At 39.9% G+C, this 119,593-nt stretch overlaps 1 protein-coding gene and 1 long non-coding RNA gene across 3 annotated transcripts; one reads left to right on the forward strand and one right to left on the reverse strand.

Moving 5' to 3' along the window:
- Window positions 1-42,654: 42,654 nt before the first annotated feature.
- Window positions 42,655-45,048, reverse strand: LOC129408640 (uncharacterized). 2 transcript variants are annotated; one of them, XR_008632049.1, is made up of 5 exons: window positions 45,021-45,048; window positions 44,766-44,955; window positions 43,227-44,686; window positions 42,972-43,161; window positions 42,660-42,892 (listed from the first exon to the last, which is right to left on the reverse strand). It is a non-coding gene; the product is annotated as an uncharacterized LOC129408640 (long non-coding RNA). The 2 variants fall into 2 exon arrangements; XR_008632050.1 differs by having other exon boundaries at window positions 42,655-42,892; window positions 44,766-45,042.
- Window positions 45,049-77,713: 32,665 nt separating this feature from the next.
- Window positions 77,714-104,786, forward strand: pecam1a (platelet and endothelial cell adhesion molecule 1a). Its single transcript, XM_020922652.2, is given in 17 exon segments — window positions 77,714-77,884; window positions 77,963-77,986; window positions 80,449-80,558; window positions 80,560-80,634; window positions 80,636-80,744; window positions 82,467-82,754; window positions 84,199-84,465; window positions 86,013-86,294; window positions 87,883-88,173; window positions 90,243-90,524; window positions 92,050-92,182; window positions 93,499-93,566; window positions 93,690-93,743; window positions 98,546-98,635; window positions 98,721-98,777; window positions 102,921-102,943; window positions 104,524-104,786. Coding segments are annotated over 17 exon segments (2,382 nt in total). The 5' UTR covers window positions 77,714-77,832; the 3' UTR covers window positions 104,701-104,786.
- The last annotated feature ends 14,807 nt before the right edge of the window (window positions 104,787-119,593 follow it).

Below are 119,593 nucleotides of genomic sequence, written 5' to 3' on the forward strand. Positions count from 1 at the left end.
TCCTCCCTCCTCCCTCCTCTCTCCGCCAAAGCACAAGGCAACAGTTACAGCCTCACAAAAAGGTTTAGTATGGATGGTTTTCTATTACGCCGAGGTAAGGTTGGGTTCACGTTCTGGTGTTTGATGGTGTTCAAATCTCGGCTGGAAGGTAGTGGCTGTTTGTAGGGGTGAAACAATATCCAAATCTCACTGTACGATATTTAAGAAGCTAATAATATTGTAGATTAGACACTTTTTTTGCTTTTAAAACACCTTGACAAGATTTTGGTGTGAATTATTTCTGTCATAATCCCAAGAATTCAAGTAAAAAACATGTTTCTTCATGTTGTCTGCACTGAAATGAATGATGGTATATGTAGTTTCTGATGTTCATAATTCATAACTTGTAATTCAATATATTGTGACAGCCCACAATATTATTGTGACACTTTTGACGATACAATATCACAATGTTTCGGTTATTGTTAGATCCCTAGCTGTTTGAGTTCTATAGCTAAACAGAAAATATCCATAAATGCTGAATTTACTCTTACTGAGTTTAAAACTCCAGTCATACATGCAGCCTGACCATAAACCATAGATGTACATACTGTATAAATGGATGGTTACATGCCTCTATTTAGACATTGACTACTTTAACTTTTTTTTTTTCCATTGTCAGAGTACTTTAGTATTTTTCAAACATTCTACTTTTCCGACCTGAATAATATTAATGTGATAGCCTATTATACTTCCATATATATCCCACATATCCCACGTATCAGAATAGCCATACTAAAAAGTGTTGGAACACCGGCACATCTAGATAGAGACATGTTGTAATGACATAGATGGACATAGCATAGGCTTAGCTATTTTGTATAATCACTTCTGTAGTTCATTATTGTACCGCGATCATTTGAAGATAAGAGCTCTGGTCACAGCTGTGAGACTTATAGATATAATGTCAAGACAAATGCATGATATTCCAATCTATCTAATAGCAAACTAACTAAATAGGACAAGAACTACAGATAGGGATGATGTCATGACTTGTTAGCCAGCTGACACCCTGGAGGGAGTCTAATTGGACTGTGCAACGTGCCAAGAGGCCTGGCTGGTCCGTGCACCAACAAAGAGGCGCCAAGTCTAAACCATGGTAGCCTCCCACTATAGTTTGCGCATAAAAGTCATTGTTTAGGCATAAAACATTGAGTCTCTGCACGGGAATGTCGGCACAGACTCCTTGTACAAGTATGGCTTTCTAATATTGGAATAAGTAAATTATCTGGACTTTATTTTGTTTCAAGTGTAGTTTTTATCTAAGCAGAAACTAATGAACATGAAGAGGCTGAGGCTGTTTTCCTCAACACTGACCCACCAGCCTCCACGTTCGAAACAGGAAGTGAGCATCCAGCTCCATCGAGTCACGTTTACATTGAAAAAATGTCGCCCCTTTCTCTGTAACTGTTTCAGTGAGTTTCGTCATTTTGGTTTTAAAATGTCCATATTAACTTGCTCTGCCTGATCCTGGTGTTTTTACTTTGCTATTTTGTAAGTAAATACATTCCTATTCCTAATATGGAATGCTTATGACTGACAGCCTCAATGAGATTCATTTGACTGGACGCTATAGGTGACACCACACTGCCTTAGTCCACTTCTTTATACAATCTATGAACCTGACCCAGGAATTTACCAGCATTTTGCCAGAAAAGAGTCATGTGTGAACAAATCCAGAGCTGATTTCACCACATTCTTGATCTGTCAGTTTCACGGGTAAATTTCAGGAATATGCAGGGAACAATATAGGTATGTGTTCATATGTTATTAGGTTATTTTTCAGACTAAGAGTTTGTTTTCATACCTGACAGTTTCGACTGCTCACTAGTGGTCACTTGATGTTGCTGTGACATGTCTGGTCAGCTGATTTAAACAGGTTGTCTTCCTACCAGTGGAGACAGGAGGACAGCGCCATCTGCAGTCCGACTTCCTCAGGACAGTATCCCTGATAATGCCGAAACTGTCACGTATGAAAAAAACAAACTCTTGGTCTGAAAAAACCTAATAACAGAAAATATTGGAAGACTAAATGAACCTCGTTGGACTAGGTCTGTGTTCATTTTGAATTGGTTCTGTGCACAGTGGTAACCAGCTAGTCCCAATCAGAGGCCCAGGTTTTGGCAGAGTCACTCTAAAATCAATAAATTCTGACAGAGCAAACAGTGGACATGGAGCTATGTGTGGATATCACTAAAAACATGTTTAAAACTTTCCAAATGTGAGGAAAACTTGACTGGAGGACACTTTCTGAGCCTAATAAACAGCTCTTTTTTAGTGCAAAAGCATAATGTGTCTTTTTAATCAATTTACATCATGAGAATATAATTTCAGTCAAATATTACCCAGGTCCTGCACTCTTTGTTTGTGATCCAAGCCTCCTCTCTCCTCTCACGTTGGCAGGTTAGTATAAAGTATTCCTGTGGAGCTGGCGGGGTGTTAGAAATGCGCTCGTATGCATCATTTATTTGGTGCTTAATGGATTCAGGCCCGCAGACATGAATGTGCTCCTCCACTGATCATGGGGGACTTCCTGCTTGTGTTCATGTACAGTACACTATAGTACAAGTCACAGGCGCTCATCCTGTGAATTCTGAATTTTCCCCGATCTTATATTGGCTCTATTTTAGCAAGTGAAATCTTAGAATAGTTTATAATCTAGTCTCTCTGTCTCTCTCTGCTCTGTCAATCATTTCAGTCAGTGTGGGGCTAATCTGGGAACTGGGGCACCTCTGTTTCCGCTCGTGTGATGCTGCTTAGATCCTCAACTGTGCACCGAACAGCGATCAGAAGCAAAAATTTGCCTTCCTAAAAGCCCATATAATCGGTCTAAATTCACTGTAATGTTAGCCAAATCAGACTATTTGGGACATTAAAACAACAAGACAGACAACGCAGTGGCAAAATCTAAAGTACAGTCGTCCCTCACTATAACGCGGTTCACTTTTTGCGGCCTTGCTGTTTCGCAGATTTTTTTTTGTGTGCAATTTTGCGTGTTTTTTTTTACAGTATACGAACTTGCGTTGTGTTCCTCCCCCTGCGTCCTGATTGGCTGTAGACCAATGTCAATCAATCTCCTCCATGCCATGTCTCGTGTAAAGTACAGAATGCATTCGAACACAACGGACTCCAGGTACTCCAAAGAAGTAGAAAAAGTAAAAAAAAATTGCACAAGGAAAAATGTAGTTAAAAGGCCTTTATTTTAATGGCCAAAGCCAACATGTTTCAACCGTCAAGGTCGAAACATTTTTCCTCGTGCGATTTTTTTTTTACTTTTTCTACTTCTTTGGAGTGCCTGGAGTCTGTTGTGTTTTAGTTTTGATCCTTTTTCAAAAGAGCACCCTCTACCTGCTCCCACTGATTGGAACACCTGCAGCAAACAGCCACATTTTTGTTCTTTCTGCACAAGTTTACATAAATGTTCGATCTGTAGCAGTGTGATTCTGAAGCGCTGTATGTTTGCGAGTTTTCTCCCCGACAAAACCCACAATGTTGATGAAACGTTCTGCACCGACAAAGGCTCCTGCGGTCACACCCAAAAAGCTGAGGAAGATGCAAACCATCGCACAAAAAGTTGGACTTCTGGACACGCTGAAGGAAGGTAGAAGTTACGCGCTACATGTAGCAGAGTCCTGCACCGGGTCGGGTTTGGGCAAATAGTTTTTTTCATTTCATTTCAGTTTATTTATTTCGGTCACAGGTATATTTTGACATTAATTCATAAACAGTCATATTTAACATATACAGACCGAAAAGGTGCAGGCTGAAGCTTAAGCTTATTATGCCTACCCTTTATTCCTTTGTCAGAGCTTCATCTTGACACCAGTTCATCTTCATAAATACAGCAGGAAGAAACAAGCTAATCAGTAACAGAACAACAAAGTTCTACAGCACAAACTAAGTCTCATATTTCATGTGTCTGTCCAGAGTTAAACGTTTAAACTTCTTTATGAAGTGAAAGAAAGTGGTGCACAATTTTAGGTTTTCTGTACAGTTGTTCCAGAGCTCCACCCCTTTAACAGATATACAAAATTTCATAATGTTTGTTCTGATTTTCTTTTTAATAAACATGGTCGTGCCTCTGAGCTCATATCGGCTCTTTCGGATTTTGAACATGTTCTGTAACGATTTCGACAGGAGATTGTTGTTTACTTTGAACATGATTTTAAGAGTGTACAGGTCGACTAAATCGTAAAATTTCAGCGTTTGAAGGTTTATACATAATGCATTGGTTGGTTCTTTATAAGTTGATAATGTGATTGCTCTTATTGCCTTTTTTTGTAGGGTAAAGATTGGCTTTGTATTCGTCTTATATGTATTGCCCCAAATCTCAATACCGTAGGTTATGTAGGGCATTACCAGCGAGTTATATATAATAAAAAGACTGTTTTTATCTAGGGTATATCTATATTTATATATAATTGCGATCACTTTGGATAGTTTTGTTCCTCAAATAGTTGCTGAAACGGACGGGTTTTAACATTCTGGAATTTTACGGGTGGGTAGTGACGGGTAGACCTCTGCCCCGGAACACCGGTCCTTTCTCCTGCTGTCATCCCCGAGCCCGTCCTAACAGTGAGTCCTGGTTCAGTCCTGGTTCAGTCCTGGTTTAGTCCTCCTCTTCAGTCCTGGAATCAGTCCTAGGTTAGTCCTGGTTCAGTCTGTGGCATAGGCAGTGCAAAAGTTTGATACAACCTCGGGCGGGTGCGTGTCTCCAAAAATGGACCAGTACAGGACTCTGCTCTGTAGGGCTCCATTATGGAATAAATGAATCTTCAGTTCGTTACATAAAGAAGGAGGAAAATAGCAAAAGGATGACAGCAGCAATAAGTTTTAAGAAGGATGCAAAAAGGGTTGTAATTGTCTTGCCTGAGAAAAGTGTGTGTGAGAGGTTTTACAGCCTTAAAACAGATATAATTGTAAAATATAAAGTTGACTACAGATTTCACCTATCGCAGGTTATTTTTAGAACATAATCCCCGCGATAAACGAGGGACCCCTGTACCTGTAAAACTACGTGGACCCACTGGTCAGGGAAAGCCGCAGGTCTACCACAATACACAACGGGAGTCCATGAGAACACGCATAAAAGTGAAGTCTGTGTGTGCGCGTGAACTGAACACCCACTTGATTAAAAACATAAATCAGCTCCTATAGTAGCAGTTGTGTCCATGCAGCAGTATCGGAGCCGGGACTAGTGATGAAGTCAACTCTTTTACCAAGGACTTGTTCAGGCTCAGACCAGACGTGACGCTCAGAGGCCGCACACTGCACCAGAGAACAAGTGTGTGCTCGTGTTTACTATGAAAGAGCTAAGTCCTGGTGTGGTTCAGTGTAGACAAGTGTTTTTTTGCGATCAAGATGTTTGGGGTCCCATCCAATCCGTGTATCATTTGTTCATTCGTTTTTTAAACTAAAAACAAAAATAAGAAAACGAAAAAGAGCTATTTTCTTAATTATCTGTCGCTGAAACCAGAATGAAAAAAGAAATAACAATTTGTTTTTTCAGTTTTCTATTTTGTGTTTAAATGAATAATAGGAAAAATTTGGAAGTTTCTCGTTTCCATGACTTAAACTGTGATGCCAGACTTTTGTGCCAGGACTAAACCAGGACTAAACCAGGACTAAAACAGGACTAAACCAGGACTGAACCAGGACTAAAACAGGACTCAACCAGGTCTAAAACCAGGACTGAACCAGGACTAAAACAGGACTAAACCAGGTCTTAAACCAGGACTGAACCAGGACTAAAACAGAACTAAACCAGGTCTAAAACCAGGACTGAACCAGGACTAAAACAGGACTAAACCAGGTCTAAACCAGGCAGGACTGAACCAAGACTAAACCAGTACAAAACCATGACTGAACAGCTAAACCAGGTCTAAAACCAGGACTGAACCAGGACTTTTCTCAGGACTGAACCAGGACTAAAACAGGTCTAAACCAGGTCTAAACCAGGCAGGACTGAACCAAGACTAAACCAGTACAAAACCACGACTGAACAGCTAAACCAGGTCTAAAACAGGACTGAACCAGGACTTTTCTCAGGACTGAACCAGGACTAAAACAGGTCTAAACCAGGTCTAAACCAGGCAGGACTGAACCAAGACTAAACCAGTACTAAACCACGACTGAACCACAGCTAAACCAGGTCTAAAACAGGACTGAACCAGGACTAAACGAGGTCTAAACTAGGACTAAACCGGTCTCAGTCCATCCAGAAGCCATTTTTAGTTTGATGGTTCTGGTTTGCAACACTAGGAGGATTTATGCTTCTTAAAGTTAACTTAACGTGCATTGTGTAATTTTCTGGTCTTTGAGGGTCCGTCAAATTGCGTTTCTCCATGGAGATGTTAACGCTTTGTCTGGAATGTTCCGCAGTGTGACATTAAACACCTCTACCTTACATTTATTCAACTACAGGTGGTTTATAGCTCAAAAATACCTCGAAAAACTGGTACTCTGACTGTGAGCGGGGTTTGGAGCATTTGTCAGCTCTCTGCTCGAAAACCTCAAATCGTTAAAGTTACTTACCAATCAGAGAGGCCAAACAGCGCCAGGCTCGAGTCTCTGTGACAGCTTTAAAACAGTAGAAATCGAGGAGGACACCAGCGCGGAGTTGGTTGCAAACTTTTTCATTTCTCATCTTTGCTATAACGACGACCGGCTCCTTACCTTCATATCAGACTGTGTTAGGAACAAACTGCTCCCATGGGCCTTCACAAGCACGATTTAACACACACTCACATTTTAAAATTTTTGTTTCATTTTCGCTCTGAATCTCTGCGCTCTACTTGTAGTCAGAAAATCTTTGTGTGGCATTCGTCCTTCATACAAATGTGGGACAAATAATCGTTGCAAAATGTCCTTCCGTCTTTGCTCTGTACATTTTGTGTCACATCCGAAAATTGTGTTTCATTTTATAATCTTTCTGTTCTCACACTCATCTCCACCACAGCAGCAGAACCATCACCTCTCCAGCTCTTCTCATTTATCACAGCATCTCTCCAATAACACGTATTTTCTTCTTTACTGCATCGTTTCGTTCAGTCAGTCGATTTGATCCACATTTTTGGGGTAAGTTTTTGAGCTGCAAGGTCGAGTGTGGCCAGATTGTGTTTCAAGGTCTCACCGGATCTCGTGAGAATAGCTGCACCAAACCAGAAGAACTTACTAGTGTGGTATTATTTCGTTTGATATGTCAGGCGAATAGGAAAAAATCGTACGTTTAGATATCGGTTTGAAAGTTCTGTTGAAGTTAACTCAAATAAAGTTTTTTTATTTATGTTTCTTAAGGACATCACAATTACATTAGACAAGCCAGATGCATTGCTTTGAGTGTTTAAGTTCTTTTAAACACCTGTCCATATAAAAAAAAAAAAAAAATCTAAACTATATGCATAAAAAAACGATAAGACAAGACACATAAGTTACATTTTATTTTTTTTTACTTATTTTTATTAAATATTTTTGGTGCAAGCCACATAATTATGAAACCGCAGTAGAGATGCAATACAGGTAAAATGACAATAAAGTTACAGTATAGATACAGTCATACACATTGTCTCTTCATTTATCATTCATAATATACACTACACACACACTACAACATAGCAGAAAAAATCCTACAAAAGATAGTCATCCTTTTGAAATGGAAACATACAATAATTTTAATTCACACATTTAAATTTGTTGTTATTGGTTGATTTTAAATCATCTGGTGAACAGTTCCACAGTCTAGCAGAGAAAGAGACTGACCAAGGCCCCATCCACACTAATACGTATTCAAGATGTTGTGGATACAATGTTCATCCACACTAATCCGATTGAAAACGGCTCCAGAGATGGAACGATCTGGTGCCTCCAGCTCCCACGATTTCAGTATGAATCTGATTTGTCACTGTCTGGACGCCAGGAAAATGCTGATACGCTGATGTAGGTCTATGTGCCCGAAGTAATTCACTGCCAAAACACTAAGAGGCTAGAATATATTCATATATACATGCGTATGACCTGCAGATGTATAATCTTTGAAAAGTTTAATATGAATCATCTCCAATGAGACAGAAGCACAGAAAAGACTCACCATCAGCAGAACATCCCTCTGTCACAGGAAGAACACATACATTCGTGTCCTTCAGTCCGACAGAAGCTGAACCGCCTCAGCGCACAATAGAGGGCTGTTTTTTTTTGAGCACTCAGTTTATGCAAATTACCAATGTGGTTTTAAGTTTTGTTTCTGTAAAACGTAAACAAATATGCTGAAAGCTGTGTGGATAGGGAAGGCTTTCAGACACAGAAACGACATGTCTGGACGCAAATTATTTCCAATACAGTGATACAGTGATTCGTTTCAGTGTAAACATAGCCCATGAGTCATCCTGTACAAATGAACAACACAATCACCTCTTTTAGTAACTCTGTGTGTACTTTTTATGGTTCTGGCAAATTCTGAATACAGTGGTACATTACAGTTAAGACACTTAAAAAAGAATTTAAGATTATTAGAATTGATAACGGTTCTAAGCTAAATAAGTTATGTTTCTTTAAAATTTCACAGTTGTGCCAGTGTCTGAGCTTTTTGTCATGGACAATCAGTTTGTAAAATGAACCGAGCAGTTTCAGTGTGGTTGAGGAGGCCTGCGACCATGAGGTGATACAATAAGACAGATGAGAGAAGATCACTGTGTTCATGAATAGTTTAGAAGTGTTGCATTATATCTTGACATATGAAACAAAAGCAAATGAGCAACTACACATTTTTCATTGTGCAATCTTTTCATATAAAATTAAAGCATTTTATGAGAGAATGCTGCTCAAATTTACCATTTTTGAGACATATGATCTCAATATGAATCTCAAAAACAGAAGGAGTCAGGTTTAAATTGCTTAATTTTGTTGTCATAGTCGATGCTAAAACGATATACAGAGTGGATTGTGGATATGTTATTTGGTATTGAGTAAACTAGATCTGACTGAAAAAGTTCATAAAAATTCAAATTTCGCTTAATTTTTTGGAGTTAGAACTTTAATAAATCAGACTTAGAATTAGGTATCATCAAATCCTTCTGTAAATTTCAGCAAAATCTTGTTAAGTACAAGAAAGTTTGGTGTGTGTAGATGCAGATCCTCATGTCCCTGCCTGAGAAAAATGTGTTTTGATATAATGGGCTTTGAAGTTATACTATCCCTAAAAATTTAAGTTAATTAAATTAGATATTAAAACATTTTTCAGTGCAGAGTGGAGAATTTTGCTGTCTTCAAATGAAATTTTGCATGATGAGAGACCAAACTGACCAAAAAATTAATAAAATAAGAAAAAAAGGGGGTGTTTGCATGCAGTGTCTCTCCTTAAAGGTGCATTGTTTAACTTTTCCAGTTTAGCGTCCATCAAAGGCTTTCCTCCATGGAGATGTTATTGTTTTGTGTGTTCTACAGTATGGTATTAAACCTTTTTATCTTCGTGGACACCAAACCAGACCAAGTTACAGGTCATATCTGTGGAGAGGCGACCCACTCACAGTCAGAATACCTGTTTTTCTTGGTATTTTTGATCTATAAAACCATTTGTAATTGAATAAATATAAGGTAGAGCTGTTTAACGTCATACTGTGGAACCAGAAAGTTACATAGTGCACCTCTAAGCAACATATTTGAGTTTTATGAGTTATACCAACTATTCTCAAATTATTTTCTGTACGTTCATTTGCCCATATGCTCAAATAAACTTCTGCTTTGTTTTCTTGATCCTGCATAAACCTTCTTCTTTTTTGTTATTGTTATGTAAGCTGTGGTCTTTCCTTGAGGAGTTCCAGTGGTGCCTGAGGAGAGCTGACATGAGGCAGTGGAGCGAGCAGGTCTCTTCCTGACTACACAAGCACCACACTGTCCTTGTCATCCGGGCACAGCTATTATATAACCTGACTTGATTATTAACAGCTCAGACAACAATGGAGACTGGATTATTTATTCAAACTGTCTGGAGGAAAGTTTTGGTGCAGCACCTTTTTGTACTTTTCTTCTCAAGGTTTTTTCTCACAAACCGGTGGTGTAAAATCATGGTAAGTATTCACCAGTGGAGGAGCTAAGACTCAAATAAGTACAGATACAAGAGCAGAAAATACTCAAATAAAAAGTAAGTACAGTATATACCGACTATAAGTTGCACTTTTTTTCATGGTTTGGGTGGTTTGCTAGTGTGAATCATCCTTCAACACGATCTTTTACATCTTTATCTCAAACCTCCTGTCCTTTTTCCCTGTCTATTAGGCGACGCTCAGACTGCAGCCTGAAGTGACCCAAATCAGACTTTTTTCACCCCATGCGACCTGTATCAGATCTTTTAATGACAGTCTGAAGGACACAGATCAGATCAGGTCACATTCATCCCACCTACACGTCATAACAACACAGTACCAAGCACCTGTTGCGAGCCAATACAGCCCAACACCAACGCGTTTGCTCACTGAAATAGGCCGCCGAAGACGTGTTTCCTCCCGCGAGAGTGGAATAAGTAGGCGCTCACAAATGTTCTTCTCATCATACGAAAATTGCGTATGAACTCCGTGTCAGTGAAGCAGCAAAGCACATATCAGTCCCACCACTCTTGGCTGTGACTCCGCACCCACATGTTCAGAGGCGTAGTGGGGATTTTTTAAGTGGGGTTACATGATTCGTGACTATACCAGGTCTAAACCAGGACTAAACCAGGTCTAAACCAGGTCTAAACCAGGTCTAAACCAGGTCTAAACCAGTACTAGAGAGAGACAGAGAGAGAACCCCAAGCCCAAGGAGCAGGATGTCCTCAAAGCGCGATCAAGGAGCAACTGCATGGAGGTCTGCGCTGGTCCTTTCACCTGCCATCACCCGGTGGTCTATGCAGGCGCACCTCTGGGCCCGTCCCGACACTCAGTCCTGGTTCAGTCCTGGTCCCTCTTGTCTCAGGTCACTATAGGACAGTCCTGCAGACATGAGCCTATGCAGGTTGTTTTCACCATTGCCAATAGCTTCAGTTTGACAGTGAAGTTGTAGCTATTTTATATTTGTTTTTTGTTTTTTATATCTCAAGTCGGGAGAAGTGGGTGGACAGCATACCCCCGCGTACCATGCCCACTACACCCCTGCATACGTTCTCTTCTACAGACGTTGCTGCCACTGCCCCACAAAACGTCATGGTCAAAAACCTCATCCTTCTCCTTCTCAATCTCCTCCTTAAAACAAATAAGCTGTACATGTTCTGGCTCCGGTACAACAACAACTTTAATATCACCAGGTGCTCAATTAACATTAACGTCCAAACACTGAGCATGCTCTCTGCTTGCGACGTCTTTGTGTCCTCCAATGAGCATGTGGGACACTTTTGGGGCATTTAAAGTTCACACTGGAGATCACACACAAGTCGCATTTAATTGGAAACGTGAACGACCTCGCAAAAAAAATTTGTTTCACACAAAAATCAGAATTGAGCATTAAACCTGCAGTCTTACTCTTCAATGTCATGTCAATTTTTTTTGCTTTTTTAGTCACAATGCATTTCTACCTTGGACTCAGCACACACGGGCATACAAGGCATATAGAGTTATTCACAAAAAGTACAGGCTCTCCATCACACCAAGTTCTTTTAAGCTTTTTTGCACTTGGGCATATCCAGAAGGCATGCAGTTGTTCTAACAAGTTGCTTTACTAGATGGAGCACTAACCTTTCTTTTCCTGCTTGTTTCTATGGAGATGTTATTGCTTTCCCTGTAATTTCCCTGTATAGCATTAACTACTATCCCACCAAACCAAGTAATAATTAGAAAAACATGAAAAATTGTTATACGCACTTACATTTGAACTTCTTTTTTTTCCCACACTTTAGTCTTCCCAAAATGCCACACGCCACACCCGAGCACAGTATTGAGTTATGAGTTATATCCCGGGGCCTTTTTATATTATATCAAGTTTGGATTTTTATTTTTTACTCTGCTTCTCTGCACCTGTCAGTTTTTTGAAGCAAATGCTCTTAAGACCCTTATGCAACACCAGACATACCCCGGCACTCGCGGAAAGCAGGATTTTTGTTATGTTGTTGTTGTAGTAGTAGTATTTTTAGGAACTATTTGCATTTACATTTTTATATCTTTCCCCCAAACTTCACCTTTCTAAAGAGGTGAGTAGAGTAGCCAACATTTATTCTCAAGTAAGAGTAATATTACTTCAAAATAAAGTTCCTCAAGAAAAAGTACAAGTAGTGGTCCAAGAAATTACTCAGTTAATACTAAAGAGTTTAGAGTAACTTTGAGGAAGTAACATCTAACTTTCAGAATCGATTTTAAGATTTTACAGCTCACTTTTAAAGCTCATTTAGGTCTTGCACCAAGTTATATTTCAGGACTTTTAACCCCATAGCCTTAAATCCCTCCCGCAGGCGTAGATCCTCAGGCAGGTCCCTGTTCGCTCTTCAAAGTCCAGGCTCCGGACAAAGGTTGATCTTTTCACCTCAGCTTTGGAATGACCTGTCTGAAGAGATAAGGCTTATACCATCAGTATCATCTTTTAAATCACTTCTTAAAACTTATTTATATCATTTGACCTTCCTTTAACTGGTTTTAGCTTGATTTTATTCCTTTATTTTTATTCTATTTCTTTTTATTTGTTTATTAAAATGTATTGGATTGTTTGCATCATTGTCTGTTTTTCTATGCCTTCTGCATGCTATTTTTATGCTTTTTTATGCACTTTGTAAACATTATTTTTAAAAGCACTTTATAAATAAAGATTTATTATTATTATTTAGGGCTGGGCACGTTAACGCGTTCATTTTGCATTAAGTAATCAATTCATTATCACAGACAATTATTTTAACACCATTAACACAGTTTTTATTATTTGTAATTTTTTTTTTTTATTGTAAACCTCTATTGCTCACTGGCTTTTATTTTGAAAAAGTCCACAGTGAGCTTTTCTTTAAGTTTGACGTCTTTCCTTTACACTTTTTTCACTTTTTTCTGACCATGTGAGATGCAACGTGTCCGAGCCTCCGCGACCCGCAGGCCAGCTGTGGGCTCTGAGCTTCCGCGGGCTCCCAGCTCCAACCGGGCCACGCGCTCCTGGTTCATGGGTCTTTGTCTTCTTCTTATTCCAGATGGCCCTGAGGCGTCCAAATAGAGGTGTCCAGTGCTGTTTTCGTCGTTGCGGTCTCGCTTACATAACGCTGTTACAGGGTATTCGCGAAGGCCTGGAAGATTTCGTGATATGATCCCGCCCATAACTCAATGAAATATGATTGGCTCAGACAACTGTCAATCTCAATCTTCGTTCCAGCCACCGAAGGTCCTGTAGGTGTTTCTTTAGTTCAGTGCTGCAGGGGAGTCGCTGATTTACTCAGATACCTCATACCTAACTCATGGGATTAATGCGATTATTTTTTATTTATTTTGCCCACCACTATTATTATTATTATTATTATTATTATTATTATTATTATTATTATTATTATAACTTATAAGTTAAATGGTGACGGGAAGGACAAAAAACTGCTATTTTCAAATAATTCAATACTAAGGAGTAGACTTGATACTGAATACTGATTGAGAGACCACAATGATAATAAAAAAAAACACTTTATTTAGACAATAGAATGTGATTTTCAACATTAAATCATAGTACTTTCTTTTATATTCCCATGTGGCCTTATATCTGTGTAATCCCTCAGTCGACCAGGTAGATGCCATAATGGTCCATGGGCATATACCAGGGGTCTTCAACCTTTTTTCCTCCTTGAGCTGCCTTTACAAAACAAAAATGCCAGAGAGCTACTCATTTTAGTGGCCGCAAGAAATGGAGTAATTATAAGAACCACGGCCTTAGATCGGAACCGTTAGAGGCCTATAAAACATATACTACTATCTATTTATTAGTGCAGAAAGGAAAGTTAGGAATGAATATGATACACCTGCAATTTTATTAATTCATTCTATTCAGCAAATTTTTGTTATTCAGCACAAAACTTATAATTCAGAAATTCTTTGGCGAGCTACTTGGAATGAGGTGGCGAGCTACAGGTTGGAGATCCCTGGTGCATACTATTCAAAAAAAGTCAATTTCTATCATGTAAACGGGATATTTTTAGCATCAACATCTGCTCAAGGGTTAGGGTTAGGGTCAGTACTAGGTTTAGTATCAATTAGCATCAGATTTTCGATACATGTGACAACCCGATTTTCAAATAATAATCTACAAAATGAGAAAACAAAATCACATCTGAATATAACATATGATTTTTGTAGATTTACTCGCAGTGGGGAGAGGAACCAAAACTTTTACTCAGGTAATATTACTGTTACTTCAGTGAAATATTACTCAAGTAGGAGTAAAAGTATGCCGCTACAAAAGTACGGTTAAATAAATCTGAGTAGTACCCAGCTCTGCCCTTCTGTGCCCTGATAAAGAAAGTTAACATTTACTTGTGAAAGCACTATTTCTCTCTGCGCAGAGTTGTTATATGGTTGACAGGGTGCGAGATGAGCGGCGGGAGGGGGGGTGACAGGGGATGGGTGGTGGGTGGTGGTGGTGGTGGGGGGGTGATGTCTCCCTTGGGTGCTCGCTCGGGAGACTGCTCAGAGCTCCCATAATGGATTCTGTCGCTGGGGACTTCTGCTGCACTTACAAGTTCAAATGGAACCAAAAGAGCAAAGAGCGTTAAGGGAAGAGCTGTTATATCTGAGAGAACTAGAACATACAGATAAAACTAAGGCACATTTAGCAAGTAGGCTATAGAAAATGAACATTATTTACTTATTCTAATCCAGTTTTCTGTTAGGAGGCCTATTCATTTTACTGCTAAAACTGCAAAATTGACTTTTCAGAGCTTTTTACCATGTTGTTGTTGTTTCCTCTCACCACTGACTCATTGGGAGTGATCTGTGAGTCATTTTTAATCGCTTATTTTTAAGATGCCATTTTGCCATTCAGCCCGTTTTCACCGCTGCTGGTACACACCAACTGCTCTGTATTTACTGCGTTCTCCAATTTTATTTTCTTAATTGATGATACTCGTAGGAATCGGCAGTGCTGCATTGTCATTTTTGTTCAGATGAAAAGAAATCTACCAGCTATTTCATCAGAGGTGCCGACAGCTGCACGGCGATTTGTTGTGATGAAGTTTATGGCGACGTCAGCTCCCACTGGGCATTGCTGTTTTCTAACACAGAAGTCAGTGTACTTGTTTCTTTTATTAAGTCCTTTTAGATGAATATTGAGATATAAATTACTGTATTTTCCGGACTATAAGTCGCTCTGGAGTATAAGCTGCACCAGCAAAAACTGCATAATGAAGAATATATAAGAATATATATATATAAGTCGCACTTTTGGGGGAAATTTTTTTTTTATAAAAATCAGAGACCAGGAACTGACATTTCATGTTGAAAGTGAAGTTATAGTAATAACAATAGAACAGAGAACAACAGACTGTTAACGTCACATATGAACAGTTCTTCAGATAAACTATAACATAAACAACAAAACAGAATAAGTTTACCAAACTCTCCATCTCACTCCAAATCACTAAATCCACTGAATTCTTCATCCTCGGTGTCACTTCTGAGCAACTCTGTGACCTCCGAAGGTAAAAACAGCGCCGCTTCCTCTTCTGTGTAGCTGTCGTCAGACTCAGCATCAGTTCCAGTTAGAATTATTCCAGCCTTTCTGAATCCCGACAGGATGGTTTCAGCTTTGTCGATCCATCCAATGACTTCCAGGAAAGTTGCATGACGCATCCTCCCGGTTGCCGTGTACATGTGTTCTCCATCCATCATCCACTGCTCCCACAGGTGACACAAGCTTGTCTTAAGGCTCCGGTTCACCGAGATGTCAAGTGGCTGGACTACTTTGGTTAAGCCTCCAGGGATGATGGCAAGGACGGAGTTGTAAATCTTTAATTTATCCTTGAATTGTGGCATGATGTGTAATACTGTCCATCACAAGCCGGGCTTTGCGTGTTCTAAAGAAGACGTCCGGATGCTTAGTGTAGCACTTTTTAAGCCAAAAGTTCGTCATTTCTTGATCCATTCACCCTTTCTTATTCACAGTCACGACAGCTGAGGGGTATTGGACTTTTGGCATGGTTTTCCGTTTAAAAAATACCATTGGTGACCATTTTAATTAATCTCTGCAACATGCCAATACCACTGTGAAGTGTGATTTCTCATGATCAGTTGTCACTATATTCACACTCTGCTGCCCTTTCTCTGCAACACTTCAGCCTATGGGGATGTCAAACATCAGGGGGACCTCATCCATGTTCATAATATGCTCAGGTGGCACGTTGTGCTCAGTTACTTGCTTTTCAACAATCTCATGGAAACTGTTGACCTTGGCTTGGAAATTTGCTGGCAGTTTTTGGGAAATCGTCAACTTTAAAGCAGCTCTGCTTGTGTACAAGTCTCTCCATGGCCGAGCACCAAAGTTCATCTGACATGTTAGGGTGCGAGATGGTTCATATGACACTGAGGACCTCAGGGACCGGCCTCCTGCTGGTGCCCAGAGTCAGGACTAAACAAGGGGAGTCAGAGTTTCAGGTTCATGCAGCTAAAACCTGGAACAGTCTGAACATGTGAGACAGACTCTTCTGTGACGCTGTTTAAATCCAGGCTCAAAACATTTCTGTTTGACTGTGCATATAACTGAAAGGTTTTCATTCTGCACTCTTCTCTAAAATTTATGTCTCTCTTTTTTAATTTTAATCTTCATGATTATTTATGTTTTGATTTGTTTTTATTATGATTTTAATGTATTTCTTATTCTGTAAAGCACTTTGAATTACTTTGTGTACGAATTGTGCTATGCAAATAAACCTGCCTTGCCTTGCCTTGTTGTCCGTGTTCTGATAGAGGAGGTTCAGTTGCATGAAGCCGTAACAACAAGAAGATCCTCCCACAAAGTCTTTTATATTCATCGCCTTGATAACTATCTGGGCGTGGAGACATTGACAAGCCTCTCCCGGCAGCACGTTGTTCAAGCACCCATTTGTGAACTTGTTCCTCTAACTGTAGCCATTTAGCTTTTAGCCCACGATTAGCTTTTTTTGTTTTCTTCATTGCAATTAGAGAATCCTCCGCTTCTCGCCAGTCCCTCACAAGTTTCTCGCCCAAACTTTCTCTCTGCTGCTCGATTACCATTTTCAGCTGCATATTTCACAACTTGCAGCTTGTAATCTGCAAAATATGATTTTCTTTTAGGGGGCATTTGTATTCAGTCTTTCTCAGTTGTCTTTATAAGTTGTTTAAATATTTATAAATATAAATATTTTCAGTGTTACAGACTAGTAGTATCATTTAAAAGCCCCTTACCTAATTTTCTCCCATGTATTTGAGCCTAAGTTGTTGTGCTAATACAGATATATTCTCTTGCAGCTCTTGAAGTAAAAATAATTCCACTGGTACTCTCTGCAAATACTTATGAAGTACTAGTTGTTGTTAGCATTTCCATCAAGTAAAAACACTCCTCTAGTCTCTGGGAGTTGAGAAAAACACGTCTAAACTCATTGAGGTGAATAATTAGAAAGTTCAGAATGTATAAAGTAAGTGAGGAATAACTTGGGACCACTACAAACCATTTAAAATGAACTAGTTTTGTTTTCCACGTTGTTAAGACAGTAAAATCAGCTAGCCCACGGCGCATTTGAATAAATATTAGCAATGGGACAAATTAACATTGGCAACACAATACAGCCAAATTCTGACAAATTAATCTGCAAAATACTTTTTAATGAGAAACTGTAGCGTACCACTATTGCTGTCTGTTTTAATTAATACTGTGGCTAATTTTGTAGTCCAGTTCACTATGCTAAATTAGCGAACAAACTAAGCCAAAAGTTTTACAGCTAATGTGAAAGCAGATCTACTTGTAGAGCTTAAAAGTTCTATATATTGCACAAAATTGATTTTTTAAAATAAATCTCACAATGATGGATGGTTTGTTTTTACCATTTCTGTTTGGAAGTGTATGGCATGCAGATATTATGTCAGATTATATTATGCAGATATTAATATTATTACTTTTTTTTTTGGAGAAAAAAGTCAGCTCCAATGTGCGAAGTTCTTCAGGTCGTGCATCTTCTTCTGCAGCTCCACCTGGATTCACAACTCTGGCAAATGAGTGATGTTTAGTTTCTAGGCCAGATATGAGAACTATTGTGGAAGTTGTGCGTAATAAAAAGGAGCCGACAACTTCTCACATTTCAGACACAGAAAGTCGTGTGTCGCTTTATTAACTGAACTCACAACCACAACAAAATGGCAAATAATGGTAAACAGAACAGAGTGCCTCAAACGTCAACAGGTCTTAAAGAGACCACGACTGTACTGTATATAAAGCACAAACCTGAACACTGAACACTGAACATAGGTAAGTTACATAAGCGTGTAACTAACATATCTCTAGTTAGCGATGAATTATATATGTAAACATGTATGATAAAGGCACTACAACATCCTCTTTACTGGAGTACTGTACTCGCTGTGCAAGAGCTTTCGGTCACTGGATCTCCTCCAGTAAGTCATCCAGACTTGACATCTTATTTGACATGTCATTGAGTGTTTTTTTTTTAATGACCTCTAAGTCCTCCCCAAAATCCATCTTTTTTCAGTGCCATGGTGTCTTTCCAAAGTTGTTGTGCTCTTTGTTAGCCAACACTCACTTGGCGTTCACTCTCCATGGGATCCCAAGGGAGATGAGCACCGCACCCCAAGGCAAGGCCCGACCTAGACACACCGTGTAGCCCCGTGTGCTCCAGGAAGCCATGAGGAGGCAAAGCCGATGTTAGCTGTTCTGCTGCGTGCGATCCCTCGACCCGGATACGCAGTGTAGCCCCATGTGCTCTGGGGAGCCTCGAGCTGGTGAAGTCGGTGTTAGCCATTCTGTTCCGTGTGATCCCTCGACCCGGATATGGATACGCCGATTCTTGTCAGCTTTTAGTGATGTTATAATGTTGTTACCTCTTCAAAAACATACTGGGAGTTGTGTTTTGTTTCGTTCAAACACGTTTGAATAACCATTTGCTATGAGTCTGTCTACATCTTTAAATTTCAAAATGCCCTGTTCCACCTTGTGATGTCATGAAGTGGTTATTTTCAAGCTAACAGCTCCCTTTTAACTTCAGTAGAGATTGGCAATTTCTGGTCTGAAAACATCCAAATTATTCTAGTGAAGCTGAGTTTAAAAGCACAATGGAGCACTTCCTGTTTTCCGTTTAAGATAAGAACTTAGCCTAAATATGCAGAATTTGTGTGTTAAACATGTGTGAATTAAACAAAACACAACTCCAGATATGTTTGCGATGCCGAAAAATCATTACAACATAGATCAGAAAACCGCGTGACATGGGCCCTTTAACTGAGCTCTTAGCATAGCCCTAGCGTGCTTCCCGACGTACACACTTGCTAGGTTAATCTCGGTAATCTTGCAGGCTAATTTCTCCTTTTATGTCGCACTTAAATCTCTTCGTAAATCCGCAGTGGAAGCGCTTGGAAAACTGACAGCCCTCCCACTTGACCCAGCATCATGGCCTCGCTCTCATTATTGATTCATAAAGCTGACATTTGGCTAAGGCTAAAAGGAGCTCTGCGCTAACAAAAACCAGGGGAGCGGAAGGAAGGGAGACATCTGAGGAGCTCGCCGACTGGTATCCACGGTAACGCAATCACTGTCGAAGTTTGTTTTGTTGACACTGAAACATGATTACAATTAAGCCAGCTAAGTGGGTTTGCTAAACTTTAAAGGTCCCGTAAAATATTTAAAGGGTACATATTACGCTATTTTCTGATCTATGTTTTGTTGTTTCCTCATCACAAACAGACCTGGAGTTGTGTTTTGTTTCACTCACACATGTTTAACACACAAACCTGCATATTTATGTTGGGTTCTGCTCTCATACAGAAAACAGTTCCACCTTACAGGAAGTGAGCCACTGTGTTTTTGTTCCCATGGTTACGGAAATCCTGGAAAACTCATGGAAACTGTATAAATTCAATGTAAGTTTTGGAAAAATCATGGGATTTTAGTGTCTCTTTCACGCAACCAGAGGCGGCTCTACCATTAGGCAAAAGTAGGCGGATGCCGAGGGGCCCCAGAGTCTGGAGGGGCCCCCAATCAATTGCCCTCAGTTCCACTAATGGCCGAGGCCTCAGAGCAATTTGATTTTCTATCAGTATGACATTAAATGAGAGTGGTTTGCTTTTATTAAACAATAATCATAAGAAAAATAATCATATATAACGGATGTAAACAAAAATGTAATTGTTATAGCAAAAAAATAAAACTACTTTCAGTTCTGGCTAGACAAGTTACCAATCCATCATAATTTAAATAAGTAGAGATGTGCACGTGTCAAGAACAATGGCGAAAAACAGACAATAAATATATATTAAAAAAAAAAAAACATAAAAAAATATGGTGCATTATAGTGAGGGCCCCCAAATGGCTAATTCCGCCATTACGCGCAAGTACAGCGTTCTGTGAAGTTCTCATTAGACTATTATGATTCTTTCTGAATGTATGTGCCTTTTGTTTAAAAGAGACGACAATAAATACACTGACAGTATTTTGAATGTTAAAAACTATAATACCAAACCAGAAGGTGAGTGGAAAGAGTTAACATTTCATATTTAACCTTAAAAGTATTCTACACAAAAAGTGCACAAAAGTAAAGTCATGGAAAATTCACTTTAGGTCATGAAAAAGTCATGACAAAGTTTTGAAATTTTGTCAGTGAAAAAGAGTGGGAGCCCTGTTTTAAACTCCATGCACCTTCACTAGAATTATTTACATGATTTCAACCCTACAATCTCATAAAGAGACTAATAATAAAGGACAACTCAAACGTGAAAATGAAACAAAAAACAACTGCAAGGATGTTTTTGATAAAGGTCAGTTTGAGAATCGACTAAAACTACAAAGCAGAGAAACAAATAAACAAATGTGGAGGCGCCCACTGCAGGTTTTAGATCACATCTGTTGGAAAAGAGTCAAGACAAATGAGGTGAGGGAGGCATTTATGACCGTGCCTCATTTCTCTTTCCTTGCTCCCTTCTTTTTGATTCCTCCCCTCGATTCTGGAGGAGAGACACACACAGAGGAGGAGACACAGGGAGGAGAGGATATAAAACTGTAAAGTGAAGAGTTTTAAAGTTTGATTAAAGTTTCATTATTTTTCTCCTTCATTCCGTGGTTTTCTTTGGGACACAACTTTACGTGGCCGCTGAAAAATGGAGAATCGAGGTGAGGAGTCAAGGAGAAGGAAGAAGGAGAAATGAGACACGGCTTATGTGTTTTGCAACTAGTTCTAGTCACGTTTAAAAAAGTTCTTCCACTCCAGTAGCTTCCACTGTCGAGCTGTGTTCACTACTGCCCCCAGTGGTCACCTCATGCACAGGTCCATTGCTAAGATTCCACATGTTCTGAGGAAATGGACCAGATGACGGATAGAACGATGCAAAAAAAAGACTCCATATGTATCTGTATCTGTGTCCAGAAGATACATAGAGTGTAAATGAGCCTTTAATGCCGGGTGTACACTGTGCGTTATTTTCGGTCGGCTTAAACTGTACGACCAAATCGCAGGGTTTAAATGTTCACAGCTCACGAATCATGTTCTCACACTGTACAAACCGATGTTTGGTTGCGACCTGCCTGCGCACACTGTACGTTCACATCACGACCGGAGTTGTTGTTCCAGAAGTAGAAAACCACGAAGAAGAAAACCACGGAATTAGAAAACCACAGCGGAGACACAATGCTGACCCAGGCAAAAAACAGACACGCTGCCTTGGCAATTTGTGCCATTCTCTGCGCAGACAAGCCCAAAAAGAAGAGGCGACGAAGGAACTGGAGGCAAGTCGCATCAAGTTTTTCACCAAACTTCTGTTCTGTGTTGCTCGATTAGCTGCGCCTCCATGTTATGTGTCCAAAACACTCGCCGACCCGCCATCATCCTCCACAACCTCATATCCTGCTTCCGCTTCTGTGTCCGCGCAAGTGCAGTTTGGCAGATTCTGGGAAATCGGCTCGTGGAACTACTTCATCAGAGCGAAACCCTCACGAGAGGCGACTGGATTTCAAACAAGTTCGATATTCTTGCAACCTACGAATGCCGATCGGGAGCTGGTCATGAGGTATAAATCGGTTCTCTTTACCCCATGTATACGACACGAAGCATGACACATGATGAAGCCAAAACTCGGCCCGATCCCCAAAATAGTCGCACGAGTGAAAAGTCGGCTCAAAAAGGGTCAAAAATTGCACAGTTTACGCCCAGCTTAAATCAGCACAAGATCATGAAGAGACTGGACTGAACACACCTCCTACAAAGAAAACAGCACTTGACGACGTCTCACACGTGTCCAACAGACTTCCAGACCAAGACACAGAAACATACAAGAAAGAACCTCCCCTCTCACTTGTAAGTTGTCCGCTAAAATGGTGGAAAGTAATATAGCGTATCTTGCAGTTCCCACAACTCCGGTCCCATGTGAGCATGCTCTCTGTAGCAGGGACAGAGTGAATTGTCAAAGGACACAGCTGCTCCCTGACTATGCTCAAATGTTGTCTTTCTTGAAAAAGCATATGAAAGATGCAAAGTAAAGTTCACAGTGAGTGCATTTTGTTCCACATTTCAAAAGCTGTGTGAAAGTTAAAAAGAGGAGTTTACAGTTGTGCGGTTTACTTTGCAAATAAATGTGTACATAACTCACATTTCAAAAAAGCTGTTTGTCAGTTCAAAACTTTAAAGGTCGCTTTTTTCCATAAAATTAACTCTTGTGAGCTTTAATCCACGTTATAACACTATTACCTCATCAAAAACAGGCCTAGAGTTGTTGGAGTGTTTTGTTTCATTCACATGTTTGAGTAATCCTTTGTTCTTAGTCTGTCTACATTAGAGCCCTGCACTCGGGACCCATGGGACCTGACGCAAAACAGTGCAGCGCGAGACACAATTTGGGAGTGGGTCTGCACAATGCGGGAGTGGGCCAGTGGGATGATAAACTGCAGTCCCGCAAACTAAATATGAGTGTAAAGTAAAATATACAAATGATTAATGTTTGCCTATCATGGATAATTTGTAATGGAATTTATATTTGGCATTAAAAAACATTTTAAGCAGCCTAAACTTGCAAATGTGGTCTAACCTTGCACACATTTTGGGCAGTTCCTTTCCGCTTCTTCATGTTTGATAGAGCTTAAGAAAGTGAACATCCCCATCTTGCAGGAATTGCCGGCGGGAGCGGGACAAAATATCGCAGATGCAGGTAGGAGCGGGATTGAAAATTAGAATTCTTTGCAGGTGCAGGTGGGAGTGGGGCTGAAAATGCTGTCCCACGCAGACCTCTAGTCTACATCTCAACAACTCAACTCAAAAAGCTCTGTTCCACCTTGTGATGTCATGAAGCTGTATTTTACAAGTTAGCAGCTACCTTTTAGCTCTGTAGAGTTTTGCAATTCCAGGGCAAAAATTACCAAAATGATTCTATTGATTCTGGTGCATGAAGTTTAAAAATACAGCGGAGGACTATCTGAAATAGTACACGTTTGCAATTACAATCATGAAAAGACGAAATGTATTACTTGTCAGCTTTTGTCGTCAAAGCTGAAATGAGTACATTCACTTATACACTCATTATTTTACATATCATGGTGAATCGTGATCGAGTCATGGGTCCTGCACCGCGGATCGAACTGAATCTTGAGGTTTCTGAATCGCTGGAGGGTCTGCCATCTTCTCATCTCTATGGTGATATTATCGCTTTGCTTGGAATGTTCCACCGTGTGGCATTAAACAAATATATCTTGCATTTATTCAGTTTCAGGTGTTTTTATCTCTCAAAATGACTGCAAAAACACTCATTATTTTCGCGAGTGGCTCCACTTCTCCAAAGATCTGACCTGTAACTTGGCCTGGAGATGCCGGCTCCTTGTTTCCATGGAGATAGTTAAATGAAATGCCATACTGTAGAACATTTCAGGAAAAAAAAAAAACATGGAGTCAAGCAGATGGCAGTCCCCTATCAGAATAGTTACACGGTGCACCTTTAGGCCATGTTTCTACCAGACAAAAACGACCAAACCTGCTTGAAACATCTCACGTCGTGTTATAACTTACCAAATCCCAAAAAGGCAACATAAGAAGCCCACATTCAGAGAGAGTTGGAGGTCCGTGTATGTATTTTTGATAGAGTCTTGTTGTCTCACAGGAGGGCTCGTGTCAGAAGAGGGGAGCTGGTTGGCTGTTCTCCACGCCTCAGTGCTCCGGACAGGCCCAAGAGGATGGCCACTGCGGTCCAGGTCCACTGTCAGACTGCACAATGACTCGAGTGCCGCTGGTATTGTGTTTAAAGGTGAAATACGTAACTTTGTGGAGTGGATCGCCCCCAGCTTGTTTACCTGGAGCTATTACTGCTTTTATATGCTTGGAATGTTCAACAGCATGGCACTAAGGTAGACGTGTAAAGCAAAATTGACTTTTCAGAGCTTTTTATAGTTGTTTCCTTGTCTCATTTACCCTCCCAAAGTTGCATTTAGTGTGATTCGTGCAAGTTTGAGTCATCTTGAAACTCCTACTCAAGACGTCTTTGCTCCAATTTCACCACCACAGGAAAGTAAGTACACCTCAGAGCTTCCTTCCTTCTCCAATATCATTTCTCAATCAGTGATACTCATAGTATTCGGTAGTGTTGCCTAGTCATTGAGTGAAAGAAAGAAAATTCACGACTCTATCGACGTTATCCATGGGAGATGCCGACATTGCGCGGCTCTTTGTCCCACACTGGGCTCGGTTTTCTAACATGAAAGTCAGCAGCAGACTTGTTTCTATTATTAAGTCATTTCAGATCAACATTGTGATTTAAAATGTCCAATTTATAGCACAAGTGTCATAGATTATAACTACGGTATTTTTTTCGACTAAAAGGCACACCGGATTATAAGGTGCATATCAATAATGTTGAATTCTCTCGTCTATTTTCATACATAAGATGCGCCGGATTATAAGGAGCATTAAGAGAAACAAATGGACGACACTTGGGACTGATCCTTAGCCCAGGCATCCACGATCCAATGACAGATCGTGGCGTAATTCGCCCGGCGTTGCCTCCCTGTCTTAGTGAATGTGGGTGGAGAATTTATTTTTTATTTTTTATACAAGAAGGACTCAAATATACATTGAGTAATAATGTGTTTAATGCAGCTTTGTGCACATTTGTTTACGTTTACAGAAATTAAACTTAAAACCACATGGATAATTTGCATAAGGTAAACAGCTCGCTCCTTCTGTCGGACTCCGCGAGGCTCCTGACTATGGTCGCCGTAATCCTCCGACAATCCATCAAGCAGTGCGGCTTTGTAGCTTACCAAAGTCGTACTAAAACATTTTGACAGATTTTCGAGCACCGTGTACCACATAAAATCCATTAGGTCAGTAAGCACAACCAGAATTAATACATAAGGCGCACTGTCGATTTTTGAGAAAACTAAAGGATTTTAAGTGCGCCTTATAGTCCGAAATAAATATAGTCCAAAATACGGTATATAGCAGACACAAACATGTCTTCTTTAAATTTAGCAATCTACGTGGAGACAAGGCTACAAGTCAGATCTGTGAAGAGGCGACCGTGTTCATACATACAATCATAAGAATGCATGTTTTTAGCAATATAGACAACTAATGAAAGAACCTAGCAGTGGACGTTATACTTAGGGATGTAACGATATCCAAATTTCTCTGTACGATATTTTCACGATATGCATCTCATGGTACGATATTTATTGCAATATTTTGTGTAAGCTTACAAAATTCTGAATACACTACTTTTTCCTTTAAAAATGCCTTGACAAGCCTTTGGTTCTGTTATAAACCAAAGAGTTACGACTCAAAAGTGTTTAATACGTTATTTCATCGTGTAAATTGGACTGAAACGGCGCAAAGGATCATGGTCTATGTAGTTCCTCGTGTTTTTGTTAGTTATTCCTGCACCATAACATTGAATTTAAGCAAAGAGACTGAGATTCTATGTATTGTGATGGCCCACGATATTATTGAGAGACTTAAGACAATACGATACCACGATATTTTTTATTATTGTTACATCCCTAATTACAATCTGCAGTGGGTTAAGCGTGTACCCACCAACCAGAGGATAAATGGTTCAAGTCTTATTATACATATTAACTACTGTTGTATCTCTAAATGTATCTTTAAAAATCTTGCAAACAAGTGAAATTATCATTGTCCCTGTCATTGCTGAAAAAAAATATGGAAAAAAAATTAACAAAAGAACAGTGGTGACATATAAAATCAATCTTTCTCCCACTGTTGGAGGCTGGTAACATTTTCATAACAGCCCAGCTCCCCGCGGCCCAACGCTATGGGTGCAAAAGTCAATTATAACAAACCCAATTTATTTAGACTGTATGAAAAATGGAACAATAGACACCTGCTATACATGATTTCTATATTAAATTTAAAGCCTGCAAGCGAAGTAACTTTGGCCCTATTTTTCTTCTTTATATTATAATGGCTGTTTAAAATGAGCGCTGTGTAACTTTTATGCTCTTGGGGAGTCTGCTATACGTGCTTGTCACCATAGAGATGTTGAAGATGATGATGATTGCTTTGAAAAGAATGTTCAACAGTATGGCATTAAAGAGCCCATATTACGCTATTTTCTGATTTATGTTTTAATGTTTTCTCATCACAGACATGTTTGACACACAAAGTTCTTCTCTCAAACAAAAAAACACTCTGTTCAATCTTACTAAAAGTGCTCCGATCTGTTTTTGGGGTCCACCGCTTATACCGACATCCCTTCACTACGACATGCGACATTTTTAGTATCGCTATTCCGACAAATATTATACACTACCGGTCAAAAGTTTAAGAAAACCACACTTTTTCCATTTTTTTACTGTTTACTGTTGACCAAGACATATTCTAAACTTTAGATTCATGAAAGTGTCCACCTTTGGCAGATATAACAGCTGAACACACTCGTAGCTCGTTCTTTTTACAATAGAAATCAAAAATTCTTCAGAAAGTTCTTCTTCTTTTTGCTTCAGGTGCTGGATCTTGTCCCCACCTCTGGCATCCAGTGTGATCACTTCAGTGCCACGTACTTTCAGGGTGGAGTCATTTGAGTGGTGAGCTTCCATATAATGTCTGGCCACTGGATAATTTAGGATTTTGGAGCGAATGGCGTATCTGTGGTCAGCCATTCCATCTCTGAGCCTCCTTTAGGTGAGGCCCACATGGAAACACACACAGGGGCACTGAAGCCGGTACACCCCATTGGTTGTGTTACAATTGCTAAAATGTGTTAATTAAATGTTCATGAAAGTGTCTGCTTTCACCATATTCTCGCAGTATCTTCAGTGTCCACAGCAGAAATGTCCTAAATCCAGGTCTGTTTTTGAGGAGGTGACAACATTCTCACATGACTTAAAGCTGGAATATAAGACCTTTAAACATTTTTCCAGTTCTGTGGTCTTGCATTCTTACTGTAACTGATCTCTAACTTGGCCTGGTAGTGTCATATAGAGATAGATAAGTTTGGAACATTTCAGGAACATCAGTAACAGCTCCATGGAGACAAGCAGGTGGCTACATATTGCGAATTTAAGTAGAAAACTGATCTTTAGCCTATACTTTTTCAACTATAAATCTCATATATATAGGCAGTTGGACAATAACACAGTTAAAGTCGTACTGTGCTGTACTTAAGTATACATTTTAGGTATTTGTGCTTCATTTAAGTGCATTTTTAAGTGTATATTTACTGGGTACTTTTACTTCACAACATTTGAGAGCAGGTATCTGTACTTTCTACTCTATTTCTACATGTAGAAATGTAATAGTTTTTAAAAGAGTTTATTTTAAAGACTTATTTCATGTTTTAACAGCAAACAAAATTTAAACAGAAATCTACTTTTATTACTTATTACAAAATTCTATGCCAAATGCTTTTACTTTTTACTCTCTAAACAGATACTTTAGGGATATTTTATTGAGTATTTTTTTGTTCTTGTATCTGTACTTTTTCCTTAAATAACACGACTGAGTACTTCTTGCATCACTGCATATAGGCTACATCTGTGCATTGTTCAGAGCTGTTGGGTGCTATAAAAAAGAATGGGTGCCCCGTTGGGTGCTGATCCGAGTTGAGTAGAAGAAAAGCATTCGTATTAATAATTCAGATGGAGAATCACTTTGTTATTATGGGATGTGCAGCTCTTTACCTCTCAGTGAGAAAGAGCCGGTTCTTAAAGCTCTCTATCTTTGTACTTTAAGTCAAACAGCGAACTCACCACGGCAGCAATCATATACTGAATACAAAACCACTTAAAAGGTTCCGCATTGATTCTGCAGAAATCTGTGATGTTCTGCAGTCTTCTGATTTTTATTTTTTCTTCAAAGGCGGCCATATTTGTTTTACTAAGGATGGACTATTTTTTCATTTTAAAAGCTAAATAAAAAGAGCATATACTTTTGATTTCATGAACGTAAACAAGATGTGTTTTTAATCAGTACTGTCACAAAAAATAGTTCAATTTCTTCTTTGTGATCACTACTCTAAAGCTACATTCAGACTGCAGGGCTTAATGCTCAAATCGGATTTTTTATTTTTTTGGGTGAAATCCGATGTTTTTGCGAGGTCGTTCACATTTCCAATTAAATGCGATGTATGTGATCTCCAATGTGAACATTAAACAGCCCAAAAGTGTCCTGCATGCACACTGGAGGACATGACAACATCAACCGCAGCGAGCGTGCTCTGTGTTTACAGATGTTGTCCAAAAACATGTACAACTTACTTGTTTTAAGGAGGAGATTGAGAAGGACGAGATTTTTGGCCATGGCGTTTTGTGGTGCAGTGGCAGCAGCGTCCGTTGAAAGGAACGTGTGGATGTGGAGACCTAGCCAAGATTGGTGGGATAGCGATGTGCTTCGCTTCAGTGACACGGAGTTCATTAACAATTTTAGTATGACAAGATTAACGTTTGTGTACATTTGTGAGCGCCTACTTATGCCACTCTCGCCAGAGGAAATACAGGATGAATGTGCCTTGGCCGTTCAGACTGAAGTCGCATGTCAAAAGATCGGATATATATCAGTTTTAGGAGCACATATCCAAGTGGCCTGGGTCGCATTTGAAAAAATCGGATCTGTGTCGTTCAGACTGTCATTAAAAGATCAGATACAGGTCACAAAGAAGCCAAAAAATCGGATTTGGGTCACTTCAGACTGCAGTCTGAACGTAGCCTAAGTGACAGACAATTGACGATTAGACATGGCTGAATCTCTGTTTCGATTACCTAATTCTTACTCTGAAAAACATGAAAAACAGAAGTAGTTTATTGTAAACAGTTTGCAGTGGTTCAAATTTATTCCTCGCTTATTGTATGCATTCAGAGCCTCCTAATTATTCATCGTGTTCTTCACAACTTTAAGTCACCAGAGTGGAGTTTTGCTGTGACAGTAATGCGAACAACAATTAGCATGCTAGCACTTCACACTGATCTGATTATTGGACGATAAAACGTTTAAAATTAGATGCAGACAGCACGTACCAAAATAAAGCTTTTTAAACTTTTTGTGTTTTGACCTCAGCTTTTAACGTATCAAGAATTTTTTACCAACTAAGAAGTGCAGCCGTTCAAAGGACACAAGGACACTGATGGATTTTGTTCGTTGAGCTAAGGACATGTGAGATGCTATAGATTTTTTCAAGCCTGATTCATCAGCCGGTTTCACTTCATGGAAACTGTTTGACCTCGCAGCTTTAGGATTCGTTCGCTTGATGGTAGGCGGGTACTTTTTTTTATTAAACCAATCGCTGCTATTTGGTCATCATGTATGTAATGCACCAAATCCCGTAGGAAGAAGGGCAATAACGTCTTTCCCTTTGATAAAATTCACCAAACATTCTCTTTATTCCGGCTTTAAATCCTCAGTCTCGGGAATCGTTGCCAACAGAATGCATGTCTTCGTCTACATCCATCTCGACCACTCTGTTTACTGTTGTGCTTTACCACAAAAGGGACCCAGTCATGGCTTCACAACTCATCGCTGATTGGCCGGTGTGCAGTCTATAACTTCCGGGGTACTTGCAAATCATCTAGTGTATTCTGATTCCTGACCTAGTCATTGGAGAGAAATGAAATGGTGGAGACACTAGATGGCGCCAGTCTGGTTAACTTTTTACAGAATTTGTGGCAGCAAATGTGGTGGAAGTCCTTCTAGAGGAAGTACTTTGAGGGAATGAACCTTTTTATCACCAACTGAAACACCAATGTAATAGAAAAAGAACAAGGCCTTTCATGTGGTGTTCATTTGGTGCCCCCTGGAGGCTGCTGTGATACTGCAGGACACAGAGAAGGGACACTTTTGGTTCTTCCTCACCTCAAACTGCCCTGACTCAGATCTGCTCACCCTCCCTGCTCAATCCTCCTTAGTCTTCCTGTTAAACTGCACTGAAACCTTGGACTAACACACAAAACCCACTGTGTTGCGGAGTGGAAATGTTGCCGCAACATCAACTGCAATAGGCTCTATTCACGCCAACGTCACAAAGCAGGAAGACGTTTGGGAAGATGCGATTACAACTTCTATTTATATCTATTAAACCCGACTGTGATAAAACTCATTGAAGTAAAGTGATCAGCGGTAAAATAAAGACTGCTTACATTTGGGCTGTTTGAAATGATCTTGAATTTGTCGCCCTCGTCTCTTCTAATCACATGTACCCAGTGCGCTCGGAGTTGTGCATCAGTGGCGAAACGATGAAAACTGATGTATGGTTGTAATTGTTGATTAGCTGAACATAACGGAGCCCTACATTGACATTTAGATGAAGAAAACTGGGCCTGGGAAGTTGTAATCGCATCTTTCCAAATGTCTTAATGGTTTGTAACATTGCATGAATAGAGCCTAAAGTTTGCTTCCCTTGGGATCAAAAAAGTATCTCTCTTATTTTGACCTGATTATACAATATATCAGTACTAGGACAAGACATTTTTTGTTTAAACACATGGGTAAAAATCTGATCCAAGGCCTTTCATTAATTAAATCTGTGAGACGATTGATTGACAAAAATTATGTACAGGACAGTGATTGATTGGCTGACAAATTACAGCAGTAGGATGAGGTAATGAAATATTATCAACAAGTTCGCAGTATTAGATAGTACTTTTACACAAAGAATCCCATATTTCTCCATGAGCTCCTGGTGACATTGGGAAGGGGAGTGGTTCTGTTTAGCAGTCAGGACACTGGTGGGCTGCCGTCTGCTTTGCCCAAGTGAAACTGAAATTTTGAAATTTTGGTTCGTCCTTTCGCAAGAAGTCAAAACAACTGTCAGAATAACTTTACCTCAACCATGCACAGACTCTCAAGACGACCAAGATATCATGCTTCAAAACTAAAAAAAAAAGAAAATACACAAATTGAATGAGCAGTAAATTAGTAATAGTTTATTGGCGCTTATGAGAATGATTTGATTTGACTGGACGAGGGCTGAAGTCTGCAGGTCGAGCTGTGATTGGTTGATAAAAACGGGGTCGAATTTTACTTCTTTGGGGTATGAACTGCTAACACTTATTTAGATCACTATATTGTTTTGATAATGCTATACTCAAGAGTTTGTAATGTTTCATAGTGTAGCTTTAATCTTACATTATATCCTGATCTATGTCACAGTTTTGAAACAGACCCGGAGTTGCGTTTTGTTTCATTCTCACATGTTTAACACACAAACGCTGCATATTTAGACGAGTTCTTGTCTCACACTGAAAACACTCCATTCCAACTTGTGATGTCATGTGGTAATACAGGGAGTTTTGTATTGTGTTTTTAAACTTTATAAACCTTCACTAGAATCATGTGGTTGATTTTATCCCTCTGATTGTATTCTCTACTGAGCAAAAGGTAAAAGGTAGCTGTTAACTTAAAAACTACAGCTTCTTGACATCAGAAGGTGGAACAGAGCATTTTGAGATCACGCAAATGTGTGAATGAAACAAAACACAACTCCAAGCATGTTTTTGATGATGTAACAACATTTTAACATGACTTAAAGCTCACAAGAGTCACTTTTGTGCACAATAGAACCTTTAAGTTTAAACCATAGACCGTATATATGGACATACTAACGCTCTAGCCGTCGCGTGCCAAAAGTTCATCAGGAGGCTCTTCCACCTCCTTCTGACTCTGGCTCCAATTGACTTATATTGGAAAATTGTCTCTCATCATTTTGGTCTTAAAATGTTCGTATTAACCTGCTCTACATGATCCTGAATTTTAATTTTTCGCTATTTTGTCAAAAAAAAAAAAAAATCCTATTCATACCATAGAGTCTGGCTCCAGATTCGCTCCTGTAACCATTAGTATCGCGAGCCCCATTTGAGCGGCACTGAACGCGATCACACTCACTTAGTCCACTTCTTTTATAGTCTGTGGTTCCAAATTGGAAGTGCGCCAGTGGCTCTTCCGACTTTTTCTGACTCTGGCTCCGATTGACTTACATTAGGATCTTTTGGCCCCTCTCTCTGTAATTGCTGCTATGAGTCTCGTCATTTTGGTCTTAAAATGTTCATATTAACCCGCTCTACATGATCCTGATTTTTTTTTTCACTATTTTGTCCGTTAAGAAAATCCTATTCATAACATAGAGTCTGTCTTCAGATTCGCTCCTGTAACCATTAGCACCACGAGCCTCATTTGAGCGGCACTGAACGCTATGGGCTATCGCTTAGTCCACTTCATTTAGTCTATGGTTCCAAATCAGAAGTGCACCAGTGGCACTTCTGGCTCCTCCTGACCCTGGCTCCCATTGACTTACATTGGGATCTTTTGGCTCCTCTCTCTGTAACTACTGCAGTGAGGCTTGTCATGTTGGTCTTAAAATGTTCGTATTAACCCGCTCTACATGATCCTGAATTTTTTCATTTCGCTATTTTGCCCCTGATTCAAGACATGTACATAAATAACGGACCAATATCATTCCCCGAGGTCCCTCCCACTAGCCTTAGCAACAGGCTTGATTGACAGCTAGTGCACTTTGTTGCCAAGTAAGCCCCCCCTCCGGTTTTCCGGTGAGAAGCACAGGCACATTTAATAACCTCAATCATCACTGGCTCTTTGCTTCTTGGTTGTTATGATACTCGCGATCAGATTTCCAAATATAGAGTCTAGTTACAAATTCGCTTTTGTAACTGTTAGCAACGGGAGCTTCATTTGAGAGGCCCATGATTTAAAGCCATACTGTGGAATATTCTAGGCAAAATGGTGACATATCCACAACAACAAGCAGAAAAACTACATAGTACACATAAAAAAATTAAATAATTATTAAGTGTTAAGTATCCTATGAATTATTTTACAAAACATATATCAAAATTGTATTGTTTAGATTTTGACCATTGCCTTCCCATTGTTTTGAACCCTGTCCATATTTTGCGTTTATCTCATAAACTTGATCTTCGTGTCGTCTGTTCTCCCCTTGAAGACTCCTGCAGACTTCACACCACACACTTCAACCTCTTTTCATAAACCTACATTACTTTGCATTTAATTTCCCAGGAGTCACTGAACATACAAGCATTTTCCATCCTGCTGTAATTAAAGTCTGTAAGTGAAACCTTGACGAGTGTAATGTTGGTTACTTAGCAACAGAGCGGTACAGTGGAGATTTCTGTGTTTTGCTGAGTGTAAAAGAGCTTTGACGTTTGACTGGCAGGTCTGTGAGTAAGCAGCTCCGTCGTGATGTGCCCTGTGTCACAGTGGTCCAGTGGGGTTTCAGATCAACAGAAAAACAATGTATTTTTTGAAGGTAATTATGGATTGTACGGTGAGGGGGTTGGTCTTATTTACAATTCATTACTACAGGGTTTAACTTAGGCTACGTTCAGACTGCAGGGCTTAATGCTCAATTCCGATTTTTTGGTGAAATCCGATGTTTTTGCGAGGTCGTTCACATTTCCAATTAAATGCGACTTGTATGTGACTCCAGTGTGAACAGTAAACGGCCCGAAAGTGTCTCGCATGTGCACTGGAGACACGATGACGTCAACCGCAGCGAGCGTGCTCTGTGTTTACGGAAGTTGTCCAAACATGGACACGAGCATTGAGCACCTGGCGATTTTAAAGTTCCTCTCGTACCGGAGCCAGAACATGTACAACTTACTTGTTTTAAGGAGATTGAGAAGGAGAAGGACGAGGTTTTTGGCCGTGGCGTTTTGTTGGACAGGAACGTGTGGATGTGGAGACGTAGCCAAGAGTGGTGAGTGGCGATGTGCTTCACTTCAGTGACACGGAGTTCATTAACAATTTTCGCCTACTTCAGTGCAGAATAGTGACGTTTGTGGCTTGTTGATAACGTGTAGGTCGGATGAATGCTCTTTGACCGTTCAGACTGAAGTCGCATGTCAAAAGATTGGATATGTATCAGTTTCAGGACCACATATCCAAGTGGGCTGGGTCACATTTGAAAAAATCGGATCTGTGTCGTTCAGACTGTCATTAAAAGATCAGATACAGGTCACATAGGGATCAAAAAATCGGATTTGGGTCACTTCAGGCTGCAGTCTGAACGTAGCCTAAGAGTCACCCAGAGAAATAAGACACCTGTATTCTTAGTACAAATAATGCAGGAGGTTGTATCCAGTGTAAAATAGTTGTCATAAAAAAGTTTCCATTACAAATTTATTTCATTGTTTTCCAGTAATCATAAAAAAAAATAAAATAAAAAAAAAATTGTTACTTGGAAAACTTTTTGTGATCAGTTGCTGTGTTTCTTTTGGAGTGGACTGGTATTGTCTGTGAGGCAGTGTCCACCAGTGTCTGAAGAAGCAGAAATATCTTTGATTAAAAACTTTTGTCCAGTTGACAGAACTGAATGTCTCCTTTGCTTTGTGTGTAAGTGTTTCCTCTAAATGGAGCCATTTGAGGGTCCAAAGTAGAGTACGTTCTTAAACAGTCTGTCTCTCTTTGTACTACAGGTACAGGGCTTCAACCAAGGAGGAGCTGAAAAACAGAAAATGATCTCATTTCTCACCAAACACTGACTTGATCTTGTGATGAACCGCTGTATTCTCAGAGATGGCAGGTAATATTTTGAGTCATTGTGTTAGAAAAATAAAGCTTGCACACGTTAAACAGTTGTGTCTTGATTATTGATGCATGACGCCCATGCCAGAAATGTGATATTTCCAGTGCATAATACAGCTAGTATTAGCCAAAATCCACTTAATTATTTAAAAAGATATTAAATACTGTGTAGTGGTGCAGAGAAGAGAAATAAATGCAGAAAAATCTGGTGATAAGCCAGAAGTAGTTTTGTGTTTGTATTAAAATCACTAGATGTCTTTTTGAGAATTGCTGAGATCGGCCTTATGATTTATTCATGATTTTGGTAGGATTTAGATGCTGTGTTTAAAGAAAACATGAGTTATGTTTGTGTGAGATCAGTCGCTCACAGCAGAGCTCCTGGCTCTGGGTCTGGGTCTGGCTCTGGTCCTGGTCCAGGGAACCACAGGCTGCCTTTAGACCACACTGTGCCAAAATGAGTGTGTCCCATAGTGTCCTTCTTTGTAAACCACAATATAGATTAAAAACTTTGAGCATAGCAAATATAAAAGATTAGATTCATTAGTTGTGTTGACTAAATGAGTAAAGCAGTTACTCCTGATGACAGGCTGCACAATCTTCAGCAGGGGCCTCACCTGTCCATATAACGCTGAGGTCAGGGAGAGGTTAACTCCATAAACATTAGCTCAGTGGGTTGTAATGGCACAGTAATAGGCACCAGTGCAGCAGAAACATTCTACATGCATAATCATCTCATTAACATGAATTACACAGAGTGGTCTAATTACAGCAGGTGGATGTGTGCCGTGTGCAGAGAGAGTCCACAGCAGCAGTGCTTAATGATAGTGTGACGGTAGAGCATTTATTTCAGTTAGTCTGGGATTACACATCAACTCATCATGTCTGTTGCGCTGCATCACTAATACTAATGTTATTAGTCTGAGATCTTTAATAAATCTCCAGCCTTAATGTGTTTGTGAACAGTTTACAATTACACCTGTGCGATTCAAACATTACTGTGTGTGTTGGACTTTCACGCACCTTTAAAATTGCTTTATTCATCTATTCTGAAAGAGATAGTTATAGATTAATACATGGAATAACATGCATGAATACAAGAGAACCATGTATGGCTCTGTATTACTCAAAACAGACTCATATGAGCTTTTAGACATGTAATAATGTTGTTATAACCTGGAGTTGTGTTTTGTTTCATGCACATGTTTGATGGTCCTGTCACAGCTTGATGATTTACCCAGCGTATGCCGACGTACCATAATTTCCCTAAAATGCTGGCATACACCTACCGATGTTTTTTTTTTAATTTTGGGTGTATACATAACATTAGTAACTTAACGTATACCAACTAATGCTTAGCGTGTTGCCAGTGTTCACAACTTATGCCCAACAACAGTCTAACTTATGCATATACGTACAGTAGGGAATCTCCAACGCTCACGTGTCGTCGCCTATGAAAAAGCTGCCACTCAACGTTACATAACTGCACTAGACATTGCGTAGCAACATTACTCAGCGTCATGCCCAAGACAACTCAGAAGAAAGCTGCCAAGAAGTCTCCTGGTTGTGGATGTGGATGTGAATGTGAATGTAGAGAGGATCCATCATCACCAACACCCTCACGTTCACCCTCTGATGGAGATGATGCAGGATCCAATGTCTCTCGGGCGTCATCTGTGGCATCAGTAGCTGCGTCCGTGGCCTCCACCTCTCAGTCACTTGCCAGATCCGCCAACTCTCAGATGATACGTGTAGTGGGTCTGCTCACCATGAAGTCTGACGGTTTCCCCATTTTTATATACCAATTTCCCTACACATTGCCAATATGCCTTTGTACGGGAGCTGTAAGTTAGAAACACATTCAGTAAGTTCTGTGGTCGTCGGAACATATCAAATATGTCTGCATACGTCAATAAGCGTTGGAGGTAAGTTCGATATAAGTTACACACAGGTTCAGAGCACGTTTTTCATAAGTTATGGATACGCTAGACATTATGTCAACGTATTTAGACCTATGAGTAACTTACAATTTACGTGTGACAACAATCGCAGAACTTACCTAAAACTTATGGCCCACGTATGCAGGACGTATAAGCACATGCTGACATACGCTGAGAAAGTTTCAGCATGCTCAAAATTTTTGTCGGTGTATACCAGCCTGCTTCAGCATGCTCATAACTTCTACAAAACTTACCTATAACTTATCTGACGTACACCAGCGTTTTGTCAAATTTTTCATACGTTGGCATACACTGGCTAAATCGTCAAGATGTGACAGCCTCTTGAGTAATCCCGTATTATTAGTTTGTCTACATCTCCAGCTCAGAATGCTCTGTTCCACCTTATGATGTCATGAAGCAGGAGTTTTCAAGTTAACAGCTCCTTTTACCTTTTGTTTTGTAGAGATTGGAAATTTCAGGTCTACTTCAGGTATGTTTTTGATGAAGAAACAGCATTATAACATAGAAAATTGAATTGTGAGACCCAGGGACTCTTAGCGCTCTTCAAGAACAGAACCAAAAGAAAAACTATTGCTTCACATAAAGAGCTGACACCTCTTGTAAACTGGCAGGAGATGTACCCTGTGTAGTATCCATTCAGAGTAGGACATTAGCCTCCTTCTTCCTTCAAGAGGCGCCCTAGTTCAGGCTTTGAAAGCACAAAAAGAAAAAAAATTTATTAAGCCACACACAGGCACATTTCGTTTTCAAGCTTTTGAGGAACATTACATCGACTTACATTTTCCTGGAGACTCATCCTTATTCTAGTTCTCAGTATTTCCCTAACCTTAAAGTTCCCTCATCAAAAACATGCCTGAAGTGGTTTTAGATGTCATCCATGCATGTTTGAACAATTTAAAGATCTTTTCCGGGACCAATGTGAATCACCTTTACGGTCCACAACGCTCAGCCCACAAGTCTACAACAAGTACAACAATTCTCCATAAATATTGAAAAAGCCTGATACAAACTTGTACTCAAAAACTTGACAAACATCACGCAATGTGCCGTAGTTTCAATAGTGGGATGAAAGCTGATTGTGTTGTGAAAGCGCTCTGAAGGGGGAGTGACGTAGCGCAGGGAGCAAAGACAGGGAAGACTCAAAAGCAAAAAAAAAATTTTTTCGGCAAATATAGCATTTTCTAAAGAACAAACGGTAACATGATGATCTAAATATTTTCTCACTTAATAGCTCCTCTTTAAACTAAACTTTAATCTTAATTTATTTTAACCCATATCTGAACTTTCACCACCAGATTTTTGTCCCGATAAAGGAGGCAAGTCCCTATGATGTGAGTGGCGACCATAGACTGTATAAAAAAGTGGACTAAGCGAATGTGACGTCACCCATAGTGTTCAGCTCCAGTCAAAGGAAGCTCATTGAGGCTTGAGTTATAGATGTGAATATGGTTGAGCTTACGAACTAAATAGTAAAATAAAAACACCAGAAAACCACCATGCAGTTAATATGAACAATTTCAGAACAATTTAAGACCAAAATGACAGGGCTCTCACTGCAGCAGTTACAGAGAGGTAGTGTTGTAGTCAAGACCACACTAATCAAGACCAAGACCTGTCTAAGACCACAGGGTCACGAGACCAGGACAAGACCAAGACCTCTGAGAGTGGAGACCAAGCCAAAACCAAGACTTTTAAAGGCCAAGAGACCGAAACCACAGACCATCGAGACCAAATCGAGACCATCTTTTGTCATTTTTGACATTTATTTGTATTTTACAGTTATTTTGGCACATATATACCAAAGTTTTTACAAATCTATCTCCATTTTATCACTCGTCGAGTCTCAAACCTCGTAACAGTGGCAAGACCAAGTCCAAGCACTTTTAAGATCGAGACAAGACTGAGTCCAAGCGCCTTTAAGATTGTGACAAGACCGATTCCCAGCGGCTTCAAGACTGAGACCAGACCGAGTCCAAGCGCCTTCAAGACCGAGTCCAAGCGGCTTCAAGACTGAGACAAGGTCGAGTCCAAGCGCCTTCAAGACCGACACAAGACTGAGTCCAAGCGCCTTCAAGACCAAGACAAGACTAAGTCCAAACCACAAAAAAATGGACCAAGACCGGTCTTGAGTACTACGATACTACAGAGAGGGGCCACAATATTTCAATGTAAAGTCCATCAGAACCAGAGTCGATGGACTCTGAAATTGTCACCCTGGTTACAGCCCTATTATATTTCGAGTCAAAAACCTGCTCCAGTAATTCAAAAGAGAAAAGTCCGTGCATAGCTTTGGCCCTTGTAGATCCAGCTGTAACACAAGGAGAGCAGACTATGGCGTATTGTACTTTCTTTTTTTCCCCTGATTCAAGATATGAAAAGAAGAATGAAATGAATGTAACTCGCCACAGTCACATTGATGAAAAGGGGAAAAATATATAAAAGTAACATTACTGCGAATATTTCTGTGAGTTCCGGATTTATCAAGGTCTAGACGAGTCTTTCTAAAGAGGGTTTTCAGACCGGAGTGACCTTTGCTTTGACTGGTGTTGATTGGTTAGTTAACGCGCTGGAAAGAAAAGTGAAAGAGCTGTTTTCATAGTTTTAAATTAGGCGTGCCCATGCTGTACATATCAGCACGCCCAGGGCCAAGCGTAATTATGGGTTGGATTTAAAGGTCCTATATTACACCAAATTACTCTTGTGAGCTTTAAGGGATGTTAGAATGCTGTTACCTACGGAAGCCGAGAGGGGTCACAACAAACGCAAACGCCGCAACAAATACAAATGCGACAACACAACAAAAAGCCACAACAGAAATGACCGCGGGACTCTATTTTAATGCAAACGTCGCAACAAATACAAACGCCACAACACAAACGCAAATGCCACAACACATCAAAAAGCCACAACACATCAAAAAGCCACAACGGAAGTGACTCTATTTTCCGACGGACCGATCAAGCGGCAAGTGAAGAAGAAGAACTACAATGTGAAAAGTAATGGAACAGAGAAGTGGGAAACGTAAGTAAAAGTAATTTATTGTTTTATCATTATTCGTTTCACGTTGTAGTTCTTCTTCTTCACTTGCCGCTTGATCGGTCCGTCGAAAAATAGAGTCCCGCGGTCACTTCCGTTGTGGCTTTATGATGTGTTGTGGCTTTTTAACGTGCTGTGGCATTTGCGTTTGTGTTGTGGCGTTTGTATTTGTTGCGGCGTTTGCATTAAAATAGAGTCCCGCGGTCATTTCCGTTGTGGCTTTATGATGTGTTGTGGCTTTTTATCGTGCTGTGGCATTTGCGTTTGTGTTGTGGCGTTTGTATTTGTTGCGGTGTTTGCATTAAAATAGAGTCCCCGCGGTCATTTCTTTGTTTGTTGTGGCTTTTCGTTGTGTTGTCGCATTTGTATTTGTTGCGGCGTTTGCGTTTGTTGTGACCCCTTTCGGCTTCCGTAGTTACCGCATCAAAAACAGACCTGGAGTTGTGTTTTAAACATGTGTGAATGAAACAAAACACAACTCTGCCTGTTTTTGATGAGGAAACAACATTATAACATACTGTAGATCAGAAAATAGCGTAATATGGGGCCTTTAAAACGTGTATCTGCAAAGAGATTTAACCAGACAGAGATAGCATTGCAATTTCGGCGAAAGTTAAATGTGAAGTGCTCAAACAAACCAAAACAAATATAGTGACACCGATGGACGCAACCTATTTTAGCAGAAATACGCTGAAAAACAGGATGATCTTTGAGCATTTGTGGACAGCGTTGAGAGCATTTCTCTCAATTGGATATCAGAAAAGTTTGAATTCTGTGCTCTGACCAAGTAGATTCAAATATTTGTTATGACATTTCGCCTTTTCTCGACCTCTTTGATCCTCCCAGATCGATGCGTGAACTCAGTAGTCTGGTTTAGTCTCCTTTGCAACTACTGACAGTCTTTTCGGCACAAAAATGTAATACAAACAAGTAATTCTTAAAGGGCCCATATTACACTGTTTTCTGATCTATGTTATAATGTTGTTTCCTCACCACAAACAGACCTGGAGTTTTGTTTTGTTTCATTCACATTAGAGTTTAGAGTGATTTCTGTCCGAGTCTGACCCACAGAGCAATGATCAAATCCGACTCAAGCTCGACAGGCATTAAGATATTTGTGTCTGAACTTGACATAATTAAAATCACACTATTTTCACAGGCCTACTAATGATACACGTATGATATTATTTGTGTGGCCTCTAACGGACACAGCAACGCAAAATACAAACTCAGGATATAGCGAAAATAATGAGGAGACTTCATTCCTCAACTCTTGTAATGTAGTGGTAAATTTAAAGTCCAGCATTTCATCCACATTATCCATAGAAATTATTCTTTGCAAATAATGACGTCCACTCCACAAAACCACCCTATTAATCCAGTTTGAAGTGTTATTTAAAAGTAAAAAGGTGAGAGTAGTTCCTCACGTGTGTTTGTTTACATCCACACAGCGCACAGACCGAGGTGAAGCTGCAGATTAGTGATAGTGACTCTACTTCCTGTGTACTTTATCGCCAATCTTTTATGCTTTACAAATCATCTATCTGAACTATTGCACCACGTTTCACAAATAATAATAATAACAAGTTTTTTTTTTACTTGTGTCTAAACTAGAAGTGCAGTGCTTTCATCTTTAGAATACTTAAGAGTCTCAGAGCGAGTTGTTTTACTGTAGACAGGAAACCGCTGACTTCGGACTTTGCTCGGGTTTCTGTGCTCTAATTCACACACGTTTAACACACAAACCCTGCATATGTAGGCTGAGTTCTTCTCTCATCCAGAAAAAACTGTTTCAAGTTGTTATGTCATGTGGTAATACAGGAAGTGCTCCACTGCGTTTTTAAATTTCATAGACCTTCACTAGAGTCATTTGGCTAATTATAGGCTCTGGAATTGCAAATCTCTACTAAACAAAAGGTAAAAAGCTGCTGTTAACTTACCACTTCATGACATCACAAGGTGGATCAGAGCATTTTGAGCTTTGAAGATGCAGACAGCCCCGCTAAAACATGTGTGAATGAAACAAAACACAACTCTGCGTACATTTTTGAAGAGGTAACAACATTCTAACATGTCTTAAAGCTGTTGAGTCTATTTGAGTGATACAGGACCTTTAAGGATGTTATTTTAAGTGTAAAAAAACCTCATCAAACTCGCCGGAGGGACAGAGCGAGTGTGTTGGATCAGGTCTGTGTTTTGATTGACAGCTCGGGGTGCGCCGTGAGAGTGGAGAGGATGAAAGGGAGTAGGGCTCACACAGCGCGCTTTGTTTGTTAAAGACAGTGTAGCAAACATTAGATGGAAAGTGCCCCATCAAAGTAAGGGAGCTGCTGGAGCCTGCTAAGTGTGGCGAGCGGGGCATCCGGGAGGGGTGTGAGGAGCACCCCAAAGTAAGATAATCAACATAAAACCAACAACGCCACTGGGCGTAGCCCAGAACTAAAACTAAATTTACTAAACTAAAAGCTCACAGGTTCGTTAATTGACAGACAGAGACAAGTGACTTACAAAACATGAAATTATTTATTATTGCCATAATTCATTTGTTAGATTAACTTTAAGAGTAGACTATTCACTGTTCACATAACTGCCGATAACACAGTCACCAAAAGCAGCGGTACGGTGATTTTGTCCTTAAAATTAAAAAAACACAGTAAAACAAAGCAGCAGCTCGTTCACAGGGCCACCGCTCCACCAGATGACGTGCCGAAGACCACCCTGGACCCTAAAATGAACATTATATTTTATCTTTCACTTGGTGGTAGCCCCATACATGAACCTAAACCAATGACCAGCCAACGTACCACAAAACACACGCTTCTACATCCACGAGGCTTGACGCCGAGCGGCCGGGGCATCTGACAGCAACACCGACCCAACCGTGGACAGCGGCTAACAGTGGCGCTTGTGGCGATCAACAGCAAATACATGCAGGAGCTTTACTCACGAGCCATAACTTCGATCAGGCACGTCGAGACTCTAGGAGCGGTGGCACTACAATAAAGCCACACATTAAATTATAAAATTGTAATTGTAATTAGAGAACAGCGGTTGTTTACCTGTGCGCGACAAGGCGGAGCCCTATCCCGGAAGTGCGCCGAGGTCAGAGAACGAGACGCTACGGGGAGTGCCCTTTTATAAGCCCAGGCGCCACCTGGTGGCAGAAGGCAGCAGGCGCGCACTGCTACATTATACCCCTCCCTTTTGAATCGTCGTCCCGACGATTGACGCACACAAAGAACTTGCAGAACATAAATAAGTGCTCTTAAAACACATTTCTGTTTAAAATGTTACCTAAACTCAGTCCAGAACGAACAGGACACGGCCCTTACCACAGTTACACACCTGTACCTGCAGAATTAAAACCAGCTCGCTCAGCTGTACTCAACTCCTCTCACGCAGATGGAGGGCCCTGAAGGCTACGGCCAGTGCGATGAAGCTACTGACGGCTAACGTTTACGACAACCCACGAAAACTGCGGTACCGAGACTGACAACCAATGAGCTTTCAGCGGAAACTACTGCGCCCCTACGCTGTCATAGGTAAACAAAACGGAACGGCTATTCAAGCGGCCCCTAACATCTCACAGCAATCTAGTTACCTGGGCGGTATGAGCCATCCACTGTAGGCTCCTGGTACCACACATTCTCTGGGACTGATGCTGTGACCTCGAGCACCCCACGCCGGACACTCACTCCATTTTCCAAATGCCCTCCCCAACTGCTGCTTTGCCTTCACAATACAAAAAAAACAAACAGACCAATACATTCAAGATAGCCAAACAATTCACAATGCAGATCAGCTTTAACATTTAAGTAGAATTACGGGTAGCATCAAGTAATTTCCCTACAGGTAAACCATGCCTTGCTACTGCTTGGTCAACTTCTGAAACTATGTATATATACAACAATTTAAAATAAACACAAAGTAAAAAACAAAATCACACAGCAAACCAATGTATACATGAAACAAATGAAGTTTGCACAATACAAAGTTGGACAGGTTAAACCTGGTACATGGGGAATTTTAACCTGGCTACTACGCTCCACTTAATGCAAACAGACAGCATCATAAAAAAATAAATAAAAATGAAAGCACATGTCTCTGTACATAATCAATTATCCTGCCGACAACGCCAAGTGTGGCGAGCGGGGCATCCGGGAGGGGTGTGAGGAGCACCCCAAAGTAAGATAATCAACATAAAACCAACAACGCCACTGGGCGTAGCCCAGAACTAAAACTAAATTTACTAAACTAAAAGGCTCACAGGTTCGTTAATTGACAGACAGAGACAAGTGACTTACAAAACATGAAATTATTTATTATTGCCATAATTCATTTGTTAGATTAACTTTAAGAGTAGACTATTCACTGTTCACATAACTGCCGATAACACAGTCACCAAAAGCAGCTGTACGGTGATTTTGTCCTTAAAATTAAAAACACAGTAAAACAAAGCAGCAGCTCGTTCACAGGGCCACCGCTCCACCAGATGACGTGCCGAAGACCACCCTGGACCCTAAAATGAACATTATATTTTATCTTTCACTTGGTGGTAGCCCCATACATGAACCTAAACCAATGACCAGCCAACGTACCACAAAACACACGCTTCTACATCCACGAGGCTTGACGCCGAGCGGCCGGGGCATCTGACAGCAACACCGACCCAACCGTGGACAGCGGCTAACAGTGGCGCTTGTGGCGATCAACAGCAAATACATGCAGGAGCTTTACTCACGAGCCATAACTTCGATCAGGCACGTCGAGACTCTAGGAGCGGTGGCACTACAATAAAGCCACACATTAAATTATAAAATTGTAATTGTAATTAGAGAACAGCGGTTGTTTACCTGTGCGCGACAAGGCGGAGCCCTATCCGGAAGTGCGCCGAGGTCAGAGAACGAGACGCTACGGGAGTGCCCTTTTATAAGCCAGGCGCCACCTGGTGGCAGAAGGCAGCAGGCGCGCACTGCTACTAAGCTTTTTTCTGGCTCAAATGACGGCCCTGTCTAATAAAGCTTACATTGCCAAATATTTCATTTTTTAAAAGGCCAAAATTCTGCTATTTTCTGATCTGTGGTATAATGTTCTTTCCTCATCACAAAGAGACCAGGGGGGTATTTCATCAAAGTGGCTTAACAAATCTAGGCTTATCCTGAAATCATGAGCTGAATCTAGCTTCATCTTTAGTTTAAGCCTCAAGTTGTTCCATGACAGAAATAAATCCAATCTGACTAAAGCCAACTCAGACCTGAAATTTAAGCTCTTTTGTGTGTGCTCGCAGTGATTCTGGGAAGGTCAAAGCAATGGAGCAACTACATCACAGAAAATGGGCCAAAAATCTGATGTTTTTTTATGGTCTAATGGACTAAACGAGAGAGGAGCCACAGCTTTTCTGGTCATTCCGGTCTAAAGATTAAGAGGAAAGACACGACTCCCTCGTCCTCTCCTGTTGGCTCCCCCTCCTCTCCCTGTCGCTCCACGGGCAGAGAGGTGGTTTCTTTAGGCGTTCTTGGAGACAGAGCTAAAATAATCTTGACAGTTAGCCAGGTCCTGACCAGGTTTGTTTCCGGGTGCTTGTTAGTGCAGCAACTCAGCGTCACCTCTGGTCAGTCACTTTGGTGGAACGGAACTGAGGCTTTCACAAGGCCTGGATTGACTGAATAAGCCAGGCTTTCGCTTTAGCTCGCTTCATGGAATAACCCCCTGGAGTTGTGTGTAGTTTCATTCACACATGTTTGAGTTCTTTTCTCAAACAGAAAACACTCTGTGATGTGGTAATACTGTGCTCAAGTTCTCCACTGTTTTTTTTTTAACTTCATACACCTTCACGAGAGTCAGTTGGATGATTTCAGCTCTGAAATTGCCAATTTCTATTGAACTAAATTCAAAGGAGCTGTTAACTTGAAAACTACAGCTTCATGAAATCACAAGGTGGAACAGAACATTTTGAGCTTTGGAGATGTAGACAGACTAATAATAAAGGATTACTCAAACATGTGTGAATGAAACAAAACACGACTCCAGATCTGTTTTTGAGGAGGTAACAACATTATAACATGTCTAAAAGCTCACAAGAGTCAATTTTGCATAATATAGAACTTTTAACAGTGATGAGGAGCACCAAACTTAAAATGTAACTAAAAAACAAATCAACTTTTTGTGTCCAAAAAATGGATACAAAGCTGCAGTTTCAAGCACTACATGACATCACACAGGACTGTCCTGATTACACCTGGCTGCATGTTATAATGATGTTACTTCATCAGAAATATATTGTGTTTTGTTTCATTCGTCCATGTTTGAGTAATTATTTATTTATAATTATTAGGCTACGTTTACACATAGCCAGGTTTGTTGAGAAACAAATATTTTCCTCCCGCAGTTTTCCAAAATAACATCGTACACACAGCATCATTTCAAAAAAGTTTTCGTTTACATCAACCTGCATAAATACGTCATCAATTGCCATTGTAACTACACCAAGTCTCTGGGTGGCGCCTGGATTAGATTCAAACCTGTATTGCTCAAAAATATCTTTTAAAACGTGCATTAGTGAGCGGGTTCGCCTCTCCACAGATCTGTCAAAGAAGTGGCAAAATTGCAGACCTCCGAGTCTCATTCGTCTCTGGTCATGGATATGAAACATCAGCTGTGTGTGCAAATGCAAACACATGAAAAGTGTTTCCACTGGAGGAAATGCGACTGCTGCTCTGAATACTCCACAGTCATCATCAGAGCAAAAGGGAAACACTGGTTGCACTTTTGGCGCCTCAGCTCCTAAAATTCCGTTTATCTCACTTTACACGCAAACGCCAAACCGTAGTTTTCCCAAATCTCCACTCTAGTCGGAGTTTTTAGAAACATTAGTTTTCAGAAGTGAATTCACTGTTTGCGTGTATAAGATGGGTACAAACAAAGGGAAATGTCTCTGTTTTTAAAAAATACCTGCGTACATGTAAACAGGGCCTTAATCTGTTTACACCTCCAAAGCTCAAAATGCTCCATTTCACTTTGTGATGTCATGAAGCTGTAGTTTTCAAGTTAACAGTTACCTTTTGCCTTTTGTTAGAGCTGAAATTATCCAAATGATTCTAGTGAAAGTGTATGGATTTAAAAAACACAGTGGAGCACACCACATGACATCACAAGGTGGAACAAAGTATTTTCTATTTGAGATAAGAACTCAGTTTAAATATGCAGGATTTGTGTGTTAAACATGTGTGAATGAAACAAAATACAACTCTACCCTTTAAACACTCAAGCACAAAACATGGTGAGAATATCGTTTGCATCGTCTGATCTGGTTTCCATGCAGAGCAGTTTAACGCCTCACCTCCACTTAGCTCTGTAATTCATCTGCACATGCTCAGTAGGACCACGTGCACGCCCCTCTCTACCCTTTAAACGTGCACATTCAAATTCATTCCCACAATCCTCCTCTCCTCTCCGTACGCGCCCCTTTTGCACTTCAAAGATTGTATTTATATCCCATAATGAGGATCGTGCCAAAGGGAGGGTAAGAGCAGTTTTTCATTTCTCTTATTGGATCAGACGTTGTATCTGCACCAGTTTGGATTTGGACTGGAGCTGGAGCCAATGTGATGTAATAAAGAGTCAAGTAAAAGTTAAATTCCAAATGTGTGGGTAGAAGGCTGTCATGTTGCAGTACGAATTGGCAAATTTATTTAAAACTGGGTTTTTATCAACTTTTTGGAGATTTCTACCATGCTATAATGTTGTTCCCTCATCAAAAACATGCCTGAAGAGGTTTTAGAAGTCATTCAGGCATGTTTGATTAATCTAGTGATCTCTCCTAGGCTGTATTCGAACCCTTCTGTCCAATGCTCACCCCAAAAGCCTACTTCACCCATGCTCCCACACGACAATTCTCCATAAATATACAAAAACATGATACAAAACTGTGCACAACAACTTGACAAACCTGATGCGATGTACAGTAGTTCTGAAGGAGGGAGTGACTTAGCACTGAGAGCAAAGGGAGGGGAGATTCAGAACGTCAAAAGCGAAAGTGAAACTTATTAAGAGAGAGATACTTCTTTGATCCTGAGGGAAAATTCAACTCTCAATCAAAAGTCTCAGTGCAGTTTAACAGGAGGTCAGGGAGGGTCAGTCTAATATAGAGACTTTTATTTTGGCTGGTCCACTTCCTTGTTCTGCTGTCCCGCACTTTCCAGTTCCTTTAAGTTCACGCAGTTTACTCCTCTCAGTCTCTGCTGCAAAACTTTTCAAACAATGTACTGGAACTCCCAAAAACGATAAAAATGGTTAATTCCCTCAAAGTGTTTCCTTTAGAACGTTTTGGAGTATTTCTTTGGAAGGTCTTCTGCCACATTTGCTGCCACATGTGTAAAAAACCCTGTAACATCTCAATGTCCATAACTAGCTCCAAATCAAAACAAACATGGTGAGAACGACAGTAGGGGTGTATAAAAATATCAAAATATCTATAAATCATATAATTTAAGGTGATGATACAGTATCGATATCGTGGGCTGCTGTATCGATATATCTCCAAGAGTATTTTTTGCTATATTTTGCTAAATTATTTTGTTACAGTGCTACAGTTTTGTTGTTTGTTACCTCTGCCAAGGAGGTTATGTTTTTGCCAGCGTTTGTCTGTTTGTTTGTTTGTTTATTTGTTTGTTTGTTTGTCTGTTAGCAACATAACTCAAAAAGTTATGGACCGATTTTGATGAAATTTTCAGGATTTGTTGGAAATGTGAAAAGGAAGAACTGATTTCATTTTGGGGGTGATCCGGAAGAAATCCCAGATTCTGGATCACTTTGAAATTTTAGTTAACATTGTGGTAAATGGGGCCAAAAATTTTGTTTCTCAATATCTCGGTTAATTATTGACCAAACCCCATGAAATTTGACTCAGGGATGGACAATGGGATCCTCTTTCATATTCCAAAGGCTGATCCGGATCTGATCCAGAAGACTGATTTTATCGCAATTTATATAAAAAATGGGGGTAGTCCTTGGCGGAGGTCTGCGCTCTCTGAGTGCTTTTCTAGTTTAGTGAAAGGAAACACTTGTATGAGACAAATTTGACATTTTCACTGTGTCGATGGGTAAAATGGGCGTGTTTCATATTCTTTTCGACAAGAAATGGTTTAACAAACACTTTTAGTATCACAGCCATCATTTAGTCTTTTTTTTTTAAAATTGAACCGTATCGAATTGATTTAAAATACATCGTATGGAGTCAAACGCTCACTGTATCGAGATATGTATGGCATCGTGGCCTATGTATCAATGTATGTATCGTATACGCAACTTCTTAATGATACCCAACCCTAACTGACAGACGTATCTCAGCCTATTTTAGCATCACTAAAGACTATTTTGTTTGTGAAAGCCGTGCATAAGGTGACAGTGAAGATGTCTGTGCTTTTTCCTCAACTGGATGTAACAAAAGTTTGATTTGTTGGCTTGTTCTGCTGTTATGACACTTCAAACAATCAGATTCAAATATTCATCATGACACTCCACGTTTTCCGATTGCTTTCAACGATAGTCATCCCAGATTAAAAATGTGTAGTGCTCAATTCAAAGTGATACACAAATCAATCTAGAGCCTAAATATGTCATGTGTTAACAATTGGGCCTTTTTTTTTTTGTATTCCGAGCATCCTTATTATTCGTTGTGTTTAGTTTATAAGTGCTTTTCACAACAGAGCGGGGTGGAGCTAACAACAACTAACATGCTAACGCGCACTTCCTGATTATCTGCCGCTTAAATGCTTTCTAATCAGATGCAGACAGCACGCGGAGCACTTACTTTGACCTCAAGAGCTGCTTATGTAACATATCTGTATTTGGGTGAGATGAATTTTGCTCAAATACGTGTGGGAAAAATCTCTCCCAGCCTGAGGACGCTTGTGATTACACCGAGAAACAGCTCTTTTGTCTTCCCGCTCGTGAATGAGTCTAGCGTTGGTATCGATTGTGTGTGGGGGCCCCCCTTCTCCTCCCCACTCTGAGCTCCCCGCAGAACCAGAGAGGCTCTAATGGGGCCTGAGCCGTAGGTTAAGTCCACGCTTTAATCAGAGGCTCCATGATTAAGCGAGCGGGTCCGTCCTCAGAGGGGCTGTACGTCTCTGCTGTGGTGGAGTGGGAGAGCGAGGGAGGGGAGGGGGGTATGTGGAGCAATGTAAACGGTGTATCCACGGGTTTCGGAGTGATGAAAAGTTAGGATCTGCTGCCATGGCGATTCATATGTCAGAACAAAATAGTCCATCTTTTGAATGGTCCGTCTACCGGGAAGCTTACAGTTCCTACACTACACAAAACTGACTGATGAGCTTTTCGACATGTTATGATTTCGTTACCTTCTCAGAAACGGACCAGGACTTGTGTTTTGTTTCATTCACACATGTTTGAGTAACAATTTATATTATTAGTCTGTCTACCAGAGTTCGTTTTGCAGACACCCTGCTTTATGGGCTTGGCATGGGGTTCTCTCAGGGGGCCAAGTCCTAGTCCAAGATTAGTCCTGGTTTGGTCCTGGTTTAGTCCTGGTTCAAGTTCTGGTTTAGACCTGGTTTAGAGAAGTTTAAAACACTTCCTGTATTATAGCATTACATCACAAAGTGGAGCAGAGTGATTTTGTTTTGAGAGAAGAGCCCAGCCTAAATATGCAGGGTTTGTGTTTGATTTGTGTGTTAAAAATGTGTGGATGAAACAAAACACAATTCCAGGTCTGTTTTTGATGAGGAAACAATGTTATAACATAGATCAGAAAATGAAGTAATATAGGCCCTTTAAACCCATGAACAGAGGTGGTGAGAGACTACAGAACATGTGTCGTAGATGTGTATATTAGTTGATGAATGGAATGCAAATTTTTACACATTTAGGACACAAAAAAAAAAGTGAAACTAAAACTGCTGAATTTACTCTGTGTTCGATTATCCTTCTGAATCAGTTTTCCCAAGAAGTTAGCCTAGCGACACGCCCCTTTTCCTGGGACAGACTCAGACCTCAGTGGTAGAAAAAATAAAACCGAGCAAGGATTTGTGTTTGGACACCTTGGTGGTTTAAATGGTCATTTCAGTCACTCATACTACTGCAATACCTTACTGCGTCTGTATCACTGCCTGTGGGTCTGATCGTCGGTGATGTGGTGAAGCCAAATATTTGGCATTAACGTCCCTGAGGTTGTAACGGAAGAGAAATCATAACATAAAATTAAGTACAAATTTCAAAAATTAATTAAAGTGGCAGCGTTCTCATAAGATGAGGGAATAGTCATAATCATAATGCACGAAGTCCGACATGCGAAAAGTAATAACGGCTCGAAATCTGAGGTCCAACTGGGAGTTGGAAGATAAATCGAACGCAGGATTAGTTTTAGAAGCTGATGTTTCACTACCAACCAGGAAATTTCAGCAAGATCAAAATTGTCAGCAGTTCTTACTAAAGGTAAAAGGTTACTGTTAACTTGAAAACTACTGCTTTGTGACATCACAAGGTGGAACAGAGCATGCTGAGGTTTGCAGATGTAGATGCAGATGTGGATGAAACAAAACACAACTCCAGGTCTGTTTGTGAGGAGGTAGTTTCTAACATGACTTAAATCTCACAATTGTCCATTTTGTGTAATACTGGATCTTTTATGCATTTTCTGGACTGGGGCATGACATTTTTATACCTGTTGTTTCGGCATAAAGGAGCCGTGTATCTCCTCCCCGCTGCAGGAGTTCACACTGTGTTGAGCACATGAGAAGGATCTTCAGAGCCTGTCTCACAACTGACTGTTCAAAGAGGCTCGTAGCGTAACTTCAACTTCTAAAACTAAGTTAAGTTCAGCTGTTTTACTTTTAGACAGCGGTGGATGAAGTACTCAATTTTGTTACTTAAGTAAAAGTACTGATACAAGGGGAGAAGATTATTCAAGTAAAACCACATGAAAAAAATCGACTTGTACCTGTTTACTTCAAGAGTAAAAGTAGTTTGCAGAGATTTTTTTGCACAATGAAAGCATCAAATGTAGTGATTCTGGTCAAGAATTTAGCAGATTTTAAGTAATTAAAATTATTTCTTAATTTTTCTAGCTGTTTTTGTGTATTTGGTTTGCTTAAATTTGGGATGTTAACTCAAATTAAATGTGCAAAAAATAAGTCTCAGCCATTTCAGTAGGTCTCAAAGCATAAAGAAAAGTACTTTTTACTTTTCAGTCCAGATCTAAAATGTAGTGGGGTAGAAAGTACAGATACGTGCTCTAAAATGTGGTGAAGTAAAACTAAAAGTAAAAAGTAGCCACTGGAAAATGTACAGATACATAATAAGAATTGAACTTGTATTGTACTTTTACTTTTGTACTTCATTACCTTCCACCACTGCTTTTGGATATTTCAAATGAAGCTTAGAACTCAACTCAGAACTAAATTTCAACAAGTGATGGCATGACATTATCCAAATGACCTTCATCAGTTTGTAAAGTTGTTGTTATTATTTTGTTTGTTTTTATTTTTTAGTGTCAGTCTGCCGCATGTCTGTAACAAGAACAGTTTCGCCTTGGGGATGAATAAAGTACTGATACTGACTGACATGTTTTAAAAATATTGCTTTATTTTCTCCGTCTACTTGTCTACTGTACAGTAATAAATAATTCATAAAAATATCCATATTTCGTCTACAAACCTCCTCGTCAGTGCCCAGTCTCATCTGATGTCTCAATCTAAGCAGGACTGGCCTGGTTAGTAGCTGGATGGGAGACTGCTGGGAATTCCCGGTGCCACATTGGGACTGTGGTGCACACTGTTGTTATGCCCTTAGGCAGCGCTAACTTTCTGGTGTGGCCCTGTGCTTTTGTATGTTTTCTCACTGAAGAAAAAGTTTGGACATGCCTGACCTAAAACAAGCTGTGAGTAACTGAGATAATAACAAGTTTCAAAACCCTCTTGCCCCAAAATTCCAAACTTGATAAGATAAAACTCAATACCGATTCCGATACCACAATGAAAATAAAAAAAATCTTTATTTATTTAGACAGTAGAATGTGATTTTTAGCATTAAATTGTAGTACTTTCTTTTATAGGCGAGTTTCAGCTGACGTCATTGTTATTAAAAGCCCGCGTTGCATGCTGGGAAATATTTTGGTTGGAGGCAAGAAACATGGTAGCGGTCAAACGCAGTGTGTAACCTCGCGTATTTATCCCCGATAATGGTAAATTCCTGCTGCATTATCGGATGCACAAATGGAAGCACAGAAGAAGGAAAATGTCTTTTTCGTATTCCGAGTGAAAAGAACCGCTAACAGTGAATTAAACGGCTTTCAAACATTCGCAGAGCAAACGTAGAAGATCCTAGCAAACCTTGGACTCCAACAAGTTCAACAACGCATCGAGACTCTTGGAGGTTTTCATCTTTTCTGCTGTGAATGGCCCAGGAGTTTCCACCAAGTCATTGTGGATATCGCCAAAGTGAATATTTAGTCCAGGTAGTTGGCAATTCTGACCAGAAATTTGGTTTTGTCCACCTTTTGTCGGGGTTGAAAAGGGTGATTTGGCTCCATCGATGCTTATGACCAATTTCTGGTCAAATCATCTTTGGTCCTCTGGCGTTAGAGTTGATAAATAACCGGGATCAATACCCTTTACGTGCTTTCTCGCTCCATCCGTCATGTTGAATTAGTGTTTCTTGCCGCCGACCAAAATAATTCCCAGCATGCAACGCGCGCTTTTGTCAACAATGAAACTCACCTATATAACCATGTGGTCTTTTGTGGAGTGTTTGTCCACTGATCCGAAGGTTGGCGGTTTGAATCCCCCTCTCGACATCATTGGTTGAGCGTCCGATCCACAGACTCACAGGTTGATGTTTCCAGGTCCCGCAGATGAACGCTGTTGTTTTGTCCTTGCATTCTCTGGTGTATAAACGCTGTATAAAAATGTGACTTACATTTATCATTCAGGAAAGGTTCACTTCTGTCCCGTAAATGTGACTTTTTTAGTATCGATACCTGCTCAAATGAGTTTCAGTAGATTAGATTCAACTTTATTGTCATTAAACATGTATAAATACAAGGAAATGAAATGTGGTTTAGCATCTAATCAGAAGTGCAAGGAGAAGAACACCACACTTTTTCCATTTTTTTACTATTTACTATTGACCAAAACGTATTCTAAACTTTTGATTGATGAAAGTGTCCACCTTTGACAGATATAACAGCTGAACACACTCGTGACTCGTTCTTTTTACAAGAGAAATCAAATATTCTTCAGAAAGTTCTTCCCGAGTCTGTTGCAGAAGTTCCCATAAATGTGTAGCACTTGTAGGTTTCTTGGCTTTTACTCTTCTGTCCAGTTCATCCCAAACCAGCTCAAAGGGGTGTAAGTGTGGAGACTGTACGGCAAACTCTATGTTTTTAAGTTTACCATCTTGTTCTTTTTTCCTGAGGTAGTTCTGGCAGAGCTTGGACTTGTGTTTTGTTATATTTTATCTTTTTTTTTTTTACCTCAGTCTGTTCAGTATTTACCTTTGTACCATTTCAGCTCTTTGTTGGACTTGCACGACTTGAATTGCAATAAATAACTGGAAAAATGTGGGTGTTCTAAAACTTAGTAGTGTATATACAAATAAATATGGCAGTGTGAACAGGAGGGAATCAGGTATAATATACATGGGGGATACATAAACAGATGTCTTGTAAACATTATATGCTATGAACAAATATACAGGGTGTGCTATAGAAAATATAAATATGTATAATATATATAAATGAGCAAAAGACATATATGAACAGGTGCGCTGTAAATAAATAAATAAATATAAAGTTATGTATCAGATGTAATATGAATTTGTAAGCATGATAAACAGAGATATACAGCATTGGCGATATATACATATACCGTATTTTTCAGACTATAAGGCACACTTAAAATCCTTTAATATTCTCAAAAATTGACAGTGCGCCTTATACTTAAGTTATAATATTAATTCTGGTTGCGCTTACTGACCTCGAACTGATTTTATGTGGTACACGGCGCTCAAAATTCTGTCAAAATGTTGTAATACGGCTTTGGTAAGCTACAAAGCCGCACATCTTGATGGATTGTCAGAGCATTACGGCTACTGTAGTCAGGAGCCTTTTGGAGTGAGTCTGACAGTTTATGCAAATCAGCCATGTGGCTTTAAGTTTTGTTTCTGTAAAACGTAAACAAATGTGCACAAAGCTGCATTAAACACATTATTACTAACTTAACTACTTAACTTAAATTATCCACCCACATTCACATTCATAATACACATTCACCAAGACAGGGAGGCAACGCCGGGCGAATTACACCACAATCTGCCAATGGATCGTGGACGTCTAGACTAAGGGATCAGTCTCAAGTGTCATCTGTTTGTTTCTCTTAATGCGCCTTATAATCCGGTGCACCTTATGTATGAAAATAGATGAGAGAATTCAACATTATTGATACTGCGGTTTATAATCCAGAGCACCTTAGTCTGAAAAATACGGTAATTTAGATGGAGGGATTGGACAGGGTGCATTCATTGTTCGTGGGGGAGATGAGGAGGGAAGGGGCATGAGAGTGCAGGACATGGTCGGGACACATGGGCATTCAGTGGGGCCATGGGATAGAGTTCAGTACTGAAACAGCTGTGGGGAAGAAACTGTTCCTGAACCTGCTGGTTTGAGTCCGAAAGGCTTCTGAAGCGCCTTCTGGAGGGGAAAACGTCTATGGTTGGACTGTGATTGGTCCTTAAGGACACTGTAAACCCGTAGATACTAGTTTTAGTAGCTGATTTTCGATACTTTTGATAACACTTACTCTATTCTTTTTATTTCACATAATTACCTGCAAAAATGAACTCTTGTGTTTCTGCAGTGGGTCAGGAAAAACCTTATTAGACCAGTGTTCGGCTTTAGCATCGTGGTCTTATCCAGGCAGACACTCCCCCACAGAGCTGAAAGAGCAGGTCCTCTGTGGGATTATAGTAGTAATATGTGCAGTTACATAAGAGCCTGTGATCTGCAGACACATCAGAGCAGTGTGACAGGTCCGTCCTTGTCCATGGCCCCGCCCCCCTGTCCATGTCCTCTGTCTGCACGCTATAAAACCTACGATGGAAATGTATGTATGTAAGGACAGGTACGGCGGGGTGACTTTGACTGTTAAGGTTACACTATAATTGTCTCATGGTGGGGTAAAAATGTCGATGTTTTAATTTAGTCAAGAATAGAAATAAAAAAAATGCTGCACTTGTTTTTTTACTGTAAAAATGTGAAAATCAGAATGAGTTAATTTTAAACAGTTTGCAGTGGACTGAAGTTATTTCCAGGCTTCCCACTGTCATGGAAATCCTGGAAAAGTCATATAAATTGAAAATGTCATTTTTCAGGCCTGGAAAAGTCATAAAATTTTGTAAATTCAACGAAAGTCATGAAATTTTAGCATCTCTTTCACGCAACTACAGCGTTCTGTTAAATTATCATTAGGCTATTATGATATGTCAGAATGTATGCGCCTTTTGTTTTAAAGAGACGACAATAAATGCATTGATAATAGGGATGTAACAACAACTGAAATATTGTAATGTCGTATTGTCAAAAGTTTCACAATAATACCATTGGGCCTGAAAATATATTGAATCACATGTTCCTTTGCTTAAATGCATGGTTTTACAGTTGCAGTAATTAATACACATTGGGAACTACATATCCCAGGATTCATTACTGCGTAGACAACATGTTGTATGTTTTTACATGAATTCTTGGGGTTATGGCAGTAATAATGCACACCTAATTCTTGTCAAGGTATTTTAAAAGCAAAAAAGCATTCTATCTACAATTATATCAACTCTCGAAAATATCTCAATAAATATCGTGCCGTGAGATGCATATTGTGACATCCCTAATTGATAGTATTAGTTAAAAAACTATAATACCAAACCATAAGGTGAGTGAAAAGGGTTAACATTTCATATGCACATGAAGTCATGGAAAATTCACTTTAGATCATGAAAAAATCATGGAAAAGTTTTGAAATTTTATCAGTGAAAAAGAGTAGAAACCCTGTATTCCCCACTTACCTTATGTGTGTTTTGTTTTTTGTTTTTTTTGTACCAAAATTACTACACAATGCTGCCTACTCCTAGCCGAGTCTCACTTCGTGGAAATCGTCTGACCTCGCAGCATTAGGATTAGTTCACTCGATGGTTGGCAGGTACTTTTTTTTTTATTTAACCAGTCGCTGCTATTTGGTCGTGACGTATGTAATGCTCCAAATCCCGTAGGAAGAAGGGCAATAACGTGATAAAATTCACCAAACATTCTCTTTGTTCCGGCTGTAAATCCTCGATCTCAGGAATCATTGCCAACACAGAATGTCTGTCTTCGTCTACATCCATCTCGACCGTTTTGTTTACTGTTGTGCTGTTGTGCTTGAGTTTGACGTCATGGGTTCACAGCTCTTCACTGATTGGCTGGTGCACGGCCTACAACTTCTGGGGTTCTTGCAAAGTATATTCCAATTCCTGACCTAATCGCTGAAGAGAAATGAAATAGAGAGGAGGCACTAGGTCTGGCATGCCCACTCCTACATGTATCACCGACTAAGAAAATAAAATTGGAGAAGGAAGTACATACAGAATAGTGGGAATTGAAGTTTAGCCCAGAATGATTTTGACAGGATCAGTGAAAAGAAGAAAATGCTCAAAGTTCTGAAAAGTCAATTTGCTTTAATCCACCCGAGAAGTGTAATACTCCCTCCTGAACAGTAATTACACTATAGTAGATCACAAAACCCTCTCCGACTTACACTGCCTCTTCTTCACATGCACTCTCCCTCACTTCCTCTCTCGTCTGTACCTCCCTGCAGGCCCCACCGTCACCCCCTCACGGCCCCCCTGCAGCGCCCCACTCAAGGACACTTCTCTGGGATACAGCCCGGACAGACGAGACCCATCCGTCCTGTGCTACAACCAGCGGGAGGCCGGGAAAGAGCCTCGGAGTGGGATTAGAAGGTAGGAACCAGTGCACAGCGGGCGACCCGGGGAGCTACAGCACCCCCTGCAGTGTCGGAAGATGGCACACGAGGAGCGAGCATACGAGAATAGCATAATGTCCAAGCGCACGGACCGATGAGCATGACTTTGGCTTGCCCCTTCTGCTACACTGGCTTAGCACATATAGACCTTTAGCTATGTACGCACTACTGAAACTCATATATTATTGATTGGGGAAAGAATATAGCCGAGTGGGATGGATGGAAGAAAATCCCAGACTAGTGCTTTAGTTTGACCTTTGCAGAGCAGAAGTGGATGGAATCTGTGTTGACAAAGAAGTGACGTCAAAAGAGCGCAGTAAAAAAAAAAAACTACATTAACGTCACCACTCCTGTATTTTAAAGGGCTTGTATCTGACTGTTGTTTCTTCCGTAGAATATAAAAAGCTGCTAGTGCGTTTTAAAGCAAATCTGTTAGACAAAATTTGACTTTTTAGAGCTTTACTGCTGTTATCGTTGTTTTCCTCTGCAGCTTATCCGCTGGAGGTGCTGACTCTTTCTTGTGATGAGGTTAAAGGTGACATCAGCTCATGGATTTATTAAAATATCTGGATAGGGTGTCACTGTTTGTAGCTGTATGGAAGATAATTTGTTTCATCAGATTTTGAATTTTAAATGCTGTTGAATTTCTCACTTTGAATTATTTTTATTGTGAGTGTAAAATTCGCAACAAAAAAATTCATAGGAAAGATCCAGGATGTCAAGGCCTAAGCAATCGATCCAAAGTGATTCAATCTAACTTAGTAAGAAACGGGAAATGTTGCAGTCAGAATTAGCCTCATCAAAACCTCATCTCTTTGATTTCTTAATGTAAACCCCGCCCACAGATGAGAACAGCCAATAGGAAACAGCCTCTGTCCTTCTCACTCACACATGATCGATTGCTTCTGCCTTGGCATCTTGGATTTTTGCTGTCTAATTTTTCACTGCGAATTTTACACTCTGAATTTCGACTGTTGAATTTAAGGGCTTGAAAATATCTGTTTTTTTTTTTTTTTATTTAAAACATAGTACACGCAAGTAAACTTCAAATTTCAGCAACTAAAATTCAGAATAAAAATAATTTAAACATCTTTTTTCAGAGTTAAAAAAAATTAAGTGAGAAATTCAGTGGTATTTAAAATTCAAAATCTGATGGAACAAATTATCTTGCATATAGCTGCCTCCAGTTGACGTAGTGACACTCACTCGTACTTCAGTGGAAAAAAATCCCCTGGGCTGAGAGAGGATTTTTCTCATAGATGTGATCACAAACTGCTCGTGTTCCTTAACTTCTTGGGTTCTTTTTAAAGACAATACAGTAAAGTGTTGTTGTTGTTGACATGTTTTGGCTGCTCACTGCCAGTCATCTTCAGAACTGTCACCGGTGTTGGTGGTGGTACTGTATTGTCTTTAAAAAGAACCCAAGAAGTTAAAGTACATAAGAAGATAAAATTAACATCTTTGGCCTGCTCGTGTTCCGGCTGACAGGGCACCTACAACTTTCAACAATGTCGGATTTGTTGCCGATTTTTACCTATTTTTAGATCATAAACTTTTTCTTAGCTCAAAATCCTTCATTTGTCTTAAAAAAACGCTTCATAATCGTTCACTCCGGCTCCACTCTTAAAAAGTGCAAATTTACGTGACTTAAACTGCGATGCCGGACTTTTGCGCCACATACGGACTGAATCAGGACTGAACCAGGACTACAACAGGAGAGAACCAGGACTGTCAAGTGTCAGGACGGGCAAAGAGGTGTGCCCCCGTAGACTGTCAGATGATTAGGACTGAGACCAGGATCAGACCGGGACCAGACTGGGATTGAGACCAGGACTGATCGGTTTAGTCCTGGTTTAGACCTCATTTAGACCTGGTTCAGTCCTGATTCAGTCCTGGTTTGAACCTGGTGTAGTCCTGGTGTAGTCCTGTTTTAGTCCTGGGATCAGTCCTGGTTTAGTTCTGGTTGAGTTCTGGTTTAGTCCTTTTTTAGTCCTGGTTTAGTCCTGGTTTAGACCTGGTTTAGACCTGGTTCAGTCCTGATTCAGTCCTGGTTTGGACCTGGTTTAGTCCTAGTGTAGTCCTGTTTTAGTCCTGGGATCAGTCCTGGTTTAGTCCTGGTTGAGTTCTGGTTTAGTCCTTTTTTAGTCCTGGTTTAGACCTGGTTTAGAAATGTTTTAGTCCTGGTTTAGACCTGGTTTAGATCTCGTTCAGTCCTGATTTAGTCCTGGTTTAGTCCTGATTTAGTCCTGGTTTAAACCTGGTTTAGACCTGGTATAGTCCTGTTTTAGTTCTGATTTAGTCCTGGTTCAGTCCTGATTTAGTCCTGATTTAGACTGGTTTAGTCCTGGTTTAGTCCTGATTTAGTCCTGGTTCAGTCCTGGTTTAGTCCTGTTTTAGTCCTGGTTTAGACCTGGTTTAGAAATGTTTTAGTCCTGGTTTAGACCTGGTTTAGATCTGGTTCAGTCCTGATTTAGTCCTGATTTAGTCCTGATTTAGTCCTGGTTTAAACCTGGTTTAGACCTGGTATAGTCCTGTTTTAGTTCTGATTTAGTCCTGGTTCAGTCCTGATTTAGTCCTGATTTAGACTGGTTTAGTCCTGGTTTAGTCCTGATTTAGTCCTGGTTCAGTCCTGGTTTAGTCCTGTTTTAGTCCTGGTTTAGTCCTGTTTTAGTCCTGGTTTAGTCCTGTTTTAGTCCTGGTTCAGTCCTGGTTTAGTCCTGTTTTAGTCCTGGTTTAGTCCTGTTTTAGTCCTGGTTTAGTCCTGGTTTAGTCCTGTTTTAGTCCTGGTTTAGTGCTCTTTTCGTTCTGGTTTAGTCCTGGTTCAGTCCTGATTTAGTCCTGATTTAGACCTGGTTTAGTCCTGGTTCAGTCCTGTTTTAGTCCTGGTTTAAACCTGGTTTAGACCTGGTTTAGTCCTGTTTTAGTCCTGGTTTAGTGCTCTTTTCGTTCTGGTTTAGTCCTGGTTCAGTCCTGATTTAGTCCTGGTTTAAACCTGGTTTAGACCTGGTTTAGTCCTGTTTTAGTCCTGGTTCAGTCCTGATAATAATCCATATAAAATCTTCTTTAATTGTTTTGACACATGTTAGTTCCTTCTCTGGACCAACCCCAGTGTGCACCAACCATTTAGCTCTGGTCACTTTGCTTTTGGGTTGGTCTTGTTCCCACACGTCAGGAGCCATGTGGGAGTCCATCAGCTGATCACAAAATAAATTTTTATGACAATTAGCCTCAAGGGGACAGATAGAGCCCCGAGAACACACAAGCACCCGCTCACTGGTGTTACTGTACTAGTGCGTGTGGTCTTTCATCTGAGGCGAAACGCACCGTGAGGGCCGCACGCGCTCGTGACAACAGTCTACATGATCACAGAGCTCCTCAATTTGAAGCACAGTTACTGTCACCGCAGACTGTGTAGGTCGAACTGAGATGGGCTGCATTCACATCTAGGAGTGTGCAAAAATATATCCTATCGTTTAATGTGATGACACAGTATCGATATCGTTGGCTGCTGTATCGAAATATCACCAAGAGTATTTTTTGGTATGTTTTACTAAATTATTTTGTTACAGAGCTACAGTTTTGTTGCTTGTTTAGTGGAAGGAAACTCATTTGTGCGACACATTTGACATTTTCACAGTTTTTATTATTAAATGTGCGTGTTTCATAATAACTTTGCACATGAAGTGGTTTAACAAAGACTTTTAGTATCACAGCCATGATTTTGCCATTTTTTAAAATGGTATCAATTCGATTAGAAAGTGCACTGTATCAAGTTGTGTATCGTATCGTGGCCTATGTATCGAGGTATGTATCGTATCAGTAGCTTCTTAACCCTCACGCTCTCCTCGGGGTCACATAGACCCGAAGAAACTTTTTTTTTTCCTTCCTGCTCTCCTCTTGCTAGAAAATAAATAAAAATACATTTTTGGGTCTGATTGACCCGCCCCAAGAGAGCGGGAAGGAAAAAAAATGTTTCTTCGGGTCTATGTGACCCCGAGGAGAGTTAATGATACCCAACCCTAATCACATCACACTGGCCAAACGCATTACAACTAGTGCTGTCATGCGATAAAAAAAATTGAGAGATTAATTAATTATGATCTGTAATTAATTAATCTAATTAATCTCATTTTAATCTCACCTAAAAATTGCTGAGAAAAGCCTTCAATTTGAGGTATTTTTATTTAAATTCATTATTACATTATTGTGGCAGATCAAAAGACTGATATAGATTTAAAAAAGTGACTTTATAAAGTCATTTATTGTTTAACAAATCTCTCCAGTTTGGCTGTTGAGCCCAAGTCTCCATGAATAAGAAACTGTTTGCTGTAAAGTAGCAAAGACGGGGAAATCTGAACATAATAACTTTTGTCTACTTAAAGACAATAAAAAGTCCAGTCTTTCCTTAACCATATTAAAAATATTATTGATAGAGAAATGCTTTATATATGAGATCACTGGTTTTAGTTCTGGTTTTAGTCCTGGTTTAGTCCTGGTTTAGTCCTGGACTGGGTTAGTCCCGGTTTAAGTCTTGGTGTTAGTTCTGGTTTAGAGGCGCACAGGAGGAAGCGCGGTTTACGCAGCGAGAAAACACGGTCCACACGCGGCTCACGGGAGCACGTCGGTGTCCACGCAGTAACTACGGAAGGAAACGTGGTCCGCGCTTTCTCAGGTTGATGACAATGATGAAGGTTTGTGTGTGTTTTGTGTTTATTTGTGTTTATTTGTGTGTGTTTGTGTGCGTGTCCCCTCATGTGGCAGGTCACTATAGGACAGTAGTGCAGACATCATGAGCCTATGCAGGTTGTTTTCACCAGTGACATTTAAGTTGTAGGCGATATTATATTAGTTATTTTCTTTTATATTTCACGTCGGGAGAATAATTTCCAAGACACGAATGTGTTTTTACCTGTGCACTGCCGACTCTGTTCTACTGGCTCTTCGACCTCGTCCACTGTGACTGACGCCGCCAACTTTAACATGACGTTCACATCGCTCTTACTGCACGCGTTTTGTGTGGGTTTCCGGCAATGAGAGGAATTACCGAAATAAAAAAATTTATAAATGTGTTTGTGTGTGTGTGTGTGTGTTATTGTCCCAACAACACATAAAAACAGGTTTTATAATAAAGAAACTCACATACAGAAACACTAAAGTTAGAGATTAAAAATGAGATTAACGCGATTAAAAAACATAACGCGCTAAATATGACTGTAATTAATTAATCGCAATTAACGCGATAATTTGACACCCCTAATTACATCACCCCTAATTACATCAAATTTACAGTTCAGTTTGCATCATTATTTTGATATTTATTAGGCTCCGAAATAGCAGTAACATCAAGACTAAAATATCTGCCTTTTTCAACACAAAAGTATCCTAAAGAGAGCCTATCGTGAGTGGACTGTCAAACTCGTCTTGAACAGCTCCCAGTTGATTTATATGAGTCAAAACAACTTTTGGTGCAAAGAACAAAGCCTATATTTTTCTACAAAAGGGTAAAACATGTATTATACTTCACTCTCATTTGGCCAAAACAAAATTGTTGTTTTAATATTGAAGCATGTCTATTAGCTGGTGTGATTAGTAAAAGCTCAGGTGAGAGTCCCCCTCCTGCAGAAAAACACCAAAAGGAGCCATTACAGATTGAAATCACAAAACTAACCTCATTAACTCTGTGATTTTAATCTGGCTTCTGCCGGGCTGGAAGAGATCGTCCAGGGTATGAGTTTCAGCATGACAAGCAATTAACAATTCTAATCCAAATATTTTAATTTTTGGTTGGAAAAAAGTCACATTACTGATGAATAAACACTGGTGCTGGTTGTAGGGAGGAGGAGGAGCTGGAGAGGCTGATGGTTTTGCTGCTGTGGTCAGGAGAAGACAGAGGGGCGAGGCTTGGAACTTCAGATGTGATTAATCCGTGTATCATTCATTCATTCATTTTTCAAAATAAAACCAAAATTAAGAAAATGAAAAAAAAACAAAAAAAAATTCATTATTTGTCTCCAAAACCAAAATGAAAAAACAGATAACGGCCATTTCCTGTCTGTTTCCTGACTTAAACTGCAATGTTGGACTGAACCAGGACTGAACCAGGACTGAGTGTCGGGACGGGTCGCCCATGTAGACTGTCAGGTGATCTGATGACTGACACCGGGACCAGACCAGAACTGAAATTGGGACTAAGATCAGGACTGACCAGTTTAGTTCTGGTGTAGTTTTAGTTCAGTTCTGGTTCAGTCCTGGTTTAAACCTGGCTTAGACCTTGTTTAGTCCTGGTTTAGACCTGTTTTAGTCCTGTTTTAGACCTGGTTCAGTCCTGGTTCAGTCCTGTTTTAGACCTGTTTTAGTCCTGTTTTAGACCTTTTTTAGTCCTGTTTTAGACCTTGTTCAGTCCTGGCTTAGACCTGGGCATGGGAACGTCTCGGGATCCCCCTGGAAGAGCTGGAGGACGTGTGTGTGGACAGGGAAGTCTGGGAGGCCCTCCTCAGACTGTTGCCCCCGCGACCCGACCTTGGATAAGCAGAAGAAAATGGATGGATGGATGGATGGATAGACCTGGGTTAGACCTGGTTTAAACCTGGTTCAGTCCTGTTTTAGACCTGTTTTAGTCCTGTTTTAGACCTTTTTTAGTCCTGTTTTAGACCTTGTTTAGTCCTGGCTTAGACCTGGTTTAGACTTGTTTTAGTCCTGTTTTAGTTCTGGTTCAGTCCTAGGATCCGTCCTAGGATCAGCCCTGGTTTAGTCCTGTTTAGACCTGGTTTAGTCCTGGTTCAGTCCTAGAATCAGTCCTGGTTTAGTCCTGCTTCAGTCCTGTTTTAGTCCTGTTTTAGTCCTGGTTTAGTCCTGTTTAGACCTGGTTTAGTCCTGGTTCAGTCCTAGAATCAGTCCTGGTTTAGTCCTGCTTCAGTCCTGTTTTAGTCCTGTTTTAGTCCTGGTTTAGTCCTGTTTTAGTCCTGGTTCACTCAAAACAAATGAACAAACGATACACGGCTTGTGATTGGTCGAAAAGGCAAAGGTTTTATTTCTGAGAGCACAGCCTCAGTTAAATATTTGCTACAGCTCTATCCAACCTCCAAAATAAGATCTAAAAATAAAAAAATCCTATATTTTCTCTGGCCCCTATAGCCCAAACACTATAGACGCACTTATTAATATTGATTCGTGGTGAGCTCGACCGCATCCTGTGTAGTGCCACATAATACTGTATATGATTTCCAGTGGGTTTTCCAGCACCTGCCTCCCCTTGTAGTGACACTTCTCCCCTCAGGCTTTTTGGCCACAGGCTCTGTATCTCCACACTCTCCTCTCCTCTCTACCTCTCTCCACATCCCTCTCTCGCTCCTCTCATGTTCATCTCGCCCGATACATCAGCCCAGATGCCCCGCCGCTGTCCGTCTCTCGGCTGCATAAGGAGAATGACCAATGAGATTTATGTAAACACAACATTTGGCAGTGGGAGGCGAAGTCTGTGACACGTCTTCAAACTTTTAACACATTTTTAATCAAATCACTCTAGTTTTGGACGTGTTATCGTGTGGTGAAGTTGTATTAATGGGTTCTGATGCAGATTTTGTTGTATTTTTCTTTTCTGCCATTTCCTGATCTATTATAATGTTGTTTCCTTGTTGAAAACAGACCTGGAGTTGTGTTTTCAGGCCTAAAATTGCCAATCTCTACTTAACAAAAGGTAAAAGGAGCTGCTAACTTAAACTACCACTTCATGACATTAAGTTGGAACAGAGCATTTTGAGATTTGGAGATGTAGACAGACTAACAACAAAGGATTACTCAAATATGTGAATGAAACAAAAGACAACTCCAGGTCTGTTTTTGAGGAGGTAACAACATTATAACATGACTTAAAGCACAGAAGATTCAATTTTGTGTTGCTGTGCTTGATTTTACTTAATGTCTTAGCTGTATTCATTTTTAAACCAGAGGTCTTCAACCCTGTGAAAGTCGTGGAGGTACTGCAGGGGGTTCGTGAAAACTTTGGTTGATTAGATTAGATTAGATTAGATTAGAGATTTTTTTTATTATTATTATTTCTTCAGTTTTGAAGGATGAGGATGAGGTGGTTTTCAGTGGGTTTTGTCTGTTCGCTCCTTCATCACATCTGTCTCTCTCTCTTTATTCTCTCGTCTCTCGCTCTGCAAACACCTCGGTGCAGATTTCATCATTTCTTCTTGGTTACATGTGAAGAGTTCCGTTAAAGCTTTACTTTTACACAGAGCAGAACTTAAGCTCCACACGCACTACCGCGCATCGGGAAGGGGTGAGGCAACTTCATTCCTTGGCCCAGCCTCCTCTCTGTCCACGGAGTGAATAGGAGAGGAGGGGGGAGTCGTGTCTATGCTCTCGCTCCAAATCAAACTCTTGTCTGTGCGCTGTGGCTCCTCTCTCATTTAATCAGATCACTAATAAAGTCACACTTTTGAGCCCATTTTCTGCTCCATTGCTCTGGCCTTTCCAGAGTCACCATGAGCAAACACAAAGTGCAGCTTAAACTTCAGGCCTGATTTTGCTTTGGTTAGACTCAGGCTTAGTTCTGTCATGGAACGAGTTGTATGCGCTTTTCAGAACGTTCAGAAGCCAGAGCGCTGTGCTGTGACAGTAAAACTAACAACAACTAGGATGCTGATGTGCACTTCCTGAGCAATCCTCCATATTTTTTTGCATGTCAATATACAATATTGAAAACAGTTTGAAGTTGCTTAAAGTTTTAAAAAAAACTTTTAAAGAAGGTTCAAGGACGCAACGCAAGGAGACAAGGAAGCATTGAGACAAGGAGGCAATATCTGTCACTGTGACTTATACCGTGAATTGTGACTTACAGTTGAATTTGAGGTCTTGAGAATATTTGTGCTGAATATTTAAGGTGAAAAATGTATTTTAAATTTTTTAACATAATGTAAAATGTATATTTGACAGACTTGACAGAGGAGTCTGAGGTGTGTGTGAGAAAGAGTTACAATAAATATCAGAAAGTACACACACACCCACAAATACAAGATTATAAGATGTTTTTAGTCTTGACTTACTTTTTCAGCGAGATACAGGGCCACTATGTCTATCGTTAATGCTTCGTTTGTGCTGTTTTGTGCTGAAAAAAGTTTAATTTGTGCTGCTTTAGTTTTTGATATATTAACAATTCTTTTATAGGTCAAATTGGGGTCTACCAGCACCCCAGGAAGCTTCAAAATGCTCTAAAACGTCCCAAAATGGTGTCAGTCGTTTGTGCTTCATTTGTGCTCCAAAAAGTTTCATTTGATTCTTAAGATATTAGCAGTTTTATTTTCGGCCAATGACGTTATCTAGCCCCTCAAAATGTTAAATAGCCTCAAAACAGGTAGAAAATTATACGAAATGTTTGTATTTTTTTGTGCTGTTTTGTGCTGTGACTGTTTTCATTTGTGCGAGTATATTTCTAAAATTATTAATTATTATTTTTGCGGAAATTATATGACGTCATTTCCACACAGCTGAAAAACAAAACTCCGCGAAACTAGTGAAGCTAAAAGATCTCAAGTGGTGGAAAAATCTGTATTATTATATAAAATATGAATCAAATGCAAGTTACTAAAGACTGATACTGAATATAAGCGCAAAACAGCACAAAAAATACAATTGTTTCGTATAATTTTATGTCTGTTTTGAGGATATTTATCATTTTGAGGGGCTGGATGACATCATTGGCTGAAAATAAAGCTGCTAATATCTTAAGAACCATAATCGCAAAAAAAAGAAACTTTTTGCAGCACAAAACAGCACAAACGATTGATAAAGTTTTTGTGTAGTTTTGCGTTTGATGGGGGACTAACTTCACAGAGGTCAGGGCATTTATAACATCATATACATCCACATTTCTCTTATTCAAGTATTAAATTTAAAGCAGATCCATTACGCAAAATCGACTTTTTATTTTGGTACAAATAAATAAATCCACTACTCGCTAGTGTGATGTGTAGCTGCTCATTGGAGGTGCCTCTTGTGATGACGTTTTTACAGAAATTTAGCAGATATTTTTGTTTTATTGAGTCGTTTTAGATCAGTATTGTGAGTTAAAATAGCAGACACGAGCACAATAGGTCACAATAGGTCTTCTTTAAACTTCATATGGACGTGAAAAGACGCTGTGACCCGTCGCTCCGCCTGCGCCCTGGCCTCCTCCGATAAGCGCTTTTGTCAGTGTAACAAACATGGCCGCCATCAATCACCCCGAGCGCTCATGAATACGGCGTAAACACAGGGGCCTACTGTAAATGCATTAGCCCCTTCGAGAGGCAGTTTGGGGGAAAAGTCAAAATGTCAAACGGACAAAGTGATGTGATCCAAAATGTCAGGCTCCACTCGCCGAAACGCCTCCAGACTTCGAATGTGAGGCCCGGAGGGTACACGGTTCACACTGTTACACCGTCCAAATACAGTAATTAGTACATTTTGCTTTTAATTATAATGTTCCAGAATGAACTTTTTGCTAAATATTGTTTCTGTTGATAAACTTTGACATTTAGGCCAACTTTTCTGGTGCCAGGATTTGCTTAGAATGTTCCACAGTTTTTATATAAGATAGATTTTTTTGGCAATGTAATGAAATAATTATGTTACAGTTTAATGCCATATATTCTTGGGATTTATTATTAAAGACATTATTATTATTATTATTATTATTATTATTATTATTATTATTATTATTTATTATTATTATTATTATTATTTATTTATTTATATGTTTTTATTTATTTTATTTATTTATTTATTTTTTATCTTCATCCTGTTCCTTTTGACAATACAAATAATGGCTGAAATATGTATTTATGTTAATTGCCAGACGTTTTTGTTGTTGTCTGTTTAAACTGATGTCAACAAAATAACTGCATGAGCAATAAATAGATAAAAAAATAAAAAAATAAATACTTTGGAACGTTCCGCTAAAATTACAAAAAGCACATTCAGAATGACAAAGAAATGAGTACTGTGCCCTTATGTTTTTAAAATTATGATTAAAAAAAGTTTATACTTTATTTTTTAAGCTTTTTTAAGTAAACCATTTTCTATATATAAATAAAATACAAAACATGCAAAAAGATAATGATAGCAGTAATAACAACAATAATAATATCATCGTTATTACCCCTATCATTCTTTTTATAATAAAGATAGGTAATGGCAATGTAAAGACCTGTAATGAAATAATTATTTTACAGTTTAATGCCATACTTTGGAACATTCCACTAAAGTTACATAAAGCACATTCAGACTGATAAACAAATGAATAGGGTGCCCTTTGTAAGAGTAAACCGTTTTCCTATATAAATCATGACCTTAGAATAAACCATATACGCAAAATCCATCCATCCATTTTCGCTGATTCAGGGCCGGGTCAAGGGGGCAGCAGTCTAAGCAGGGACTCCTGGACCCAAAAACTTCCTCCAGCTCCTCCGTGGAGATTTTAAGGCGTTCCCAGGTCAGCTGAGAGACTTAGGCTGCGTTCAGACTGCAGCCTGAAGTGACCCAAATCCGATTTTTTGGCTTCTATGTGACCTGTATCTGATCTTTTAATGACAGTCTGAACGGCACAGATCCGAATTTTTCTAATGTGACCCAGGCCACTTGGATATGTGCTCCTGAATCCGATACATATCTGATCTTTTGACATGCGACTTAAGTCTGAACGGCCAAAGCGCATCCATCCGACCTACACGTCATTAACAAGCGACAAACGTCACTGTTCTGCGCTGAAGCAGGCGGAAACCGGAACTGTAAAATCGCCAGGTGCTCAATGCTCGCGACCATATTTGGACAACTTCCGTAAAACACAGAGCACGCTCGCTGCGGTTGACGCATGGGGTTGACGTCATCGTGTCCTCCAGTGCGCATGCAGGACACTTTCGGGCCGTTTACCGTTCACACTGAAGTCACAGACAAGTCGCATTTAATTGGAAATGTGAACGACCTCGCAAAAACATCGGATTTCACAAAAAAATTGGAATTGAGCATTAAGCCCTGCAGTCTGAACGTAGCCATAGTCCCTCCAGTGTGTCCTTGGTCTTTCTCAGGGCTTCCTCACTGTGGGACATGCCCGGAAAACCTAGGGAGGCACCCAGGAGGCATCTGGAACAGATGCCTGAGGCTCCTCACTGACTCCCCTTGACGTGGAGAAGCAGCGGCTCTACTCCGAGCTCCTCCTATGTCTCCATCTCTAAGGGAGCTCCCAGCCACCCTGCAGAGGAAACTCATTTTGGCCGCTTGTATCTGCGTTCTTGTCCTTTTGGTCATTACCCAAAGCTCATGACCATACGCACAATAAAATAAAATAAATAAAATATCCAACATAATGATAGCAATAATAACAACAATAATAATATCATTGTCATTACCCCTATCTTTATTACATAAATATATATATATTTAAAGGTGCACTGTGTGACTTTTCTGGTGAAGTGCTTACTATCATCTCATCTCCATGGAGATGTTATTGCTTTTGGAATGATCTAAAATATGACATTAAACTCATCTAACACCATAGAAACAAACTGATACCACCGGGTCATGTTATGGGTCAGATCTGTGGAGCGGTGACTTCGCTCACAGTAACAAGAATGCAACATATTTTGCTCTTTAAACACATCTAATTGAACAAATGCGAGATAGATACGTTTCATGTCACATTGTGTAACATTCCACAGCAAAGCAATTACATCTCCATGGAGACAAGCAGTTTTCAGACTCCAAGGTCGCATAGTGCACCTTTAAAGAACGTTTTGTTGTCTTTAAAAACACAGTAAAGACACTGGCAAGAAAGGTTCAGTTGTGATTGTAGCACATTTGTTTAAAACTGTAAGAGCACAGGCTACATACAGATCCTTTAAGTGTTTCTTGGATGTCGTTTGAACAAATTGTTAATGCAAAATAATAATAATTTCATTGTTTGCAGTTCAATATCAAAGTACTTTCCATCCATCTAACCAGGCCTTTCTCTTTAAAACAAGATCACATCATGTCGTATTGTTTTGCAAAGCTCTTCCTCTCTATACTGCACCATTTCAAACGGATCATTAAAATCAGAGACAACCTTGAGTGCTGCGAGTTTGCAGTACTAACATTAGATAAAATCAGTTTTAGGTTTGAGCAGAAGATTATAAAACGGCGAGATTACAAGGTGACCCCTGTAAAACTCCCCTCTCCGCTCAAATATGTACTAGTATGTGTCTGTATTTATAGCTCAGCGGCTGCTGGTGAAGAGGAGCTCAAATCCAAACCACTATCTGAGCATAATGCAGAAAAGCGCTGCGGAGAAACGCGTGGTGGCATTTTGTTGGTCTGCAGCACCTCCTGGTGGACAAGTGGGGTAGTGCGTGTTGTAGTGTAAACAGAAGTGGATGAAATACTTGATTTTGTTTAATTGTTAAGTGAAAATAAAGATACAAGCGGAAAAGATTAGTCAAGTAAAAGTAGAAACACCACATGAAAAATCTACTAAAGTAAAACTACAGAAGTAACTGTTTGAACGTGTACGTTAAGCGTAAAAAGTAAAAGTACTTTGCAGAGATTTCATTTTATTTATTTTTTTTACAATTAAAGAGTCAGATATAGTGGTTTTGATTTCTTTGATTTTATTTTTGATTTTATTTTATTTATTTATTTATTTTTTTTAATTGGTTTTGGTTTTGGCTTAATTTATCTAGCTGTTTTTGTGTTTTTGGTTTGCTCAAAGTTGGTACATTAATTCAAATTAAATGTGCTAAAAATAAGTCTCAGCCCTTAAAGAAAAGTACTTTTACTTTTCAGTTCAGATGTAAAAAGTAGTGAAGTATAAACTACAGATACCTGCTCTCAAATGCAGTGAAATAAAAGTAAAAACTATCCACTGGAAAAGTGCAGATACCAAAAAATTGTCCTTTTACTTTTTTATTTCGTTACCTTCCACCACTGAGTGTAAATGAAGCAGTTTGTATATATATATATATATATATATATATATATATATATATATATATATATATATATATATATATATATATGTTACTTAAAGTGAGTAACGTAATCTGAATACTTTGGATTACTTGATATTGTCATGCTTTTTAAAACTACATGAATGTAGCGACCACATCCTGAAAATTCATGTTTGTTTTGTTAAAATTGTCTGTTGAGCCCAAGTTTCCAGACAGTTGTTTACTGTAGAAAAGCAAAGATGAGAATCTTAACATAAAAAGTTTTGTCTGATAAAGAAAATAAAATCCTGGTTTTAGTCCTGGTTTTAGTCCTGCTTTAGTCCTCCTTTAGTCCTGGTTTTAGTCCTGGTTTTAGTCCTGCTTTAGTCCTCCTTTAGTCCTGGTTTAAGTTCTAGTTTAGTCCTGCTTTAGTCCTGGTTTTAGTCCTGGTTTTAGTCCTGGTTTAGTCCTGGTTTAAGTTCTAGTTTAGTCTTCCTTTACTCCTGGTTTTAGTCCTGCTTTAGTCCTCCTTTAGTCCTGGTTTTAGTCCTGGTTTTAGTCCTGGTTTAGTCCTGGTTTAGTCCTGGTTTAAGTTCTAGTTTAGTCCCCCTTTAGTCCTGGTTTTAGTCCTGGTTTAAGTTCTAGTTTAGTCCTTCTTTAGTCCTGGTTTTAGTCCTGGTTTTAGTCCTCCTTTAGACCTGGTTTTAGTCCTGATTTTAGTCCTGGTTTAGTCCTGGTTTAAGTTCTAGTTTAGTCCCCCTTTAGTCCTGGTTTTAGTCCTGGTTTAAGTTCTAGTTTAGTCCTGCTTTAGTCCTGGTTTTAGTCCTGGTTTAGTCCTGGTTTAAGTTCTAGTTTAGTCCTCCTTTAGTCCTGCTTTTAGTCCTGGTTTTAGTCCTGCTTTAGTCCTGGTTTTAGTCCTGGTTTTAGTCCTCCTTTAGTCCTGGTTTTAGTCCTGGTTTTAGTCCTGGTTTAGTCCTGGTTTTTAAGTTCTAGTTTAGTCCCCCTTTAGTCCTGGTTTTAGTCCTGGTTTTAGTCCTGGTTTTAGTCCTGGTTTAGTCCTGGTTTTTAAGTTCTAGTTTAGTCCTTCCTTTACTTTAGTCCTGGTTTTAGTCCTGGTTTAGTCCTGGTTTAAGTTCTAGTTTAGTCCTCCTTTAGTCCTGCTTTTAGTCCTGGTTTTAGTCCTGCTTTAGTCCTGGTTTTAGTCCTGGTTTTAGTCCTCCTTTAGTCCTGGTTTTAGTCCTGGTTTTAGTCCTGGTTTAGTCCTGGTTTTTAAGTTCTAGTTTAGTCCCCCTTTAGTCCTGGTTTTAGTCCTGGTTTAGTCCTGGTTTAGTCCTGGTTTTTAAGTTCTAGTTTAGTCCCCCTTTAGTCCTGGTTTTAGTCCTGTTTTAGTTCTGGTTTAGCCCAAAATGTGAAAACAGGAAAATACCACCATGTAATCCATTTATTTCAACAAAGTAACTGTAATCCAATTACCACTCACTGAAACAGTAACTGTAACTGAATACAGTTACTCATAATTTGTACTCTGATTACGTAACTCTGGTACATGTAATCTGTTACTTCCCAACACTGTTTGTACGCAACGTGAGGAGATATGACCAGAGTTTTTCGTCTTAGGCAGTGTAGATGGAAATGCTACAGTGAAGTGCATTCAACTTTTCCACTCTGGAGGGTGGTTTCAGATTTTTGCATTTTTAAGCCCCAAAAACGCCATCACCGTCTAAACAAAAGGCACTTCTGATCAAATATTTTGTAATTTTTGCCTGCAAGTGTTCTCATGGAAACAGCCCCTTAGTTACTCCCCAACACTTAATATAGTGCAGTGATTCATACGTGTCAGAGTGATGAGAAAAGTATTGTGCAATTAGTACCAATTCAAAAGGAAAAGCATACTCCAAATGTTGCCTAACAGGAAAATGTTGCCTGATAGAAAGATTGTTAAAATGCTTCATGTATTGTGTAAGTTTTCTGGTGTAGGAAAAATCAGTGTGAGTCTAAGATCAGTTTAATAATAATTAAAAGAACACTGTAAACCTAAACTGTCCCTGTCCCTGTCTCAAATAAATAAATAAATAAATAAATAAATACACGTTCAAAGTAATTAAATAGATTAAGTTGTGTATACTCAAAGTTTAACAAATAGTCAGACTAGCTTAATTATGTCAAGTCGCTGTAATATGTTCTTCTTTTTGAGTAATTTTAACTAATATTTTTTGATTAAAGGGAACTACTATTGTGGGTATAAGTGAGCATAACTTAAAAACACAGATGAGGTATAATTTTAGTTTAGAAGAAGAATTAAGTAGTTAAAAAATAATATCTAATGTGTGTATAACATACTATGTGTGCACTATAATGTGTAATGTATGTAAGTATGTATGTATCATTAAACTATACACACATTATATAATACTGATTAGAATAGTAAATCCTCTGACTTTCACATGGGGAACTTGGGTTTAAATCCCCCTCCTACGGTGTCTATAATGCGTGTATACCATAATGTGCGTATATATACTGGATTGTGTGTACAATGTGTGCACAAAAATCATGGATTACATATAAAACTGCAATTTCAGCACTTATGAGCACTTTTAATTCAGCTGTTATCAGAAGGTACAAGAGCAAAGATTGTGACTTTAAAGTTCATCACCTTACATTAATTGAGGCAATTTTTTTGAGTTCTGGTAACTTACTCGGGTTTACAGTGAATGCATTAGGGAGGGGGATTCATAACATCGATGACTAATCTCTTACTTCCACTTAAAATCCCCACTCCTCCACTCACTGTACGAGCGCCTGATCTGTGTGATGTATGTGTGTGTTTTTATGCTGTAGTCTGTCACTGCAAACAAAGTTTTGCTCTTTGGGGATAAATAAAGTTTTCTAATCTAAAACTAAATATAAATTAATGGACAAAACAGCAAATTAAAAACATCAGGTTCACGTAGAGTGGGTTATTATGAACATTTTAAGACCAAAATGACGAGTCTACAGTCTTTGGCACTTGTATTTCCATGGAAACAAGCTGATGGCTGACCCACCACCAGAAAATTTACATAATGCACCTTTAATGATCAACTAATGTCAGATATACATGGAGCTTAATCGTTGGACTAAATGGCAAAATGATTTTTACCTACAAAATTATTATAAAAAATATTAGGTTTATGGAAAATACATGAGTCAAATTTTAAGAAAAGTTCAGTCACGTATGGAGACCAAATCAACTTTTTTTTAAACTATTTGCAATATTTTATCATAGAAAACTCTGACATTATTAGGCGTTTGTGCAATCATTACTTTCAGATTTCAAACTGACTAAAACTGGAAGAAAAAGAAAAAAAGTATACATTTCTTTGTATCTCTTGTCATTTTTTTTTCTTTGCAGAATTTTATAATATATTGCTCTGACAAGGTGTTGGTACAGCAGTCACCATTTTCAGATTTCAATTTGATGAAAACTGTAAAAAAGTATTATATTTCTTCATATTTTTTGACCTTTTTCATCTCTTTGCAATATTGTATAGAATAGAATCCCCTGACAGGTACTACGTTTCTTCATATCTCTTGCCATTTTTTTCCTTCTTTCTAGAATCCCCTGACAAGGTGTTTTTGCAGTCATCATTTTCAGATTTCAAATGGACCAAAACTGTAAAGAAAAAAAAAAAAAAGTATTACATTTCTTTGTATCTCCTGCCATTTTTTTTTTTTTTTTTTTTTTTTACTCCTTGCAGTATTTTATAGAATAGAATCCCCTGATAAGGTGTTTGTGCAGCGATCATCATTTTCAGTTTTCAATTTGACCAAAATTGTATAAAAAAAAAAAAAAAGTATTACATAAAGTTTTACATTTCGTCATATCTCCTGCCATTTTTTTTTTTAACTCTTTGCAATAGTCTATAATAGAAAACTCTGAAAAGACATTTTTGCAATCATCAATTTCAGATTTCAAATGGAACAAAACTGTAAAAAAGTATTACATTTCTTTGTATTTCTTGACTTTTTTTTTATTTATTTTTATTTTTTTTACTCTTTGATCCCCTGACAAGGCGTTTGTGCTGTCATCATTTTCAGATTTCAAACTGACCAAATCTGTATCAAAGTTTTAGCCTGATTCAACAGCTGGTTTCACTTTGTAGAAACTGTCTGACCTCTCAGCATTAGGATACATTCGCTCGACAGTAGGCAGGTACTTTTTTGATTTAACCAGTCACTGCTGTTTGGTTGTGACATATGTAATGCGCCGCTAACGGGGCTAACTGGTATATTAAGCTTTTCCCAGATCCCGTAGGAAGAAGGGCAATAATGTCTTTCCCCTTCATAAAATTCACCAAACATTTTCTTTAAATCCTCGATCTCGGGAATCGTTGACAACACAGAATGTATGGCTCTTCGCTGATTGGCTGGTGCCCGGACTCGCACTTCCGGGGTTCTTGCAAACTGTCTAATTATTGGACGGTTTGCAAGAACATACGGCCCGGGGGCTGGATCTGGCCCTCCAAGACCTTTAATCTGGCCCTCAGCTGATTTTCTACTAAAATATTTTAATAATATTTTCTATTAAAATATTGGTAATTTTCTGCGCCGCTTAGCATAGCAGCGTCTCCAGCGTCTGTACGTGGCCCCTCCCACCAGAGCAGCACAAATGAAGACTCTTTCCAAACGCTCTTAAAGGATGATCGTTTAAACTGTTGACCGTGACACCCTCATCAGTAAAATGTCAAAAATGAGAAAAGTGGAGCCGAGTGCAGGATTTTTCAAGAAAAATTGACTTATTCCTATTTGCATACACGTTCATGTTAAAACATTGTGTTGAAATTGCATTTTTCTTCCAAGTTTCAGGTTGTTCATAATATTATAATAATCTGCAAAAAAAAAGAAGAGTTCAATTAAAAAAGATTTCTGTAATAGATTTGTGTTTCTCTGCACAAATATTTGAACTTATTGTTATTTTTGGGGTATATATAGGACATGAGTTTTCTGGTCCAGCCCCTTTGGGATCAAAGTAGGTTGAGTATGGCCCAAAACAAGTTTGACACCCCTGGTCTAATATATTCTGATTCTTGACCTAGTCGCTGGAGAGAAATGAAATTGAGCGGAAGCACTAGGTGGCGCTGGCCTGGCTTCAAAGTATTACATTTGTTTGTCTTTCCTGACAATTTTTTATTTATTGTTTTACTCTTTGCAATATTTTATCAGATAGAATACCCTGACAAGGCGTTTGTGCAGCAGTCATTTTTAGATTTCAAATTGACCAAATATGTATAAAAGTATTACATTTCTTTGCATTTCCTGCAATTTTTCTTTTCTTTTTTACAGTTTATTACCACAATATACTTATTATAGATCCAGGAGCTTTCACAATTCCATACATTCCCCATAATCCTTCACTCTTGCTGCTGCTTTTCACCGTTATCAGATAAAACTCTCCGTACTAAAGCTAAACATATAAACCACAAACATTCTTTAAAGCTCCTGTTGAAACCATATGCCTTTCCCGGTACTGAAAACAAAGAATAATCCTGAGGAAGCTGGAGTCATTTCCTGCATAAACTAATGTGTCCGGCCACGATAAGACCCTAAGACACCTCCTCTCCTTCCTCCTTCTCTGGCATTGTGCCGTTTTGCAATACATTCTCAATCTGCAGCCACACACTCAAAACTGGAGATCCGTCCCGCGACTCAGCATGGACCCCCGACCTCCAAACTGGCTCATTTTGATAACCGGATTAATACATTGTAAGGATATATATAGGAATTTTATTTTTGTTGAATTTTTTATGCTCTAATTTGAGTTTTTTGTGTTTGTTTTTGTAGGGCAGTGTGCTACGGTGCAGACAAGTAAGTCCATTTTTGTGCTTTTCTTATCTTGCTCTTATCTCTTATCTGTCTCATGGGCTTGGACTAATTTTGTTTTTATAGTAATTTTCAACTTTGAGCTTCTCCCAGTCTCTGATGTACTGCAATATTGTTTTATTTTTACTTCGAGGTACTTCTGAGCATTGCACAGTGCATAAAAGGAATCTTGGAAAGGAAATTTGGGCATGTACGAAGTTAAGGATTTGAAAATACACCAATGTTTTCGACACATTCTTGGATAAACTTTATTAATCTGCAAGGGAAATTGTAAAAAAAAAATGGAAATGGTAATAATAAACTCTAAATAACTAGCAAAAAATAGCACGAGATTTGTGTCAAATAAAGCATAATTATATAAATGTAAATATACAAGTCAAAATAAAATAGAAAAATAAGTAATAAAAATATCTCCGCTATAGATTTGATGTCTGTTGATTTCTTTGCTGGCCTGTTAGTCACTGAATGTAACGGCAGATTTGTTTTCAATTTCACTCAAAATACAGGAACAACGTTTTTATAAGTTGTGGTATTGTGAAATAGGGTCAACTGAATCCACAAGAGATTTGCTGAGGATTGTGGTTAAACCTAGAGGACAGTTATACATTAGTGATAATATATTGTATATTTGTGTTGATGTATGAATATATATTTGCATTATTACCTCCACCAAGGAGGTTATGTTTTTGCCGGCGTTTGTCTGTTTGTTTGTTTGTTTCTCTGTTTGTTTGTTTGTTTGTTTGTCTGTTAGCAACATAACTCAAAAAGTTATGGACCGATTTTGATGAAATTTTCAGGATTTGTTGGAAATGTGAAAAGGAAGAACTGACTTCATTTTGGGGGTGATCCGGAAGAAATCCTGGATTCTGGATCACTTTGAAATTTTAGTTAACATTGTGGTAAATGAGGCCCAAAATTTTGTTTCTCAATATCTCGGTTAATTATTGACCAAACCCCATGAAATTTGACTCAGGGATGGACAATGGGATCCTCTTTCATATTCCAAAGGCTGATCCGGATCTGATCCAGAAGACTGATTTTATGGCAATTTATATAAAAAATGGGGGTAGTCCTTGGCGGAGGTCTGCGCTCTCTGAGTGCTTTTCTAGTTTCTGCTACTTTTTGCTTCTACCTGAGTATTACTATTGAATTGGAATGAAATGATATCAAAGTCTTACAGCACAATTGTTGCTGATTGTTTAATACTTTCTGAATTTAGAGTGTTACAATATGGAAATGAAGCAGGAAGTGCATAGTCTTATTAAATATGGACAATGTCTTAGGAACAAAAGGATGCCACCCCCTTTAATGGAAATAACATTTCCCGCCTACAGAGGGCTTAATTTTATAGGCACCATCAAAATCTAAGTGAAATAATGATATGCCAAAATTTAATTTCTGCAACTCAAAATGCTTCTCAGTGCCTTGTGTGGTCCCATGTGTTTGTCTGCATGTTTGACAAAATCGCGGCCTCTCCTGATGAGATGATGGATGGTGTCTTGGGGGATGTTCTCCCAGATCTGTGTAAGAGCATCACTGAGCTCCTGTAGAGTCTGAGGAGCAACCTGGAGGTGTCTGATGCACCCGAACATAATGTCCTACTGCACCAGCCTAGGGTCTGACAGTGGGTTCAAGGAATCAATCCCGATACCTAATAGCAGGAAGGCTGCTGTTTTTCTAGCTGTTAGAGGTCTGTGTGTCCCTCCATGGATATGACTCCCCAGACATCACTGACCCACCAACAAACCGCTCCTGCTGAATCATGTTGAAGGCAGCAGAGTGTTCTCCTTCTGCAGAGTCTTCTCCAGACTTGTTCACGTCTATCACAAGTGCTCAGGGTGACCATGCTGTCATCTGAGAAAAGCACAGGGCACCGGACTTGCCAATTCTGGTTTCATCTAGAAAATGCCAGTGGAGCTCCATGGTGCTGGGAGGTGAGCACAGGGCCCACTACAGGATGTGGCGTCCTCAAACCACCCTTATGAAGTCTGTTTCTGATTGTTTTGGCAGAGACATTCACACCAGTGACCTGCTGGAGGTCATTTTGTAGGGCACAGACAGGGCTCAGCCTGTTCCTCCTTGCACAAAGGAGCAGATATGGGTCCTACCAATGGATTGAGGACCTTTTTTTTTGGTCCTGTCCAGCTCCCCTAGAGTAACAAAAACTTTTAGGCAGTACATGTTGTGAAAAGTTTGAAAACCACTGATCTATGGCATTTGGGGATGTCAAGATGATTTGGTTGACCAATAACTGTGGTTAAGTATATGACAATTGTAAGAACTAAAAAAATGTATATAGATTCACATGCTAAACCAGAGCTATTCAACTTCATTTTCTTCAGGGCCAGATGTTTTAGAGGGACATGGCCTCTGGACTGGAGGTGCATGTCAATATAGGACCTTTAAAGAATCATAAAAACCCTTTAACCTTCTCCCTGTGTCTGTAGCCTACATCATAGACAACGTGGGCCTGAGTCTCCTCCCCTCCTCCTCTGTGGACAGTGGCACAAACGTGACCCTGGTGTGTGAAGTTTCCATCAGCCAGGACTCCTCCTCCGTACCCACCTTTCCGTTTCCACTTCATCAAAAACGACCAGGTGATCAGCCGCTTGGACACCCAGGAGGACAGGGTGAGCTTACGAGCTGCACCCGGCCCGAGCGGCGGATACGGGGAGCTATGGGTGTCACGTGAACATAGAGGAGAAGAGCAAGAGCAGCCAGGAGAAGACGCTGACGGTGACAGGTAAGGGGACTGTAGATAGGAAAGATAGGGGATAGGAAAAAACGAAATGGATCAGGATTTTTTTTTAATATACTGTATATATTGATGAATTGTTATTTTCATTTAGATTTTTTTCTGTCCTATTAAAAACAAAAAAATGTAAACTGTAAAATCTGATGTGAGTGATCAAAAGAACCAATATCAGAAAGAAATTATTTGAGTCTTTACATGTAATTTAAATAATCTTATAACTTTTTTGAGTGAGCGTGTAACTGCAGTTAGGCTCAATCCACTCCCCCAAATTCTTCAGTGGATTTTGCTGGCGCACTTTTTCCTACCACATTTGTTCCTTCCACTCAAGTTTTTTATGAACATGCTTGGATACAGCACTCTGTGAACAAACACTGACCTTTTGTGGCTTTGTCCTTGTGGAGGGTTTCAGTCCCCATAATTGTGTAGTCTGACTCACTGACCCAGACTGAGAGACCATTTAAAGGCTCAGGAAACCTCTGCAGGCTTTTCCAGTTAATTATCTGATCAGGATGTGACACCATGACCTTCCAATATTCATCTTCTTCATAATATTCTAATTTTCTCAGTTAAAGAATTTAGTTTTTTCATTATCTCTAAGCCACATTCATAAAAAATCATGAAATAAACTCATGAGTCTATATAATATCTGGGTTTGACTTTCTGATTTTTCATGATATTCAAATTTTTTGCAGTGGACTAGTACATTAATCCGTGTGTCATTCGTTCATTCATTTTTCAAAATAAAAACAAAAATAAGAAAATGAAAAAACAACTATTTTCTTCATTATTTGTCTCCAAATCCAAAATGAAAAAAACGGGGATGGACTTTTGCACTGCATACAGACTGACCCAGGACAGAACCAGGACTAAAAATGGACTAAACCGTTTTCAGTACTAGTCTGGTCCTGGTCCCAGTCTAAGTCCTGGTCTCAGTCCCAGTCTGGTCCCAGTCTCAATCACGGTCTGGTTCTGGTCTCAGTCCTGGTCTCAGTCCTGGTCTCAGTCCCGGTCTGGTCCCAGTCTGGTCCCAGTCTGGTCCCGGTCTCAGTCCCGGTCTCGATCCTGGTCCTGTTCCACGTCTCAGTCTTGGTCTCAGTTCTGGTCCAGTCCTGGTCTCAGTCCTGGTCCTGGTCCGGTCTGGTCTCTCCTGATCTGGTCCTGGTCTAAGTCCTGGTCTCAGTCCCGGTCTCGATCCTGGTCCTGTTCCACGTCTCAGTCTTGGTCTCAGTTCTGGTCCAGTCCTGGTCTCAGTCCTGGTCCTGGTCCCGGTCTGGTCTCAATCCTGATCTGGTCCTGGTCTTAAGTCCTGGTCTCGGTCCCGGTCTGGTCCCGGTCTGGTCCTGGTCTGGTCCCGGGCTGGTCCCGGTCTGGTCCTGGACCTGGTTCAGTCCTGGTTCAGTCCTGGTTCAGTCTGTATGCACAAAAGTCCCGCATCGCAGTTTAAGTCACGTAAACGGGAAACAGCCGTTATCTGTTTTTAAACATAAAATCGAAAACTGAAAAAACAAATCATTATTGTTTTTTTTCATTTTGGTTTTGGAGACAAATAATGAAGAAAATAGTTGTTTTTTAATTTTCTTATTTTTGGTTTTATATTGCAAAACAAATGAACGAATGATACACAGATTTACATTCATTGTTGTATTTCAGTGTTAATCCTGAATGAAGCCTGATATCGTCCCTGTAATGGTTTCTCTGTGCTCCTGTCAGGTCTCCAGAAGCCCATACTGCATCTGAATGCGACCAGTATATTTGAGAGTGAGGATGTGCTGGCGAGCTGCAGTGCTCCCTCAGAGAAAGGAGCTCTGGTCTTCTTCTTCTACCAGAGGTTCAGGTCTGGAGACACGCAGGAGGTCAAACGGGCCACGTCCACCGGGAACTCCCTGGAGACCAAACTGGGGCTCAGGCACATCGGAGACAGCCACATCTACTGCGACTACGAGCTCCCCCTGGTGGGACGGTCCAACCACAGCAACCAGGTCCAAGTCACCGTCAAACGTAACTAGACCCTTCAAATTATTTTTTACTGTCTTACCCAGTGTTGGGAGTAACACATTATAAAAGTATTGAATTACTGCATTGCTTTCGACACTACAGGGAAAATAAATGGTAATATTTTACACAGCGCATTACAATGCATTTTTAACCTGGATTGAAGTGGTAGGTTTTAATTTCTCTTCATACAAATTTGCTAAAATCACCGCGATATCAGCAGCGGTGAAACGCCATTGTTACTATTCCAAGCGTCGGGACAGGCCCGGAGGTGTGCCCACATAGACCGTCAGGTAACCACGGGCGAAAGGACCGGCGCAGAGCTCCACGCCCACGGGGCTAAACGCAGCTGACGCCCAATCACACTTTGCGGACGCCCTGCTCCACGGGCTCAGGGTTCTCTCAGGGACCTAGATTCCAAGTTCATGATTAGTCCTGGTTTAGTCCTGGTTTGGTCCTGGTGTCTTTTTAAACTCCATACACCTTCACTAGAATCATTTGGATGATTTCAGCCCTAAAATTGCCAAACTCTGGTGAACTAAAGGTAAAAGGAGTTGTGAATTTGAAAACTACCACTTTCATGACATCACAAGGTAGAACAGAGCATTTTAACATTTGGAGATGTAGACAGACTAATAATAAAGGGTTATTCAAACATTTGTCAATGAAACAAAACACAACTCCAGGTCTGTTTTTAAGGAAGTAACAACATTCTAGTCCATTCACCTTCACAGGCAGAGGCGGCGCTACCATTAGGCAACAGTAGACCGCCACCTAGGGCCTTCGAACCTGGAGAGGCTCCCAACCAATTGTCCTCAGTGCTACTAATGGCCAAGGCCTCAGAGCAATTAGATTTTTTCTCAGTATGACATTAAATGAGAGTAGTTTACTTTTAAACAAGAAAACACCATCAAAATAGTATCTGATTGTTTAATCTATTTTAACTGTTTTAACTATTTTTAATCTAAGCGTTCCTCCCTTTCACGTTAGAATGGACGAGTCAACTTGACCCTTATTTGAACATAATCATGGCATAATCATAATCATATATAATAGATGTAAACAAAAATGTAATTGTACTAGCAAAAAAATAAAACTACTTTCAGCTCTGGTTATCTAGTAGGCAACCTTACTAATCAGACAAGTTTCCAATCCACCATAATTCAAATAAAGACGTATGTGCCTCATGAACAATGGGAAAAAAACAAACGATAAATATATATTTTTAAAAAAACAACAACAACAACAACAACAAAACAGTGCATTATAGTGAGGGCCCCAAACTCAAGTTCACCTAGGGCCCCAAAATTGCTAACTCTGCCACTGTTCACAGGATCCATTCTAATAATTCTTATTCTAATCATTTCATTTTCAAATTTCACTAAATGTCTAACCAAGATGTTTCAAAATCCATAATAACTGATCGTATTTCTCTTTTAAATTCTTACAGGTATGTTCATAGACCCAACCATGAACATCCTGCCCTCTTCTGAAGTGTACGAAGGCGACGTCATAGAGGTGGTGTGTAAGGTTGTGGGTGCGCCGCGTGATGTGGAAGTAAACGTGTTTCTGATAAAAGACAGAAAGATCCTGCGAAGGGAGCCGGTGAGTCTGAGTCACAGGTTCAGGGCCAAGGATGGAGATTCGGGGGAGCTGGTGTGCAAGGCCGAGTCTGGGGCGCTACAGAAAGAGACCTACATGAAGATCACAGTCAAAGGTGAGGAGCACATGGGCTTTTACAAGCAATTATGACAAAGAATTCAGTAATAACCATAGACTGAATAAAAAAGTGGACTAAATGTGACGTCACCTCTAGAGTTTGGCTCCAGTCAAATGAAGCTCATCGAGGCTGCAGTCAGAGGTGGGGACTTGCAAGTTGTGACTTGGACTCGAGTCAGATTTGAGTCACTATTTTAAGGACTTGAGACTTACTTTGCACATCAGTTATTTGAGACGGGTGCGTTGGAGGAGAGGGAGCAGCCGAAGAACATAGAGAAAAATCCTGCACACCGTCTTACGTGCAAATTGTGAGATTTATTAGGACAAACCATGCAACGTTTCGGCACTAGGCCTTCGTCAGGCAAACAGAATGAGAGCTCAGGTGGCCATCTTAAATAGAGTGTGGCAAGCACCCAAGGGTGACAATTCGTAAAGAAACAGTGTACGTGAAACGCCAGAATTTAAAAAACAAAGACAATCAACATACAGTGTAATAATAATAATAATGAAATATTACTCATAGTAGAAAAATCATTAAATAATAATAGAAAAATAAGAAGAGTATCTGGACACATTTTTTTTTTCTATGATTATTTAATGATTTTTCTACTATGATTAATTTGCAAGTAAGCTGGTGTGAATTTTATCTAAGGACTTGAGACTTGACTTGATAAAGTAGACCAAGACCTTTGACTTGACTTGGACTTTTGGGCATATGGCTTAAGAAGATTTGACACTTCTCGTAAAAAATATGTTTCTAGAAAATTCTTTTTTCTTTACAGTTGATACATGTGATGCTTAATTTTACAGGAACAAACTGGAACATGTCCATCCCACTTTGCTATTTGTTACTAAACAGTAAATGAAGTACTGTAAGATGGTATCCTCAAATATCTTACAGTAATATACAGTACAATACAGAGGGAACTACATAGAACATGGTCGTTCCATTTCAGGATTTTAAAATCTGAATTCTTTCTATTCTGACCATAATAATTCACTCTCTTGCATTTCTACAACTATAAATACTCATGTAAATATACCATGACTTTTTAAGTACAATTTAGTTTAAAAATCATATGAATTGCAAAAAGCTTTGGTTTAATGACTTGAAATGACGCTCAAAGCAGACGACTTGGACTTGAATTGGACTTATGGGCCAGTGACTCGAAACTCGACTTGGACTTGCCTGTCTTTGACTTGGGACTTCAGGTCAAAGACTTGAGCCTTACTTGAGACTTGCAAAACAACGACTTGGCTCCACCTCTGCAAGCAATTATAGGGGCGAATTTGGAGTCGAGTTCCATGTTAGGAATAGAAATTTATTTACAGACAAAATAAAAAAATAAAAACACCAGGATCAGGTATAGAGGGTTAATATGAATATTTTAAGACCAAAATGATGAGGCTCACTGCAGCAGTAACAGAGAGAGGGGAGACTATTTTTCAATCAATCGGATGGAGTCAAGGGAGATGGTTAGACGTCACTGTATACCTTTAGCAGTTGTTATAATTTGATAATTGTCTGGACTCTTTTCTTCTCAGAGTTGATCTCAAAGCCACGCCTGATAGTGGAGCCTCTGGACTTATTTGAAGGCGACTTCCTTAAAATGACCTGCTCTGTGTCCATCTACGTTCCTGACCGAATACAGAACTCCAGCCTCAGATATTCCATCTACAAAGAGCGCACACAAGTCCACCAAGGAAGTGTTTACAATATTTCAGCCGATGCCTCTGTAAACGGGAAGTACTCCTGCAGAGTCCAAGCTTCGTCTTCCACTGGCAGTTTTATCAAAGAAAGCACCACGGAGATTGTAATCGCCAAAGGTAAGCTTAAAGGTCTGAAATTACATAAAACTGACTCTCGTGAGCTTTTAGTCACGTTAAAATGCTGTTATCTCCTCATAAACAGACCTGGAGTTGTGTTTTGTTTCATTCACACATATTTAAGTAACATTTTATTATTAGTCTGTCTACATGTCCAAAGCTCAAAATGCTCTTTTTGAAATTTGCAATTCCAAGGCTGAAATCATCCCAAAACATTAAAAACACAGTAGAGCACTTTTCTGAATTACCACATCACCAGGTGGAACAGAGTGTTTTTTGTTAGAGAAAAGAACTCGGCCAAAATATGCAGAATTTGTGTGTTAAACATGTGTGAATGAAACAAAACAAAACTCCAGGTACAGTATGTTTGTGATGAGGTAACAGGGCTGTCGATAAATAATAAATATGAAACAGTTACAACTTAAATGTAACCACAGCTATTGGCAATGGTGAAAACAACCTGCATAGCCTCATGATATCTGCACTACTGTCCTACTGACCTGCCACATGAGGGACCAGGACTAATCCCAGGACTAAACCAGGACTAAAACAGGACTAAAACAGGACTAAACCAGGACTGAACCAGGACTGAGTGTCGGGATGGGCCCGGAGGTCGGGTGACCATGGGCAAAAGGACCGGCACAGAGCTAAATACCCCACGGGGACTAAGCCTGAACGCATTTTGCCCTGTTCCGTGGGCTCGGGGTTCTCTCTCTCGCTCTCAAGTCCAAGATTAGTCCTGGTTTATACCTGGTTTAGTCCTGGTTCAGTCCTGGGTCAGTTCTGGTTTAGTCCTGGTTCAGTCCTGTTTTAGTCCTGGTTCAGTCTTGTTTATGTCCTGGGCACATGTAGCCTGTGGTTTATGTTCTGTAGGTTATTATGAATATTGTTAACGTTAATAACATGATTCCACATCAGTTTGAGTAAAAACAATCTATATGACACCTCTGTGTATTTCGGCCTGTCGAGATGACGTGACGAACCGCGTACCCCCACTTAAAAAAAAGAGCCTTTTTGCCCCCGGCCCCCAGATTTCTGTCAACAGGCCTATGAGGTAATCTAGGTCCTTTAACAGAGCTTTGATATATGATTATTTAATGTAGTGCATTGTTGCTAAGTGAGTAAAAAAAAAACATTTTAGCAGTCTCACATTTAATTAGAAAATGTATAGAATATTAGTCATATCTGAAAAAATGACAAGGTAAGCGTATTTTGTTTTGACAAGACATTGAATAATATTTTTCCTGAAGAAACAGTACTATTATTTGAGAAACAGTTTGGGTTCCTCTTCCTGCTGTGAGTAAGTCTACGAGTGATAAAAACTCTGTTGACAATATGAAATGATTTGAACATTTGAGTTTCAAGTAATCGAGTAATATTATTTTGAAGTAACATTAATCTAGTATTCTTACTTGAGTAACATTTTTGGGTACTCTACTACCTTTGGAGCTTGTTCAGAAATGCGACAATCAGATTTTTACTTAAATTTAAGAATCACAAAGATCTTATTTTGTATCCTGTGAACCATGCGGTAACAAAAATGTATTAATCCACAGTTGGCGTATATTTTTGTCCTTGTTTGTTGTAGTTCCTGTCTCCAAACCCACCATGCGTGTCGTGGGCGGTACACTGATTTTGGGAAAGCCCTTCCAGCTCATCTGCTACAGTGAAAAAGGTTCTCTGCCCATCTCCTACACGCTCCACGGCCCCAAGAACTACAAGGAGGTCAAAGTCATCACCAGACCACTAGAGGCGGGCGTCTTTAACGTCACTGTCAGCAAGAGCTCAGATCTCAACAACTTCCTCTGCCTCGCCAGGAACCACAAGAAACTACCACCAGAAACGGCAAATCAGCTGCTCACCTCCACCATAATCATTGGTATGTCTTCAGTGGTAAAAAAGAGAAAACTATTTTGGAGTTTAAAATGTGGATTTGAGTAGTTTTAATTAGGTCGGGTTTGTTGACAAGGGCATCTTTATGTGTAAAATGCCTCAGTCGTCCAGGTAGAATCCATGGCAAAAGGAGAAGTTCAGTTTGTCGACTGGACAAAAATTTATTTGGTTGAATACGTTTTGCAGCTCACCCAAGCCGCTTCTTCAGTTCTGGTCAGACGCTGGTGCACACGTCCTTATATCTGCCTGAAGGGAGGAGCTAACTACACTGAAACTACTCTGAAACTAATACATCTACTTGTTTATAGTTTCTGTTTGTTAGTTAGTTAGTTAGTTAGTTAGTTAGTTAGGGCCATAATGGAGCTTTCACACCTCTGGACCTGATGTTGATGATGGACCTGTTTGTTTTGATTTAGGTTTGAGGATGGAGTTGTAAATCCTCCATTTCTGTTCAAAGAAGGATTGCCTTTCCTAACAAAAATAGCTTCCTTAATTCCCCTCTCAAACTAATTCTTTTCTCTGGCTAAGACCTGTACCTCACTGTCCTCAAAAGAGTGGGCCGAGGTTTTTAGGTGGAGATGTACAGCAGACTGAGGTCCACTATTGCTCTCTCGTCTGTGTTAGTACATCCTCTTGTGAAGTGGCTGTTTCATTATTCCAGTGTAGCTGTCATTACACTGAATGGAATAGACCACATGGCTTTGTTTGTGGCTCAGTGTTTTGTCCATTGGGTGGGCCAGTTTCTGTCTTACAGTATACAGTATTTCCTGCACTATTAGGCGCTCTGGATTGTAAGACGCACTGTCATTAAATGGTCTATTTTTGAACTTTTTTTCACAAATAAACCGCACCAGACTTTAAACAAAACACAACAGTTGGATGGGTTAGTGGGACTTTGTTTGGCGCGTTCACGGTGACTCTGGGCTTTGTTCAGTTGTGGCGTGTAGGGAGGGTGCTGTCTGGGACCAACGGATTGTTGGTGTGTTCGCAGTGACTCAGTTGTTCAGTTGTGTTTAGAAGTGGCACATTGGCCTCGCTTTTTCGGTTCATTCCTCCGTTCCGTTCCTCGTCTGCGTGGAGTGATGAGTGTGGCTGCGGGTGTTTTTAGCTGCGCAGTCGCTGTCTGAAGTCGTGCTGGAACACTTGAGTGGATTCATGTATGGGGCGCTCTGGATTGCGAGGTGCGCTGTAGTTTTTTGATGGGGTTAGAGGCGTAAGAGCACGTCTAATAGCCCCTAAAATACGATAACATTCCTAAGCACATTCATACAGGTATGTTGAGTGAAGTGTCTTGCCTATGGACACAGCACCTAAATGAAACTCCCCATGAACTCCTTCAGTGAGCTGCAGAGGCTGCACTAGCACTGATTCATGACTGTCTTCAGGGGCCTGGGGTTTAGGTAGTGGCCATTCAGATCAGAGAGAGACATTTTACCATTTTAACACCAAATTATGACATAAATCAGACCATCAGTTCCAATGATTTTGTGATTAAGAATAAATCAGCATTTATAATAGTGTATTTGATTTGAAGATATCTACCGTTCAAAATCAATATCAAAATTAAAATCTTGCAAAATGGAATCTTATGAACTTTACTCATGTTAGAAATGTTGTTACCTCATCATTTTTGGCATTTTGTTTTGTTTCAGTCACACACGTTTAACACACAAACATTGCATATTTAGACTGAGTTCTTCTCTCAAGCATAAAACATTTTCTTCCACCTTGTGATGTCATGTGGTAGTACAGGAAGTGCCCCATTGTGTTTTTAAACTCCACACACCTTCACTAGAATCGTTTGGATGATTTCAGCCCTGGAATTGTCAATCTCTGCTGAACAAAAGGTGGAAAAAAGCATTTAGAACTTTGGAGATGTAGACAGACTAGTAATAAAGTGTTACTCAAATATGTGTGAATGAAACAAAGCACAACTCCAGGTATATTTGTGATGAGGTAACAACATTATGGCACGGCTTAAAGCTCACAAGAGTCTGTTTTGCATAATATAGATCCTTCAAAGATAACTAATCCAAATCTTGTATTGTCTTTCAGAACCTGTTTCAAAACCGATCCTGACCAGCGTTCCGGACATGGGGGACATCACGGAGAGGCACGACGTGACCCTGTACTGCTCGGTGCTCAGAGGCAGCCCCCCGGTCACATTTACCTGGTACAGAGCTGAATCTCGGACCCTCCTCGTCTCCGAGACCTCCACCAAACTCAAAGCTTCCCACGTGATCAGACTCGTGGGCACTGATCACAACGGCGGGTACTACTGTACGGCCACCAACTCGGCCAACGCCACCAAGAACAGCGATGTATTAACAATCGCAGGTATATAAAAGGAGCTGCACGTGATTTTTACTCTGAAAATTAGAGCTGGTTCAATTTTAAACGGTTTGCAGTGGTCTGAAGGTATTCCTCGCTTACATTATACATGCCAGGCATCCTAATTATGCACAATTATGAGTTTATAAGCGCTTTTCATAACTTTTAAAGACCAGTGTGGAGTTTTGACGCGAAAGCAGTGGTGAAAGACGTACTCTGTTTTGTTACTTAAGTAAAATTACAAATACAAAACCAAAATAAACACTCAAGTAAAAGTATCACATCAAAAAATCTACTTAAGTAAAAGCATTAATGTACCTGTTTCAAAATGTACCCAAAGAGTAAAAAGTACAAGTGTTTTACTGTTTTGAGCTCTAATAAAGCTTTAAATGTATCATATATATTATTGTTATGATTTTGGTACAGATTTGCAAAATTTTGTTCAGCAGAAACAACTGAATGTATTGTTTTCAAACTGTTATATTTGTTTACTTGTTGTTATATTGTATCAAATTATGAACGTGTTAAAAATAAACCCTCAGCAAGTCTCAAACTATAACTAAAAATACTTTTACTTTTCCAGTCCTGTTCAAAAATGTTGTACAAAGCACAAATATAGCTCTCAAATGTAAAAGTATCCAGATAAAGTACAGATACCTAAAGTACAGTACTTTACTACTTGTAGGCCTACTTTGTTACATTCCACCATTACACTAAAACCATAGAACTATAATAAAATCTGGAAGATGAACCTAAGATGGCGCCATATTGTTTTCAATGGTCTGTGCTCAATGGCGCATAGGCCCAAAACAAAGTTTCACTTCCGCATTTACTTCCTCAATACGAGCGAGTGCCTCCCACCCGTCTTACGCCTGTAACGTGCACAGCGTGGAGCGTTTGGACCAATCAGAGGGAGAGCTGCTAGAGTGAAGCAAGAATAAACTCAGAGCGGGGCTAGTAAACTTTTAGGCGCTTTGAGGATTAAAAAAATTGTAAAAAGTTTATGTCGTGAAAATAGAAAAGAATCCCTTCAAAATCCGACCTGTCAGCCAAACACAGGTAGTTTGAATTCCCAAAAAATACATTGTGCTTCTATGGGAGAATTCTGCAGTACCTGGAGCGGCCACTAGTCGGTCTCGAGCCAGGACGGCTTATAGATCTATGGCTAATGCTAAAAGCAACTAGCATACTAACGTGCACTTCCTGATTATCAGACACTAAAATTCTAAGTAGCTGTGATTTAGACCTCAAGAGCAGTTTTTACAATATATTTGTACTGAGTTGATACAGTACAGAAAAAAACAAGTACGATGCCTTTAAATGGAACATATTACATAAAATTGTCTTTGAAAAACTTTTGTATAACGATGTAACCTCCTCATTATCTTACACAGAGTTGTATTGCAATTGATTCATGCAGGTTTGAGTAATCCTGATTCTGCAGCTAAAGCTTTAGTGTTCACCTAATTACACTGTACACAGCCATCTGACTTAGACCCGACTTTCCTGGTAACTTCTGATTTGTTTGCAGTGAAGATGGCGGGCTGGAAAAAGGCGCTGATTGCGATAGTGTGCCTGCTCCTCCTGGTGGCGCTCATCCTGGTCGTCACCTTTAAGAAGCGGCTGATCAGCTTCAAGAGGAAGAGAGGCCCCGAGCTGTCAGTGTGAGTGACTGTCATTGAACAACTATTGATACTGCAGATCTGACCCTTATTCTCGCTATACCAATCTCTCTCTTCCTCTCTACACTCCTCTCTATCACTCTCTCACCACTCACTCTCTTTCTCTCTACATTCTTCTATTTCTTTCTCTCTACGCTCCTCTATCTCTTTCACCACTCACCCCCCCTCTTTCTCTCGCTCTCTCTGTCCCTTTTTATCTTTGTTTCTATCACTTCTCTCTGTCTCTCTGCTACTCTCTATCACTCTCTCTACCTTCCTCTCTCTTATCATACTCTCTCTATTACTAGCGTTACCTTCCCCTCTCTCTGCCTCTTTCTCTCTACATTCCCCTCTATCACTCTCTCTCACCATTTATTCTCCCTCTCTCTCCGTTTCCCTTTTTGTCTCTATCACTCTATCCACCCTCCTGTCTCTCTCTCTCCACTCCTCTTTATCACTCCCTCTACCTTCCTCTCTCTCTCGCTATACTCTCTCTATTACTCTCTTTACCCTCCTCTCTCTCTCCCTTTCTCTACCCTCTGTCCCTCTCCTTCTTTCTCTTTAACCCTGTCTGTCACCCCCCTGTCTCTATGCCCTTTTCCCTCTCTTTCCCGCTCTCTACACCTCTCTCTGTCACTCTCTCTACCCCCTCTCTCTCACTCTACTCTCTTTATAACTCTCTCTGCCCTCTTATCTTTCTCTCTCTATCACTCCCTCTACCTCCCTCTCTCTCCACCTCTCTCTCTCTCTACACTTCTCTCCGTCACTCTCTCCACCCTATCTCCCTCTCCTTCTTTCTCTTTAACCCTTTCTGTCACCCCCATGCCTCTTTCCCTCTCTTTCCCGCTCTCTACACCTCTCTCTATCACTCTCTCCACCCTCCACTCTCTCTGCCTACCTCACATTCACTTTCTCTCTCCCTACACTCTTCTCTATCACCTCCTTCTCTCTCAACTTTTCTCTCTACCCTCCTTTCTGTCACTCTCTCTACCTTTCCCTCTGTCTCTGTTTCTTTCTCTACACCCCTCTCTATCACCCCTTTCTCTTTCTCTCTCCACAACCCTTCCTGTTACTCTCTCTCTACCCTCGCCCTCTTTTTTCTTTCTCTACACCCCTCTCTATCTGTGTCTCTCTCTCCACATCCCTCTTTCTCCCACCCCTTCTTTCTCTTTCTCTCTTTCTCTCTGTCAGCAGGATGTAAATACACTGGGATTGTGGGAATGTTATGCCAATCTTTTAAATTTGTTTTTTACTGATAGAATAACCTCTTACTTTTCTCTTCCTCTCTATTCTCTCTGTCGCTCCCTCTCTCGCCTTAGGAAGTCGGCCGGTACTAAAATAGAGCGCTTGAGTCTCACTCAGTCCGAGGTCGTGCACATGGCTAACGGTAAGACGGGGCGGCGCTGTCTCACTCGTAAAATCCGTAGCACAGACTGTACCTTCTGCACTGGGTAATACTTTAAAACCTGCCCCATGCCCCTCTCCCCCTCTCCCCTCTCTCCCTCCACAGCCACCCCCTCCATGATGGGCAAGAGCGTGTGGAGCGAGCACGTATCCGGATCTGGTGAGAAGGGCAGCGGGGGAGCTTTTTTTTTTTTTTTTTTCTTTAAGTCACACCTGGGTTCCCACAGTCATGAAAATCCTGGAAAAGTCAATCAAAGTTTGAGAAAAGTAATGTAATTTTAGTATGTCTTTCACACAACTACAGCGTTTTGTTAAGTTACCATTAGGCTATTATGATTAATTTCCAAACAAATGCGCCTTTTGTTTAAGAGACACGACAATAAATCCACACTGACAGTATTTCGAATGTTAAAAAACTATAATATCAAACCATGAGGTGAGTGGAAAGGGTTAACTTTTCATATTTAGCCCTAAAAGTCTGATCAGTTCTGCATATGTAGGTGCCATAAAGTCATGGAAAATTACCTTTAGGTCATGAAAAAGTCTAGCCTGATTCATTAGCCAGTTTCACTTTGTGGAAACCACCTGACCTCGCAGCATTAGGATTCGTTCGTTCGATGGTAGGAGGGTACTTTTTTTATTTAACCAATCGCTGCTATTGGGTCATGACGTATGTAATGCGTGGTATATTCGGCTTTTCCCAAATCCTGTAGGAAGAAGGACAATAATAATGATATAATGATAAAATTCACCAAACAACAGCTTTAAATCTTCAATCTCCTGAATCGTAAACAACACAGAATATATGGCTTTTCGCTGATTGGCTGGTGCCCGAACTCGCACTTCAGAGGTTTTTGCAAATCGTCTAGTGTATTCCGATTCCTGACGTAGTCGCTGGAAAGAAATGAAAATGAGTGGTGACACTAGGTGGTGTCAGCCTGGCTTGAAATAGCCATGGTATAGTATAAAAATTTTGTCAGTGAAAAAGAGTGGGAACCCAAGTTATCTCAAAGTGTAATAATAAATAGGTTAGTTTTGTTTTATTTATGCTTACATGACTTTACATTCGCGCTCGAGGTATTCATTCATAGGCGATGCGTTTCAAGTGCCATGCTCAAGTGCACAACAAAAGCACTGAGGAACAACAGGATGGTATTTCCAATAATGAGTCAGTACAGCATGGTTAGATTAATTTTGATCTTATTCGTTTTGACATTACGATTTTTTATTTTTTTTTGTTTCAGTCAAGTTCTTCTTATCTTTTTTTCTTTTATTATTTATTTATTCTGATTACTTTTTAGAACATTTTATTCACTTGTCATTAGCAAAAATGTGACACCGGCAAAAATAACCACAAAACTCCCATTGCAAGCCCCCCTAAGGAAGTCGGCTGGTGTGAAACGTTATGTACACGTCTGAGTTGATTTATTGCGTCCAGTGTTATGCAGCTCCTGTGTCAACATTAGGTCACAACGTTCAGACAGCGCAGAGATTATAGACTCAAAGGTATGGCATGCCGAGCGGAGGGTACACCACCTGCTTGTCTCAGTGGAGCTGCTTTGCCTGGAACAGTCTGGCCTTACATGTATCTATTGCATTTACTATAGTTTATATCAATAGCAGATTTTTTTATGCAATTTGAAAAACTTATCTCCGCCCACTTCTCTGTACTTATTATTCTAAAAATTCAAACTCGAGGACTAGGGATGGGCATTCGATAAAATTTTCTTAATCGATCGTCGAGAGAATTAACGATGCATTATCGATTAATCATTAACATTTTTATATTAAAGTTATCATAATTTTTATTACTATCTGCACTACTAATCTGCATAAATAAATTCAACTTTATGACATATAAACCGTAACCACTCTAGAGCCACATCAGCCCGTTTGAGATTATAATGTGTTTAATTCAGTTTGCGCAACTCTAACCGAAACGAAACTTAAAACCACATGGCGAATTTGCATAGACTAAGCGAAAAAAAAAAAAAAAAACAGCTCTCAACTCAGTGGAATACAGGTTAGTGTGACCATATTTGCGTTTATCAAAACCAGGACACCGTACGGGGGGTGGGAGGTGGGGACTCGTCATCGAAATTGAACTACTCTCACCTGGCAAAGCTTGTTAATGTGTTCGGTGTCCTGGTGAACTTTTTCCCACTGGACACCGAACCATATGTGCTGCTTTGTACACTGTGCACATGGCCTCCCACTTGTCCTGGCCGGAAAGGAAAGCGTGGAATTTCTTGTACGAGTCATCGTTAAATACGCATTTGCGCTTCGGCATGTTGCAGACTGACCGACTGTTTGTGTCTCGCTCCTTCTGAGTGCAGAGAGACACATGTACGGACCCCTGTTTTTGTCCCCGGACACAGACATTTGGTCACCCTACGCTACGCACAGCAACCTACATTCGGTTTGTCAATTAAAATGAACGTAATTGATGAAATTCTTAATCCAATTAATCGACTAATCATGCCCATCCCTATCCAGGACAAAGAAGTAGGGTTAAAAAACACCACAAAGCCATTTTTCAACAAATGACCAACTGTAGTGCTCCCCATATTTTCCTAACACACTCCTAATGTCCTAATTATTCACCACAATGAGTTTATAAGTTAGGGTGACCAGAATTTCTAAATAACAAACTGGGACATCCTCATTTTTTGGTGGTTGGTAATAATAAAACTGTGAAACGAGTTTGTAATGAAGGAAAATTGTTATGCACTCGGCACTAATGTGAGTCAGTATAGTCACATTTTCTTTGTGTTTTGGTCGTTCTTAAGCAGCTTTTTTGTAGTTTACCTAAACAAATTACAATATATACCTCTCAAATTTGTCAAAAACAGGGACACCAGGGACATTTCTTGTATAAAACTGGGACAAATCACTGATTTTGGAGAGATCTGCTGGGAAAGGGGACACAGGGCTCAAAACTGGGACTGTCCCGGGTAAATACGAACATCTGGTCACCCTATTATAAGTACAAATTCAAGAGGCCAGAGTGGAGTTTTGCTGTCTTGGCAATGCTGATTACAACTAGCATGCTAACAGCGCAACAGCAATACTTCTTGGTTCACAGACGATTAAAAAATAAAAATAAACGCTTTGAAATTACATCGCAGATAGCACATTTGTATCAATAGCAGTTTTTATGCAATTGAAAAACTGACCTGTAACTTTGGAGATCAGTTTAATGCCATACTGCGAAATGTTGCTGTGAAATCATGTTGGGGGTGTTTTACATGTATCTCTATTGGCAAAGTGTTAGTTGCCATGGTGACGCAATGCACACATAAACAAACACAGACAAAAATACATTTTAAGATTGTTTTGGAAATTCAAGTAAAAATACAAAATGGATTTGAACAACATATTTTGAGAAACCTCTGATTTCATAATTAGTAAAACATAAAAAACACTTGAAGCAATTTAAATCAATAAAAAATGTCGATATTGGAGTGCTGCGCTGGATCAAAACAACAAACACAGGCGCTCATCAGACCGCGGGGCTTGAAATCTTGTAGAGAAGAAAGAAAGAGGATGATGGAGGCGCTCTGATTTGCAGTGTATTTATTTGTGGTCACGCCAACTCGTTTCGGGCGTGAGGGCAGCCCTGGTGAAGACTAAGTAGTCGAAACGCGTTGGCGTGACCACAAATAAATACACTGCAAATCAGAGCGCCTGTGCCATCCTCTCTCTTCTCTACAAGAATTTTAAATCAATATTCAATTCATCAAGTTTAAGTATCGATTTGCATATATTCAGTGTTGGGGAGTAACAGATTACATGTACAGGAGTTACGTAATCAGAGTACAAATTATGAGTAACTGAATTCAGTTACAGTTACTGTTTCAGTGAGTGGTAACTGGATTACAGTTACTTTGTTGAAATAAATGGATTACACGGCGGTATTTTCCTGTTTTCACATGTTGGGCTATATCCCCCTTTTCTTTTCTTTTTTTTTTTTTTTTTGTAATTCCATTATTGCCGGAAACTACACCAGGTCTAAACTAGATCTAAACTGGATCTAAACCAGGATTAAACCAGTACTAAAACCAGGTCTAAACTAGATCTAAACTAGATCTAAACCAGGTATAAACCAGGACTAAAACCAGGTCTAAACTAGATCTAAACCAGGTATAAACCAGGACTAAAACCAGGTCTAAACTAGATCTAAACCAGGTATAAACCAGGACTAAAACCAGGTCTAAACTAGATCTAAACCAGGTATAAACCAGGACTAAAACCAGGTCTAAACTAGATCTAAACCAGGTATAAACCAGGACTAAAACCAGGTCTAAACTAGATCTAAACCAGGATTAAACCAGGACTAAAACCAGGTCTAAACTAGATCTAAACTAGATCTAAACCAGGATTAAACCAGGACTAAAACCAGGTCTAAACTAGGTCTAAACCAGGTATAAACCAGGATTAAAACCAGGTCTAAACTAGATCTAAACCAGGTCTAAAACAGGTTTAAAACCAGGACTAAACCAGGACTAACCCAGGACTAAACCGGGATTAAACTGGGACTAAACCATGACTAAACCAGGACTAAACCAGGACTACAACAGGTCTAAAACAGGATCTAACAGGATTTAACAGGACTAAATCATGCTGCGTGGACGTGTCTCTTCCTCTTCTATCAATAATATTTTTAATACGGTTCAGTAAAGTCTGGGCTTTTTATTTTCTTTTAGCAAAGAAAACATCTTATGTTACGATATCCTCGTCTTTGCTTCTCTACAGCAAATCAAGTAATCCAAAGTATTCAGATTACGTTACTCACTTTAAGTAATTTAATGGATTCTGTTACAAACTACATTTTGGGGTATGTAATCTGTAATCTGTAGGGGAATACATTTTAAAAGTAACCTTCCCAACACTACATATATTAGAGTTGAATGCAAAAAGTAAAATATGCCTTCTTTAAAGCTTTATATTTCTTCTCCACAGAGTCAGATAACGAGAGCGGTGTAGTCGCTCCTAAAACCCCCGAGCTGGACTACGCCGAAGTGCAGACTAAACAACCAGATCCCAGCAGAGGTAATAGTTGTTTATTTAAGTGTTTATTTATACAGACACTGACTGACACTGACCAAAACTGACCTCTGTCCTATTTTGACCTCAGCTCCGGTGAAGAAGGGCACGGACACAACATACAGCGAAGTGCGCCACTCCACACAAGGTAAACAACAGCACGGGATTTTTATAGAGCAGATGAGTTCAGAAACACTGTCTGTAACTAAAAAAGATAAAACAACAAAAAATAAAAGTAGGGTAACACTTTATAATAACTACACTTTTGAAAGTATTTAAAAGCATTAATAAAGATTCATAATGACAAATGATCAGGCTTAGTATTTACTTAATTAATATCCTATGCAAAAGAAGAAAGAAATCCGTGTTGCAGTTCTTTCAAGCTCCCAAATTGTGTCCCAAATTTCAGTGACACCACAATGTGATGGTTCAGGTCAAGCCCTTCTTCTGCCCTTCTTCTTCAGACCCGAAACGTCACATTGTGGTGTCACTGAAATAAAAACTTGGGAGCTTCACAGAACTGCACTGAGGATTTCTTTCTTCTTTTGCACAGGTTTAGTTTTTGGATCAGCACACAGTCTGCAATTTTTGGCAATTTTTGTTGGATGTGTATGTCTCTATACCAGTATTAATTAATATCCTACCCATAACTTCTGCCTCTAACCACTAAAGCAGGGGTCACCAAACTTTTTTTTTCTCTGGGGGCCACATTATCGCTCTTGACTGTGATGGGGGCTGGGGTCGGGTCGGGTTGTATAGCCGAGTTTCAGCTGACGTCATTGTTATTAAAGCCCGCGTTGCATGCTGGGAAATATTTTGGTCGGAGGCAAGAAACACGGTAGCGGTCAAACACAGTGCATAACCTCGCGTATTTATCCCCGATAAAGGTAAATTCCTGCTGCATTATCGGATGCACAAATAGAAGCACGGAAGAAGGAAAATGTCTTTTTCGTATTCTGAAGTGAAAAGAACCGCTAACGGTGAATTAAACGGCTTTCAAACATTCGCAGAGCAAACGTACAAGATCAGAGCAAACCATGGACTCCAACAAGTTCAACAACGCTTCAAGACTCTTGGAGGTTTTCATCTTTTCTGCTGTGAATGGCCCAGGAGTTTCCACCAAGTCATTGTGGATATCGCCGAAGTGAATATTTAAACAGGTAGTTGGTGATTCCGACCAGAAATTTGGTTTGGTCCACCTTTTGTCGGGGTTGAAAAGGGTGATTTGGCTCCATCGATGCTTATGACCAATTTCTGGTCTAATCGTCTTGGGTCCTCTGCCGTTAGAGTGGATAAATAACCGGGATCAATACCCTTTACGTGCTTTCTCACCCCGTCCGTCATGTTGAATTAGTGTTTAGTGTAGTGCCGCCGACCAAAATAATTCCCAGCATGCAACGCGCGCTTTTGTCAACAATGAAACTCCCCTATAACAGAATTGTATGACCCTGAAGACGCACATTAAAAAAAATAATCAGTCGTTCACTGTTCTTTAAAAACTCTGCACTCTCTGTCAACTTTTCATACTGTAACACAAGTCATTTTGCTGTCCTTAACTGCACAACAGAACTCTGTGTCTACATTGACAATAACTGTTTGATCTCGAGGTTGTCAGGTGACGAAAATTCAGCGGCAAATTTGGTGTCAAATGTAAATACATCATATAATTATTTAAATATAAATACAAATACTTAATATAAATATCATGTTTAATTGAAAAAATCAACAAAATTCAAGATGCCATGACAACTTTGAAGGATTGCCTCATAGGGCCAGTTCAAGTTGTGGGGGGCAGAGGGGCTGGGGGCCGGTCAAAGGGGCATGGAGGACCCGAATTGACCCGTGGGCCTTAGTTTGATGACCCCTGCCCTAAAGTAAGGACATACTAAGCCTGAGTTATTCTTAATAATTAGGTCATTATGAATTAAAAGTGAAGTTATGATAAAGTGGTAGCAAAAGTTATGTAAAAGCCACTTCCAACAATGTCTAAGTGTCTACTGCCTACGTGTCCTTTAGCAAAACACACTTGACCCGCATAATCAAGTGCGTCTGGGTGTAGAGGAAGGGCATCCAGGTTAAGGAAAAGTCAACATGAGCTATACAAAAAAGTAAAGATTAAAAGTACGGATAAAAAAAAGACACTGAACACTGAAGCTTGTAATGACAAAAAAGTATCCGAGGGTTTCAGAATAATGAGTATTTGCTATGCCATTAAAAAAATAAAAACTAAATATTATGTTTTGAATGGTGATAAAGTCCATACAATTAAAAAGAAGTAAAAAGTAATAATACTGAGTTAAATGTTAGAGGTTTAGTTGAGGTTAATTTGGCGCCAAAATGTACACCGGTCTGAGATTTAAAATAAAAATCAGGTCAGCGGTTGGCATTTCAAACAAGTAGCAGGAAATGGCTCCCGCTCTCCGCTGTAAACACGCTCATTGTTTGTGAAAGAATGCAGCTTTGAGGCCGAGGTGTCCAGGTGTCCTCTGTCCCCCGTGTCCGACCCCACTTCCTGCCCTCCTCGTCCAGAACCGAACACTACGCACGTCCGCTCCACGCCAAGTCCGACGCAAATCCATTGTCTTGACCTGAGGAGGAAACAGCTCGTATTGTTTTAGCCATTAGCGCTGAGTAACCGTTGAAATGTCAGGCGATTTTTCAGATGTAGGGATGTAGTACAGTGTCTTTTTTTGGTGTAATAGGGTAAGAGTTAGCTTTCCGGTGTTTTAAAGGTCCTATGTTACGCAAAACTGACTCTTGGGAGTTTTAAGTCAAGTTAGAATCATAAATATACCTGGAGTTTTGTTTTGTTTCATTCACACATGTTTGAGTAAAGTTTCATTATTCTGTGGCCACACAACAACTCTCCTGGATTTTTTTTCTTTTTTGCGTCCACACATGTGCCGGATCAGTAAATATCCATGTCCACACGACAATGGAGCACTGAGTCACCTGTATGTGGCGCTGTTCACAATGATAATAATATTTAATAATGCAAATCTCATCACCGTTTTTTTTTAAACTTGAAGGTAATTTAGCCTGTTTTAGTTGTATCCCAGAAATATAGCCATTTTGTTTTGCAAAAGTTAAACATAAGTCACAGAAAGAGTCATGTCCTTTAGTCCGACAGAAGCTGAACTGCATCAGAGCACAATAGCGAGCTGTTTTTTGAGCGCTCCGTTTATGCAAATTAGCCATGCGGTTTTAAGTTTTGTTTCTGTAAAATGTAAACAAATATGCTCAAATCTGTGTGGATAGGGAACGCTTGCAGACACAAAAATCATAATTATTCACCGTGATGAGTCCAGAGTGGAGTTTTGGAGTCACAGTAAATGCCAACAACAACTAGCATGCTAATAGGGTTACTTCCTGGTTCGCGGACAATAAAAACGCTCTATAACTAAATGCAGACAGTACACAGTGGTTTTATTTTCGACTTCTAGTAGATCTGTACTGGGTCAAGACAAATTTTACTTTATTACTTTATTTCACTTTTTTGGTTAATGCATGGGATAAATAAGCCTTCTTAATATAAAGTCTTCAGCTTCTAAAGCTTGAATTATCTTGCATTGCATTATTAGTAAATCACCTCATAGCTTACTAATGATTAATAAATGCTCAAATAGTTAGTCCATGAGTAATTAAGTATGAAATAATTATGAGTAACTATGTACAGCACAGGCAAATTAAGTGCAAGTGCTAATTAAGGTAGTAATTAAGTAGTTACTAAGCGTGAATCATTATTAATTAAGCCTTTGTTCATGCTTTATTAAGGCTAAATAAGGTGTAGTTAATATAATGTGTTAACAATGCATCAACTTTACATTTATTCAATTACAGGTGGTTTTATAGCTCAAAAACGCCTAGAAAAAGGTATTCTGACTGTGAGCGGGGCTGCCTCTCCACAGATCTGACCTGTAACTTGGTCTGGTTTGGTGTCTGTGAAAATATAAAGGTTTAATGCCGCACTGTGAAATATTCCACATTCCAGACAAAGCGATTACATCTCCGTCGAGACAAAACTGACGGCACCTCCACCAGAAAAGCTGAGAAATGTACCTTTAAGTTTATAAATCAAATAATGGAAAAACACGTCTAAACTTTCTAAAATTGTTTACACTTCAAAATTCTTGGTAAAAACAGGCTGTAATGTGTCCAGTTTTCCTGCTGTGAAATCCTTTGTTTTGAGTCAACAGTACAAAGTGATAGCGAGTGTTCACATAGCAGATCGTAATCCTTTTGAGCCTTTTGTTTTTTTTGTCTGAGCTTTTCCCCTGCTTTTGTCTGACAGGTGCTCCGGAGGCGGCAGACAGCGTGAGTACAGAGGAACACGGCCCTGCATCATAAAAACATACACACGCATTCATATCCATACGCTAAATAATATAATCCCAAGCAAAAGCAAGTCTAGACAAGTTTATTTGTACAGCACAATTACACGTACGCAAAGTCATTCAAAGTGATTTACAGAATAAGAAAGACATCAAAATCACCACACAAACAAATCAAAACATAAATAATCGTCATAATATCAAAAGAGAGAAACATTAAATGAAAGAGAAGAGTACAAAATGAAAACAGAACCATTTTGAGCCAAAGTCGAGTCCTGTCTCACATGTTCACGAAGACTGTTCTGGGTTTTAGCTGCAGAAAACTGAAACGCTGACTCCACGTGTTTAGTTCAGACTCTGGGCCATAGACCGTTTACATGAATGGGCATAGCTAACGAGCTCGGTGCCGTGTTCCAAATAGGAAGTTCGCCAGGAGGTTCATCCGGCTTCTTCTGACTCTGGCTCCCATTCACTTGCGTTGGAATATAATATTGGCTCCTCTCTCTGTACCTGCTGCTGTGAGCCTCGTCATGTTTTTCAATTCAATTCAATTTTATTTTTTTCCACAATTTTCAATTATAACAAGGCACCTTTATACACACACCTTTATACATACATATAAATATATACATTTGACATACAATGGTCCCACGTTTATCACGGCGTTACGTTCTAAAAATAACCCGCGATAGGTGAAATCTGCGAAGTAGTCAGCTTTATATTTTGTAACGATTATAACTGTTTTAAGGCTGTAAAATCCCTCACCACACACTTTATACACTTTTTTTCAGACAGGACAACAAAAGCAAAACGCCATCAAAGCAAAACCCCAACCCCTCGCTCCACCTTAGTTACGAATTTAAAAAGTCAGCACGCCAAAACAAAAGGCACCAGCTGTTCACCAAGAAACACCTTCCACTGCAAAGCGACCAAGATGTGATGTTGCTGCAAAGTCCAACAAGAAAGTGAGAGCTCCGCCTGTTTGTCTTCTGCACCTCTCGCTTAACAAACGGGATTTTGCTTTGATGATGCTCCACATACAAAATGTTCGCTGCAAATTCGGGATGATTTCTTAGGCAGCCAAAAGGTTTCCTTTTTCATAGTTCCTGTGTATGAATCCTGCCCATTGTCTTCATCTTTCACTATTTTTCAATTCCGTTGGAAAGGGAAACAGTTTGAATGGAGGTTTGCAGTTACACACATCTGATTCCCTTTTGCATACCCATTTTTCAAGCCGTTTTCCGCTGTTAGGACATCCAACAACCACACAATTACGATGTCTGAATCCCAGAAGTAAAATATGACAATTATCAGAACCAGAAACAAAAGTGACATAGTTCAAAAGACTTGAAAAGATCGACTTTGACAATAGACACATCCCATCGGGAAATGAAACTCAGTGGTCTGATGCTTACGTTTTCGGAGGACTTTTCCCAGTATGCAATGCGCGATGACCGGAAGTCAGAAATTCAGGATGCATGTATTGGTTACTGTTTATTTATCTTTCTGAGTCCTTAAATGGATCTCTAAATCTCTAAAAAACATTTGATTCTTCTTTTGCAGCAGGCGTCGGTGGAGTACGCCGAGCTGAACCACGATGCCGAGGCCCAGAGTGGAGGCGGTAACCATGACGACCACACTGACACTGTCCAAGAGGAGAGCCGAGACGGGACCTGCGGAGAAAACTGTGAAACCAACGATGACACAGGAGGACCAGGGGGAGAAACCACGGAAACATAGTGTTATTTATCAAGGTTTTATATTTAGCTGTAAATCTTTGTACTGTAAACATTTGGAAATCGTCAAATAGAAATGTTTTTTAAAAAGTTGTCGCTTGGTTTATTTTTGGTACAGAAAAAGAATAAACATTTAAAGGGCCTATAATACTCTAGTCCTGCACAGGTCCATTGTTGGAGACCCGCACCCGCCCACCGATTGCCTGGACTACACCAGGACTGGACCGGAATTAAACCAGGATTGGACCAGGACTGAACAGGACTAAACCAGACCTGGACCTGGGCTAAACCAGGACTAAACCAGGTCTCAACTAGGACTGGATGAGGTCTAAACCAGGACTGGACCAAGACTAAACCAGGACTGGACCAGGACTAAATCAGGACTACACCAGGACTAAACCAGGACTAAACCAGCACTGGACCAGGTCTAAACCAGGACTAAACCAGGACTGGACCAGGACCAAACTAGGACTAAACCAGGACTGAACAGCCGTCGATTGGACATTGATACACATCTTCTCTCACACTGAAAACACTCTGTTCCACTTTGTGATGTCATGTGATAATACAGGAAGAGCTCCAGTGTGGTTTTAAAGTTCATGCACCAGAATTACCAGTATAATTTGGATTATTTCAGACATGGAACTGCTCATCTCATCTGAACAAAAGTAAAACGTAGCTGTGAACTTGTGGAGATTTTGGAGATGTAGACAGACTAATAATAAAGGGTTCGGGAGTGTGTAATTCCCGCGTGGACCACTAGAGGGCAGAGCTGATGCTGCTGTGGCGCGTGGAAACTTGGTGCCCTCTGCTGTGAGCTGTGAGCTGTGGAGAGGGATTGTCACAGTTACACAGCATTAGAGTGTTTCCACCAGAGCCTGTGTGTGTCTGTGGGGGAGTGACATAACACACAGTTAACAAACGCTTCAGGAATGCAGAGTCAAACTGTTTGAAATCACAAATTATCTCAACAAAGGCATTACAAAATTGTGCTATTCTTTGCTCAGAATAGTCCACAGTATGACATTAAGCGGCTCTACCTTACATTTATTCAGTTTTATAGTTTTAAAGCTCAAAAATACACAGAAAAATAAACATTCTGACTGTGAGTAAGGTCACAATCCGTGTATCATTTGTTCATTTGTTTTTCAAAATAAAACCAAAAATAAGAAAACAAAAAAAAAAAAAAATATAAATATATATATATATATATATATTATATATATATATATATATATATATATATATATATATATATATATATTTTTTTTTTTTATTTTTTTTTTTTTTTTTTCTTCATTATTTGTGTCCTAAACCAAATTGAAAAAACAGATAACGGATAATGATTGCGGTCTCAGTCCTGGTCTCAGTCTCATTCTGGTCCCAGTCTCAGTTCTGGTCTGGTCCCGGTGTCAGTTCCGGTTTCAGTCCTGGTCTGGTCCTGGTCTCAGTCCCAGTCTCAGTCCTGGTCTGGTCCCGGTCTGGTCTTGGTCTCAGTTCTGGTCTGCTCCGGGTCTCAGTCTTGGTCCTGGTCCCGGTCTCAGTCCCAGTCTCAGTCCCACTCTCAGTCCCGGCCTCAGTCCCGGTCTGGTCCTGGTCTCAGTTCTGATCACCCGACAGTCTACATTGACGCACCACCGGGCCCATCCCGACACTCAGTCCCATTTTAGTCCTGGTTCAATCCTGGTTCAGGAGGCAACCCCATTTTTGAATGCATGTTTTTCACTGTAAAACAGACATTCTGACTGTGAGCGGGGTCGCCTCTCCACAGATCTGACCTGTAACTTGGTCTGGTTTGGTTTCCATGAAGATTCCATGAAGTTTTAATGTCATACTGTGAAACATTCCAGATAAAGTAACAACATCTGTAATGTAGAAAAGCATTAAAAGTTGCACAATGCACCGTTATTGTTTACTTTCACACTTTGATGAGATTCATAATGAGTCAGGACACCGTTGCTTCCCGTCACCATAGCAACAGCATATGTGGGGTTCACCCGGTTTGCTAGACGCCCGGGTTATGCATGTAGTCCACAGTGGGAGATCTGAGCTGGAGATCCAATCCTCTGTCGATCAGCTGACTCCCGGCGCTAAGTCCCGTAGCCTGTCACCAATTACCGCCGCAGCGTCCTGTCCATTCTTAGCATGGGCCCCACTTCTCCTGTACGGACTGGCCTATGCATTCAAGCCTATTCTTATCTCGCCATAATCACCTTTACAGTTATCCTCACTTTGTCCTACACCTACATGCTTTGATCTCAGCTGTTACATAAAGACGTCTGGAATGTCTCTGCTCGCAAAATCATGTGACGATTGGCATTTCAGCATTTTGAATATTACAGTTGTTAGTATCTCTTGTATATTAATTTACTGGCTGATACTTTGATTGATAGAGAAAAATCCCACACACACAAACTTGCAAAATGTGAGATTTAGTAGGACCAACAGTGCAGCATTTCGGCACAAAACAGTTTTGTCTGATGAAGGCCTAGTGCCAAAACTTTGCACTGTCTCTCCTAATAAATTTCACATTTTGCAAGTAAGACGGTGTGAGGGATTTTTCTCCATGTTCTTGGGTTGCTCCCTCTCCTTTAATGCACCCGTCTCAAGAAACTGATGTGCGAAGTTCACATTCTTTTATTACTTTGACTGATAAAAGGTGTGAGAGTTCCCAATTTACAGTTTTTTGGGTGGGTTTCCGGATTTCAATGGCCCCTCAGATTCAAAGATGGTACTTGTTGCTCTCTGTACCAATGCCAATGCGTTGTCCCAATCCATCAGAAGGTTTTCCCTCTTGCAAAGGTCTGAGTAGGGCTGGGTATCATTAAGAAACTGCCAATACGATACAAATTTCAAATCAATTTCATATGGTTCAGTAAAAAATAAAGGCTAAATCATGGCTGTGATACTAAAAGTCTTTGTTAAACCACTTCTTGTGCAAAAGTAATATTAAACATGCCCGTAAATGTGCTGCATACGAGTTTCCTTCCTCTAATCCAAGGATCCTCCAACCCTTGAGTCTGGTGGCTGTGGGTCGTTTGGTACTGGGCAGCGAAAACATGAACCCCCCTTTCATACGCCTGTGTGGACCACTCCTCCTCCCGTCCGCTGTGTGGGCCATGTCTCTAAATCAGAACTAAACCAAAACTAAAACCAGGACTAAACCAGGTCTAGACTAGGACTAAACCAGGTCTAAACCAGGACTAAACCAGGACTAAAACCAGGATTAAACCAGAACTAAAAACAGAACTAAACCAGGACTAAACCATGTCTAAACCAGAACTAAAACCAAAACTAAACCAGGACTAAACCAGGACAAAACCATGTCTAAACCAGGACTAAACCAGGATTGAACAGGACTAAACCAGGTCTGAACCAGGATTAAACCATGTCTAAACCAGGATCAAACCATGTCTAAACCAGGATTAAACCAGGTCTAAACCAGGACTAAACCGTGTCTAAACCAGGACTAAACCAGGACTAAACCAGGACTAAACCATGTCTAAACCAGTACTAAACCAAGACAAAGAGAAGATCTATCCATAGTCAAACCAAACTGAATCCTCCCCCTGTCCCCTATTCCCTGGTCCCTGTCCCCTGTCCCCTGGTCCCTGTCCCCTGTCCCCTGGTCCCTGTCCCCTGTCCCCTGTCTCCTGGTCCCTGTCCCTTAGTCCCCGTCTCGTGGTCTGGTCCTGCTTTCCTCATCAGACTGATCACTTAACCCTAGACGGGCGTTGACATGAGGGAACAGCGCATTCTGGCCAGCGCAGATGGACATTTGCATAACTACTTGGCTCAAAGAAGGTGTGAACGTTTTAATAGAAAGCTGTCCGTGTATTTTCAGTTCTGCACTTATATCCTCTTCACAGTGACTGAATGTCTCCTCACGTCTCACGGCAAGAGGGTTCAGGGTTCATCTCCCAGGTGGTCAAGACTATTTCTTAGTTTCGAAAGAAAGTTTGAAGTGAAAACAATATATGCTTTAGAAGTTGACATATTGGACTCTTCTATGGGCTTTGGAGGTGACGCATTAATGTATGACGCATTCATCTTATAAAAGGATAAACGTAAAAATATAAATTACCTTTGCAACAAAATCATCTGCCACCTCAACCTCTTTCCTCTCTCCACTCCTGGCAAGTCGAGGTCTAAGCATCAGATTTCACCAGTTCAATAAACTATTCACTGCATTTGAAAAGTTTTTAATGTGCAAACTTTGTGTTGTCAGTGGAATATTTAGCAGAATTTTGAATAAAAATTTTGAGTTTATATAAGCTGGGACCCTTTGCCCACATAGCGCCTGTGCCCACGTCAGGCCTGGCACGGACGCACTGAATTTACTACTGTCCCTCCAGTCGTGAGGTCATGTCCATGCAGATATACGGGCTCATGTTACTGAGATACCAACTTCCCACCCACGTATCCCAGAGCCTCCGCAGGTCACATGATCACAGGGCTGAATCCAGCTTCAGCGAGAGAAGACAAGAACCAGAGAGACTAAAACAGACCTGTAGAAAAGAGAACTATAATGAGTTTATCGATTGGATTTGGGCCTAAGCAGATTGTAAAAGAAGGAATCTGGTTCAGAGTCTGAACATTATTGATAGTGAGGAAGAGGAGGAGATGGCTGAGGAGGCTGAATATTCTGCTGCTGAAGTATTTATATGCATGAAAAAGAGAGGGAAAGATGTGACTAAAGCAATAAGAATAATGTAATTGGTTGAATTTTTCCAGAATGTTCCTGCAAAATTGTGGCCAGAGGTGGGACAAAATGTATTTGTTTTAGGTCCTGACAGTCTTTTCAATACAAAACTGAATCAACACTGCTCAAATGTCACCCCAAAGGACCACGTTTGGCCCACAAGCTCCACATTGAGCCCTCCTAATCTATGTAGTTATAGTAAACATATTTTGCATTCCATTATGTTTTTCAGTGTGCAAAATGACCAGTTGGGTTATTATTAATATTTATATTTGTATTCATATATTGCCTGGAGAAGATGGGCTGGTAGATACATGATACCCACCCTCATCTAAAAAATAGAGAAATAATTTAAGTTATGGATCTATTATTACCGTTCATAAAAATGAATGAACATACAGTGTCTGTAATCTGGCGCGCAGGACTGAAATAGTTTTGAGGAAACCTGTTTGAAGAAATGGGCCTGGCCCGGGCTAACTGCACGTACAGCACTGGTGTGGACAGCCTGTAACTCAACGCCCACGCAGGATCTGGAGCACCACCGCACACTCCCATTGGCTGCAAGGATAAAATTAGCCTAGCGACCCCTGTGCAATGCATTCTGGGAATATCGTGCCTTTGACTTGGCCTTATGGGGCCTGTGCTGTTTGTGCTCCTCAGACACATGAGGTCATAGTGAAGACCTCAGCCTGTTCCGGCCTGAAGACACTTAGCTCAAGGTTGCATCAGATGATCTGAAAGACATGTAATGCAATTACAGCCATCATCTTGATATCTGGAATTAATTAAAGATGACATGTGACTTTTTCTGGTATTATTAAACTAAAAGATACATAGATCATTATTTTACATTGTGTTAATTGTGAACAGCAACACTGATCTAAATGGATTAATAATATTTGCATTTAACCCCCTTGATCACAGGGTTTTTGACCACAGGTCTGTTGTACTGATGTCATGAAAAGTTTTGAACATCTGGTCTCGGGCCCCTGCAGTTTGTCTACAGAGCTAACAAGTCTGTGAATGACGCCATGAACCTGGCCGTCCACTTCATCCTGCAGCACCTGGACTCCCCAGAAACCCACACCAGGGTCCTGTTCGTGGACTTAAGCTCTACGTTCAACTCCATCCTCCTTGTTCTGTTCCTGGACGAGTTCTTTCTGCTCAATGTCCCCAACTCCACCTGCAGGGGGCGCACAGATTTCCTAATGAACTGATCTCAGCACATGTGGCTGGGGAAGAATGTCTCAGATCCTGGGATTATCAGCAAAGGTTTTTCACAGGGCTGTGTATTTTTCCCCGTGCTCTTCTCCCTGTAAACTAACTGCTGCACCTCCAGACACGACTCCACCCTCATCGGGCTCATCTTAGACGGCCATGAGTCTGTTACAGGAGTGACGTTGACCGGCTGATGACCTGGTGCCATGGCAACTACCTGGATCTCAACTTGCAGAAGACACTGGAGATGATTGTGGACTTAAGAAAAGTCAGAAAAGCCCCTGCAGCTTTTGTGATTTGCTTAATTATGTTCATTAAAAATTGCAATTCCGTTTCATTTGCAATAGTCTTTGCAGCCCTACTTCTCAAGTCCATGTATCAACTCTCAGTGCAGACTATTTATACTTTAATTGCATGTGTAATACATCTCAATAGACATAATAAGCCCGTATAGCTGCCCTTGACACCATTTAACACACTATAGCACAATGCCGGGTCTGTCCGCGGCGCTTATGTGTGTTCGTCACTGGCAGCACTCAGATGTCACTGGGGGCTGGATTTGAATGGTCTGGGTGAGTATGTGAGCCTCCATTGTCCTTCCTCTGCTGAGTACAGGTCAGTTTTAGCCCCCACACCTGCTCACCACTATTCATCTGTAATAGTTTAATCTGCCTGCAAAGCCCACTCACTGCAGCCTCCCCCTGTGCTAGCTCGACAAAATCAAGCATCTCCAGCTGTTTGTTTCAAATGTGCAGACAGCAAACGTACCTGTTAAATAACTGTACATGCATGTAAAAGGATTTAAAAGACAAAAAAATGATATAGCCTGCATTATCCAAGCTTATGGATATATTTTATTTATTATTTATTTCATGTGGTGCACCGTGTCTCTGTTGAGATGTTTTACACCCCAATGCTATAACATACTTATTTCATTATGCGTGTTTTTATGATTAAATAAAACAAAACAAAAAAAATCTATTCTTCATCTTCCACAGTGGTTGGTTTTTCCCCCTCATCCAGTTCGGGTCGTCTACCAGAGGCCTGGGAGCTTGAGAGTTCTGCACAGTATCTTTGCTGCTCCTAGTACCACACTTCTCTGGACTGAAATGTTTGATGTTTTTTCTGGGATCCATTTATGATTTACCATTTCCAGGCCTTCTTTTTCCTGATATTACCATTACTTAGTTTTACGACCCAGCTCGCTAGGGTCAGGGAAGTAACAAAAAAAAAAACAAGGTGGAGAATGGAATAAATTAAGTAATGTTACATAACAAAACTAAATCACAAGTGCCCCAAAGTAAAATCATGTCAACCCACAAACAGAATCACGTGACAAAATAAAAAGGCACAAAACAGAACTAAACTAAACAAGTGTCTCAGCATAAATCAAGTCCGACACATACTAGTGCAAAAATGAGTGACTGATAGCAAAGAGACACACTGAAACACACAAAATTGCAGACTGCAGCCCAAACACGTGCTGCCAATCTCCTTAAATAGGGGGTGGTGTCTGCAGGTGAGGTGGACATAGACAAGCCCCACCAACCATGGACCAGGGCTCCCACAGCCGGGAATCAGGACAGTCAGCAAAAGAAATTAAAACACACACAAAACAAGTCAAAGAACTGGAGCACTGAAGCTGTAATACTTGGTACTGCAGTGTCAAGACGGCTTGTTCTGTTGTTTATCCACCACCACTATGTCTTATTTGTTCACCATCACTATTCTCATCCTGCATTTGTTTATCCTTCTGAGTCAGTTTTCCGAGAAAGTTGCCAAGTGACACTCGTGACACACCCCTTTTCCTGAGACTGCGAGACTTGGACCTCGGTGGTGGAAAAAGTAGACAGAGCAAGGATTCCAAGTCAGAATCCAAGATGTCTCTGCACTGTTATGTGTAAATATGAACTGTTTTCATTGTGTTTGGACAGTTTGGTGGTTTAAATGACAATTTCAGTCACTCGTATCACTGCAATACCTTACTGCGTCCATATCACTACCTATGGGTTTGGTCGTTGGTGTTGTAGTGAGGCTACACGCTACTTTCTGAATCCAACTTGAGAAACATAATAATAAATTTCAAGCTCTGACATGACATCAAATCTGAGGTCCAAGTGAGAGTCGGAAGATAATCGAACGCAGGGTCAGTCAGTCTGTATCTGGAAGTCCCACAGGATCTTGGCTCAGTCATTCTCCACAACCTTTGGAAGTGTTTCCCACCTTGACCTTTGGGTCTCCAGCCCGTACTCTGCACAGTTGTTTCTGTACACTGTACCCACAATGATAAAAACTGATCCAAGCGGGAAATGATCTTCTGACCTTCAGGATGGGGGGGGTCACTGCTGTAGCCTCAGAGGTGTAAAAATCTACTTGTAAATATAGTCATGAATAACATTTGACAATAATAATAATACATTGGGCTTATATAGTGCTTTTTGGACACTCAAAGACGCTTTACAAACAAAGAAGAAGTGGCACTGTAGAAAACGGGGGAATCATGGATGGATTGCCAGCTTGAACAGGTGAGTTTTTGGTAGTGATCTGAAGTGCTGCAGTGAGTCCGAGTTCCTGATGGACTGCTGGAGTGAGTTCCAGAGGGAGGGGGCGGTGGCGGTAGCGGCGAAGGCTCGGTCCCTCATCTGAATAAAAATAAATTTATATTAATAATTCTATAGTGCATCACAAGTTTAATATGATGTGACCAATACATGTATCATAATATTATTGCGGCTGAATAGGTTGTGTTATGTTCAGTGGGCAAGCTTCATCATTTCATCATAGTTTTTGAAAGAGGATCTCCAAGGAACATTTTGCTTGGTCCCAGGTGATTGAAATAGAAAGAGCATCTCGTGTCCAAATCTGATATTGAAGGCGGCATGAATGAAAAACATGTTGAAATGAAATATGTCGCAGTATTTAGTCCCAACTTTAAAACCATAACATCACACAATCACCCAGGAAGTGCACGGCAGAGGACAGGTTATTTGATTGTGCAATCCGACCTCTGCACATGACAACTTTTCACCTCTGGGCGCCATTTCCGCGGGTCACTTTCTGCTTAGGTAACCCTATCTCCCCGCGCAGGCCGTGTGCAGAAGCTCCGCCCCCGGTCTCCGGAACAGCTGAGGGACCTGTTTACCAGCGCACCCACAGGACCCATTCTTCATCCGCTCTATCAGTCATCATCAGCTGCCCCTCCACAGTCTCAGGGCAGGGTCAGGATTACGCGGCCAGCACCTCTCCAAGCACGGATAAAAACACTTAAGGAGTCTCGCAGGGTTAGTTATTCACAGCAGGAGTGAAAGGCAAGACCGGGGTAATATGAGGTCAATAAAGATAAACAAGGCACTGTTTGGGTCAGAGGTGAGGGAAAGTGGAGATACAACAAAAAATCTAAACACAAAAAGTCAAAAAATATTACCAAACTTTCTTTTTGTATCACGGTTTGGAGCTGGTCTTCAAAATTCTCTAAGGGTTGTGGTAATAACAGTAGGCACTGGTCTGTCTGAAGCATTTTAGACTTTAATGTCATCTTTTTTAACTCAGTTTGAAAAGAAAGAGCTGGTTTAGTTCGATCTAGAGCAGATGAGATGATTTGTGCTGTTAAACAAATCTCTCATGCATGAAATTATAGTCACAAACTATTTAGCATTGGTCGACAGTTTTCACCTTTTTGTTGAAAATCAAACTCCCAGAACCGTGAACTCTTGTATTGATCACACGCTCCTGAAAATGTGTTGCTGAAATCAATTTTGTGTTTTTTCTTGAGTTTTCAGACAAACTTACAACCTTTTTTGCCATGGTTTGCTAATGTGTGCATTGTGTCACCATGGAAACTGCTGAACATTCCCCTAATAGACATTATAAAACACCCACAATATGACATCACTGCAAAGTGTCAATTGATTACATATTATGTAATTTTATGAGATTTAATGTGGTTATTGATCAAGTGATCATCAAGTTCATCAAGTGATTACACAGCAAAAAGTAATACTGAAGTAAATGAAAATTACTCAAATTAAGAAGATTTAACTTGATTTGAGTAGACTTCATTTGACAAGCAAAATTATCTACCAATGGAATAAGATTAAGTTTCTTATTTCAATACTAATTCTTGTTTTTCTTATCTTCATTGTAACTAGAGGTATTGTCCTATTTCAATTACAAAAAGTCTTGTTCCATTTGAGATCATTTTATTTGCCATATGCAGTTTACTCAGATATTATAGATGTGTTCTTAATTCATGTCATTTTAAATTTTTTAACTTCAAGATTTTAGATTTACTCTATATCAGACCTGGGCATTGTACATTTCCTGGGCCATGTTTGGTTGACTCTGATGGGTCCGTTTGGAATTAAAAATTAAACATTTTATCATTTGACCTCATGCATGAACTAAAGCTGCATTGCTTTTATTTTAGACGTGTTTTTAATGACATTTTTTGTAAGGCAACTTCACTTTTTCATTGCTTAGTCATAACATAAACTCTTACCAGTCTTACCAGCTCATCTAAACAATGCTATTTACGGCTTTTTATAAAGAAATACAATTAACATTATGCAGGATTGAGTTAAGCATTTTGGCCGGGCCCTCCACAATATTTTCAGTTCCTCATGTGGCCCCATACAAAAAAATAATTGCCCGCCCCAGCTCTATATGATAACAAAAGCAGCATTTTAACAACATGCATCTGAGCTCTCCGTCATCTGTATTAAATAGAATGTTGTGTCATCTGAAACTCAGTAACAAAGCGCAGCAGCAGCAGTGGCTCTAGTGTAAACTGTTATTGTGTCCTTGGGCAAGTCATCCACATTGGTTAGTGTGAATGTGATGGGTGTGTGTGGGTGTGGGTGATTGTTGGAGGGGCAGATTGCACAGACTGGCAGCCTCACTTCCATCAGTCGACCCCAGGGCAGCTGTGGGTTCAGTTTGGTCTTACCACCTCAGAGTGTGGAGGGAATGTGGAATCAGTGTTGGAAAGTAACTGTAACTGAACACATGTATTGAGAATTTGTATTATTCCGAATACTAATTATGAGTAACTGTATTCTGGGTATTTTTTTTTTTTATTTGATGATATTACTTTTCTGAAATCAAACAAATACATAGTGCAACTTGATCACGCAATTTAGATTTCAAACTGCACAGCATTAGTGAGAAAAATAGAAATCATCTTTTTTGTGAAGCATTGATTCTTCCTTCTCCAATCAGTGACAGGAAATACAGAACAATGGTTATTGGAGAAATGAAACAGCCACTTCACAAGAGGATGTAATAACACGAGACGAGAGAGCAATAGCGGACCTCAGTCTGCTGTACATCTCCATCCTAAAGCCTCGGGCCACTCCTTTGAGGACAGTGAGGTACAGATCTGAGCTAGAGAAAATAACTAGTTTGAGAGGGGAGTTAAAGAAGCCATATTTGCTACAAAAGACAATCCATCTTTGAACAAAAATGGGGGATTCAGACATCGTCTATCTCCTATTTACAACTCTATCCTCAAACCTAAATCAAAACAAACAAAGAAAACAATAGGAATACATAGGTCAGGTCCAGAGGTGTGAAAGCTCCATTATGGCTCTGAATGATTCTGCTAATATGACTCCCCACTCAATGCAAGATCAATAGGCCTAACTAACAGAAACTGTAAACAAGTAGATGTGTTAGTTTCAGAGAAGTTTCAGTGTAGTTAGCTCCTCCCTTTAGGCTGATATAAGGAAGTGTCCACCAGCATTTTGACCAGAATTGAAGAAGCTGCGAAACATATTAGACCAAATAAACTTTTGTCCAGTCGACAAATTGAATTTCTCCTTTTGCCATCAAATGGTAAAACAAACATAAAGACTACAATTCTAATGTGACTCGATGTAAAAGTCCTGTTACTGGACTCTGTATTGGAATATGTTGCATAATACATTTAATGTAGGCATTCAGTATTCTGTAACTAAATACAAGTATTCTTCCCTTCACTGTGTATAATGCACTGCAAAGCATTTTGGGTGTCTGGAAAAACTCTATATAAATCCTATACATTATTATAATTAGAGCAATTATTATAATGATAAACGGCAATTCTAAAAGCTGTAATTAGTTGGGTATGGTAATGAAATATAAACTGTGCTTGTACAGCCAGTGCTCTACTGTTCCATCCAGCCGTTTTTTTCAGCTTATCCGGGGCCGGGTTATGGGGGCAACAGTCCAAGCAGGGACTCCCAGACTTCCTTCACCCCAGATACTTCCTCCAGCTCCTCCCAGGGGACCCCAAGGTGTTTCCAGGCCAGCCGAGAGACATAGTCCCTCCAGCATTTTCTTCCCCAGGGCTTCCTCCCCAATCTCTCAGGGAGTGTCGCGCCACTCTGCAGAGGAAACTCATTTCAGCCCCTTGTATCTGTGATCTTGTCCTTTCGGTCATTACTCAAAGCTCATGACCATAGGTGAGGGGAGGAAAGTAGATTGACCAGTAAATTGAGAGCTTTGCCTTTTGACTCATCTCCCTCTTCACCACAACGGTTCAAAACAGTGACCGCATCACTGCCGATGCTGCAGTGGAGGAATTCAAGTATCTCAGGGTCTTGCTCAACATTTATAAAGTGTAAATACCAGAGATAAATCAGGTTGAAAACTGTAAGTCTAAACAAAAACTAAACCAGGATCAAATCTGAACTATAGACCAGGATTATATTAAAAAAAAAAAAAAAAAAAAAAAAGATTGGACTAGAACTAAACCAAGACTAAACTAGATCCAAATTGACCTTGTACCTTAGCCCTGCTTTAGTTTATGCCTCATGACTACCACACAGAGGCCCCACATACCAACAGTGTAGCACAATTTGAAAACCATTAAAGGTCCTATATTACGCAAAATGGACTTTTGTGAGCTTTAAGTCATGTTATAATGTTGTTACAAACAGACCTGGAGTTGTGTTTTGTTTCATTCACACACATTTGTGTAACCCTTTATTATAAGACTGTCTACATCTCCAAAGCTCAAAATGCTCTGTTCCATGTTGTAATGTCATAGGGATTGGCAATTCCAGGGCTGAAATCATCTAAATGATTGCAGTGAAGATGTATGGAGTTTAAAACCACATGACATCACAAGGTGGAACAGAGTGTTTTCAGTGTGAGAGAAGAACTGAGCCTAAATATGTAGGGTTTATGTGTTAAACAAGTGCGAATGAAACAAAACACAACTCCAGGTCTGTTTTTAATGAAGAAACATTATGACAGATCAGAAAATAGCGTAATATGGGCCCGTTAAAGCTACATTGTGTAACTTTTCTGGTGGGGGGGGGTCCGTCAAATGCTTTTCTCCATGAAGATGTAATTTCACAGTACAATATTAAACATTTCTATCTTTATGGAAACCAAACCAGACCAAGTTACAGGTCAGATCTGTGGAGAAGCGACCCCGCTCACAGTCAGAATGCCTGTTTTTCTTTGAATTTTTGACCAATAAAACCACCTGTAATTGAATGAATGTAAAGTAGAGCTGTTTAATGTTGTACTGTGGAACATTTGAAGCAGAGCAATGACATCTCCATAGAAACAAGCAGGTGACAGATCCCCAACCAAAAAGTTACACACACAGTGCACCTTAAAGTAGTAATTATCTCTTATACTTTTAGTGATTGCTGTGTACAAAGTGATTGTAGGAGTCGTAAAAATGTCCCGTCTCGTGGTGGTAATGAATACAGACGATTCCCATGGAAACTATGTGGCGGCGGTGGGCGCGTGGTGTACGGGCTGTCGGGGCGGTGGCTCTTGAGACGCGGAGGCCACGCTGTGAATGTCCTCCAGATGTCACGGAGAAGGGTCTCGCTTTACCACTGCGTAACACTGAAGAACAGTGTGTGTGTGTGTGTGTGTGTGTGTGTGTGTGTGTGTGTGTGTGTGTGTGTGTGTGTGTGTGTGTGTGTGTGTGTGTGTGTGTGTGTGTGTGTGTGTGTGTGTGTGTGTGGGGGTGTGTGTGGGGGTGGGTGTGTGAGGCACGGACAGGTATGTGAGTGACATATGTGACAGGGATATGGCACCCTCTGGTATGTGTTGACATTTAGTAAAAATGCAGTTAAATTAATAATTTAAATCTTCTAATTCAGGGGTAAATGCTTCATCTGTATTAATATGTTCAGAGCTCATAATTTATTTATTTATTTATTTATTTTTATTCGTTTATTCATTTATTTGAATGGGACTAGTTTTACGTTTTACTTATTGATTGACTGGATGAATGATTGAATCAATATACATTGTATTTTATTTTATTGGCATGTTTGCCATTTATGACATCAACCTGTCCAGGGACTGGAGGTGGAAATTAGCAATTTTGCTATAACCTTGCACAAATATTATGACTTCTTTGTGTAGTTCATGTTTTTATGTGCACTGTCCCTGATAAATAAACAAATAAACAAAACTAAACTATTAATATTTATAAATATTTAAGATGCAAACAAAGTGGCGCAATATTTATTTATTTATCCATTTGTTTATTTATAAATATTTAAGACACAAAGTCTCACAATATTTATTTATTATTCATTCATTCATGTATTTATTTATTATTTATTTATTTATAAAAGACACAAAGTCTCACAATATTTATTTATTCATTCATTCATGTATTTATTTATTTATTTATTTATAAATATTTGGCGCACAAAGTCTCACAATATTTATTTATTTATTTATTTATTTGAGCATCAGTTTAAAAAAGCACATAATGACAGCTTCGGTTCACAATAATGATTAAATAAAAGAGGTCAAATGCTCAAAACAAGTAGAAAAAAGCTTTAAAATATATAATATTCCAGTCCTACTCCTCTATTCATTTCACAATCCTTAAAGGTGCACTTTTTGGTGTACATCATCTGCCTTGCCAGTAAAGTTTCACAGTACTGCATTATTATCTTACTTGCATTTACTTATAGCATTTAAAGGTACACTGTGTAACCTTTTGGATGGAGGCCTG

Source organism: Boleophthalmus pectinirostris, unplaced genomic scaffold (assembly GCF_026225935.1).
Source record: "Boleophthalmus pectinirostris isolate CB_2022bp ecotype Guang Dong unplaced genomic scaffold, ASM2622593v1 HiC_scaffold_17, whole genome shotgun sequence".
Classification (NCBI taxonomy): domain Eukaryota; kingdom Metazoa; phylum Chordata; class Actinopteri; order Gobiiformes; family Gobiidae; genus Boleophthalmus; species Boleophthalmus pectinirostris.